The following is a 116,052-nucleotide window of genomic DNA, read 5'->3' as shown; positions in this document are numbered from 1 at the left end:
GATATTCACTTTCCACAACTGACGCAGACCAAATGCTTCCTCTGCTACATCATATAACCTGTGTGAAAGAATCCTTTTCATAGATCATCCAGATGATCAACCTAGTGTAAATTATTTCCACCACCACGAGGTTATGGTACGTGTTACTGTTTTAGCAAAGAAAAAAAAAGTCATTTTGCCACTTAAGTATTTAAGAGTATACTACCCTTCTTTGATAGCAGTCTGTTATTTTTCATCATAACATGGTTTAAGAGGAAAAGAATAACAAGAGAAAGACATTTCCAGGAAAAACAATGAAATGTAGTGTGATCCACATCCACTTCTCTGGATAGAACTCCATCATGAAGAACATAACTGTCTGAATCTTGAGTCCACCTGAAATTCAAGGTCATCCATGCAGATTTTGAGAGTTGAAGTCAAAAGTACACAAAATCCAGTTCCTGGAAATACCATCCCTGCTTTGCCCCCATGTCCCCACACACACCCTCACCTGAGCGGCATGGAGACTCACTAAGAGACATATTGATGGGGAAGCCCACCAGTCAGAGTGGACAAGACAGTATAGTAGGATGCAGGAAGAAAATATTAGAACTTCCATTTGTATTCCTTCTCTTCTCATTCTTTTAAAATTCCTATATCTGTATAATTTTTGTCTTGCATATAAATTACAGAACCATAGTACATACATTTAATTTGAAAACGCATAAATATACACACTGTATCTTCATGCTCAGAAAACTTTTTTCTGAGTAGGAGAAGGATAGAAGTGTTGGAGAACACTAACATGAACCAGATTCCTGGCCTTTTCTAAGGAATCAAACCAGAATCCAAAACAGCCATGGGCTCTGGGCTCTGGGCTCTGTCAGGCAAAGCACATGTGTGTGGCCTGTCCAGGGAGAAGGAGAACCATGAATAAACTCTAGAATATCTGTTTCACCAAACTCTGAAACTCAGAGGGACCCCGTCAGCCCTGAGTTTCACCTTGTAGGCAGAGGGCAGATTACACAGGTAAGTGAACCATTCTCCCCCTACTAGCCTGCAAACACCATGCAGCTGTGGATTGGTAGGGACCCCAAGTCCATAGTAAGAGCACAGATCCAGTTAGAATACAGTGAAGGAACTTCCGGACCTTCCAGCAGCATCAGAGCTGCAGGGGGAATGTGTGAGGGTGTAGAAGCAAGGGGGACCTCAGGCAGCATCTAGCAGAGATTGGTGAACAGCAGCACACACCAATCCCAGGACAATGGCTTTTAGTTAAGAATGCAGTGGTTTGCATTTACATTAGATTGTTGAAAGGATCCTGTTGCTTTTGAGGCAAAATTCTGAAGGCAGTAGTTTTATTTACTAATTTAAAAAACAGGTTTTACATATAGAAAATCCACTGGAAGGTGTTTTGGATCAGGTAAACAGTTCTGAAGAAAGAAAAGAAAAATGGACGCATTAAGTCAAATTTATGGATATAGTGACTTGACTAGTAAGCAGAAGAGTAAAAATATTAGACAAAATTAAACATCAGATCAATATACCTAGGGTGCACAACCACTGAGCACACTCACAAACTGGCATATTGAGAAAGGGTCTCAGCTATTAGGCCAAGCAACTGCTGTGATCCAGCTTAAGCACAGGCAGATCGGATACACTTTCTCCCAATTCAGGGGTTTTAAGCTAAGATGAGGGGAGTTTAGTCAATAATGAAGTTTTAGTGAAAGCAGCATCTGTAGTTGTCAGCACTTGCCATTGGAAGATAATGTGTGAACAGCAAGTTGAGAAAGAGAAGTATTTCAGTTTTGAGGCCAAAACCAATCACTTGAACACATTATTAGATGTAGGAAATGGACTTAAGAGTCTATACTGGTCGATCCACTGCACACTGTCTACATTACCCAGTAATCTTCAGTAGTTGTCATTATTTCACACACTGATCTCTAACACAGCGGGGAGGTCAGATATACTTGTCAAGGTCAAGCTGGATGTCAGTGAAGGACTCAGTGAAAGTGTGGAAATCTCGCAACTTGCTCTCAGATAGATGACCATCAAATGAAACATTTCATGATATGATATGTAATAAATGATATGTAATATGACATGACATGATTAATGTATCAATATACAAAGGAATGGTAAAAAATACTGATTGATATGATATGATATGAAATGACATATAATACACAATATATGATACAATATGACATGATTGATTTATCAACACAAAAAGGAATGGTAAAAAAAAATACTATACAATACAAACTTGAAAAAAGTGTTGCCTGATAATCTCTGGAGACATACTCTATTTTTAATTTCATCCCACATGGCTTCATGGGCTATCATGTCTACACTCTTTTTATTAGGGTAACATTTTTTCTTTTACTCAGTATATGGATAATTTAGCAGTGGTTAAATTCTTTTTTATTGAAACACTTTGTATTCAAATTATGAGCAGACTTTATATACAGTATTTTTGTGCATGTGGATGTCTTCTTGGCTTTATGTCATCCCACTCTGATATCATTTCACCAGTTTCCTACTGAATAGAGTTGAGGAGGTGTACTGATATGGGATTTAAATCCTAAGCAAAGGGAATCAATGCTCCCAGGCTGAGAAAGTATTTAAGGGAAGATGGATGAACTGAAATCTCACTGGTGGTCTTCACATTTATGAATTTTTACTATATCAAAATATAACAAGTATAAAATATGGGAGTAGGGGAGCTAAGCAAATCTTAGAAAATACATTCAAGCTAACAATGCACTTACTCTGTTAATCTGTTTGTCCTTCATACAAACAGATGTATGGGTTTGTCTAGAAGACCTGTACTTTTCCATTGATTTCTAAAATTCTAGAATGATGCCTTCCAATTGAAGCTAAATGTTTCTCCCATGCTTCATTTGTCTTGTGAGAGAAAAAAAAAAAGCAAAAACAACAACAGCCCTGATGATATCCAGAGGTAAGCCTGGACATAAATACCAAAAGGTATCACAGAATACCAATCAATGCCAAGAAAGATTACTCTGAGATAATGATGAAGTGAGAAAAAGTGAAGGCAATTCACAACTGTTTTCTAAGTACAGAAAAAGAAGTCACTGTGCCATCCCCCCAAAATAGCAAACACTCCATTCTCTTGGTTAAAACGAGTGACATCTACTTTGTTTCCAGTAATGGCTTTATTTTGACTACAGTCTTCCCTCTTGTAGCTAAAATTTATTGAGATGAATTATAGAATTGCCTTGGCTTTCACCATCCAATTTAAGTAATAATTGAAATTAGGAGCTTAGTGGATAGGCTAAATGAATAGATTAGACAGAACTTGAATCTAATGGACACATCTACAAAGAAAACTCTGTCCGATTCTTCAGAATACATATTCTTTTCATATATGTACATAGAACATATGTGAAAATTGCCAAATGCTGTTCCATAAATCAAGCCTCCACAATTTCAAAGGAATGAAATCATGGAGTGCTATGACCACAGTGGAATTAAGTTAGAAATCAATAATTATAAACAAATAATAATCAAAGTGGGAACTAAAACATTCTTATGTTAGAAAATTGTGAAACACCAATCTAAATAATCCAATGGTCAAATAATAAAATGGAAGAGAAAATTTAAAATATTATGAGCTGAATGATAATGAAATAATGGAAAATCAAGACTTGTGGGATGGCTTAGAGGGACATTTATAATAGCTTTAAATGTGCATATCTGAAAAGAGTTTTTTAAAAACAATAATCTAAGCATCCATCTGTGTAAGCAAGAAGAAGAACAGCTAAAGCAAAAGAAAGAAAGAAAAAATAAAGATGAGAGCAGAAATCAATGAAGAAGAAACATACATAGTTTTAACATTGCTAAAACTAGTTCTTAGAAAGACTATAAAATTAATAAACCCAATGGCATTTGGTAAATTTTTCTTATAATCTGGAAACCTTCTATCAAGGGACATTTTGAATCTGGATCTGAAGGAAGATCTTCCCACCCTCCACACCCCATCATATATGGGGCTCACAAAACTCTGTGCTGTCCCTCATTTCACATTGTTTTTCCATTCCAGAGCATTTATTTTAGAATGCAGTTAAAAATGGAAAAAATGAAGGTGCAACTAATTATTTCCGGGTTTATAAAAATGTGAGTTAGAATGTTTCATCCATTCAAAACAGCCAGTTGTGAGATTAAAAACCTAATTCATTCATTTAATGCTTTTCAGCAGACATCACAAGAATAAAGACATTCTCATAGCTCAAAACCTGTGTCCAGGACATTTTTTCTTGGTTCGGATTTCAGCAGCTATGGAGTAAAAACTCTTTTATCTCCAGGGACTGTGTCACTTAACATAAAGCCTCCAACAATAACAACAAAAAAAAGTAAAAGAAAACATGAATTCAGCATACTAATAATGATCATAGGTATGAAGATATATATTTTCCAAACCTGATAACTGTAACACTGTTCAAGTTAGTATGTTTTTAGAATAAAAAATTACCTTTCTGAAGCCACTTGACTGATATAAGAACAAGAAAAAATGACATCCATGTTAACAGGAGCTGTCAACAAATAGATTATTATTAGTCAAATGTACAAACTAGATCATTCGTTTTGTAACTTTATGTCTTCCAAGCAACATGGTGCACAAAGTTGAGGTTATAGTCTTCAGAAAATATAACAAACATGAAAACTTTGATCCTGTGGTCGCTGTCACATGCGTCACATTTGTGACATTTGAATGTATATGCCACAAAAGAATTAGACACACACATATCCACACACATACACACCTACTTACACACAAATACTCACATATGTACACATGTAAACATGAAAACAGAAACGTACACATATATATATACACATACATTTCGACTTACACACATAAACACCTACTTATACACATGAACATATTTATACACATGCACACCTACTTACACATACATACACCCATGCATGAATACACATACTACACATACATACCCTACCACACATACACACACACTACAGAGTATAGATGTATAGATGTCCAAAAAATAATTTTTAGGATTAGGGTTTTGAAAATATGAAAACATCCCAATAAATGCTGCATTAAAACCAAGTAAAATATGTAAGTGCTCACTTGGACAACAGAACCTTTAGCAAAAGAAATGTCCTTGAAAATATTGTGATTATTATGAGCTGTGAGTACAAATGTACTCTATAATATAAAGCTCAAATATTCTCATTTGTAGAGCTGTTCCATTTCATCCTATCATCTTTTCCTATTCTGTGTCTGCCCCAATTCTCTCTTCTCCTCCCATGATGTTTCAGCCCTGACTTGAAAGCAGCAGAAGTTTAATGCTGAAAGTAACCAGCATTTTACAGGCTGATTGCCATTGCTGGGCTATTAGTAGAAATAAAGATGGCTTAATAAACTCTAGCATTCCACGCTAGTTAATGTCATTCCAGGTGTAGAGAGAGATAAAGAATTCTATGTCTTCATTGTAATGATATTAAAACAAACTACTGTGTATTAAATCATGCTTGGAAATGAGCAGACACTGCAGCCAGAAGCAAGCTCAGGAAACCATGGGAAACTATTTTGACTACTTCATCCAGGTTCCTTTTGAGGGAGAAGGCTCTGTATAAGGAAATGAGCTGCCTCAGAGCCCCATCTTGACTTACACAAAGACCATCACTGACTTGCTGTGATTCTCAACTACTCAGTAGAAGAAACAGGGGCAGCATGGAGAGGAGATACAGAGGAGCACGAGGATGGACCACTGGGCAAGCAGTGATCAGAAGAAAAAGCTTATTTCTCTAATATTCAGCAATTCCCAGTCATTTGTGTTCTAGGCTTACTCCACCATAAGAACTGAAACACTGCCAGGAAATGCACAATATTAGATTCCTTGAGAGAAACCTCCTTGGGCCTGGACACATGTACACTGTCTTGGGTCATTTTACATTTTTCCACAGAGCTCACAGCAGAAGACTGAATAGTTAAAAGATACAACTAATCTTATTTTCACTTAAAGATTCTTAAATTCTACCAGTGCAGCATGGCTAATAAATTGGGAAAACAAATCTAACTTTAAAGCAGTGCAATCCTCTATAATAATTTGAAAACTTTAAACTCTTTCCTCTCTGGAATTTTAAATAGATGACAGACTCATAACCATTTAAAAATATGTTATGCTATGGAAATTGACAAATAATTGATTATCAGCTTAAGTTGAAATAATAGTCTACTCTAAATCCAGGACTAAGGACGGATGAAAAGCTTAACTTTGGGGCCTCATTTTTGGACATTGAATTAAGAGAGAACGGGAGCAGCAGGCATGTGGTGTAGGGAATGGTGGAAGGGAGGAATAAATACTGGGAGTGCAGAGGAGGAAAAGTTGACACCTGTTTCACACTTCCCCTCTATTTCTACTCCAATGTTCCTGGCTTGGGTATTACCATCTTTCACCCAAATGACTCAAGGACCCCACAGCTGCCTCCTTAGCTGATGTTTTGTTGCATTGCTTTCATGTACAATGAAGTAATGGATACGCCCTGCTTTATGTAACCTTTTTGTACTTTCAGCAGTCCTCAATGCAAATCTGTTTTATTAAAACTTAGAATAAACATGGAATTCAGTAACTGCCCAAATTCTAGAAGGAAGTAAAAAAAGATGTAGGAAGGATGATTCACAGTTCAAGTTATTTTTTAAACATAATTTCTATAAACTTTGTACATACTGGAAAAAATAGAATCAACACCTTAATCCTTTCTTAGTGTCTGGCTGTGTCCATTAAGGACCGTGCATACGCACAGACACATATGTTACCCAGCTGTCTGCTTTGTGGGAGTCACAGGTGTCCTATGTCTACATGCCATCATCCAGGGAGAAACAGGATCACGCCATTTCAGAGAGGCCTTAAGGCTGTTGAGCACCCCTTCCTCTGACAGCTCAGGATTGGTCGTGAGTGGTCACAAAGAAGTGTTCACTGAATACGTTTATTAAGGACTGGATTAAATGTTTTACAACAACAACAATACACATTTGGGGGCATAAAAGAAATACCTCAAAACATTAAACATGCTAATATTGGAAAATATTAGCATTTCCAATCACTGCTAAATTATCCTGATTCAGCTTCCCAGTGACAGTCCTATTTCCTTCACTTTTTTGCTGGATCATGTGGTAGTTGTATTTTTAAATTTTTGAGGAACCTCCATACTGTTTCCCATTATGGCTGTACCAAATTACATTCCCACCAACACTGTACAAGGCTTTTCTTTTCTCCACACTCTTGCCTTTTTGGAACTTTAAGGTAATCCAAAAACATTATCCCTGCATTGTATGTATGCAGTTAAGATAGAAGCACCAGGGAATGGAGAGAGCAACAATCTCCTTAAGTCAGTGTTTGCATCTGAAAGAACACGAGGGGATTTATGCCTGCCATTATTTTTTAAAAGGGCAGTAGAATGCTGATCACACACAGGTGGGATGCTTAAAGTAAATCCTGCATGTGGACTAAAAAGGAAGAGGCTCGGCCTGGACCTTGCATGGAATATTCTACCTATTCTTTTCTTTTAAATTTTTATTGCAGTCTAGTTGAGTTACAATTTTGTGTTAGTTTCAGGTGTACAGCAAAGGAAATAAGTTATATATATATACATATATCCACTCTTTCTTAGATTCTTTCCCCATATAGGCCATTACAGACTATTGAGTAGAGTTCTCTGTGCAATACAGTAGGTTCTTATTAGTTATCTATTTTATATATAGTAGTAATGTATGTCAATCCCAATCTCTCAATTTATCCCTCGCCCTCCGCTTTCCCCCCCGGTAACCATAAGTTTGTTTTCTACATCTGTGACTCTATTTCTGTTTTGTAAATAAGTTCATTTGTACCATTTTTTTAAATTCCACATATGATACCATATGATATTTGTCTTTCTCTTACTTACTTCACTCAGTATAACAATCTCTAGGTCCATCCATGTTGCTGAAAATGGCATTATTCTTTTTTATGGCTGAGTAATATTCCATTGTGTGTGTATATATATACACACATATATATGTATATATATATATATATATATGTGTGTGTGTGTGTGTGTGTCTCTCTCCCTCTCTCTCTCTCTCTCTCTCTCTCTCTCTCTCTCTCTCTCTATATATATATATATATATATATATATATATACACCAAATCTTCTTTATCCATTTCTTTGTTGATGGACATTTGCTTCTACTGATTCTTAAAGTAGTCCTCTTCCTAACAGGTTCAGTGGTGGTTACATGAAGCATATTAGCTATTACATACCTTGTCCCCTGTTTCTCATTAAGCAGAAGCCCTTTTGGAGTGGGAAATGTCCCGAAGTGAAAGAACTTATTCTAAGATGACTCTCATTGTCTTATAGATAAAATGTCAATATGGCATCAATTCATTAAACAAAAAATATAGATTGTGAAGCAGTTTCCATGAGGTTTCAGGATTTGAGTCACTCCCTAAAACATGCTCAAGTGAAGACGAATCCTTCACCTCTCCAGGATGTGCACGGTCAGCCTTCCTAGCAGTCCCTTGTAGGGGGTCTTTAGGCAGCTCCCCCAGAGCCTGAGGGCCAGGACAGTCAGACTGAATTTTGATCTCCCACAATTAACCACTTCTACACTTCATTCAGCCACTTCTTTGTGGAGCACTTCTGAAAGCTGAATCATGTGATGTGGAGAAGGACAGTGACTTTAGCACCAGCCAACAAAAGTATAATTTCTTCAAGATTACAGTTTTCTCTTCCAATGTTTTAATAGTTTGAGTATAAATATTTTCACAAAGAACATTTATGAGCTATTTTATTCTTTGAATGTGCTCTGTACAAATGAAATCGTCTCTAGCCTCACTGGGATAATTATTTTGGCTATAATTTAATTGTCATGCAGAATCTAGAGCAAACCAAGCATTGAAAAAGAGAAGAGGAGAAGGAAGAAAAGACTTGTAGGTGTGGGAAAAATAAAACTAAAGTAGCATTGTTACTATATTAATGTTCTTGCATTTTTCTAGCAGCTTTTCTTTTTCTAATAATCTTGAAGTATTTCATGAACTGTTGCTGTAGGAAAGCCATGAGATGCAGATTATTAAGAAAAAAAGACATCAGGATTATCCTAACCCCACGATTCTGCATGACCTTTGCTACAGTTCCATTGACAGATAATTACGTGAGGAGAGAAGTAACAGCCATGTGCTGAGTGCCTCTGAAGTCCAAGTATTTTCTCCAGCATCTTCACTGCTAACCTCTACCCTGTGAGGCAGCTGTTACCAGCATTTTACAGAGGTTCCCAAGAATCAAGAAAATGGTCCCAAGTGGGGTGTGTGTGTGTGTGTGTGTGTGTGTGTGTGTGTGTGTGTGTGTGTATATAATGGAATATTACTCAGCCATAAAAAAGAATGAAATAACGCTATTTGTGGCAACATGGATGGACCTAGAGATTATCATACTAAGTGAAGTAAGCCAGACAAAGACAAATATTGTATGATATCACTTATATGTGAAATCTACAAAAAAGTGATACAAATGAACGTATTTACAAAACAGAAATAGACTCACAGACATAGAAAACAAACTTATGGTTACCAAAGGGGAGGGGAGGAGAGGGACAAATTAGGAGTTTAGGACTAACTTATACACAGTACTATATATAAAATAGGTAAAAAACAAGGGCCTACTGTATAGCATCGGGAACTATACTTAATATCTTGTAATAACCTATAATGGAAGAGAATGTAAAAAAGAATACATATATTTATACATATGTATAACTGAATAACTTTACTGTACACCTGAAACTAACATAAAATGTAAAACAACTATATTTCAATAAAAATAAAGAAAAGAAAACAATAAATTAACCAAATCACATGAAGAAAAAAAAAGAAAGAAAATGGCCCGAGGTACTCTGCCTTGTGGATCTTGGGCGAACAACTGAGCTCCAAATCAGTGTGTATTTCCTTCTTCATTTATGTTCATCCCTCAAATGAAATATGAGACATGTAACTGCTATTTGGCAAGGGTATAGGGGAGGCAGCCTCCAAAATGCAACAATCTTGGCATTACAAAAAGTTGAGGTGGATGCCAATTCCAGAAGACTCAGAGGGAACTGAGCAAGTGCTCAGACTGACCAGTATCACTGCCCAAGGTGACCTGGACATCTTTATGCCAAGAAACAATGTATAGAAATGGCATTGATGACAGAGGCCAGCAAGGCATGGGTCAGGGGCTCCTTTCCACCCCTTACCAACTCCCCATTCCATAATGCATGTAAGCCCCTCGCATAAAAACAGATACACAAAGAACTTGGATTCCCACAGCAAAACCTTGCGTTGCCTGAGAAATTTCTGCAATGAGTTGAGAAATCTGAAATTGACTAGATTATTTTCTACTGTCAAGCAAAAATGAAATTTTATGATGAAAAATGAGATATTTTTTAAATTACAATTTTGCCTTCTTTACTGGCTTTTTGGACTGCAACTATGAAACTTAAGCATGGTTTTAGACTTATTTTCAAAACAAATGTTTTAAAACCTTTAATAAAGTAGAAGTAACATAAAATAAACTGCACTTACAGTGTACAGTTTCATAGGTTTGATATATGTGTGCCCATGAAACCATCAGCCTAATTAAGATAGTGAACACATCCATCACCCCCAAAAGTTTCCTCATGCCCTTCTGTAACCCCTTCCTACTCCCCTCATTCCTTCCATCCCCAGGCAAACATTTAACTACTTTTTGTAATGATTTATTTGCATTTTCTAGAACTTCATACACATAGACTCATACAGTATTTTTTTCTAGCTTCTTTCCCTCAGCATAATTGAGATTAATCATGCTGTTGTGTGTACCAACAGTTTACTTCCTTTTATTGTCATGCATTATTCTATTGCAGGGATATATCATACTCTCTTTATCCATTCACTTGTTGACGGATATATGGGTTATTTACTGGTTTGGGCTGTTCCAAATAAACCTGCTATGAACATCCATACACAAGTCTTTGTGTGGATATATGATTTATTTGTCGTGGGTAATATCTAGGCGCAGAATGGCTGCATTATAAGATGGCTTTGTATGATGGGTGTCTGCTTGGCTTTCTAAGAAACTGCCAAACTGCAAAACAGGTACCTTCTAAGAATATTAAAATCAACTCACTGATTTTTGCCAAATGCCAAAGGAAAGTGTACGATCTTCTTTTTATCTCTTTGTTTTTCTACTGAATGTATTATGTTTTCACTTTGAAAACAGGATTCCCCTCCCCTCTTAATACTGAAACATTTTACTGACCAAAGCAGGCAATGTAAAAAATATCTCATCCCTTTTAATATTATAAGCCTTTGATTGTTACAACTTTTTTCCTCCTCAGAAAGCCATCCCCTGCTATTCCAGACCCACAGATGTGGGAAGGGAGTACTGTATCAAGCAGCCTCCCAAGCGACAGGACATTAATTACTGAGACAAGAAAAACCATGGCCTAATTATCATTAATCCAAGTGCATCTCTATTCTAGAAAAGCAGAGTGCTGTGAAGGGCAGAGAATATGCCTATTCATAACATTATGTCCCTACTAAGTAACTCGTGATCTATTTCAACTTCTCTACTGATACCTCAAGTCCAGAGAATTACTCTCTGGTTTCCACCAAGTGCCTGAAAAAATAACTTTTTTTCCCCACTGATTTTCTTTTTCTGGCCCTCAGAAAATTCTATCATCTTAAGCAGATATGATTGTATTTTGAATTCCTCTGCAGGCTCTTTCTGCTTCACTGTCCCCCTGTGAGGTTTAGCAGTTCATCCATGAGAGGTAATGTTCTTCTATGAGTGAATTACACTCAGTGGTTGACATACACTTACCTGTCCCCACCACTTCTATTATCTGGCATATTCCCTAAAATAGGTCTGCCTCCATTTTCCTGGTACTCTTACCTTACTAAAAGAAAAGAAAACATAATCAGTGCCAGTGTTTTCACTGGCTTCAGTTAAGGTTGAAGTCAGGAATAAATCATAAACTTTTTAGTGGGGATTTGTTCTTCCCTTTTTTTTTTAACACTTAAAATAATATTTATACTACTTTTTCCCCATGGAACGTGTTTTTTTTATGCCCACTATTTGGATCATTTACAAGTTTCAAGACAAATCAATAGAATCTTAGCTTTAAGGTAAGTCTCAGGTTTAAATCCCAACTTTGTTGACCAACTAATGGTGGTGATTGTGCAAGTTACATAATCTCTCTGCATTGTGTTTATTTCTCCATGAAGTTGGAGTACCTCCAATCACAGAGCTCCCTGAGGGCACGTATCGTGGGCCATTTTGTTCATTATTATATAGCTGATGCCAAGAATTGTGCCTGACATATGGGAGGCACTAAATAAATAATGACTGAATGTATAAAACAAAAACAGCAATTATAATAACATAACTACCTTCACACAATTTGCTGCACGAAGCCAGTGGATAAACAATACTATTTAACTTCCATTACATACAAAAGTGTTCTACCAGGAAGAGAGCAAAGTAAGTGATGATTTCACCATCAGAGAATTTAGAAGGAATGATTTCCAGGGATCCTAGACCTGGGATCTGTGATTTATTCCTGACATCAATCTTAACTGAGGCAAGTGAAAACAACAGCACTGATTGCCTTACATTTTCTTTTCTTTCTGTAAGGTAAGGGTACTAAAAAATGGATCATGATAGACCACATGAAATTCTATGCTAAGAAAGTAAGAATTTTACATGTCAATCTTTTCCAGTTGTCACATAACAAAGTGCCACTTTGTAGAGAAATACACCCAGGTCCATTCTAGTAGAGTAGTTAGGACACAGGGCCTGAAGCAATGCCCAAGACACCCAATATGTGGCCATAAACATAACTGAATTACTTTCCCAATTTCAGAGCAGAACTACTTGTAAAAATGGAAAGAAGAGATCCCAGAGACATCCTCAGAAAAGAAAAAGAACTCACCTCTAGGCGGGGCTCACTGTGTCTGAGAGTTACTAGGTAAACATATTGTGCCCCTTCGACAAGATTTGTCCAGCATCTACTGCAAGAGCAACATACCTTGAAACCTTCTCCCAATGCTATAGCTCACATGGAGAGTAGTGGCTCAGAATATGCAATGGACCCAGTAATAAACAGAAACCATGGCCCTAACTCATCATCAGACAACAAGGCAGCAGGTAGCAGCACCTTGAAAAGTCTAAAATACCTTCCTAAACTACATAAGGGATAAATAATGAAGACAGCTTGGAATTAACTTCTGATGATGCGTATTTTACTATTTACGTGTTGTTCAGGATGCATTATATTTATAAAACCAAGGAAGAAGGATCCAGAAAAAAAGTATGATGATACAGGCAGGGCCACCAAGTCAGTGAGCAGAGCAAGAACTCTGGTTCCTGGGAAAAGAGCCTGAGGAGCTGCAGTGGAAGTTACAGGACAGTGGTGGGTCTCAGGGTTCCCAGGAGAGGCTCTGATTACAGCTGCCACAGTTGTCAGTCACTTCTCCAAAACTCGGAGTCGCTCTGGCTTGACTGAGTTTTAGAAGGTCTTTTTACTCTGTGTACCCTTGAGAAAGACAGATTCTCTGTACAAGTCAGATGAAAAGGAAGGAGAATGGGATCCTTCTGTCTCTTGAGAGATGGCTATTCCTCCTGCCTGCTCTCATCCTCCAAGAATGGGAGAACCTAGTCACCAAAGGCACATTGCAGAGCTTATCAATTAAAAACACTCTGAAGAAATATAACCCTTCTAGGTTTCTTTCTTCTAAGGACCCCTCCCAATGTCCACTCCCAGGAGCATCCATTCCTGAGGGCGAAGTGAGGACAGCCAACCCCACTGTGCACACAGCTCTGCAGGTCCGGCCCAGACTGACCCCACCTGCACAAACACCACCACCCAGTCAGAGAAAGACCAATTCCCATGTTCACATTAATCCTGACTGAGCCAGCCCTTGATTTCTGGCAATGTTTCATCTTTCTCTTTGTGAACCGTTCCTTCAAATCCTTAGGTGTTTAGCATTTCTTGTTTTTAGGTACCATGTTTCTTTCCTGTGTGCATGTAACACTTTTGCAAGGAAAGGTAATTCTTACTTGATTAGTGTGTTGTGGGCTCTTTGTACTGTTTTTGCTAATGGAATTTAATTCATATCAACCCTCCATGGCAAATGTCATTCCTATTTTAAATATGCAGGAGCGAAGACTCAGGGAGATTAAGTAAGTTGTCTGTGGACACTCCACAAATAAAGAGATCTAGGTCTGTCCAATTCTGAAATCCCCATTTTTTCACTATGCTAAGTAGTGTCTGAGAACAGGAGGCACATACATTTAACAAATAAATCTACTAAATTATCTATAACACACCACGATTAAGCCAGGACAGGGAATAGTTTATAAATGGACTAAATAAATATCTCATATGTATCATATGTTCATGATGAATAGAGAGATGTTTTCAAAGTCATAGGAATAGAACTTCCAAAAAAAACAAACTCATATGGCCAAGTGAGAGTTTTAAGAAAGGTTTTCTCGCAAAAATATGTTATTTTGCCATTCGGATATTTTTCTTCTAAAGAAATCTTGTTTGATCTCTTTATTAGTGGCATACAAGACAAAAAGATAATGATAAGGACATACATATTATACAACCTGTCCCTTCAAACTATAAATCAAGAAGTATTTTTTATCCTCCAACCTAATAAGAGGAGTCATGTTGATGTTTTTTCTTACTTTGAAGGAAATAAAGGCAAATTCATCACTTAAGAATTTTATCTGCTTCAGAGTCATTATGAAATAACTAACAAAATAATGTAGAGTATTTTTAATTAGGGTATAGTTGCTTTACAATGTTGTGTTAGTTTCTTCTGTACAGAAAAGTGAATCAGCTATACGTATAAATATATCCCCTCTTTTTTGGATTTCCGTCCCATTTAGGTCATCACACAGCATCGAGTAGAGTTCCCTGTGCTATACAGCAGGTTCTCATTAGTTACCTATTTTATACATATTAGTGTATATGCGTCAATCCCAATCTCCCAATTCATTCCCCACCCCTCACTTTCCCTCCTTGGTATCCATACATTTGTTCTCTACATCTATGTCTCTATTTCTGCCTTGTAAGTTGGTTCATCTGTACCATTTTTCTAGATTCCACATGTATGTGTTACTATATGATATTTGTTTTTCTCTTTCTGACTTCACTCTGTATGACAGTCTCTAGGTCCATCCACATCTCTACAAATGACCCAATTTTGTTCCTTTTTATGGCTGACTAATATTCCATTGTACATATGTACCACATCTTCTATTTAGGGTCTTTTGTGTCTCCATACAAATTTTAAGGCTTTTTGTTCTAGTTCTGTGAAAAATGCCATTGGTAATTTGATAGGGATTGGACTGAATCTGTAGATGGCTTTGGGTAGTATAGTCATTTTCACAATATTGATTCTTCCAGTCCAAGAACATGTATATGTCTCCATCTGTTTGTGTCATCTTTGATTTCTTTCATCAGTGTCTTATAGTCTTCTGAGTACAGGTCTTTCACCTCCTTAGGTAGGTTTATTCCTAGGTATTGCATTCTTTTTGTTGCAATGGTGAATGGGAGTGTTTCCTTAATTTCTCTTTCTGATCTTTTGTTGTTAGTGTATAGGAGTGCAAGAGATTTCTGTGCATTAATTTTGTCTCCTGAAACTTCACCAAATTCATTGATTAGTTCTAGTAGTTTTCTGGTGGCATCTTTAGGATTTTCTATGTATAGTATCATATCATCTGCAAACAGTGACAGTTTTACTTCTTCTTTTCCGATTTGGATTCCTTTTACTTCTTTTTCTTCTCTGATTGCCATGGATAGGACTTCCAATGCTAGTATGGAAGTTAGTAGAAGGAAAGAAATCATAAAGATCAGAGCAGAAATAAATGAAATAGGAACAAAGAAAACAACAGCAAAGATCAATTTTTTAAAAAGCTAGTTCTTTGAGAAGATAAACAAAATTGATAAACCTTTAGCCAGACTCATCAAGAAAAACAGGGAGAGGACGCAAATCAATAAAATTAGAAATGAAAAAGAAGAAGTTAAAACAGACATCACAGAAATACGAAGCATCATCATAGACTACTACAAGCAACTGTATGCCAATAAAATGGACAACCTGGAAGAAATGGACAAAGTCTTAGAAAGGTGTAACATTCCAAGACTGAACCAGGAGGAAATAATATAAACAGACCAATCACATGTAATGAAATTGAAACTGTGATTAAAAATCTTCCAACAAACAAAAGTCTAGGACCAGATGGCTTCACAGGCGAATTCTATCAAACATTTAGAGAAGAGCTAACATTTATCCTTCTCAAACTCTTCCAAAAAAACTGCAGAGGAAGGAACATGCCTAAGCTCATTCTATGGGGCCACCATCACCCTGATACCAAAACCAGACAAAGATATCACATAAAAAGAAAATTACAGACCAATATCACTGATGAATATAGACGCAAAAATCCTCACCAAAATACTAGCAGACAGAATCCAACAACACATTAAAAGAATCATACACCATGATTAAGTGGTATTTATCCCAGGGATACAAGGGTTCTTCAATATACGTAAATCAATCAATGTGATACACCATATTAACAAATTGAAGGAAAAAAAACTCATATGATCAACTCAATAGATGCAGAAAAAGCTTTTGACAAAATTCAACACCGATTTATGATAAAAACTCTCCAGAAAGTGGGCATAGAGGGAACCTACCTCAACATAATAAAGGCCATGTATGACAAACCCACAGCAAACATCATCGTCAATGGTGAAAAACTGAAAGCATTTCCTCTAAGATCAGGAACAAGACAAGGATGTCCACTCTCATCACTATTAATCTAAAGTATTTTTAAAGTGCTAAAGTGCTAAGAAATAGCTGTCTAGTACTAGTGTAAAGATGTCCGCAGAGGGCTACTGCAGAAAGTCTACACTCTGGATCTCCACATGGAGCAGAGTTAAAGATGCTGATTAGCTGCATATAAGGGCATTCCAGACAGGAGTCCAAGAAATTACAGACTCAGAAGTTCTAGGGACAAGTAGAAAAGAAAGAAAACACCATGCCTTAGCAAGTCTTAAGATGTTTATTGTATGTGGATCTTTCGTTTTTATTAACATTCCATAAGTATCTAGTCCATACGCCTCCTGCATCTATTAAATCTACAGAAGGCACAATCCTGTTTGTGACAGAGGAATTAACAAAAATAAGACTATTTCTGACCTTGAGAAACCCTATTACCTGGTTGGTGAGGATGTGGAGAAAAGGGAATCTTAACACACGGTGGTGGGTAAATTGGTGAGCCACTGTAGAAAACAGAATGGAGGTTCCTCAAAAAACTAAAAATAGAGCTACTATATTATTCAGTTATTCCATTTCTGGGTATATATCCAAAGAAAACAAAAACACTAATTCAAAAAGATACAGGCACCCCAATGTTCATAGCAGCATTATTTACATTAGCCAAGATATAGAAGTAACCTAAGTGTCCATCAACAGATGAAAGGATAAAGAACATGTGGTGTATATATATATATATATATATATATATATATATATATATATATATATATATATATAATGGAATATTACTCAACCACTAAAAAAAAGGACATTTTGCCATTTGCAACAACATGGATGAACCTGGAGGGTACTGTGCTTAGTGAAATAAGTCAGGCAGAGAAAGACAAATACTGTATGCTCTCACTTATATATGGACTCTAAAAGATAAAGCAAACAGATGATCAACAAAAGCAACAAAACAGAAATAGACTCACAGTTATAGAGAACAAACTAGTGGTTACCAATAGGGAGACAGAAGGGGAGAGGGGTAAAATGGGGTAGGGGATTAAGAGGCACAAACTGCTATGTATAAAATAAGTAAGCTCCAAGCATCTATTGTACAGCACAGGGAACAGAGCCAATATTTTATAATAATAACTTTAAATGGAGTATAATCTATAAAAATATTGAATCACTATGTTGTGCACCTGAAACTACTGATAATATAATATTGAAAATCAAGAATACTTCAATAAAAAAAAGAAAAAGGAAACCCTATAACCTGGAGGTGCAGACACCTACGCATCAACATGCTTTCAACTGGAGAGAGAGGTGGTTGCTAAGTGTCATGAGTCCTCCTTTAAGGAAACAACTCCGTCAGAAACAATAACCCATGATAACATCTGTGTCCAAGGCTCCAGATCCCTCAGACTGATTGCTTTGTGGCATAAACTGCTGTCAGTCAATCCTTCCACAGCTGCCAGCACCAACAGGCATGTATAGAAATGCTCACTATGAGCCGTTAGAATTGTTATTGCAGTGTGATTTGGAATAGCCCAAAACTGGAAACTATGAAATGTCCATCAAAAACATAAAGGAGAATAAATTGCAAATGTAAAGTGGAAAACAACACAGCAACGAGCATAAATGCTCTACCACTATGTGTAATAATACAGATGAATACAAAAACACAATATTATGCAAAAGGAACCCATGACAAGAGACTACCTGCTGCACCATCTCACTCATATAAAGGACAAGAATGGGAAACATCAAGCTACATGAAGCTCAATGACAAAAAAGACAAACAATTCAGTTACAATATAAGCAAAGCACTTGAATAGATATTGTTCCAAAGAAGACATACAAATGGCCAGCAAGCACATGAAAAGATGCTCCACATCATTATTCGTTAGGGAAATGCAAATCAAAACCATAATGAGATACCACTTTACACCCACTAGGATGGCTATAATCAAAACAGTGGAATATATCAACTGTTGGCAAGGATGTGGAAAAATCAAAACCCTTGTCCAATGCTAGTGGGAATAGAAAATGGTACAATCAGTATGGAAAACAGTTTGACATTTCCTAAAAAAATTAAACTTAGAATTACTGCAATTCTACTCATAGGTATATATTTCAAACAGGTGTGGAAGTAAAAACTTCTATATAAATATTAATAGCAACACTATTCACAATAGCCAAAAGGTGAGAACAAACCAAAACAAAGTTTGGAGGTACTATTTTTAATATCAGCCAAAAGAAAACATCTGTGAGATTTGGAATTCTGGTCTATTCCCTGCATGCTGAGGTCATCAAATTGTACTTTCCAAAAATCTTTGCACGTGATGTTTATCACCTCAATCCATATTGAAATAGGAACATCCAGCAAACTTGTAATTTTCCTAATTCAGACATCTGGATGTCACAATCTAAGTGAGATCTAAATGTATTTCATTTAGGCCTAGGGTCATACTTTTCTGGTAAAAGGAATGCTTTTCCATCTTCAGAGCTGGCTTGTTCCCAGAATCCTCTTTCACTGGCCTGATGCTAATGATTCATGTGCATGAGTTCTGGCTCTTTAGGTAGTCACTAGAATGTGCAACCCCCTCAAGAGGGTACCTGCTTCTAGATCCTTCCTAAATCTCTACCACCAACATTCTTTTCATTAATTCCAAAGATTTTTTGTGCGTTGTTCTTTTTTTTTTTTTTTGCGGTACACGGGCCTCTCACTGTTGTGGCCTCTCCCATTGTGGACCACAGGCTCTGGACGCACAGGCTCAGTGGCCATGGCTCACGGGCCCAGCCGCTCCGTGGCATGTGGGATCTTCCCGGACCCGTGTCCCCTGCATCAGCAGGCGGACCCTCAACCACTGTGCCACCAGAGAAGCCCAATTCCAAAGTTTTGACTGCATACATTATATGACCCTTAATGAGTATGTGGGCAGTCCATATGTCACACATCAGTCACTTTCCTCTCTTCCTCAAAACAGAGGGTTGTTTTGTTACTTTAAAGAATCTAACAGGGAATATCCAACAAAGCCAGAGGGGATTTTCTGAATACAGTGGGACAATGCCTACAACCCAAGAGCCCTGCCGGCTCTTCCCTACTACTTGGCTGTGCTTCTGCTCACTTTCAGAACGGAAGTGAGACAATTTGTTCCCACATCTCCCTCAGAATCCTTCCAGTCCATGTCACCATCACGTGGAGGTCCTCTTCTTAAAGTCACCTATTCTAGTAGGGGACAGAAGGGATACTGATGAGTATTAAGAAAAACATGAACTGTCAGGCACTGACAGGAAGAGCAGGAAGCTCTCACTTTTGTGAGATGGAGCCCACTAGCAATGCATATTTCACTTTTAAATATATGCACCAACTGGAGATTTTAAAAGGTAACTTACAATTACCTGTTCCTGAAATGGTGCTCCCCTTCTCACTGCAGACGTCTTAGAGTACTTGCAGTTACTTTACCATTTAACATGCAGTGGTCTGAGCCAGGAATTCACTGAAGGTGATGGATTCACACTGTACTTTTTTGGCTCTCACAAAAGTAAAATCATTTATTTCTGTATATAACTTTCCTCTACTTTTCCTTGACAGAGATTAGAGAAATAAGCAAAAGGCATCAATCAATCCCAAGAATGCATTGATTAACTGTCATGGGCCAGGCAGCTATCTGGATCCTGGAGTCAGAGAATGAGTTACCTGCCAGCAAAGACCATAGACTCTGGCAGAAGCACAACAAAGATGTACCCAATCAATCAATAATCGCCCACTGAACAGTACATGTGAAAGGCACTCTGCTGAGAACCGGAGACAGAAAGATCAACAAACCATAGACCCTGTAGTCTTTTTGTCTACAAAGAGAGGACGCCAGACTGGAAGGAGAGGTATGATTAAACATAGGGAGGTAATGGGAGTCATATAGTGGGATTGGCTAATATATAAAATGCCTTAAGGACAGCTGACTGTAAGTTGATAATGCTGAGCTTTCCTAACCATGTAGTACCTTACAACAGTTGATCAAAAACAGAAAACTAGTTACATGGAGCATTTAAGAGAAACAAAGATCAAGATCATGAATTCTTAGTCCTTTTACTAGACTTAACCCTGCATGCTGGCATTTAGAATAACTGTGTTAGATATCTATCACTGCATAACAAAGTACCCCAGAAGGGGCTAAAACAGGATTATATTTGCTCACAATTCTATTTGGGCCAGGCTCAACTGAAAAGTTCTTTTGCTTGTCTCATCTGAGATTATTCATGTGGCTGTTCAACTGGGGACTGATGCATCCAGAGGGACCTCAGCTGGAAGATCCCATCTCAGCTCCACGTGGTCTCACCCTTTATGAGGCTCTTCCAAGCTTCCTCACACAGACACACTACATTCTATGGGGTAAGAGGAAGTTACAAGTCCCCTTGAGTCCTAGATCAGATTGTCACAAATATTACTCACTCCACATTCTTTTGGTCAAAGCTGGTCACAAGGCCATTCTAGGTAAATAAATGGGATAAAAGACTCTACCTCTTAAAAAATGGACAGTAAAGCCATGTATTTCAAAGAGGTGTGTATACAGGAAATGGAGACTTGTAGGCATCAATTTAACAATGTCTTAACATTTAGAACTCCAAATATCTAATTTTCACAAGTGAAAGATCCTTTCTTTTCACTTCTCACTTTTCACAGTGTAAATATTCCTGATTTCATATAGAAATCTCTAAACTCTAAACATACTAGTTTTATCAATGAACATGTTTATACAGCACCTGTATTGATAACTTAACATTTTTACCACACAGGCTAAGTACAATACTCTTGCCATGTGAATTACTAAAGTAGATAATAAGGATAATAATAAGCATGTTCCTTGTTCCAAAATTATTCCATGCTACTAGGGCCAGCATCTGAGGACTTCTGATTAACATAACACTTTTTTGTATTTGACATTAATTTTAAAGGCATCAGTTTAAAGTACAAATCTTGGTCTTCCCTGGTGGCGCAGTGGTTGAGAGTCTGCCTGCTGATGCAGGGGACACGGGTCCAGGAGGATCCCATGTGCCGCGGAGCGGCTAGTCCCGTGAGCCATGGCCGCTGGGCCTGCGCGTCTGGAGCCTGTGCTCCGCAGCGGGAGAGGCCACAGCAGTGAGAGGCCCGCGTACCGCAAAAAAAAAAAAAAAAGTACAAATCCTATATAATTAGGTTGAAACAACTTATTTAAACATGTAACTTTTCATGGAGACCCACCTGTCAATACTTCCCCTCCTCCTTCAGACACTTGAAGGTAAGTGACCAGGAACAAATGAATAACTCTGATTTTTATATTACAATGTGCAGTTTTTGTTTCCTTGACAAGAGGGATAGAAATAAGAAAATATTGGAATTTTTGAATCTCCTAATTAAAGACAATGTGTTCTGCATTTTTTTATAACTCAAACTGACTATAATACTTCAAGCATAGTGAAATTCACTTACTATTGAACAAGAGATGACTAGTCTCAAAAATAAACTTCCAATGTTCTTCCAAGGTAATTTTATCACAATCGTTTCTGCTAGAAAAGATGGAAAGTCCAGGTAATACACTCAAAATTTCCATTAGGAGAGGCAGCCCAAATAGTATCCTATCACCTTATGATTTTCCTGCTGCTTTCACCCACCACGAGGTCACCTGGCATTGTTCTGAGAGAGCCTTCTATGATTTCGCTTGGCAGACTGAGGCAGTTTTTCTACTCTGTGATTGATTGCAGCATTACCTGGATAGTCTTAGTCTAAGCTCCCCTGTGAAAGTCTTGAATAATTTGTAACTCCTGCCATGAGCTCAGCACCTGATTTATCACACCTCATTATTGCAGCTGCCTGTCTGTATACAGAGGCAGCAGGTAGTGAGAGCACACAGAGTACAGGGAAAAAGACAGTCACCATCCCCCCAAAGCAGCCTAAATAAGATGGACAATGGAATTAGAGTCTACATTACAAAACTCCAAACTAAACACAGAAGCTTTCCTGTTAGAGACTTAGTCAGTGTGGACCTAGCCAATGCCTCCACTCTTTCTTTCTCATAACATTCATCTTACCTGTGTCCTAGCCAAATGTTAGACCCACAGTGAAATTATCCCCCATTTTGTTCAACTGCAAATAACCCCATTTTGAATTGAACTGAGTACAAGAAAACATCCAAAACAATATAAGCATACAAATGGCCAAGACCTATATTTAAACCAACAAAGAACAACAGCCAACATTCATTCAGAATTATCTATGAAGCATTTCTCACAAAATAACCTAGGTGTCTCGTTCACAGCATCAGTGTTCCTGTTTTTGAGCTGGTGGTGTCATTGTCACTAATCAATTCTCTTTATGTGTGAAAGATTCCCAAACATTCTTCTTTATCACATTTTTGTTTCATTTAAGAATAGCCTTCCCGCAACACTTACAAAGGGACTCCTCTGTTGAATTGTACACTTGAAATGGATTAACTGCATGGTATGTGATTATATCCCAAAAGAGGCCTGAGAGGAAGGAGAGAGAGAGAGAGTTTCCTGCCTGCCAAGTTTTCTCTCAGGACTACTGAACTCTGATTCTCAGAGAGGAGTGGTTAACCCTCTCCCAGTGTACAGGTGCATACATCCTACATAAGCTGGGGATGTGGGCTCTATGATTATCTTAAAATCCAATGATAAATGTGGGGACAATCACCTGTTATGTACTGAATGTTTATGTACACCCCAAATTCATATGTTGAAGCCCACAAGTAATGCTATTTGGTGGTAGGACTTCAGGAGGAAATTAAGTTTAGATGAGGTGATAAGGGTGGGGCCCCCATGATGGGATTAGTGTCCTTATAAGAAGAGATAGAGCTTGCTCACTCTCTCTCCACTGTGTAAGGACACAGCAGGAAGGTGGCCACCTGCAAGCCAGGAAGAGGGTCCTCACCAGGAACTGAATCTGCCAGAACCTTGATGCTAGACTTTAAGCCTCCAGAATTATGAGAAATAAATTTCTATTCTTTAAGCTACCCAGTTGGTAGTGTTTTGTTAAAGCAGCCTGAGCAGATTAATATGTCATCTCTGGGCATCTTTACAGTGTGTTACCTTCTTTACGTTTAAGTGCCTTTACCTAAGGCATTGGGCATCAGATTGTTAGCAAAGCTTGTAGTGCTTAAAAACCTGCCACCCAAAGAGCAAACAGAAGACATCTCTGTCTTGACAGTCTGTACTATTTGGGGATCCTTTTAGGCATATTTTGTAGGGAGAAAATGGCATAGGCTTTTAAGATGTCCTGGGTAGAGTCAGAGAAAAAGTCATTTAAGGTCAAGTTAATAAAGAAAAATGTTCCTGGCAAGAATTTATCTCGATTTCACTAAACACGGCAGTAACAAAGTATTTAATTAGCTCCTTCTTCTTGATACACCTGCCCTCTCCACCAACATCAGAAGCATACTTGAAAAATAGTCTATGAGGTGATCCTGAAGGAGGCAGGCTTATAGCCTGACTCAAATTTTGATCTGTAAGCTACTGGGTCACAATCCTATGCATAGTTATTTAATGAATACAGAGTTACCTGTTAATATCTGTGTCTCTAAAGTTTTTTCTCCTTTTGTCTACAGAATAAAACTGTTTTTAGATTTCATAAAAAGAAGCTGCCACCTCTACACCCAAAACAGTCAGGTCTCATGGTGTCCTGCTTCTTGCTATTCTTTGAAGGGGACACTCACTGCTTGATACCCCATACCACCCCCACATTGTTTTTATTTTTGAAAAAATTAAATAATTGCCAGTAACAACCAAGGTCTTTTATGAAGAATAAAACATTCCATGTGTTTTAATTAATGAAAAACAAGGATTTTATGTTTGAAAAACCACAATGATTGCCCTAGGAAGAAAATTAATGTAGGTCCATTTCTCTACACTGTTATTCTAATGGTGTAAAAGGTATGCCAGCACTTCCATAGCGAGGTGCTAGGCACAGAGGAGGTTTTTAACAAATAAAAAGGAGGAAGGAAACAGGAGAGAATGACCAGACACCTCAAGTAATTACTAAATGACTACAGTCATCTAAAGTGATAATTTTGACTGAGCACAAATCTCCCTAGAAAATACTCATCACAAAGACCTACTAGAGTATAGGAGAGAAAGAAGAGTTTTTGGCTGGAAGCCCCAGGAAAACGTCTGTAGCAGTAACCCTCTAACAGAAGGGAGATAATAATTTATGGTGACATAATGCAACCCATAAGAATTTATGGTGACATAATGCAAAACCACAACACAGAGGCAAGAATATTTGGGGCAGCGCAAGGGAGGGCAAGTGCCCATACAGGTAGAAAATGAAGGATTCATTAGTGAGAAAGGCTAAAGAAGTTGCTGGGGTAGTATGTGAAGGTCTTAAGTGCCAAGATAAGGCTGAGGAACTGCATCCTGCACTCAGGACCAGCACCTTGGAAGTGAGTAGCTTGAGCCATATGTCACCATAGCCAGTAGCCTTGCTTATATACAACAGAACGCTGGTAAAGATCATATCTTTGCTTTAGAATGACAACTCTGCTAACAGAGCATAGGATCACAGAGCAAAGAAGACAGAAAACTGTAACAGCAAGAATGGTTAAGGGTCTCCCTGGAGAATTGGTTGTACCAAAAGAGTAAAATGACAGAGCAGCCATTAAAATCATGGTCTTAAAAAAAAATGTTATTTTTCAAAAGGAACATGTTTAGGATATGAAAAGAGAAAATCAGAATAATAAATGCTATTTCCAATTTTTTTAATTATTCAAGATAAACACAAGAAAAATCTTAGTAGTAGACACAACATATAAAGTCCATTTCCAGGTTGACAATGTGAGAAGTTTCATGAACCCATTCACGGACCCTCTGAGGTTTCACACTGCTTCACACTGTGGAAGAAATAGACTTCACAAAAATAATCTTAGCCAAGTCACAAAACAAATAAACAAGCAAATAACAACAAGCCAGGAGAGCAGGGAGGGGAATCAGTACCCAGAGTTGCTATAATACATTACCCAAAATGTTCAGCTTTCAACAACAGCAAAAACAACCATATGAGAAGTGCAAAGGAAGAGGAATGTTTGACACATACTCAGGCAAAAAAGCAAGCAACAGAAACTGACTTTGAGAAGGACCAGATTTAACAGACAAAGACTTCAAAACAACCACTGAAAAATATATTCAGCAACTAAAGTGAATCATGCTTAAAGAAGTAAAGCCTGATATGAAGACACAGTTTCATCAGAGATACCAATAAAGAGGCAGAAATTACTTTTTAAAAAATGGAAATTTTGGTATTGAAAAGTAGTATAAATATTAATAAAAATAAAAATTCATTGGAAGGACTCATCAGTAGATTTGAACTGAGAGAAGGAACAATCAACAATCTTGAAGACATATAAATAGATAGAGATTATACAATCTGAAAAACAGAAAAAAAATAGAATGAAGAAAAATAAACGAGCCTCAGAGAAATCTGAACACCATCAAATATACCAAAATATATGTGATAGGAGTACCAGAAAAGAGGAAAGAGAGAAAGGAACAGAAAAACTATATTTTAAATGGCTGAAAACATCCCCAATTTGCTGAAAATTATTAATTTACATATCCAAGAAGATCACCAGCTCCAAATAAGATAAAACACAGTTAAAATGAGATCCTCATCCACCAGAGGGCAGACAGCAGAACCAAGAAAAACTACAATCCTGCAGCCTGTGGAATGAAAACCACAATCACAGAAAGACAGACAAAATGAAAAGACAAAGGGCTATGTCCCTGATGAAGGAACAAGATAAAACCCCAGAAAAACAACTAAATGAAGGGGAGATAGACAACCTTCCAGAAAAAGAATGCAGAATATTGATAGTGAAGATGATCCAGGACCTCAAAAATCGAATGCAGGCAAAGATTCAGAAGATGCAAGAAATGTTTAACAAAGACCTAGAAGAATTAAAGAACAAACAAACAGAGATGAACAATAAAATAACTGAAATGAAAAATACATTAGAAGGGATCAATAGCAGAATAACTGAGGCAGAAGAACAGAGGAGTGACCTGGAAGACAGAATGGTGGATACCACTGCCGCAGAAGAGAATAAAGAAAAAAGAATGAAAAGAAATGAAGACAGCCTAAGAGACCTCTGAGACAACATTAAACACACCAACATTCGCATGATAGGGGTCCCAGGAGGAGAAGAGAGAAGAGAGAAAGAACCTGAGAAAATATTTGAAGAGATTATAGTCGAAAAATTCCCTAACATGGGAGAGGAAATAGCCACCCAAGTCCAGGAAGCGCAGAGAGTCCTAGGCAGGATAAAGCCAAGGAGAAATACACCGAGACACACAGTAATCAAACTGACAAAAAATAAAGACAAAGAAAAATTATTAAAAGCAACAAGGCAAAAATGACAACATACAAGGGAACTCCCATAAGGTTAACAGCTGATTTCTCAACAGAAATTCTGCAAGTCAGAAGGGAGTGGCACAATATATTTAAAGTGATGAAAGGGAAGAACCTACAACCCAGAATACCCTACCCAGCAAGGATCTCGTTCAGATTCGATGAAGAAATCAAAAGCTTTACAAACAAGCAAAAGCTAAGAGAATCCAGCACCACCAAATGAGGCTCTACAACAAATGCTAAAGGAACTTCTCTAAGTGGGAAACACATGAAAAGAAAAAAACCTGCAAAAACAAACCTAAAACAATTAAGAAAATGGTAATAGGAACACATATACAAATAATTACCTTAAATGTGAATGGATTAAACACTCCAACCCAAAGACACAGACTGGGTCTTCCCTGGTAGCGCAGTGGTTAAGAATCCAAGTGCCAATGCAGGGGACGTGGGTTCAAGCCCTCGCAAGGGAAGATCCCACATGCCGTGGAGCAACTAAGCCCATGCACCACAACTACTGAGCCTGTGCTCTAGAGCCCATGAGCCACAACTACTGAGCCCATATGCCACAACTGCTGAAGCCCACGTGCCTAGAGCCTGTGCTCTGCAACAAGAGAAGCCACCACAATGAGAAGCCCATGCACTGCAATGAAGAGTAGTCCCCACTCGCCACAACTAGAGAGGGCCCACATGCAGCCATGCAGCCATAAAGACCCAACGCAGCCAAAAATAAATTTTAAAAAATAAAATAAGAATAAATAATTTTAAAAAAGACGCAGACTGGCTGAATGAATACAAAAACAAGACCTGTATATATGCTATCTACAAGAGACCCACTTCAGACCTAGGGACACATACAGACTGAAAGTGAAGGGATGGAAAAAGATACTCCATGCAAATGGAAATTGAAAGAAAGCTGGAGTAGCAATACTCATATCAGATAAAATAGACTTTATTTTTATTTATTTTATTTTTGGCTGTGTTGGGTCTTCGTTGCTGCATGCAGGATTTCTCTAGTTGTGGTGAGTGGGGGTTATGCTTTGTTGCAGTGCACGGGCTTCTCATTGCAGTGGCTTCTCTTGTTGCAGGCCACAGGCTCTAGGCGTGCTGTCTGCAGTAGCTGCAGCACATGGGCTCAGTAGTTGTGGCACACAGGCTTAGCTGCTCCGTGGCATGTGGGATCTTCCCGGACCAGGGCTCAAACCCGTGTCCCCTGCATTGGCAGGCGGATTCTTAACCACTGCACCACCAGGGAAGGCCCAATAAAATAGACTTTAAAATAAAGAATGTGACAAGAGACAAGGACAATACATAATGATCAAGGGATCAATCCAAGAAGAAGATATAACAATTAGAAATATATATGCACCAAACAAAGGAGCACCTCAATACATAAGGCAAATACTAACAGCCATAAAAGGGGAAATTGACAGTAATACAGTAATAATGGGGAACTTTATTTAACACCTCACTTACACCAATGGACAGATAATCTAGACAGAAAATTAGTAAGGAAACACAAGCTTTCAATGACACAAGAGACCAGACAGATTAATTGATATTTATAGGACATTCTATCTGAAAACAGCAGAGTACACTTTCTTCTTAAGTACACATGGAACATACTCCAGGACACATTACATCCTGGGTCACAAATCAAGCCTTGGTAAATTTAAGGAAATTGAAATCATATCAAGCATCTTTTCCAAACACAAAGTTATGAAATTAGAAATAAATTACAGGAAAAAAACACAAACACATGGAGGTTAAACAATGTGCTACTAAATAACCAAAAGATCACTGAAGAAATCAAAAAGGAAATCAAAAAATACCTAGAGACAAATGACAACAAAAACATGACAATCCAAAACTGATGGGATGCAGCAAAAGCAATTCCAAGAAGGAAGTTTATATTAATACAATCCTACCTCAAGAAACAAGAAAAATCTCAAATAAACCATCTAATCTTACACTTAAAGGAACTAGAGAAAGAAGTACAAACAAAACGCAAACTTAGTAGAAGGAAAGAAATCATAAATATCAGAGCAGAGATAAATGAAATAGAAACAAAGAAAACAATAGCAAAGTTCAATAAAACTAAAAGCTGGTTTTTTGAGAACATAAACAAAATTGATAAACTTTTAGCCAAACTCACCAAGAAAAAGAGGGAGAGGACCCAAATCAATACAATTAGAAATGAAAAAGAAGTTACAACAGACACCACAGAAATACGAAGCATCATAAGAGACTACTATAAGCAACTGTATGCCAATAAAATGGACAACCTGGAAGAAATGGACAAAGTCTTAGAAAGATGTAACATTCCAAGACTGAACAAGGAGGAAATAATATAAACAGACCAATCACATGTAATGAAATTGAAACTATGATTAAAAATCTTCCAACAAACAAAAGTCCAGGACCAGATGGCTTCACAGGCAAATTCTATCAAACATTTAGAGAAGAGCTAACATCTATCCTTCTCAAACTCTTCCAAAAAATTGCAGAGGAAGGAACACTCCCAAGTTCATTCTATGAGGCCACCATAACCCTCACACCAAAACCAGACAAAGATATTACAAAAAAAGAAAATTACAGACCAATATCACTGATGAATATAGACGCAGAATCCTCAACAAAATACTAGCAGACAGAATCCAACAACACATTAAAAGGATCATACACCATGATCAAGTGGGATTTATCCCACAGATGCAAGGATTCTTCAATATACAGAAATCGATCAATGTGATACACCATATTAACAAATTGAAGTAGAAAAACCATATGGTCATCTCAATAGATGCAGAAAAAGCTTTTGACAAAATTTAACACCGATTTATGATAAAAACTCTCCAGAAAGTGGGCATAGAGGGAGCCTACCTCAACATAATAAAGGCCGTATACAACAAACCCACAGCAAATGTCATTCTCAGTGGTGAAAAACTGAAAGCATTTCCTCTAAGATTAGGAACAAGACAAGGATGTGCCTTCACACCACTATTATTTAACATAGTTTTGGCAGTCCTAGCCCCAGCAATCAGAGAAGAAAAAGAAATAAAAGGAATAGAAATTGGAAAAGAATTAAAACTGTCACTGTTTGCAGATGACATGATACTATACATAGAAAATCCTAAAGATGACACCAGAAAATTACTAGAGCTTATCAATAAATTTGGTAAAGTTGCAAATTAATGCACAGAAATCTCTTGCATTCCTATACGCTAACAACAAAAGATCAGAAGGAGACATTAAGGAAACACTCCCATTCACCACTGCAACAAAAATAATAAAATATCTAGGAATAAACCTACCTAAGTATGTAAAAGACCTGTACTCAGAAAACTATAAGATGCTGATCAAAGAAATCAGAGATGACACAAGCATGTGGAGAGATATACCACATTCTTGGATTCGAAGAATCAATATTGTGAAAATGACTATACTACCCAAAGCAATCTACAGATTCAGTCCAATCACTATCAAATTACCAATGGTATTTTCACAGAACTAGGACAAAAGATTTCACAGTTTGTATGGAAACACAAAGGACCCCGAATAGCCAAAGCAATCCTTACTAAAAACAAAAAACAAAAAAACAGAGTGGGAAGAATCAGACTCCCTGACTTCAGACTATACTACAAAGCTACAGTAATCAAGATAGTATGGGACTGTTACAAAAACAGAGATATAGATCAATGCAACAGGATAGAAAGCCCAGAGATAAACCCAGGCACATATGGTCATCTAATCTATGACAAAGGAGGCAAGAATATAGAATGGAGAAAAGACAGTCTCTTCAATAAGTGGTGCTGGGAAAACTGGACAGCTACATATAAAAGAATGAAATTAGAACACTTCCTAACACCGTACACAAAAATAAACTCAAAATGGATTAAAGACCTAAATGTAAGACCAGACACTGTAAAACTCTTAGAGGAAAACGTAGGAAGAACACTCTTTGACATAAATCACAGCAATGTCTTTTTTGACCCACCTCTTAGAATAATGAAAATAAAAACAAAAATAAATAAATGGGACCTAATGAAACTTAAAAGCTTTTGCACAGCAAAGGAAACTATAAACAAGATGAAATGACAACCCTCAGAATGGGAGATAATATCTGCAAATGAATCAATGGACAAAGGACTAATCTCCAAAATATATAAAAAGCTTATGCAGGGCTTCCCTGGTGGCGCAATGGTTGAGAGTCCACCTGCCGATGCAGGGGATATGGGTTTGTGCCCCGGTCCGGGAAGATCCCACATGCCGCGGAGCAGCTGGGCCTGTGAGCTATGGCCGCTGAGCCTGCACGTCTGGAGCCTGTGCTCCGCAACGGGAGAGGCCACAACAGAGAGAGGCCTGCGTACCAAAAAAAAATAAAAACAAAAAAATAAAATGCTTATGCAGCTCAATATCAAAAAAACAAACAACCCAATCCAAAAATGGGCAGAAGACCTAAATAGACATTTCTCCAAAGAAGACATACAGATGGCCAAGAGGCACATGGAAAGCTGCCCAACATCATTGATCATTAGAGAAATGCAGATCAAAACTACAATGAGGTATCATCTCCACTGGTCAGAATGGCCATCATCAAAAAATCTAGGAACAATAAATGCTGGAGAGGGTGTGGCAAAAAGGGAACCCTCTTGCACTGTTGGTGGGAATGTAAATTGATAGAGCCACTATGGAGAATAGTATGGAGTTTTCCTTAAAAAACTAATAATAGAATTACCATATGACCCAGCCATCCCACTATTGGGCATATACCCAGAGAAAACCAAAATTCAAAAAAACACATGCACCCCAATGTTCATTGTAGTACTATTTACAATAGCCAGGTCATGGAAGCAACCTAAATGTCCATCAACAGATGAATGGATAAAGAAAATGTGGTACATATACACAATGGAATATTACTCAGGCATAAAAAGAAATGAAACTTGGTCGTTTGTAGAGACATGGATGGACCTAAAGACTGTCATACAGAGTGAAGTAAGTCAGAAAGAGAAAAACAAATATCGTACATTAACGCATATATGTGGAATCTAGAAAAATGGCACAGATAAACCAATTTACAAGGCAGAAATAGAGACACAGATGTAGAGAACAAATGTATGGGTATCAAGGGGCAAAAGTGAGGGGGGAGAATGAATTGGGAGATTGGATTGACATATATACACTAATATGTATAAAATAGATAACTAATAAGAACTTGCTGTATAGCACAGGGAACTCCACTTTGCTGTACCATAGAAACTAACCCAACATTGTAAAACAACTATAGCCCAATAAAATTTTTAAAAATAAAAATAAACATTTAAAATGCTGAAAGTCAAAGATAAAGAGAAAATCTTGAAAGCAGCAAGAGAAACACAATATAAGGTACATGTTTAATGTGATTATCTGTAAGAGGAAGAGAGATGGATGTTGTTTAGGTTATTTTTAATGGTTTTATTTTCTAATTTTTTAAATTTAGCACATATTACTTTTGAATAAAAAAGTCGTTAAAATACGTTATTAAAGTAAAACAAATGAACAGCCTCAGTATTCTGAATGAGTGATGGAAAGATGGTGGGTGAATGGACTAGAGAATGGAGCTGCTAAGACTGCTTTGCTGTCTTTTTCAGTCTGGTAAGTCATGCTAAGGCCATGTGGTAGTGTGCTATGTTCTCTTGACCTGACTTGATACCAGTCTAATTGCTGCTAACTTTCCTAGACTTTGGAATAAGAACTATATCATATACTTGAATCACACCATGCTAAAAATAAGTCACCTGGTCAAGACAAAATCAGTAAGGATGATGATGTTGGATGGAAGGAAATATAAACCAGACAATGTTTAGAAAGTTAAAAATGGTATAGTCCTTATGAAGCTCTTTTTCCTCCTTATGCCTGTGTCCACAAGTTCCTACTAACCCATCTCTGATCTCTTTCCATAGTCCTCCTTGAGCTCATCCAACAATTATCATATCAGTGCCACAGCTTTACTCACCCTTCCCATTGAAGCTATCAGTTTAAGGTGCCCCAATTTCCACCTACACTAATTTTTGAATTTAGGCCTGTAATTCTCAATTTGTGTTGTTGTAATTTTCTTTAATTACTCAGATGGTTACCTCAGAAAATAAATCATTTCAGATCTTATTTCATCAGGCTATTCTGCATTCAGAAGTAACATAAATATACTCTGGTATGGTTGTATATGCTCCCGTTTTTCCATTGGAAAAAACGAATATAATCTCAAGAGCATAAAAGAAAACTCAAGTAGTCACACAGACATCACTACTTCATTTTGTTCTGGGTTCTGCCTCCCAAGACATGTGATCCCTCTTAGGGATTCCAACACAAGCTTGTGAATCAGGTTCAAGGGGTTGGAAAACCTAAGGAATTTGCATGCAGTTGTAGGTGAGTGTGTGTGTGGATGAGTAAGTTTCATTTGTATGCGATACATTCCATAATTTTCAGCTGATTCTCAAAAAGATTCATAACATAATAAAAGGTCAAGAATTACAACTCTGAAATGACCTCAATTCTTGGTTATTTCTTCTCTTGGGCTCAAGTTAAATCACTTTGCAGTTCCTGAATATATACAAAATGGCAGTGTAAAAAGTGTCAAGAATCTCTCAGAGATTCAAGAGGAGTGAGTCAAGTAGATATAAATTAATCCACCAAAATGATTCAACAGATATTCTACATTCAAAGGATTTCTTAATTCAAGAAATTGATTTTAATAGGGTCAATCAGTAGTGTATAAATGTAAATGTGGAGCTAATTTTTTTTCAGAAATTTCTTTTTGATTAAGGAAAACCTTAATCAAATGCCATTGGTCAGGGCCAGTCTCCACAAAGGAGGAAAGAAGGTACCAAACATCATAGGGTGACTTCAAAGCAACCTCTTATGATATAAGCACCTAAAGGCAGACTGATGCTGAGAGAGTAGATGGTAGAAAAGGGAAGGCACTCAGCACATGGGGCAATAAAAGGATTGGAGGACAGGGCTTCCCTGGTGGCGCAGTGGTTGAGAGTCCGCCTGCCGATGCAGGGGACACGGGTTCGTGCCCCGGTCCGGGAAGATCCCACATGCCGTGGGGCGGCTAGGCCCATAAGCCATGGCCGCTGAGCCAGCACGTCCGGAGCCTGTGCTCTGCAACGAGAGAGGCCACGACAGTAAGAGGCCCACATAACGCAAAAAAAAAAAAAAAAAAAAAAAAAAAAAAAGGATTGGAGGACAGATCTCACTTTCTGAGTCCATTTGGGCTTCTATAACAGAATACCATGAATGTGATGGCTTCTAAACAACAGAAATTTGTTTTTCATAGTTGTGAAAGGTAGGAAGTGTAAGGTGAAGGTGCAGACAGATTTGGAGCCTAGCGAGATCCCACTTTCGGGTTCATAGAAGGCCTTCTTCTGGTTGTCCTCACATAGCAGGAGTCAGGGAGCTCTCTTTAGTCCCTTATAAGAGCATTACAGGTATAACTTCTTTTGTTGTGCTTCACAAATGTTGCATTTATTACAAATTGAAGGTTTGTGGCAACCCTGCATCCAACAAGTCTATCAATGCCCTTTTGCAAACAGCATGTGCTCACTTTGTGTCTGTGTGTGTCACAGTTTGGTAACTCTCACAATATTTCAAACTTTATTATTTTTATATTTGTTATGGCGATCTGTGATCAGTGATCTTTGATGCTACTATTGTGACGGGAGGGGGCGCCACAAACCATGCCAATATAAGACAGCAAACATAACTGATGAATATTGTGTGTGTTCTGACTGCTCCACTTACTGGTCATTCCCCCATCTCTCTTCCTCTCCTCGGGCCTCCCTATTCCCTGAGACACAATAATATTAAATTTAGGTCAATTAATAATCTTACAATGGCTGTTAAGTGTTCAAGTGGAAGGAAGATTCACACATCTCTCACTTTAAATGAAAATCTAGAAATGATTAAGTCTAGTGAGGAAGATGTGTCAAAAGCTGAGATAGGCCAAAATATAGGCCTCTTGAGCCAAATAGTCAAGTTGTGAATGCAAAGGAAAAGTTCTTGAAGGAAATTAAAAGTGCTACTCCAGTGAACACACGAATGATAAAAAAGGAAAACAGCTTTATTACTGATATGGAGAAAGTTTTAGTGGTCTGGATAGAAGATCAGGCCAACCACAACATTCCCTTAAGCCAAAGCCTAATCCAGAGGATGGCCCTTACTCTCTTCACTTCTATGAAGGGTGAAAAAGGTAAGGAAACTGCAGAAATAAATTAAGCCTAGCAGAAGTTGGTAAATAAAGTTTAAGGAAAGAAGCCTTCTTTATAACATAAAAGTGCAAGAGGAAGCAGCAAGTGCCGATGTGGAAGCTATAGCAAGTTATCCAGAAGATCTAGCTAAGATGATTAATGAAGGTGGCTCCACTACACAACAGAGTTTTAATGTAGATGAAATGCTCTTCTATTGCAAGCAAGAAGATGCCATCTAGGACTTTCATAGATATAGAGGAGAAGTCAATACCTGGTTTCAAAGCATCAAAGGACAGACTGACTTGTTAGGGGTTAATGCAGCTGGTGACTTTAAGTTGAAGCCAATGCTCATTTACCATTCCAAAAATCCTAGGGCCCTTAAGAATTACACGAAATTGACTCTGCCTGAGCTCTTTAAATGGACCAACAAAGACCTGGATGACAACACACCTGTAGAAAAATATGGCTTACTGAATATAAGTCCACTGTGGAGACCTACTTCTCAGGAAAAAAAATTCCTTTCAAAAAATAAACGCTTATTGACAATGCACCTGATCACCCAAAAATTCTGATGGAGATGTACAGTGAAATTAATGATGTTTTCATGCTTGCTAACACAACATCCATTCTGCAGCATGGGTCAAGGAGTAATTTTGACTTTCAAGTCTTATTATTTAAGAAAGGCATTTTGTAAGGCTATGGCTTCCATAGATAGTGATTCTTCTGATGGATCTGAGTAAAATCAATTGAAAACCTTCTGGAAAGGATTCACCATTCCAGATGCCATTAAAAACATCCATGATCCATAAGAAGAGGCCAAAATATCAACATACATAGGATTTTGGAATAAGCTGATTCCAACCCTCATGGATGATTTGAGGGGTTCAAAACTTCATTGAAAGAAGTAACTGCAGATGTGGTGGACATAGCAAGAGAACCAGAATTAGAACTGGAGCCTGAAAATGTGACTGAATTGCCGCAATCCCTTGATAAAAATTTAATAGATGAGTTGTTTCTTAAATGAGCAAAGAAAGTGGTTTATTGAGATGGAATCTACCCCTGGTAAAGACATTGCAAAGATTGTTGAAATGGCAAGAAAGGATTTAGGACATTACATAAACTTAGTTGATAAAACAGTGGCAAGGTTTGAGAGGACTGACTCCAATTTTGAAAGAAGTCCTACTGTGGGTGAAATACAATCAAACAGCATTGCATGCTACAGAGAAAATGTTGATGAAAGGAAGAGTTCATCGACGTAGCAAACTTCACTGTTGTCTTAATTTCAGGAAATTGTCACGGCCACACCAACCTTCAGCAACCACCACCCTGATCAGTCAGCAGCCATCCATGCATGCAAACCCCTCCACCAGCAGAAAGATTGTGACTGGCTGAAAAGTTCAGATGCTGGTTAGCATTTTTTAGCAATAAGTATTTTAAATTAAGGTATGTACATTTTTTAGACATAATGCACACTTAATGGACTACAGTATAGTGTAAACATAATTTTTACATGCACTGGGAAAGCAAAAAAATTGTGTGACTTGCTTTGTTGTGATATTCTCTTTATTGCAGTGGTCTGGAACCAAACCCACAATATCGCCAAGGTGTGCTGGTAATCCCATTCATGAGGGCTCCATCCTCAAGATTAAATCATCTTTGAAAGCACTTACGTCCAAATATCATCACATTGGGGATTAGGTTTCAACACATGAATTTGGGGAGGGAGAAGCACAAACATTCAGACTATAGCACTCACCAAGGAGAAGAGAGGGACACAGTCGGAAGAGACAGTTAAATGTTCCTTACTTTCTCAGCATGCCTAAGACTCATCCTGCTCTCCATGACTATCCTCTAGGTCCTTCACTTTTCTCCTCAGCTTGATTTACTCATATTCATAGACACATCATATTATTCAGAAATACACAATGGACGATTTCTTTTTAAGAAAAATCCAGACTGGTGGTTGCCAAGGGGGAGGAGGTTGGGGGAGGGATGGAGCGGGAGATTGGGGTTAGCAGATGTAGGCTTTTATATATGGAATGGATAAGCAGCAAAGTCCTACTGTAAGGCACAGAGAACTATGTTCAATATCCTATGATAAACCATAATGGAAAAGACTATTTTTAAAAAAGAATGTCTGTGTGTATATATATATATATCTGAATCACTTTGCTGTATAGCAGTAATTAACATAGCATTGTAAATCAACTAGACTTCAATTTAAAAAATGCAAAAAGAAAAAACCCTAAAATCAATTTGACTCTCCTGTTAGTTTTATGGGAAGATTAATTTTCTTTGTTGGAATGTTCAAACATCAAGTGTAAAGTTTTTTTCCACCAACACTTCAAGGACCCGAGGGTATGCAGGTAGTGAGAGGTTTCCTACCTGGAGAGCAATAGAGGCCCATAAGGGTAGTCTCAGTTCTCCAGGAACAACTAATACCAAACCATCAGAAGTACAGCTCCATGCTCTATAGCCACATGAATACTTTAATTTCTTCTCTAATGGTTCAGAAATGGTACTTTGAGGACAGTGAATGACTGTCTTTGTGTGTTATGACATTTCCTCCTCCCCTGATTGGCTCATTATGAACTTGGTTTTATTTTTGGCCTTTGCAGATGTCTTATTTCTCTCCATTTTTCCTGATCATTTGTCCTAAGTTTAAGCCATTCTATTTTTCTCTTGGCACATCTGTCACCTGTGATTCTTCTTTTTCTCATTTTCAAATCTCATTTCCCTAATCAGTGTCTCTCCTGCCTTGGCCATGAGCTTTGGTACTCACAAGAAACTTCTGGCATTTTCTCTTTTGTTCTGTGTGAAAGTGGGCAAACTCTTATATTTTATCAAAACGCAGTCACAGAATGAGAGAGACTAGGAGTCTATGAAACTCTGTACCTGTTTTGTTTGTTTAAGGATTATCCTTTCTGGTGTTTTTGTGAGGTTTTATTTTTTCCAACTTGAAAATATCCAGACTTCCCTGGCAGGCCAGTGGTTAACTCTGCACACTTCCACTGCAGGGGCAACGGTTTGATCTCTAGTTGGGAAACTAAGATACTTCCAGTCACGCGCCATGGACAAAAAATAAAGATTGAAAATATCCAAAGAAGTGTCCATACTCCCTACCATTCCTGCAAAGCTTGCAGGAGCTCAATAATTACCTGTTGACTAGCTCACTGAGACTTTAAAATCACCCACCATAAGAGAAATTTTGTCTTATCTAACTCAAAATTGTTTCTACTTCAACACTCAATTGTTTTCCCTTTAATTACTTTTAGTAGTTTGCTTCACAATAATCTAGTATTTGGAGCTTTATTCCCCATTGTCTTATTATTCTCCTTAGTTTGTGTTCAGTTAAGTATGTGTGTCTCATAATCTCGTCATATAATTTATATGCTTTTACTTTTTATTTTTATGTTGTTCTGTGTTCTAAAGACCTATCTTTATATACTGTGATATTTCTGGCTTCCTGAAAATCAACCTATATGCTAACATTGCACAGGGTGGGGAGTGCAATCCTAGAGAAGCAGGAGATGGGAGAAAAACAAAGCAGGGAAGAGGGGAGAGCAAATAGGAAGGGAAGTGTTACTCAACAGACCAACATTTGGCAGCAAGTTCAGCCAATTGCTCAATCACACAGGATAATTTTAGAGATGCCAACAATACCAGAACTTCTCGGGACAGTATGGAAAAGAAGAGCTTATCTGCTGACTCCTTACTATTTTCTTTCTCCCATTGGTGTTGACTCACCCAAACTTCCAGGTTACATCATCCAGATGCTAAAGGCAGCCACAGGAGCCCACAGCCCCTATACCTATTGAATCAGTCCTGCCAGCACTCAGCAAAGTGATCTTTCTTGCCCAGCTGGCACGACATCCCTGGTGGTTGATGACGGTGGCAGCATCAGCAACCTGGACCATCACCCTGGGGAATAAATGAGCTATTTTAAGCCAATTTTCTCAGCAAACAGGGCTACTGCTCATTAATTGGGTCCCACATAATACCCTTTATAGAGAAAAATAGCTTAGTAGATCCTTGCACACTGCCTTTATCATTTTCCATGTGGAGCCAACTTGTTCGTCCATATCATTTTTATGCATTTTTCTTTCCTCACCCATGCAGCTCTGTCCAGTGGAGGCTCCTCCTCCCACTCATGACCCTGATTCTGCCACTAACTCTCAAAGGCATCTCCTTTGAAGTCCATTGACTTAACTTACAATTTCCTTTCTCGATTTAATTTGTCCTGACTTCCTTTGACAAAACTCTGAAATGTTTTCCTGCATTTCTGTCTTTCACCAACTGATTCAGCTACTCTGTTCCCTGTTATGATCCTGAGGGATCAGAATATTGACCTTGATTACCTGTCCAACACTCCGTAAATCAGTCTGCAATTGCTGGACATTGAGATCAATTACCAGATTTCACTATTATAAATAATACCTAATATTTGCACATTATCTATGGTTGTTTCCTTAGAATATGTTGCTAAAAGTAAAAGTGCTATGCCACTGGAAAAGTTGCCTGATACTGAATTTTCTCCCAAAGGCAGTAAAGTGCATGTTTATTCATATTCTTGACAATATGAAGCATTTAAAATGATCTTGTCCAAAGTATTTAATAAAATAGAAAATGGAAAGAAAATACATAATATATATATTTACATAATATATATATTCATTGCTATGTGGTACAAAAGTATAAGAGATCTTATTTATTCATTTATTCATACATTTATTAGCTAGCCTTTATTTTTTTAGTTTTTTCAATTATAAACATAATTAAGAGGACACCTATTTTGTAAATGACTTTTAGATAACACTCACAGCAACCAACCTACATGTCTAAAATTGTATGTCATATTTGCACTTCCCAGAAGCACTGGATGTTTGCTTCATAGACAAGTAAAACAGTAAATTTCACATTATTGAATGGGATTCAGAGCATTATCAACTGTCTATTATTACAGAAAAGTTTTATAACCTGATTTTCTTTTTTGGTGCTCAAAAAGTCCATAAAGATTTTCCGTCATAAAAATTTACTATTTTAGTGTCATGAAACTACCCTCTGTGTAATTTCAGAATTCTCTTGATATACTATGTTTACTGTATCTATCATCCAACAGATGTGCCAGTACCTAAAAGCTGGCAGTGAATATGTATCTTGTGGTTTTAAATTCTTTAATTTTTAATATAGGATTTTTAGTTTATGTTTACCTTTCAGCACAGAGGTGTATACCAGTTGTTTACCATAATTCCACTTCATTTTGCTTTCTTTTTCCTCTACCAATATTTTAGCATTAAATTGCATCTAACTAATTTGGAATTATTTTAATCACATTAGACCTATTTGTTTAAAAAGAAATCTAAGTCATAAAAACAAAACCATTCTCTAATATATAGTAATGAATACATAGGTTTAACTATGTCAAATATGAAGTCTTCTATACCAAATGGGTCATAATGCAATCAGATACATTCTTGGACAATTGTTGGAAGGCATTCTATCATAAACGATGCTTTTTAATTACTAACAATTTCCCATTTTACCCAAAAATTTAATGTTTGATTGTAAACTGTTCATCCTTTCTTCTTTTTTGAGCTCACATTATCTCAGACTTGCCTTTGTTCCATATTTTCTCAGTAACGTAAAAGGCAAAGGCTTTTACCAAAGGTAAAGTTTATTTTTCTTTTCATACTTTATTTAATAACAAAAAACAAAGAATATATAGTAAATTATTCTGGCAGTAAATTGTTGAGCCTAATTGCCAGCAGACTTTCTCCTTCCTAATAATAGGAATTATATTAATGTTTCTACACAATGGACTAAGTAAGTATTAACCAAAAGAATGCTAAGACTTCTGGTTTTAAAGTGATAGGATACAATGACTCTGCCTCTTATCCCCCAAATATATCTCATATAAAAGGGAATAGAAAGAAGAAATATAAATCTATGTTCAATAAAAATAGGAGCCATCTACCAAACTGAAGCACAGAATATGAGGACTAGCCATTAAAGGTAGTGAAAATCAAGCAAGAAAAAAGAAAGAGCACCCCCGTGGCTACAACTCTCAAAGCTGGCACAATTCAGGTCTCCAAAAAAGGTGATTCAGCATAAGTGGAAAAAACATCAAGCTCTGATTTTGAACAAAAGGAATAGGGTTAAAAGGCTGGCAGCATACATTTGCTTAGGATTGGTCTGATCATGCAAAGTAGCACAACAGAAAAGGTTGAATGAATACCTACAGATATGCCATATTTGCAGGAAGCAGTCTGTCCTTGAGGCAGTGCAAAAAAGACACCTTGAAATGTGAGCAGCCTGACAGTGCCAACCTCTGTTGGCTTGGGAGAGGGATAGGCTATTATGACCCATAAAGAAATACAAGCCTGTGCCATATGGAGGTCCCAGGAAGAAGTAAGAATGCTTGCTAAGGTGAAATAGTGCTTAGTGGAAACTACCTAGTCCAGGAAGTACAGATGTCCTTCACAAATAAATAAAATTCAAAAGATCAAGCTTTTGTATAACTATATAAGAATTTTTAAGATGAAAATAGAAGAAACAAGGGACAATTGTATCACACTGACAGGAAAAATAAAGTAGATACAAATAATGAATAAAATATGACCGTGAAATCAGAGGAATGGGTGAAACCAAGAGTTTAAAGCAGAGATACAAGAAAGAAATACCCACCAAATAACTAACAAGATGGAAACATGAAGTGACCAGTTCAAGATACTAGTAAAGTGGGCTTCCCTGGTGGCACAGTGGTTGGAAGTCCGCCTGCCGATGCAGGGGACACGGGTTCATGTCCTGGACCGAGAAGATCCCACATGCTGCGGAGCGGCTGGGCCCGTGAGCCATGGCCGCTGAGCCTGCGCGTCCGGAGCCTGTGCTCTACAACGGGAGAGGCCACAACAGTGAGAGGCCCACGTACCGCAAAAAAAAAAAAAAAAAAGAAGATACTAGTAAAGTGAAACATTAAACTATCACAGTCCCACTGAAGGCAGCACAAAGAAAAGTAGACACTGGTGAAAACACAGTAACAGATCTGGATTTATCAGTAAGAAATGACAAGTGAGAACAAAATGAAATAAGAAATAATTGAGTTGAATGTACTAGAGCATTCCAGTTCCAGATATGGAAGAAACAGCATAGTCTAAAAACCCACATGCTATAAAAGATCTGGATACTGAATACATTGTCCTATCTCAGAAGAGACATGAAAACTACATACACACACAACAGTACATCTGGAACTGAAACTATAAAATCTAAAATTGAATTATCTTGTACAGCTTTAACAGGCCTCCTGATGTTCCTTGCTTCCTGGTATTCAGACCCTGGTGTAGTCCTCTTTCATATTATACCAGTGTCGGTCTATGTAAAAAATAGCTATGGTATAAGTGATGGTATGTCACTTCTGAGATTAGGATATAAATGATACCCATTTCCATTATTCTCTCTCTCTCCCTTTCTCTCCCTCTCTCTCCCTCCCTGTCTCATCACTCACTGTGAGGAAAGCAAACTGACATATTATAATCATCCCTATGGAGAGGCACACATGTTAAGGAATCTAAATCTCTGGCAACAGCCAATGAAACACTGAGGGCTGATAACAATCATGTGAGTGAAACTGAAGTGGATTCACCAGCCTCAGTCAAGCCTGGAGATGACTGCATTCCCAGATGAAAGGTTGACTGCAATCTCAGGAGAGATTGTGAGCCTGAACCATGCAAGTAAGCCACATGATACATGTTTCTATTTTAAGCTCTTAGATTTTGGAATAATTTGTCATATAGTTGTATGTAACTAATACAACTTCAAATGGAACACAGAAAAAGAAAAGGTCAACAAACATATCCAAAAGTGTTATCCAAAATAAATCATGGGGCAAGGGGGAGCAAAAAATCCCCCCAAATCTGCAAAGTATTAGTGACATATGGAAAAACATCAAGTAATCTAACTTATGTGCACTTTGGAGCCCCAGAAAAAACTCGGGCTGGGAAGTGACAAAAAATGTCAATAAATGGCTGAATATATTCAAACTTTTAGGAAAAAAACATATCCTCAATTTCAAGAAGGTCAGCAAGTACTGCATACATTTTTAAATCTGTAATTAATTCATGGCCAAATTGATAAAAATGCAAATTCTAAGCAAAAATTCTAAAAGCAAATATAGAGGGAAAAATCTTAAAATACAGGGAAACAATTATGAACAATGGTAGCTGAACACCTCATTAGAAACAATGCAAGGCAACAGAATGACATTTCTAAAATATTAAAAGAAAAAAGTCAACTTAGGATTGAATATTCAGTGCAAATATTCTTCAAAGTTGAATTAAAATCAACATTTTCAAATAAATGAATGCTGAGAGAATTATGTTGGAAAATCTGCATTTTAAGAAATTATACAGAAGTTCTTCAGGCTGAAGTGAAAATATATCAGTTGGAAACAGATCTAGAAAAGGCAAATAAGTAGATAATTTTATGAACTGTTTTTGTTTTCATTTTCTTTTCAAAAAACTTTTGAATGATATTTTATTGTTTAAAGTGAAAACAATAAAATTTTGTTTGGGGGTTTCTATCAAAGGTAGAAATAAAATATATGGCCCAATGACACAAAGGACCAGAATGTGGGCAAATGGAATTATTTTATTGTAAGTTTACTACGTTAAACATAAAGTTATATAATATTATTTAAAGACAGGCTGAAGTGAGTTAAAGATGGCTGGATAAAGAACATGTCACACAGAACTACAATGAAATTTTACTCTTTTGAGCTCTACTATAAAAGAAGTAAGGAAGGAAGTACAGGTAAAAATCTCATAGTTTAGGTAAAGTGCAACACTAAAATAATGTCCAAATAATTTACTAGAAAAAAGGATAGAAGTAACAATAAAACGGAGGAAAGAGAAAGCAATTAATGAGATAAAAGACAACACAACCATATGAATAATTACACTAAACATAAATGGAGTCAACATTCAAAATACTCTAATTTTTTTAAAAAAGATGAGAGATATAGATAGATTGATAGATAGATTTGATTAGATTACATTTTTTAAACATGTTTATTGGAGTATAATTGCTTTAGATGTTGTGTTACTTTCTGCTGTATAACAAAGTGAATCAGCAATATGTATACATATATCTCCATATCCAGTCCCTCTTGTGTCTCCCTCCCACCCTCCCTATCCCACCCTTCTCGGTGGTCACAAAGCACCAAGCTGATCTCCCTGTGCTATGCAGCTGCTTCCCACTACCTATCTATTTTATATTTGGTAGTGTATATATGTCCATGCCACTCTCTCACTTCATCACAGCTTACCCTTCTCCCTCCCCGTGTCCTCAAGTCCATTCTCTACATCTGCATCTTTATTCCTGTCCTGCCCCTAGGTTCATCAGACGATTTCTTTTAGATTCCATATATATGTGTTACCACACGGTATTTGTTTTTCTCTTTCTGACTTACTTCACTCTGTATGACACACTCTAGGTCCATCCACCTCTGTCTAAATAACTCAATTTAGTTTCTTTTTATGGCTGAGTAATATTTCATTGTGCATATGTGCCACATCTTCTTTATCCATTCATCTGTCAGTGGACACTTAGGTTGCTTCCATGTCCTGGCTATTGTAAATAGAGCTGCAATGAACATTATGGTACATGACTTTTTTTGAATTATGGTTTTTCTCAGGGTATATGCCCAGTAGTGGGATTACTGGGTCATATGATAGTTCTATTTGCAGTTTTTTAAGGAACCTACATACTGTTCTCCATAGTGGTTGCATCAATTTACATTCCCACCAACAGTGCAAGAGGGTTCCCTTTTCTCCACACCCTCTCCAGCATTTATTGTTTACAGATTTTTTGATGATGACCATTCTGACTGGTGTGAGGTAATACCTCATTGTGTTTTTGATATGCATTCCTCTAATGATTAGTGATGCTGAGCATCCTTTCATGTGTTTGCTGGCAATCTGTATATCTTCTTTGGAGAAATGGCTACTTAGGTCTTCTGCTCATTTTGGGATTGGGTTGTTTGTTTTTGTGATATTGAGCTGTATGAGCTGCTTGTATATTTTGGAGATTAATCCTTTGTCTTTTGTTTCACTTGTAAATATTTTCTCCCATTATGAGGGTTGTCTTTTTGTCTTGTTTATGGTTTCCTTTGCTGTGCAAAAGCTTTTAAGTTTCATTAGGTCCCAATTGTTTATTTATGTTTTTATTTCCATTTCTCTAGGAGGTGGGTCAAAAAGGATCTTGCTGTGATGTATGTCATAGAGTGTTCTGCCTATGTTTTCCTCTAAGAGTTTAATAGTTTCTGGCCTTCCATTTAGGTCTTCAATCCATTTTGAGTTTATTTTTGTGTATGGTGTTAGGAAGTGTTCTAATTTCATTCTTTTACATATAGCTGTCCATTATTCCCAGCACTTATTGAAGAGGCTGTCTTTTCTCCATTGTATATTCTTTTTTTTTTCTTTTTTTCTTTTTTTGCGGCACACGGGCCTCTCACTGTTGTGGCCTCTCCCGTTGCGGAGCACAGGCTCTGGACGCGCAGGCTCAGCGGCCATGGCTCACGGGCCTAGCCGCACCGCGGCACGTGCGATCTTCCCGGACCGGGGCACGAACCCGTGTCCCCTGCATCGGCAGGCAGACTCTCAACCACTGTGCCACAAAGGAAGCCCTCCATTGTATATTCTTGTCTCCTTTGTCATAGATTAGTTGACCATAGGTGCATGGGTTTACCTCTAGGCTTTCTATCCTGTTCCATTGATCTATATTTCTGTCTTTGTTCCAGTACCATACTGTCTTGATTACTGTCGCTTTGTAGTATAGTCTGAAGTCAGGGAGCCTGATTCCTCCAGCTCTGTTTTTCTTTCTCAAGATTGCTTTGGCTATTTGGGATCTTTTGTGTTTCCATACAAATTGTGAAATTATTTGTTCTAGTTCTGTGAAAAATGCCATTGGTAGTTTGATAGGGATTGCACTGAATCTGCAGATTGCTTTGGGTAATATAGTCATTTTCACAATGTTGACTCTTCCAATCCAAGAACATGGCATATCTCTCCATTTGTTTGTATCGTCTTTAATTTCTGTCATCAGTGTCTTATAGTTTTCTGCATACACGTCTTTTGCCGCCTTACTTAGGTTTATTCCTAGGTATTTTATTGTTTTTGTTGCCATATGATAATGTCAATAGATGCAGAAAAAGATTTCGACAAAATTCAACACCAATTTATGATAAAAACCCTCCAGAAAGTAGGCATAGAGGGAACCTACCTCAACATGATAAAGGCCATATATGACAAACCCACAGCCAATATTGTTCTCAGTGGTGAAAAACTGAAACCATTTCCTCTAAGATCAGGAATAAGACAAGGTTGCCTACTCGCACCACTATTACTCAACCTAGTTTTGGAAGTTTTAGCCACGGCAATCAGAGAAGAAAAAGAAATAAAAGGAATCCAAATTGGAAAAGAAGAAGTAAAACTGCCACTGTTTGCAGATGACATGATACTACACATAGAGAATCCTAAAGATGCTACCCCAAAACTACTAGAGCTAATCAATGAATTTGGTAAAGTAGCAGGATACAAAATAAATGCACAGAAATCTCTTGCATTCCTATACACTAATGACAAAAAATCTGTAACAAAAATTATGGAAACACTCTCGTTTACTATTGCAACAAAAAGATTAGTTTTTTTAAAATCCCAACTACATGTTGTTTACCAGAAATGTACTTTGAATACAAAAACAGTTTCAAATTAAAAGAATGGAAAAAATATGTACCATGCACACACTACCTATGACAAAGATATGTTTAATACTTAAAAACCAGACAAATAATTAAAAATGGAATATTGCCAGGGATAAAGAGAAATATTTCATATTGATAAAAGGATTCATTTTGTAAAAGACTGTGTATGTATCTTATAATAGAATTTTATAGTAACTGAAGCAAACATTGATAGGACTAAAGAGAGAAATAGAAATGTGGAGATGTGTAAATTTGAGAAGAAATTGATGAGAGGGTCAAAAATGGTTGCCTCTGAAGAGAAGGCTGAGAAAAATGAAGGGAGCGTTCTAACTATCTCTCTTCTATATAAAAATATCTATATACGATAATAAGACAATAAGAGTTTTATTTTAGTATTTATATGTAATATATAATGGTTCTTGTATTAAGGTAATTTTTTTAAAAAACTAATTTGAGAAAAATATTCAAGTACCAGTCATGGTGACAACAAACATTATTTCTGTTCCAACTAGTATACTGCTTCTGCTCAGTGGAAAAACACAAAAAGAAGAAATATGTGGTTTGGACAAACTACTTCCTTCACAGATTTTAATATTATACAGTTAACTCCACAGAAACTAAAAAATTATTAAATTTAATAAGAGACACTATCAAGATTGAGGTTAATAAATAATACAATTGCATTCTAACAAGGAAAAATGAGAATATTATCTGATACAAATAATAAGATGCTCAGGAATAAATATAATTTTAAAAGTACAATAAGTTTATGAAGTAAAATATAAAACTTTCTTTGGAAAACACTAAATAAAACCTAAACTATTGAAAACATATATTATGGCTATGGATAAGAAGACTCAGTATTGAGTGTATATATATATATATATATATATATATATGTATATATATATACACACACACATATGTGTATATATATATATATTTAGTAGGTAGATAGATATTTATCCCTCCAATTTCTTGGTATGTTCAATGCAATTTCAATACAAATCTCAATAACATTTTCCAAATACTTCATCAAATATATTTTAAATTTTAGTTGGAAGGATAAAGAAAAGTCATTTCTGAAAAACATAAAAATTTGGGGCTCCCTGCCTTACAATACAACAAGATCATTTCAAATTTATGCACATGGAGATTAAGTTAATGAAAGAGGTAGAGAACTCAGATACATACCCACAGGTCAAAGAAGCTCAGAAAAAACCAAGCAGCATAAATACAAGAACAAACAAACAGACCTATGCATATCATATTTAAACTACTGGAAAACAAAGGCAAAGAGAAAAGGGTAGACAGAGGGGGCAAAAACACATTGCCTACAAAGGAGCAAATAAATAATTACAGCAGACCTCTTGTCAGATATCAGTGAGGGAAGAAAATAAAGTGGCATCTTTAGGATACTGAAAGAAAAAAAAAAGTCAACCTATAAATCTATATATAAATCTCTCCATAATTTGAAGAGAATAACTGAAGAAGAAAAAAACAATCAGACATTCTCAGACAAACAAAAACTGAAGGATTTAATTCCTAGTGTATCTAACGTACAAACAATGTTAGTGGAAGTTCTTTAGATAGCATATTATTTGTTTAAAAAAAAAAGAATTTGGATCTAGAGAAAAAAAATAATATAGACCATTGGAAATGGAATAAATGGAGGGAATATATAATTTTTAATTGTTCTACTTGATAATTGCTTGTATAAAATAATAATTATAAGAATGTATTAGATTTTTATAGTATATGTAAAAGTGAAATATATGACACAATGGATAGGAGGCATGAATTTAGAATATACTGTTATAAGGTCTTTACACAACATGAAAAGTCATATGACATTAGTTGAAGGTGGATGTAGAATACTTTAGAATGTGTATTTAAAATCCTAAGGCAACAATATAAAATATTTTTCAAAGAAGTTATAAATTAGATAAATGGAAGTATTTTAAAATGCTCAATTAAATTCAGAGCAAGCATAAAAGGTGAAAGTAATGGGGAAATAGCAAGAGGGTAAATTTTAACTCCACTATGTTAATAATAACTTTAAATGTGATCCACACTCACACGTTAAAATAATCAGATAAAATAAAAAAGCAACTTAGGAAGGTTAAAAAGTAAAAGGGGTGAGAAATATATACCATGAGAACACTGATAAAAAGAAAGCTGGTGTAGACATATTAGTTTGAAACAAAGTAGAGTCCAGAACAAAGATAATCAGGGATAAAGAGATCAGTCTTCCAAGAAGACACAAAATAATCCTAAATCTGTATGCACATAATAGCAGAGGAACAAAATACATGAGGATATCTGTGAAAATGGCGGAGTTAGCTTTAAGGGCCCATCCCTCCACAGAAACATAAAACAACCAAGAAAAACTGTCAGAATCAACTTTGTCAGAACCCTAGAGAGCAGCCAAAGGTCTACAGTAACCAACCACATAATGAATCAAAAATTATAACGAACTGAAATGAAATGAAAATTTAATGTAATTTAAAAGGGCAACTTAAAAAGGATGGTAGCAAGAGTAGTAGTAGAAAGGAAGAGCTAAGTGATAGAACGAATGTGTATGTCTCCCAGGATGATACTCCCTGGTCTATCATTGGACTTGGCAGCATTCTGAAAAGTCCTGGGCAGACACTAGGGAAACTACTCAACAACTCATCTATAAAACCTCCCTTGGGTTCTTTCTTTTTGGAGATGGTCTATTGCTGATTTCAGATCATTCCAATTCTGACTTTATCCCCCAGTGCTGGGATTGGCCTCTGAGAGCTTTGTCAACCAAAAACGCTATATCTGACAAAACTGTCCTTCAAAAATGAAGAAGAAATTAAAGCATTCCTACACAAACAAATGCTGGGGGAGTTGCTGTTTGCTCACCTCCCTACAAGAAATGCTGAAGGGAGTTCTTCAGGCTGAAATGAGAAGACACTGGACAGTAACTTAAGACCATACAAATAAAGAACTCTGGTGAAGTAATTACACAGGTAAATATAAATGTCAATATTATTATATTTTTGGTTTATAACTCCTCATTTTATTTCCTATATGATTTTTAAATGCATAAAACAATAATTATATATCTGTCTTAATCAGTACACAATGTATAAAAAAGTAATTTTACACAATAACTTCATAAAGGAGGAGACAGAACTATTTATATAGGATCAGAGATTTTGTATCATACTGAAGCTAAACTGACATCAATTCAAATTAGATTGTTGTAAGTATAGTATGTTAATTGTAACATAAATATGTATGTTAATGGTAACCACTAAGAAACTATCTGAAACTATACAGTAATGAAATGAGAAGAACAGAACAATGTTACAAAGTATGCATTCTACCTCCTCTAGGAGGTGATGCTTGATTCCTTCCACCACCACCTCCCCCTACCTTGAGTACAAGCTGATTTAGCAACTTGCTCCAAAGAACAGAATGGGACAAAACAGAAGGAGGAAAAAAAAAAAAAACTTTCCCATGGATAAACCTGGAAAACACTACCCTGGCCAGGTGATCAAGGAAAACATCACCAGTGACATCTTATTATCATGTACCCCCTAATATGATGCAATATAAAGGGTCCTTTACATGTGTAATAGTCTTCCCCGAAATGTATAACCTTGGTCCAATCAGGAGAAAACATAAAACAAACCCAAATTAAGGGAATCTCTATAGCATACCTGACCAGTACTTCTCAGGGTCATCAGCAGCGAAAAACTGCCACAGATCAGAGGAAACAAAGGAGTTATACGACAACTAAATGCAACGTTCTATGCTGGATTGCAATTGGGAACAGAAAAGTGCACTAGTGGAAAAACTGATGGAATTCGAATAAAGTCCACATTTTAGTTAATAGTGTTGTATTATTATTGTCTTAGTTTTGGCAAAAATGTACTGTGATCACTAACATTAGGAGAAACTGAATGAAGGGTATATGGCTACACTTGGTACTATCTTCGTAACTTTTCTGTAAATATAAATGTATTCTAAACTTTAAAAGTCTTTAAAAAATGGTTTGCCATCAGAGAAAAGGATTGACTTCCTGGTGAAAAGGAACAACATATGTAAAGACCTGGAGGAAAATGAAAATATACCTTGTTCATGTAATAGTGAGGAAAATGGCCTTGTTGGAATAGAGGATGCATGAAAAGTAGGCATGGTAGTTGAGATGAAAGAGTTTTGAAGGCTAGGCTGAGGAGAATGTGGCTGAGAGAATCAAACACCACACCCTGGGGAAGGCAGAAAGCAAGTCTGAGCCTGGCCAAGGAGTGAGATTTCTCTGGGTACCATAAATCTCTCAAGACAACAACCTTCCTCTCCATCACTCAGCCCACTCATTCCAAATCAACTGTTCTCTATTGTGTGCTGGGCCCTGGACTGGGCAGGAGGACAGAAGGACAAAGCTTTGTCCCCTGGAGCCACATCACGTGGGGAGAGCCACAGAGTCAGGCCTGAGTCAAAGTGACTGGGATAATGGGGTGTGTGCCAGAGTAGGAGACAGAGGGGTGAGAAGGAGTCAAGCACTGGGTGGAGGCAGGGAGGGCTTCCCAGGGGAGGTGACGCCTGTGCTGAGACATGAAAGGGGAGCAGGAGCTGGCCAGGTGTATGAGAATGAGAAGATTCCTGAGAAGGAAATGCTGTGATTTCCAAAGCATGGGGTCTGAGGCTAACTTGTGGAACGACAAGCAATTTCCAGAACAGAAGACTCTCACTATGGTTCCATGACAGAAACTGACCCAGTCTCACTTTATAAAGTAAAATGCTTCAAAATGTATTGAACATTTTGCACACCTGAAACAATATGTTTTAAATATTAAGCATTAGGGAAATAATTTGAATTTCACTGACTAAAAGAAAAAAAACTCACACAATTTAAAAACATAAAAGAATTTAAAGCAAAACACTTTGGACATGGACATGGACATGACTCCCACAGGGTAAGAAGAAAAGAGGAAGAAAGTAAACAGTATTCTAGGAAAGTTCTCAACTTTTCTTAAATATAAGCACTGCACTGTGCAGTGATTTTCTGCTAAGTGACTTCTACCTAAATACAAATTGATAAAAATTGGAGAAGCTATCTAAGGTAAGAGTCCTTGAGCAACTTGGATTTAAAAATAATAATAATAAATGCAAAATGCAAGACCTGTTTTTATGCAAAGACACCAGGGAAAAAAAAAAGTTACTAACTGTGATTCTCTATAATTACTGACCAGAAAGCCATGCCCATGCCACTTTGGAGCCCTTCCCCTGACAGCCCTCTAGCCTCCCTGGCTCTGCTCTGAATCAGGCTCAAGCATACAGTAGCCACAGTGAGGACCACTCAGATTCATCAGGCAGCACACATGCCTACACACACCCCAGAGCACAGACAAATCCAAAACAACCCAGTAATTAAATCTGGAGAGTCAGGTGACCATCATCTGAGACTCATAAGTATCTGGCAAGCAGATCGGCCAGTGACAGTGCATCAGACAACAGCTGTCACCTGCTATAATTATTTTGGAACTATCTTTAAATCTCTAAGAACTAACATTGAGTGACCAATGCAATCTTCTGTGACAGAATGCAAGAGACAAGCCCATTTTGATGAGAAGGAATACCACTCTTTACGTTGAAGACCAGTGGCCACTGGCACCCAACGAATGTCATTCATCCTTCAGCTTGAGGAAGAGACACTGGAGAAAGAAAAGGCTGTCCCCAAACTGTCAGTTCTACACATTTTGCCCATCACAAGCCCAGCCCTATTGGAGGAGTTAATTTGTTCATTCTATTCTCCACAGTGACAGGACAGATGATTTTCCAGGATCCCTATAACATGGGTGATGACCACTCACTACCACTGTTTTACCAGAACTTTCTGTCCCGTGTCTGAAGCTATGTTAGATGGTGCAATGGTGCACACAATATACACAGCAAACCACTTTTAGCATATGGGGATATCTACTTTAGTGAGATATGCTAACTAGCTCAGTCCCAGTTAGAGCATGACTCCCCTAGGGATGTTGACGATGGCTATTCCAAACTCTCAGATCCTCTGGAATCACACCATGCTTCCTATCCTAGTGTCTTCCTGGTCCTAGTCCAAAACATGCTGCCCAGTCCTCCCAGGTACCAATCCCTAAATGCCTGTTGATCTTCATACCCTATCAAATCCCCCAATACTTCCTTTGTGGCACTTCTGCCAGCCCTTACAGGTGCCAACTGTTCTTCAGAACACAAATGCATTGCAAAAAGGAAGGTTAGTGTGGAGTAAACATCACACATTAGAGAACACTTTCAACATCAGAAACAGCCATGGGGGGCTCAGGAGCAGAGAACAATCACAATGAGCTACATTTATACTCAGGCCAAGTTTGCAGTGGCTTGCACACTGGTTTTTATTGGCTGAGACTGTAAGACAGCAGTCAGAAAGAGGGGAAATTATATATATTATTTTTCTTTACATAAAGAGCCCAGATTCATGAGTGACCCCTTGGAAAAGAAGTACGAGGAATGTCAAGTAACTTGGTCACTTAAATGGTTACAGTCTGAAATATGAGCAAGAAATACACTTGTGTTACCTCCATAGATTTGGTTACCTGTTAGAAAATAGCAATACCAGTGACCATGTGTGTGAGGTTCAGAGCCTGGCACGTGTGAGGGCACACGGCAATAGTCTCGTGTCTTTACTTATTAAATCTAGAGGGAAAACTGCTGACACAAGGTATGGTATCAATTTATCCAATTTAAAGTTTCTGTGCCAAGAACTGTGGTTTCCTGTGAAATGAGAGTGGGCGTTAGACATACTCCTCCTCTGGAATATCAAAACAATTGAAAGGCAAATCAATACAAAATGTTTAAATTATAATTTGTTTTAAATTATCTGAAGATTTATAGCCACAGCTTTCTCAAATAATTTAAACATGCACATGGTGGTTACAGGCATGGGCTTTGAGGTTCATCAGTAGACATCACTTACATTCAGTTTACATGTGTATGAGGTGGGTAAATGGGGGAAATGAGGTTAATGGGTTAATAAGGCTGCCTTAGACTTGTTCTGAAGATTAGAGACCACAGATTGTGTCTGGAACATAGAAAGCACTAAATAAATATTGGTAATTCTTATTCTAGAAAACATTTTCTTAATTAAAATGCATTGAACCTGTCTCTGGTCTAAAATGGATAGATTAAAATAAAATGTAAAAGCCTGAGGAATCTGTAAAAATAAGTTCCTCAAAGTTTGATTTTACAAGGTAAAGAGAAACCCAAGAACTGTTTTGCAGAGTAATCATTTGAAGCTGTGGCTATACAAACATAGACAGAAAATCAATAAATTTATTTATAAGGAATAAATGTGTTATAATTTGGAAATTCTCAGAGAAGACACCAAAATTAAAGTTAGTTAAATCGTAAGATTCTTATTTCCCCTAAAAATATATTCTTTTTTGACAATCTAGTCATCATGGGTTATCTTTTAAATTGTTATGATGTCAGTGCATCTTTATGTGGGCACAGATACAAGCTCCTTGCTTGAGAGTCCTAGGAGCAGAAAAAGTACATAATTAAAATGTTAGAAGCTGCTGTCAATCCAAATTCTAACCAAAATTAATGTAAAAATTTCTCTAAAGCTCTAATCTGTCAGTGAACATAATCCTACCTCCAAAATTCCACTTAAGTGTAAGCTGTACAAAATTACATTTACTGTTGTTCTTAGTGTGAGGTTCATGGGCAATTGCACTTGTTCAGCTGCCAGCAGGTCTCTTTCCAAAACAACTCTGCACTCTTTTTGGAGGCCAGCACACCATTCAGCCTCCTCAGTGGAATTGTACTCTCTTTCACCACAAGGAAGCTGCACAGGGCAGATGAAAGAGCTCTGGGCTTCACAAAGGACCCTTCTATTCGTTTAAATATTGTTTCAATGAATCTTTTTGCATCTTTTGAGTTTTTGGCCCCCTCTTCTGGACAATCTGTTTCACAACTGCAAATTGCTTCCATAAAAGCTGAGCTGAGTACATGGATGACTGAAATGTTCTAGGCAAAATGAAATCAAAAACATAATTTCGGGGCTTCCCTGGTGGTGCAGTGGTTGAGAGTCCGCCTGCCGATGCAGGGGACACGGGTTCGTGCCCCGGTCTGGGAAGATTCCACATGCCGCGGAGTGGCTGGGTCTGTGAGCCATGGCCGCTGAGCCTGCGCGTCCAGAGCCTGTGCTCCGCAGCGGGAGAGGCCACAGCAGTGAGCCCGCGTAACGCAAAAAACAAACAAAAACAAAACCCCATAATTTCGAACAGTTAAGGGTAATTCCATTTCTAGTGCCTTAGGAAAACTTGCTTGTCTTTCCAAGTAAATAACTATGCAAAACAGGAGTCAGTTATTTCCTAAGCTTGAGCCTATTTTTCACAGAGGTCCAGAAAGTTTTACTTCAATCTGCAATTAGAGAAGGTCTTGTGCATTTTAAAACTAATGGCATCTGACATTATAGCATGTTGCTAACTTTCAGCCCAGAACTCTGACTACCAATTATTAGCTTGGGGCTCTGTAGATAAGCATTCTGCTGTAGAGAACACAGAGAGGCAGCAGAAGGGCTGTAAAATCAGGGTGTCCACACAACCCAAAATACTGCTCATTAGGGACATGAGGTCTGATGATGTAAATCAGGCCATGATGAGAGACAACTTCATCAGAACCCTTGGGCCTATGCAGGGCCCACATACATGTACTCCACCAATCTTACACAGGAGCTTCCCAGCATGCCCAAGAAAAGAGAGGCATCATGTATGGAATGCTAGGGTTATGTGGCTTTGAGGAAATGGCTGAGGGTAGGGATGCATGTGGTACCCAGATCAGGGGGCTAGACTCTCCTTAAGGCTCTCCCACCACCTGGGTGCTAGACCTTGGGTATATCTAAGCTTCCTCATGTGTAACATAAGAGAATTGGGTCATAACTGGTACCTGAGGTTGCTGCTGGCTCCTACTGTCTACAGGATGCTCAAGCAGATGATTGAGATGAAATGAGCTTTCTGCGAAGCTGCACAATAACAAATGTTTGTCCAGTCTTCACATGGCTCCTAGCAACTGGACACATCTGTAAGAACAAACCAAAGGCAACACAGGCCAACACAGGACATCCCACTGCATGATGAAATGGACTCATCACCAAACTCTTAGAATGATTCTAAAAGTCTGGCCTAGTGTTGTGGGGAAAACAGCAAGCCTTGCTAACAGGGTGAGAAACAGCCCAGTGCTGCACTTCGGCTCTTCTGATTGGGCAGATTCTCAGACATCAGAAGCACAGTGGTGGGGAGGGGGTGTTAATAGCAACATCTCCATTAAAAGCCTCATTATAAGCAGGCTCATTGTTCTTGTCAATGCTGTTTGCTAAAAAGTTATTTTTTTAACATTTTTATTGGAGTATAACTGCTTTACAATGTTGTTAGTTTCTGCTTTATAACAAAGTGAATCAGTTATACATATACATATGTCCCCATATCTCCTCCCTCTTGCGTCTCCCTCCCTCCCATCCTCCCTATCCCACCCCTCTAGGTGGTCACAAAGCACCGAGCTGATTTCCCTGTGCTATGTGGCTGGTTCCCACTAGCTATCTATTTTACGTTTGGTAGTGTATATATGTCCATGCCACTCTCTCACTTCATCCCAGCTTACCCTTCCCCATCCCCATGTCCTCAATTCCATTCTCTATGGCTACATTTTTATTCCTGTCCTGGCCCCAGGTTCGTCAGAACCATTTTTTTTTTTTTTTTTTTTTAGATTCCGTATATGTGTGTTAGCATATGGTATTTGTTCTTCTCTTTCTGACTTGCTTCACTCTGCGTGACAGACTATAGGTCCAACCACCTCACTACAAATAATTCAATTTCATTTCTTTTTATGACTGAGTAATATTCCATTGTGTATGTGTGCCACATCTTCTTTATCCATTCATCTGTTGATGGACACTTAGGTTGCTTCCATGACCTGGTTATTGTAAATAGAGCTGTGATGAACATTGTGGTACATGTCTGTTTTTGAATTATGGTTTTCTCAGGGTATATGCCCAGTAGTGGGATTGCTGGGTCATATGGTCGTTCTATTTTTAGTTTTTTAAGGAACCTGCATACTGTTCTCTATAGTGGCTGTATAAATTTACATTCCCATCAACAGTGCAGGAGGGCTCCCTTTTCTCCACACCCCCTCCAGCATTTATTGTTTACAGATTTTTTGATGATGGCCATTCTGTCCGGTATGAGGTGATACCTCATTGTAGTGTTGATTTGCATTTCTCTAATGATTAGTGATGTTGAGCATTCTTTCATGTGTTTGTTGGCAATCTGTACATCTTCTTTGGAGAAATGTCTATTTAGGTGTTCTGCCCATTTTTGGATTGGGGTGTTGGTTTTTTGATACTGAGCTGCATGATCTACTTGTATATTTTGGTGATTAATCCTTTGTCAGCTGCTTCATTTGCAAATATTTTCCTCCATTCTGACGGTTGTCTTTTTGTCTTGTTTATGGTTTCCTTTGCTGTGCAAAAGCTTTTAGTTTAATAAGGTCCCCTTTGTTTATTTTTGTTTTTATTTCCATTTCTCTAGGAGATGGGTCAAAAAGGATCTTGCTGTAATTCATGTCAAAGAGTGTTCTGCCTATGTTTTCCTCTAAGAGTTTTATACTTTCTGGCCTTCCATTTAGGTCCTTAATCCATTTTGAGTTTATTTTTGTATATGGTGTTAGGGAGTGTTCTAATTTCATTCTTTTACCTGTAGCTGTCTAGTTTTCCCAGCACCACTTATTGAAGAGGCTGTCTTTTCTCGATTGTATATTCTTGCCTCCTTTATCAAAAATAAGGTGACCCTATTGCGTGGAGAAAGATATCTTTTTCCATCCCCTCACTTTCAGTCTGTATGTGTTCCTAGGTCTGAAGTGGGTCTCTTGTAGACATCATATGCACAGGTCTTGTTTTTGTATCCATTCAGCCAGTCTATGTGTTTTGGTGGGAGCATTTAATCCATTTACATTTAAGGTAATTATCAATATGTATGTCCCTATTACCATTTTCTTAATTGTTCTGGGTTTGTTTTTGTAGGTCTTTTCCCTCTCTTGTGTTTCCTGCCTAGAGAAGTTCCTTTACCATTTGTTGTAAAGCTGGTTTGGTGGTGCTGAATTATCTTAGCTTTTGCTTGCCTGTAAAGGTTTTAATTTCTCTGTCGAATTTGAATGAGATCCTTGCTGGGTAGGGTAATCTTGGCTGTAGGTTTTTCCCTTTCATCACTTTAAATATGTCCTGCCACTTACTTCTGGCTTGCAGAGTTTCTGCTGAGAGATCAGCTGTTAATCTTAGGGGATTCCTTTGTATGTTATTTGTTGCTTTTCCCTTTCTGCTTTTAATTTTTTTTCTTCGTATTTAATTTTTGATAGTTCGATTAATATGTGTCTTGCTTTTTTTTCCTTGGATTTATCCTGTATGGGACTCTCTGTGCTTCCTGGACTTGATTGACTATTTCCTTTCCCATATTAGGGACGTTTTCAACTATAATCTCTTCAAATATTTTCTCAGTCCCTTTCTTTTTCTCTTCTTCTTCTGGGACCCCCATAATTCAAATGTTGGTGTGTTTAATGTTGTCCCAGAGGTCTCTAAGACTGTCCTCAATTCTTTTCATTCTTTTTTCTTTATTCTGCTCTGCAGTAGTCATTTCCACTATTTTATGCTCCAGGTCACTTATCCGTTCTTCTGCCTCAGTTATTCCGCTATTGATCCCTTCTAGAGTATTTTTAATTTCATTTATTTTGTTGTTCATCATTGTTTGTTTGCTCTTCAGTTCTTCTAGGTCCTTGTTAAACATTTCTTGTAATTTCACCTTTCTATTTCCAAGATTTTGGATCATCTTAACTATCATTATTCTGAATTCTTTTTCAGGTAGACTGCCTATTTCCTCCTCATTTGTTTGGTCTGGTGGGTTTTTACCTTGCTCCTTCATCTGCTGTGTGTTTCTCTGTGTTCTCATTTTGCTTAACTTTCTGTGTTTGGTGTCTCCTTTTTGCAGGCTGCAGGTTCGTAGTTCCCATTGTTTTTGGTGTCTGCCCCCAATGGCTAAGGTTGTTTCTGTGGGTTGTGTAGCATTCCATGTGGAGGGGACTAGTGCATGTGTTCTGGTGGATGAGGCTGGATCTTGTCTTTCTGGTGGACAGGATCACATCTGGTGGTGTGTTCTGGGGTGTCTGTGACCTTATTATGATTTTAGGCAGCCGCTCTGCTAATGGGTGGGGTTGTGTTCCTGTCTTGCTAGTTGTTTGGCATAGGGTGTCCAGCACTGTAGCTTGCTGGTCTTTGAGTGGAGCTGGGTCTTAGCGTCGAGATGGAGGTCTCTTGGAGAACTTTCACTGTTTGATATTATGTGGAGCTGGGAGGTCTCTGGTGGACCAATGTCCTGAACTTGGCGCTCCCACCTCAGAGGCACAGGCCTGACACCCGGCTGGAGCACCAAGATGCTGTGAGTCACATGGCTCAGAAGAAAAGGGAGAAAAAAAAGAAATAAAGAAAAATAAAATAAAATAAAGTTATTAAAATTAAAAATAATTATTATTAAAAATAAAAAAATTAAAATGTAATAAAAAAATAAAGAAAGAAATGAGAGAGCAACCAATCCAAAAATCAAATCCACCAATCATAACAAGAGCTTAAAACTATACTAAAAAAACCCAAAAAAAACCAAAAACAAAAGTGGACAGACAGAACCCTAGGACATATGGTAAAAGCAAAGCTATACAGACAAAATCACGCAAAGAAGCATCCACATACACTCACTAAAAGAGAAAAAGGAAAAAATATATATATATACATAAAAAAAAATGAGGAAGAGAGCAAACAAATCAGTAAACAAATCTGCCAATGATAATAAACTCTAAATACTAAACTAAGATAAACATAAAGCCAGGAACAAATTAGATGCAGAAAGCAAACCCCAAGTCTACAGTTGCTCCCAAAGTCCACCATCTCAATTTTGGGATGATCTGTTGTCTATTCAGGGATTCCACAGATGCAGTTTACATCAACTTGATTGTGGAGATACAATCTGCTGCTCCTGAGGCTGCTGGGAGAAATTTCCCTTTCTCTTCTTTGTTCGCACAGCTCCTGAGGTTCAGCTTTGGATTTGGCCCTGACTCTGCATGTAGGTCACCTGAGGGCATCTGTTCCCCGCACAGACTGGACGGGGTTAAAGTAGCAGCTGATTAGGGGACTCTGGCTCACTCAGGCCATGGGGCGGAGGGGTATGGAATGTGGGGCGAGACTGTGGCAGCAGAGACCAGTATGACATTGCAACAGCCTGAGGCGCGCCGTGTGTTCTCCCGGGGAAGTTGTCCCTAGATCACGGGTCCCTGGTAGTGGCGGGCTGCTCAGGCTCCTGGGAGGGGAGGTGTGGAGAGTGACCAAGAAGCACACAGGCTTCTTGGTGGCTGAAGCAGCAGCCTCAGTGTTTCATGCCTGTCTTGGTGTCCACGCTGATAGCTGCAGCTCGCGTCCATCTCTGGAGCTCATTTGGCGGTGTTCTGTTCTGTATCTCCTCTCCTCATGCACCCCAAAACAATGGTCTCTTGCCTCTTATGTAGTTCCAGACTTTTTCCTGGACTCCCTCCCGGCTAGCTGTGGCGCACTAGCCCCCTTCAGGCTGTGTTCACGCAGCCAACCCCAGTCCTGTCCCTGGAATCTGACCTCTGAACCCCGAGCCTCAGCTCCCGGCCCCCAACCCCCATGCTGGCGGGTGAGCAGACCAGCCTCTCAGGCTGGTGAATGCGGGTTGGCACCGATCCTCTGTGCAGGAATCTCTGCTTTGCCCTCTGCACCCCTGTTGCTGCGCTCTGCTCCATGGCTCCGAAGCTTCCCCCCTGCCACCCCCTATCTCCACCAGTGAAGGGGCTTCCTAGTGTGTGGAAACTTTTCCTCCTTCACAGCTCCCTCCCAGAGGTGCAGGTCCCGTCCCTATTCTTTTGTCTCTGTTTTTTCTTTTTTCTTTTGCCCTACTCAGGTATGTAGGGAGTTTCTTGTCTTTTGGGAGGTCTGAAGTCTTCTGCCAGCGTTCAGTAGGTGTTCTGTAGGAGTTGTTCTACATGTAGATTATTTCTGATGTATTTGTGGGGAGGAAGTTGATCTTCACGTCTCACCCCTCCACCATCTTGCAAGTCTCCCAGTCTCTCTTCTTTTAATAGATCCATTCAGATATTCTATTTCTTCTACAGTCCTTTTTGGTAGTTTGTGTTTTTCTGGAAGTCTATTTCATTTGGATTGTCCAGTTTGTTGGCATAGTGTTGGTTTTAGTTTTCCCCTAACATTCCCTTTCTTCAAGTGGTCATAATGTCCCCTCTTGCATGTCTGATTTTTTAATTTGAGTTTTCCTTTTTCATGTTCAATTTAAGTAATATCTTGTCAATTTTCTTTATCTTTTCAAGGAACCAACTGTTGGTGTTGTTTTTAATGTGTTATATTTTTATACGTTATTTCATTAATTTTACTCTAATCTTTATTTCCTTAATTTCAGTTGCCTTGAATTTAGTTACATTTGTTTCTAGTTTCCTAAGATGGAATAGGATATTGATTTGAGATCTTCTTTTTAAATATCGGTGTTTAGAGTTATAAATTTCCCACTGAGCACTGTTTTTGCTGCATCCCATAAGTTTTGTTTTTTAAATTGTCCTTGTTCTCTTTTACCTCAAAGTATTGTTTAATTTCTCTTGTGATTTCCTTTTTGTTTTATTCCCACATATTTGTGAATTTCCCAATTATTATCCTGTTATTGATTTTTAATTTTTTACAGTTGTGATTGCAAACATGCTTGGTATTATGACTACTCTTCTTTTTGAACTATAGTTATTTAAATACATACATTATTATTACAATATTATTTAAGTTACAAGTGTGCAACATAGTGATTCAAAATTTTTAAAGATTATATTCCACTTATAGTTAACATAAAATATTAGCTATATTCCCCATGCTGTACAATATACCTTTGTAGCTTATTTTATACCTAATAGTTTGTACATCTTAATCCCCTACCCCTATGTTGCCCCTCCCACTTCTCCCCACAGGTAACTACTAGTTTGTTCTCTATATCTGTGAGTCTGTTTATTTTTATATTCACTAGTTTGTTTTATTTTTTAAAATTCCACATATAAGTGATATCATACAGTATTTGTTTTTCTCTGACTTACTTCACTTAGCATAATGCCAAGTCCATCCATGTTGCTTTAAGGGAACATACCTCAACATAATAAAGACCATATATGACATACCCACAGCTAACATACTCCATGGTGAAAAGCTGAAAGCATTTCCTCTAAGACCAGGAACAAAACAAGGATGCCCACTCTTGCCACTTTTAGTCAACATAGCTTTGGAAGTCCTAGCCACAGAAATTAGAGAAAAAAAAGAAATAAAAGGAATACAAATTGGAAAGGAATTAGTACAACCATCACTGTTTGCAGATGACATGATACTATACATAGAAAATCCTAAAGATGCCACCAGAAACCTGCTAGAGCTCACCAATGAACTTAGTAAAGTTGCAGGATACAAAATCAATATAAAGATATCTGTTGCATTTCTATACAATAACAACAAACTATCAGAAATATAAATTAAGGAAACACTTACCTTTGCAATAAAAACAGTGAAATACCTAGGAATAAACCTACCAAGGAGGTAAAAGACCTGTACTCAGAAAACTATAAGACACTAATGAAAGTAACTGAAGATGACACAAACAGATGGAAAGATATACCATGTTCTTGGATTGGAAAAATCAGTATTGTTAAAATGACCATACTACCCAAGGCAATCTGCAGATTCAATGCAATGCCTATCAAAATACCAATGGCATTTTTCACAGGTTAGAAAAAATAAATTTTAAAATTTGTATGAAAATAGAAAAGATTCCAAATAAACCAAACAATCTTGAGAACGAAGAACAGAGCTGGAAGAATCACCTTCCCTGACTTCAGACTATTCTACAAAGCTACAGTTAAAAGCTACAGTAATCAAAACAGTTTGGCACTGGCACAAAAGAAACACATAGATCAATGGAACAGAATATAGAGCCCAGAAATAAACCCATGCACTTATGGTCAATTAATCTATAGCAAAGGAGGAAAGAATATACAGTGGAGAAGAGTATCTTCAATAAGTGGTACTAGGAAAACTGGACAGCTAGTTGTAAAAGAATGAAATTAGAACATTCTCTAACACCATATACAAAAATAATTCAAAATGGATTAAAGACCTAAATGTAAGACTGGATACTCTAAAACTCTTAGAGGAAAACACAAGCACAACACTCTTTGACATAAATCATAGCAATATCTTTTTGGATCTGCCTCCTAAAGCAAAGTAAATAAAACCAAAAGTAAACAAATGGGATCTAATTAAATGTAAAAGCTTTAGCACAGCAAAAGAAACAACCCACCAAATGAAAAGACAACCTACTGAATAGGAGAAAATATTTGTAAATGATATGACCAATAAGGGATTATTATCCAACATATATAAACAGCTCATACAACTCAATATCAAAACAAACAAACAACTCAATTATGGCTATTCTTTTAAATTGATTGAGACTTGTTCTGTGATCTGTCCTCAAGAATATCTCATATGTACTTGAGAAAGATGTGTATTCTGTAGTTTTCAGCGAGTGTGCTATAGAAATCTGTTAAGTTTAATTGGTTTATAGTATTCACATCTTCTGTTTCCTTGTTAATCTCCTGTCTAGTTTTGCCATACAGTACTGAAAGTGAGTTATTATTATTGAATTACCTAATTTTTCCTTAAATTCTATTGGTTTCACTTAATGTATTTCAGGGCTCTGTTTTTAGGTGCAAATATATTTATAATTGTTACATCTTCTTGATGAATTGATTCTGTTATTCTTTAAAATGTTCTTTTTTGCAGTGACAATTTTTGTCTTAAGGCCTATTTGATAGGATTAATATAAACACTCTAGCTCTCTTTTGCCTACCATTCGCATAATATAGTTTCTTCCATCCTTTTACATTCAGTCTTTTTGTGTTTTTCGAAGTGAGCATGTAGTTAGATCATGTTTTATTTTAAATTTATTCTGTCAATCTTTGGTTTTTAACTGAAGAGCTTTAATCCATTTGCATTTAATGTAACTACTAATAAGGTAGGATTTACTTATGCTATGTTGGTAGTTTTGTATATGTATTTTGCCTTTTTTATTCCTCAATTTTCTCACATCTGCCTTTTCCCATGTTAAATAGATATGTTGTGTACATGTTCTAATATACCATTCCAATTTCCTTATTGCTTCTTTTGGAAAATGATTATTAATGCCCTTCCTCATTTCCCATGCTTCCTCAGGTGCTGAGACGTTGGGTTTTTATGGTCATCATTGTTACAAAATTAGTGTTGATGTGGTTCAGCATACTCTACCCCAAAATATATCACCTTGGCATACTGAAAATTTTAAGCTCAAGGAGTCTGAGGAAACAGCACAAGCAGGAACATTACTTCTATCTTCCACTGCCCTTCTCATCTTGAAACAGTTCAAAAAAAACCCTCATGTGATAGGTACCCTCCCTATACCTAGAAGAAAGGAACATCTTTACCTTCAAAGCAAAGGAACTTTGAGAAGAATCCAAACACACAGGACTTGCTAAGTTTCCCTGAGTTTACTATCCTTACCTCATACTCTTTAAACTGTCACATTTCTCCCAGACTGTTTAGTCGTTATCAAAACTAGAATAACAATACCAAGATCATGTGTTTTTTTTTTGGTTTTCATTTCTTATGAAGGTTCTTGTAAAACTCATAATAAATAAATATGTATGCTTTTCCTCTGTTAAGCTGTAATTGTCAGTTTGATTTTCAGACCCAGCCAGGACCCTTACTAGGTTGAAAATTTTTTTTCCTCCCCTACAGTGTTTCCTATTTAGCAGTAATAATTTTATATTTAAAAAAAATTATCCTCTTTTCATCCAGACATTTGGTCTGGAAATGTTATATGCTTGATGGAATTAGTATTTTTATTTTTTTTTAATTATATATCTTTACCAGAAAAGCAAGTCATGTTTAAGAATTAGGACAAAATTTTGAATTTCAAAAAATTTTACAAATGTGTTTCCACAACTTTCCACTCCTTTTATCCTGATCATTTATCTTGTGAGGAGACTGTATAAGATCTGTCAAAAATTGAGAAATAACAGAAGTAAAACTTTTATAATAAATCACTGAAATATTTATTAGTAAAATTTTATTCTGCACACACTAGAAAGACAGTTCACAAACCAGGAGCACTCAAACGAAACATGGAGTGAGGCTCAAGCGTGTATTGTTATCAAGCAGCTTATATAGTGGGGAGGAAATGGCTGTTTATTCTTCACAGTGATTGTTTATATTAGAATTTTCTTAAATGATAGGGAATTAGTGAATACCGCTTATCAATTTTGGGAAACAGATCAAGGGTTTGTTGGGTTTTTTTATGATTTCCAGAAGTATATGATTTTTTCTATATGATACCCAGAGCAAGAAATAACCCAGGTCAAATCAGCCTTGCTAAATTATGCTTTACTTGTATGACTAAACTGGTTGTGTCTGCTTACGGAATTTTTAAGACTGGCCTCCATTTGAGGTTTTTCTTTTTTTTAATTTTAATTTTATTGGAGTCTATTGATTTACAATGTTGTGTTAGTTTCCGGTTTACAGCAAGGTGATATAAATATATATGTTCACTCCTTTTTAGATTTTCTCTTATAGGTTATCACAAAATATTGAGTAATTTTTCTGTGCCATACAGTAGATCCTTGTTGGTTACCTATCTTATATATAGTAATATGTGTATGTTCATCCCAAACTCCTGATTTATACCCACCCCAACGTTTCCCCTTTGGTAACCATAAGTTTTCACTATCTGTAAGTCTGTTTCTTTTTTGTAAATAAGTTCATTGGTATCATTTTTTAATTAGACTTCACCTATCAGTTATATCATATGATATTTGTCTTTCTCTGTCTGATTTACTTCACTTAGTATGATAATCTTTAGGTCCATCCATGTTGCTGCAAATGACATTATTTCATTCTTTTTTATGGCTGAGTAATATTCCATTTTATATGTGTACCACACCTTCTCTCTCCTTTCATTTGTCAACGGACACTTAAGTTGCTTCCATGTCTTGGCTGCTGTAAATAGTGCTGCAATGAACACTGGGGTACATGTATCTTTTTGAATTATGGTTTTCTCCAGATATATGCCCGGAAGTGGGATTGCTGGACCATATGGTAGTTCTATTTTTAGTTTTTTAAGGAACCTCCATACTGTTCTCCATAGTGGTTGTACCAATTTACATTCCCACCAACAGTGTAGGAGGGTCCCTTTTCTCCACACCCTCTCCAGCATTTATTGTTTGTAGACTTTTTGATGATGGCCATTCTGACCAGTGGGAGGTGATACCTCATTGTAGTTTTGATTTGCACTTCTGATTATTAGTGATGTTCAGCATCTTTTCAGGTGCTTTTCATTTGTTTTTTATTTTAATATATTGATTCCTTTCTGGGGACAGCTCATTTCATAATCAAATTGCCTTGTTATATGTACTAGGGAAAAGGTGAGAGAAGTAGAGTTTGGCTATATAATTTATTGTTGGAAACTACAACTAATCTCAAAAGTTGAATATAACAACAGCAGTGAGACATCCCCAGGAGGGGTCTGTGAACCAGATTACTGTTAGGAATGTGTAGAGGGGTCACAATTCTTGTGGTGTGTCTATTCCCAACTTGCAGCTATTGGAAAGAATCCATAGATTAGGAATGCATTCATTCTTTGCCTCAGAAATATAAAGCCAATCAGCAGCTCAATTTTAAATGTTCCCAACAGAGATCAAGCCATTTTCTGTGAACATTGTATGTGACTCAGAAGGTCCAGCCAGTATACATGCAGTTTTCAAAGATTGTTTCCACACAGAGATACCCAAGTCTTAAGGGGTGGCTGCTTTCAGTTAATTACATCTTGTGCTTAGGCTGAGACAACCTAAGAGTATCAGATTTTAATTTGAAGTGACAAGCAACGTCTTTCTAAGCCCTTTTTTGGGGGGGTGTGGGTGGTAAGCTTTGGAGTCCAACTGAATCATTCAAAAATATGCACATCAGGTCAGGAAATCATTAAGCTCTGATTCTACTAGAGCTTATTAGCAACTAAAATCTCTCTTTACAGACTTCAAAATTGTTTTATCATGTATTGATTCCCCTTCTTTTTATGTTGTCTCACTTTTTCTAGAGGCTCCAAGAGGCAAAAACCTTAGCAAAAATTATTACTTACCATATTCGTTTGCTTGGGCTGAAAGCAAAATAGCACAGACTAGGTGGTTTAAACAGCAGAATTATATTTTCTCATGATTCTGGTGGCTAAGAGGACCAGATTATGCCACCCAAAGGTATACTACTTTGGCATAAAGATTACTTTGAGCTTATTATTTTGAAAAACTGCAGAATTGGGAAAAACTTTAAAACAGGGCAGAAGTTTCCCTTTTGCAAAGAAAACTTACATTTGTAAAGGTATCTCTCCTTTTCTCCCCTCCCTACCCTCAGCCCTGTCTCTGACCTTGCTCCTGCCATGGATTTGATGAACCAACTGTCTTATACTTGGGTCTTGCATTTTAAAATTTTATAAATAATTTTTACCTCTGACAACAGAAAGCAGCAAAACCTATGCACCAAAGGTTTGTCATATGCCACCACTTCATTTTGTTTCTTTTCCAATTAGTGATTTTGCCACATTTTAGTGAATCAGGGTCATTTTAGTGGCTGTGACTTTTCACACCAACTGTGTTGAGGGTCCCTGAGGCCACCATCAAATTGGATTATTTGCTAGGAGGCCTTACAAGACTCATTCAACACCCATACTCATGGCTATGACTTATTATAGCAAAAGGATACAAAGCAAAATTAGCAAAGAAAAAGGGTTACATTGGGCAAAGTTTAGAGTAAATCAGATGCAAGCTTCCAAGAGTCTTTTCCCATTTAATTCCCCCAGCAAGGAGCTGTGATATAAAATGCTGTCTATCAGAGAAGCTCACTAGAGCTTCAACACCCAGGGTTTTTACTGGGGTTTAGTCATGTAGGCATCCTCTGCCTAGTAGATATCAAAATTCCAGATCCCCAGGAAAAAAAGCAAGTGTTTGATATAAACCACATTGTTTGCACAGTTTGGCACAATTGAACCATTCGTATCAGTTCTGAGAATGGCAAGAAACTTTCTGAAATCCAAGTTCCTAGATATCTGCCTTGTAAGCAGGTCTTGTAAAGGACAGCAGTCAGGCCTGTTATATTACCATTAAAAGATAAACTGAGGCATATTATAAGTTTTAAGAGTTTATTTGAGCAAAAATCAATTTGTATCAGGCAGCATCCAATGTAGCATATAGAAAGGAGCTCTGAGGATCTGTACACAATGAAAGACTTTTATAGCCAGCAGAGGAACAAGGAAGCCATACTAGGCAAAAAAGCATGCTGGTTGTTGCAAGGTTAGTTTCCTTTAGGAGATGGCAGGGGTCTATCAGGCAGGTTACTTAACTAGTGCTGATAAGGCAATTCCTGATTGACTAGTTTAAGATTTCATTTCTGGGAGACCCAAAACTGTAATTAAGTATTGGTTTGGTGACATGGAGCTTAGTATAAGCAACTCCATTTTCATCCTATTGTCTTGTTTTTAACACTTCCTCCTTTTGACCAGACTCTCAACCTGAGAGATGTAATAAAAAACATAGGCATAAGCACTACTCCCAGCTACTGCTCTGTAGTTCTCACAGTTTTTGCTCAATCTCTGTGTGGCATTCAGCAGGTTACAACATCAGGTTCACATTCTTTAAATTGATCATTCTCTTTGTTTCTTTTCCAACATTCTATTTTTAGAGATGTTATTTGCTTAGCAGTTAGTGGCTACAAACATGCTTTTAAAGCTTTTGAGAGAATACAGTGCACCAGGGAGACTGCTATTACTATAAGCAAGATAATTCCCAATGTCTGCAGTGCACTTTGGAGCCATGGTCTCTAAGACTCAAACCAATCAGAATCAAATAAGTCAAAGAAAGACCCCATTGAAGGAGTCACTTTCTTAAGATAACTGGCTTGTTTGTAGCTAATTCTCAGCTTCCTCAGAAGCATCAATCCAAGTGCAGCAAGTCGTGTTGGCCATAGCACAAACAGGTACTTACTCAGCTAAAAGATAATCAAGGGCTATCCTATTATTAAGAACTTTGGCCAGGGAGTCTAGGGGGTTTTGTTGTGCAGCTATTGCTTTAGTAGCAGATTCTGCAATATCTTTAAGAGTTAGGGAAAGGTTCTTGATCATAGCATAACCAAAAATTTGGTCCTTGTCCCTGATGCCAAATGAGAACAAAAAGGACAAGGTTTTGAGTATAAAGGAAAGAGAAATTTATTAATTTGTCAGCAAATGAGGAGGGTAGCAGAATGACATTTTGAAAACTACCGTCTTTCTCTCTGAAAGAGGGCAGGTCTGGGCTTCCCTGGTGGCGCAGTGGTTGAGGGTCCGCCTGCTGATGCAGGGGACACGGGTTCGTGCCCTGGTCCGGGAAGATCCCACATGCTGCGGAGCGGCTGGGCCCGTGAGCCATGGCCACTGAGCCTGCGGGTCCGGAGCCTGTGCTCTGCAATGGGAGAAACCACAACAGTGAGAGGTTCACGTAACGCAAAAAAAAAAAAAAAAAAAAAAAAAGAGGGCAGGTCTATTTAAGGAGAATTTTCAGGGTGGGGATCTACATGACCAAGGCCTTGATGAGCTGGCACTGCTATTCTTGACATTTCCATTATTCATGGCCATTGTGGTGGTCTGTCTCTGGTCAAGATGTTCTGACTCTTTTTCTGCTGACTGCTTAATCCTACACACCTGTGACTCAAGATAAGAAGGACCAGCAAAACAGGAAAGAACTTATCAGCAGAGAAAGCAGAGAGAAACAGCATGTATACATTATTTGATTTAATGCATGAGTTAAAAGAGAAGGTTAGTTGTTAAATTTTTAACTCTATATTTGACTACAATAGATTTTGGCATCTATGTTCATCAGTGATATTGGCCTGTAATTTTCTTTCTTGTGTGATATCTTTTCTGGTTTTGGTATCAGGGTGATGCTGGCCTCATAGAATTAGTTCAGAAAGTTCCTTCATCTACAAATTTTGGAATAGTTTGAAGAGTATAAGTTTTAACTCTTCTGTAAATACTTGGCGGAATTCACCTGTAAAGCCATGTGGTCCTGGACTTTAGTTTGTTGGGAGTATTTTTATTATTATTGCTTCAATTTCATTACAGATAATTGGTCTGTTCATATTTTCTATATCCTCTTGATTTATGTGCACTTGAAAAGTATGTGTATCCTCTTGCTTTTGCATTATACTGTTCTGTATTTATCTACTAAGGCCATCTGGTCTAATGTGTCATTTAAGGCCAGTGTTTCCTTATTGATTTTCTGTCTGGATGATATGTCTATTGATAGAAGTGGGATGTCAAAATGTCCTACTGTTATTGTGTTACTGTAAATTTTTTTATGTCTCCTAATATTTGCTTTATGTAATTGGGTTGCCTGTGTTTGGTTCATATGTATTCATAATTGTCATATGTTCTTTGGATTGACTCCTTGATCGTTATGTAATGTTGTCTCTTGTTTGTCTTTGTTTTAAAGACTTTGTTGTCCAAGATAAGTATTGCTACCCTGCCTTTCTTTTCATTTCCATTTGCATGGAATACCTTCTTTCACCCCTCACTTTCAGTCTGTATGTGTCTCACTCTGAAGTGAGTCTCTTGTAGGTAGCATATATGTGGGTTTTGTTTTTGAATCCATTCAGCCACTCTGTGTCTTTTGATTGGAGCATTTAGACCATTTATATTTAAAGTAATTATTGATGTGTATGTACTTACTGACATTTTCTTATTAATTGATGTGGGTTTGTTTTTGTAGTTCTTTTTTTGTTCCCTTCCTCTTTTGTTCTCTTCTCTTGTGGTTTGAGGACTATCTTTATTGTTATGTTTGGATTTCTCTCTCTTTTGTGTATCTATTGTAGGTTTTGGTTTACAGCTTCCATGAAATATATATAGCAATATACATATGATTAAGTTGGTGATCTCTTAATTTCAAATGCACTTTAACAACCATACATTTTTACCTTCCTCCCCTCATGATTTATATATATATATATATATGTGTGTGTATATATATATATATATATATATATATATATATATATATATATAGGCGATACGCGGGCCTCTCACTGTTGTGGCCTCTCCCGTTGCGAAGCACAGGCTCCGGACGCGCAGGCTCAGCGGCCATGGCTCACAGGCCCAGCTGCTCCATGGCATGTGGGATCTTCCCGGACCGGGGCACGAACCTGTGTCCCCTGCATCGGCAGGCGGACTCTCAATCACTGCACCACCAGGGAAGCCCATGATGATTACTATTTTTGACATGTTTTATATCTATTTGTTTTGTGTACTCCTTAACTGCTTATCATAAATGGTTTTACTACTTTTGTCTTTTAACATTCCTACTAGTGTTTTATTGGTTGATTTACTACCATTACTGTATATTTGCCTCAACAGATGAGCTTTTTCCTTTCATAAATTTCATGTTTCTAGTTGTGACCTTTTCTTTTTCACTTATAAGAAGTCCCTTTAACATTTCTTGTACAGCTCGTTTGGTGGTGCTGAACTCTTTTAGTTTTTGCTTTTCTATAAACCTTCTGATCTCTCCATCAAATCTGAATGAGAGGCTTGCTGGGTAGAGTATTCTTGGTTGTACAATTTTTCCTTCCATCACTTTAAATACATCATGCCACTCCCTTCTAGCCTGTAGAATTTCTGCTGAAAAGTCAGCTGATAGCCTTACGGTAGTTATGGTATGTTATGTGTTGCTTGTCCCTTGCTGATTGTAATATTCTCTCTTTAAGTTTTTCCATGTCCTCTTTCGGTTAATCCTGTATGGGACTTTCTGAGCTTCCTGGACTTGGATGTCTGTTTCCTTTCCCAAGTTAGGGAAGTTTTCTGTTATGCTGTCTTCAATTATGTTCTCAGCCCTTTCTCTCTTTCTTCTCCTTCTGACAACCCTATAACACAAATATTAATGTCTGATGTTGTCACGGTAGTCTCTTAAACTGTCCTCATTTCTTTTCATTCTTTTTTTTTTTCTGTTCAGCCTCAGTGATTTCCACTACTCTCTCTTCCAGCTCACTGATCGGTTCCTCTGTATCATTTACTCTACTGTTGATTCCTTCTAGTGTATTTTTCATTTCAGGTATTGTACTCACCATCTCTGGTTGTTCTTTAGATTTTTTAATTCCTTATTCTTACAGTTTATCCATTCTTCTCCCAAGTTTTTTGATCATATTTATGATCATTACCTTGAAGTCTAGGCAGATTGCTATCTTCACTTCACTTAGTTCTTGTGGGGTTTCATCTTGTTCCTTAATTTGGAACATGTTCCTCTGTTGCCTCATTTTGCCAAATTTGCTGTTTATATTTCTTTGTATGTGGTAGGTTGTATATATTTCCCAACCTTGGAGAAATGGCCTTTTGTAGGAGACATACTGTGCATCCCAGCTGCACATTGCCCTCTCGTCACGAGAAATATATACTCTATGGGTGCTCCCCATGTGAGCCGCATGGGTCCTTCTGTTGTAGCAGGCTGATTACTATGGGTAATCAGCCTGCTACAACTATGGGTGGTCTGGTTGGTTGCCAGGCCCAGACTTGTGCAGAGACTACCATCCACTAGTTGGTGGGGCCGGATCCCAAGGTGGCTGGCTGAGAAACCCTGGGGAGCCACACAGCTAGTTCCAGTTCACTGGTGGGCAGAGTTGGGTTCCAGGAGAGATCCCAAGGCTGCTGCCCACCCACTGGTGGGTATAACCAGGTCTTAGAGCTAGTGCCAGCCCACCGTCAGGCAAAGCTATGTCCTAGGGTCTGCCTGCAGGGCCCAGGTGTCCCAGAGCTTATGTTGGCCTGCTGGTGGATGAGGCCAGGACCCAGCCACTTCTAGGACTGGTACTGGCCTGGTGGTGAGTGGGCTAGGTCCTGCCATGGCAGGATGCAAAGCTGCAATTGTCCTGCAGCTGGTGTCTGCCTGCTAGTGGGTGAGGCTTGTCCTGAAGCTAGAGCAGACTCACTGGTGGGTAGAGTTGGTGCTGGCCTACTGGTGGGCAGAGTTGGGTCCCAGGGACTCTAGCTTCAGGGCCCTGGGTTGAGGGTGGGTGGTCCCAGCTCTAGTGTCTGCACACTGGTGTCTGAGGCCAGATCCTGGGCCCACTAGTGAGCAGGGATGTGTCCACAGGCACTGTGAGATCAGGGGGCCTTAGGAGAGACTGTTTGTTTGTGGGTGGGGCTGTGTCCCCACCCAGTTAGTTGCCTGGCCTGAGGTGTCCCAGTACTGGTGCCTACTGGCTGGTGAGCAAAGGCGAGGCTGGGTCCTGAGGCTAATAAGCTAGAGGGAGGATTCCAAAATGGCACTTGTCAGCACCAGTGTCCATGTGATACAAGTTCCCAAAAATGGGTGCCAGCAGTGTCTATGTTCCCAGAGTGAGCTACAGTTGCCTCCTGCCTCTCTAGGAGACTCTTAAATCAGCAAGTAGGTCTGACCCAGCCTCCTTTCAAATTACTGTTTCTATTCTGGGTCCTGGAATATGAGATTTTGTGTGCGCCCTTTAGAAATCAAGTCTGTTTCTCACTGCCCTCTGGGACTCCCAAAAGCAAGCCCTGCTGGCCATCAAAGCCACACATTCTGGGGTCTCATCTTCCTGGCATGTGACCCCTGGGCTGGGAGCCCAATATGGGGCTCAGACCACTCAATCCTTAGAAAGAACCTCTGCAATTGTCATTTCTCTACTGTTTGTGTGTCACCCACCTTCTGGTAGGGGTCTTGAATACATCATGACTCCCCCTACCTGTCTCATTGTGGTTCTTACTATATATCTTTAGGTTAGATCTTTTCTGGTAAGTTCCAGTAGTTTTCATTAATAGTTTTTGTGTAAGTAGTTTTAATTTTGTTGTGCCCATGAGAGGAAGTGAGCTCAGGATTGATCCACTCAGCCATCTGGGGAACTCCCCTAATGATACTGAGCCCAAGCTCACTCTGCTCACTGCACATTATTCTTTGCCTCAACCACTGGGAGACAAGTGGTTGGGGCAAAGAATAATGACTTTCATTGGAAAGCTAACAGACTAGTATCTCAAAGAACCAACTTCCCTCATTCTAAATTCCAGCTCCTTTTATACAGAGGAAGAGGAGGGGGAGAGGCCCACTGGGATGCCAACCAATGGCTGAGCATGACTGCTTACAGCTGCTCGCTAACAGCCACGTGCCTGACTTACCTCTATTACAATCCCTGACTGGCAATGTCCATTCCACAATCTTGTGAGAAAATGGGCAATGATCTTGTTACCCAACACAAGTCCATATGCCCGACAAACAGCGAGGTCAAACAATACCAAAACATTGGAGTTTGGAACAGAGAAAGGTTTATTGCAGGGCCATGCAAGGAGACAGTGGCTCATGCCTTAAAAAGCCCAAACTCCCCGAAAGCTTTCAGCAAATCCCATTTACAGGAAAGATGAGGGAGGGGCGTGGTTAGTTGTGGCAAAATTTTTGGTGTCAGATCCTTTGTTCTTGAGGTCAGGTAATGATGTTCCTGTAAATCTCCACCAAAACAAATGTTATTCTCTGTTCTGACAGGAAAGCGCAAGGTCCCAAGGCACAACTTTCACCCTCTGAGGTCCAGGTCCTTCCCCATAAGAAGGGGGTCCCCACTCAGGCCAGTTACCCTGTCCATGAGCATTCATCCAGCACTCAGTCTGGGTCCTCCCCCCAGTGCCCAGGCCCAGATGAAGAGGCAGATCTTAGCTGGCAGTGCCTTCAGCGTCAGGTCCCCAGACCCTACCAAGAAGTCATCACTGAGGGAGCAAGGCACCCAGGATCCAGCTGGCCTTCAGGCTCCTCAGGCCACCCAAACACGGGGGTGGGGGGGTATGCCGGGTCCTGCAGACTGCAACCCGTGCAGACTGCTACTGTCACTAGGTCACAGAGGCAGGGACAGGGGAGAGGTTCGCGTTGCCCAAAGGCCTGGGCCCGGTCAGTGGTGGCCATGGCAAGGGCTCTGGAACTCTGCAGGACACAGCCCCCAGCCTTCTCCCCAGGCCCCCCAGCTCACCCACCAGCCAGAGCCTGGAGGGCCTACAGCAGCGGTCCACAATCTTTTTGGCACCAGGGACTAGTTTCGTATCAGACACTTTTACCATGGACAGGGTTGGGGGAGAGTTCAGACAGTAATGCAAGCAATGGGGAGCGGCAGATGAAGCTTCAATCGCTCACCTTCTGCTAACCTCCTGCTGAGAGGCCCAGGGCGTGGTAACCCCTGACCTGGAGGACCCTGGGGAGAAGGCTGCGATCCACCTCTTACCAAGCTCTCTGCCGCAACAACCACCACCCGGCCGACCATTGGCCCAGCAGGGCCTCTAACCACCGCGCTAGTGGTCTTGCGCTAACAGTTGCCTGGTAACAGTCGTTCAGGTGCGTCTGCTAACAGCTACATGTCACCTTGCTTCTATTACAATTCCTCCCTTTTCTTTGATATTCCTCAATGTTGAGGAGAAAACGTGGGATTGTTTTGGACAGAGTGGTTAATCATAAACTCAGTAGAGGAACTGGGTTTTAGGGGGACTCTGTTTCAACCTCCAATCATGTTTCATCCTTCACAAATTCTTTCAGGGAATGGGGAGACAATCACTCTAGCTACTTCCTGATGAAATAGGGGTAGTCCTCCCTTGATTTGGGGAATGGTACCGAGTTGGAAATATTCCCAAGTTCCAAGTACTGGATCCAACTCTTGTGTAAGAAAGATCTCATTACCAGAGGAATTCAGGAGAATAAGCCTGAAAACCAGTCTAGACCTGGCACTTTGGGGGAGACTTGTTGCCACGTAGCCAGTTGACCACTTTTATCAAAGTAGGTTTTAACTTCTGACATGGTATTAACATATACATAACAGGAGCTAGTGGCCACTACACGTCTCCTTTTTCAGCTAACATCTGATCTAAAACAATTTCATTCTCTAATAATTTAATAGTTATAAGAGAAGACCTAAAGGTCAGAAAGTTGCAGCCACCATCTTCCAGCAGACATTGCTTTGAGAAGGGCTAGTGGCATCCCAAGGATGACACAGCTCAGAAAATGCAAGTTCTCAGAAATACAGGAATGTGTCTGAAATCACAACCAATATGGTCACCTAGTTTTACCTTGGATGTCTGAACCAGTTATTAAATTTTTGAATGTCAAATGTATTCCCCTCCTCAGTGGCCAAGGCTGATGTACAATGCATGTCCAAAAGGCCACAAAACAGGCCACTCTGGTCAGTAAAGTTTAACACATTATTCACCAGAGACATATTAATACATCTTTTGTTACCCAAACGTGATTGACTGGAGATGTATCAATACGTTTTTAGAGAGCGAAACAATTGACATCACTGTGCGAAGTTGTCAGAGCTTAAAATTGATCAAGGGTGGGTTTCTATTGGAGTAAATGCGGTTTATTCAATGTGTATAAAGTTTCTCGTACCCTTAATGCACAGAATAAAATGACTTAAAAGCAATTTTTGTTAGCAGTAGCTAGAGAATAGGTAACTGACCATTCTCGTGAATGTAGTGGTAGTCCAGGGCCTGGTCCTTCTTGTGGCATTTCTAAAAAAGCCCCCGCAAAGACACACCTAGACGAATATAAGGTTAAATAAAAGAACATATTCTAGAGGAAATAATACCCATGGGACTAAAAAAAAAAAAAAAAAAAAAAAATGCCTCCAGAAAGTGTAGAGTCTGCTCTTCCAGGGGAAAGCTCAGCGAAACACAGTATATTTGTAATAGATATTCTGTTCCCATACACAGAGGTGCCTGCTATACTGCCTATCACACTCTAACGAAATAAAAGAATGCTTTAGTAAGACATGTACAAAGTTTCCAATAACTACATTAAGTGCAAAACAAGCTGTTGATATTTACTCAAATGCCAATGTTTCAATATTCACTTACGTAACAAATTGCCAGCCACAGGCATTAGTTTCTGCAAAACCCCCCAGTATATAATGTGTTAAGTTAAATCATACATCAGCTGAGGCAAAGTGAAGATGGCAGAGTGAAAGGACGTGGAGTTCACATCTCCCCACAACTAGGGCACCTACAACTAGATGCTTTTGGGGGACCTTGACACTCAGGGGTACTGGAGGAACCCCTGAGCAACTGGGTGGGATGTGCTGAGGGGAGTGAGGGGGGAGGGAAGTGGAGGCCGGATGGGATTGGCGTCCCTGAGGGGTGGTATGGGGAAGGTAACTGAAATGAAAAATATACTAGAAGAAATCAGTAACAGAATAACTGAAGCAAAATAACGAATAAGTCAGCTGAAAGACAGGATGGTGGAAATAACTGCCAAGGAGCAGAATAAAGAGAAAAGAACAAAAAGAACACAAGACAATCTCAGAGACCTCTGGGACAACATTGAACACACCAACATTCGAATTTTAGGGGTCCCAGAAGAAGAAGAGAAAAAGAAAGGGTCGAAAAAATATTCGAAGAGATTATAGTTGAAAACTTCCCTAACGTGGGAAAGGAACTAGCCACCCAAGTCCAGGAAGTGTAGACAGTCCCATACAGGATAAACCCTAGGAGAAACACACCAAGACACATATTAATCAAACTAACAATAAATTAAATGCAAAGAAAAAAATTAAAAGCAGAAAGGTAAAGCAAAAAAACAATTATAAAGGAATCCCCATAAGGTTATCAGCTGATTTTTCAGCAGAAATTCCGCAGGCCAGAAAGGAGTGGCAGGACATACTTGAAGTGATGAAAGAGAAAAACCTACAACCAAGATTACTCTACCCAGCAAGGATCTCATTCAGATTCGCTGGAGAAATCAAAAGCTTTAGCAAAAACAACAACAAGCAAACAACGACAAGCAAAAGCTAAGAGAATTCAGCACCACCAAACCAGCTTTAAAACAAATGCTGAAGAAACTTCGCTAGGCGGGAAACATAAGAGAAGAAAAAGACCCACAAAAACAAACCTAAAATGATTAAGAAAATGGTAATAGGAACATATATATCGACAATTACCTTAAATGTAAATGGATTAAATGCCCTACCAAAACACAAAGATGGGCTGAATGGATACACAGTCGAGACCCATATATATGCTGTCTACGAGAAACCTACTTCAGACTTAGGGACACATACAGACTGAATGCGAGAGATGGAAAAAGATATTGCATGCAAGTGGAAAACACAGGCTGGAGTAGCAATACTCATATCAGATAAAATAGGCTTTAAAATACAGATTGTTACAAGAGATAAGGAAGGACACTACATAATAATCAAGGGATCAATCCAAGAAGAAGATTTAACAATTATAAATATTTATGCACCCAACACAGGAGCACCTCAATACATAAGGCAACTGCTAACAACCATAAAAGGGGAAATCGACAGTAACACAATAATAGTAGAGGACTTTAACACCCCACATAAACCAATGGACAGATCATCCAAACAGAAAATAAATAAGGAAACACAAGCTTTAAATGACACAATAGTCCAGATGGACTTTATCAATATTTATATGACATTCCATCCATAAACAACAGAATACACTTTCTTCTCAAGTGCACATGGAACATTCTCCAGCTTACATCACATCTTGGGTCACAAATCAAGCCTTGGAAAATTTAAGAAAACTGAAATCATATAAAGCATCTTTTCCAACCACAACACTATGAGATTAGAAATCAATTACAGGAAAAAAAAACTGTAAAAAACCCCCACAAATATATGGAGGCTAAAAAGTGCACTGCTAAATAACCATGAGATGACTGAAGAAATCAAAGAGGAAATTTTAAAAATATATGGAAACAAATGACAATAAAAACACGAAGACTGAAAATATACGGGACACAGTAAAAGCAGTTCTAAGAGGGAAGCTTATAAGCAATTCAATCTCACCTCAAGAAACAAGAAACATCTCAAATAAACAATTTAACCTTACACCTAAAGCAACTAGAGAAAGAACAACAAAAAACAAAAAAAAACCCCAAACTTAGCAAAAAGAAAGAAATAAAGATCAGATCAGAAGTAAATGAAAAAGAAATGAAAGAAACATTACCAAACATCAATAAATCTAACATTGGTTCATTAAGAAGATAAACAAAATTGATGAACCATTAGACATACTCATCAAGAAAAAAAAAGAAGACTCAAATAAATAGAATTAGAAATGAATAGGACAAGTAACAGCTGACACCACAGAAACACAAAGGATCATGAGAGATCACTACAAGCAACTATATGCCAATAAAATGGACAACCTGGAAGAAATGGACAAATTCTTAGAAAAGTACAATCTTCCAAGACTGAACCAGGAAGGAATAGAAAATATGAACAGACCAGTCACAAGCCCTGAAATTGAAACTCTGATTAAAAATCTTCCAACAAACAAAAGCCCAGGACCAGATGGTTTCACAGGCGAATTCTATCAAACATTTAGAGAAGAGCTAACACCTATCCTTCTCACACTCTTCTCAAATAAGGGAGGAACACTCCCAAACCCATTCTCCGAGGCCACCATCACCTTGATACCAAAACCAGACAAAGATGTCACAAAAAAAGAAAACTACAGGCCAATATCACTGATAAACATAGATGCAAAAACCCTCAGCAAAATACTACCAAACAGAATTCAACCACACATTAAAAGGACCATACACCATGATCAAGTGGGGTTTATCCCAGGAATGCAAGGATTCTTCAATATACACAAATCAATCAATGTGATACACCATAATAACACATTGAAAGATAAAAACCATATGATCATCTCAAGAGATGCAGAAAATGCTTTTGAAAAAATTCATCACCCATTTATAATAAAAACTCTCCAGAAAGTAGGCACAGAGGGAACCTACCTCAACATAATAAAGGTCATATATGACAAACCAACAGCCAACATCGTTCTCAATGGTGAAAAACTGAGAGTTTTTTCTCTAAGATCAGGAACAAGACAAGTCTGACCACTCTCACCACTATGATTCAACAAGTTTTGGAAGTCCTACCCATGGCAATCAGAGAAGAAAAAGAAATAAAAGGAATTCAAATCGGAAAAGTAAAACTGCCACTGTTTGCAGATGACATGACACTCTACACAGAGAATCCTAAAGATGCTACCAGAAAACTACTAGAGCTAATCAATGAATTTGGTAAAGTTGTAGGACACAAAATTAATCCACAGAAGCCTCTCACATTCCTATACACTAACAATGAAAGATCAGAAAGAGAATTTAAAGAAACAATCCCATGTACCTTTGCACCAAAGAGTAAAGTACCTAGAAATAAACCTATCTAAGGAGGCAAAAGACCTGTACTCCAAAAACTATAAAACACTGATGAAAGACATCAAAGATAACACAAACAGATGGAGAGATATACCACCTTCTTGGATTGGAAGAACCAATATTGTGAAAATGACTCTACTACCCAAAGCAATATACAGATTCGATGCAATCCCTATCAAATTACCAATGGCATTTTTCACAGAATTAGAACAAAACATTTGACAATTTGTATGGAAACACAAAAGACCCCAAATAGCCTAAGCAATCTTGAGAAAGAAAAACGGAGCTGGAGGAATCAAGCTCCCCAACTTCAGAATAGATTGCAAAGCTACAGTAATCAAGACAGTATGGTACTGGCACAAAAACAGAAATATAGATTATTGGAACATGATAGAAAGCCCAGAGATAAACCCACACACCTATGGTCACCCAATCTACAACAAAGAAATCAAGAATATACAATGGAAAAACTACAGCCTCTTCAATAAGTGGTGCTGGGAAAACTGGACAGTTACATGTGAAAGAATGAAATTAGAACACTTCCTAACACGATACACAAAAATAAACTCAAAATGGATTAAAGACCTGAATGGAAGGCCAGATACTATAAAACTGTGAAAGGTAAACATAGGCAGAACACTCTTTCACGTAAATCACAGCAACATCTTTTTTGACCTGCCTCTGAGAGTAATGAAAATAAAAACAAAAAGCTAATGGGACCTAATGAAACTTAAAAGTTTTTGCACAGCAAAGGAAACAATAAACATGAAGAAAAGACAACCCTCGGTATGGAAGAAAATACTTGCAAACGAAGCAACAAGGGATTCATCTCCAAAATATACAAACAGCTCATGCAGCTCGATATCAAAGAAACAAACAACCCAGGGCTTCCCTGGTGGTGCAGTGGTTCAGAATCTGCCTGCCAATGCAGGGGACACGGGTTCCAGCCCTGGTCTGGGAAGATCCCACATGCCGCGGAGCAACTGGGCCTGTGAGCCATAACTACTGAGACTACGCGTCTGGAGCCTGTGCTCCGCAACAACAGAGGCCACGATAGCGAGAGGCTCCTGCACCGCGATGAAGAGCGGCCCCCGCTCGCCGCAACAGGAGAAAGCCCTCGCACAGAAACGAAGACCCAACGCAGCCAAAAATAAATACATAAATAAATAAAAATATATTTTTGAAACAAACAAACAACCCAATCAAAATATGACCGGCAGACCTAAATAGACACTTCTCCAAAGAAGACATACAGAGGGCCAAGAGGCACATGAAAAGGTGCTCAAAATCGCTCATTATTAGAGAAATGCAAATTAAAACTACAATGGGGTATCACCTCACTTCGGTCACAATCGTCATCATCATAAAATCTACAAACAATAAATGCTGGAGAGGGTGTGGAGAAAACAGAACCCTCTGGCACTGTTCCTGGGAATGTAAATTCATACAGCCATTGTGGAGAACAGTATGGAGGTTCCTTAAAGAACTCAAAATAGAACTACCATATGACCCAGCAATTCCACTACTGGGCATATACCCTGAGAAATCCATAATTCCAAAAGTCACATGTATCCCAATGTTCACTGCAGCACTATTTACAATAGCCAGGTCATGGAAACAACCTAAACTTCCATCGAAAGAGGAATGGATAAAGAAGATGTGTTACATATACACCATGGAATATTACTCAGGCATAAAATGTAACAAAATTGGGTCATCTGTAGAGATGTGGATGGACATAGAGTCTGTCATACAGAGTGAAGAGAGTCAGAACGAGAAAAACAAATACCATATATTAATGCATATATGTGCAATCTAGAAAAATGGCCCAGAAGAACCTATCGGCAGGGTAGGAAAAGAGACGCAGACATAGAGAACGGACATGTGGACACAGTGGGGGAAGGGGAGGGTAGGATGAACTGGGAGATAAGGTTTGGCATACACTACCACGTGTGAATTAAATACCTAGCGGGAACCTGCTGTACTGCACAGGGAGTTCAGCTCAGTACTCTGTGATGCCTCAGATGGGTGGGATCGGGGAGAGTATATATGTATACATAGAGCTGATTCACTTCATTGTACAGCAGAAACTAACACAACGTTATAAAGCAATTATTCTCCAATTAAAAAAGAGAGACAGAGAAAGAGCAAACAGACCCAAAGTGGCTCACTTCCTGCAAGTGAAGCAGCCCCAATGGAGTGGAGGTAATTCCCAGCCTGCATAAGCTGGAGTGACTTACCCCCAAGTGATACCAAATGTGGACTGTAGCTCTGGACGTTTCTCTGCTCCAAACAGCCTCCTGCCGTGGGGCGGGCAGCACCTGTCAGGGAGAGTCCCTCCCAGTTCCCTGAAGCAAAATGAACTCTGGCTGCTGCTGGGAACTTGGGAAGATGCTGCCCCTGGCAGGGGTAGACCTGCCACGAGCACAGATGTCCCACCTGGGTCACCATAATTATTACTAAACACAAGTCGGTGTAACTGACACACAGTGAGGCCAAATAATACCAAAATGTTGCAGTTTGGAACAGAGAAAGGTTTATTGCAGGGCCATGCAAGGAGACGGGGGGCTCATGCCTTTAAAACCCCAAACTCCCTGAAAGCTGTCAGCAAATCCCATTTATAGGAAAGATGAGGGAGGGGCACGGTTAGTTTTTGCAGGCTTCTTGGTGTCAGATCCTGTTTCTTGAGGTAAGGTCATGGTCAGGTAACAATGTTCCTGTAAGTCTCCACCAAAACAAATGTTATTCTCTGTTCTGACAAGAAACGGCAAGGTCCCAAGACACAACTTTCACCCTGCGAGGTCCAGGTCCTGGCTAAGAGAAGGGGGTCTCTGCTCAGGCCAGTTACCCTGTCCGGGAGTATTCATCCAGCACTCAGTCTGGGTTCTTCCACCAGTGCCCAAGCCTGGCTGAAGAGGCAGATCTTTGCTGGCAGTGTCTTCACGGCCAGGTCCACAGACCCTGCCCATACGTCGTCACTGAGGGAGGAAGGCATCCAGGACCCAGCTGGCCCTTAGGCTCCTCAGGTGGCCCAGGTGTGGGGGTGAGCGGGGGTTGTGCCGAGTCCTGCAGACTGCAACCCATGCAGACTGACGGTGCCACTAGGTGGCAGAGGCAATGATGGGAGAGAAGTTTGCCATCACCTCAAGGCCTGGACCCATGCAGTGGATGGTCATGCCAAGAGCTCTGGAGCTCTGCAGGACACAGCCCCCAGCCTTCTCCCTGGGCTCCCCAGCTCACCTGCCAGCCAGAGGCCAGAGGGCCTGGAGGGCCCCGGTGAGAAGGCTGCAGTCTGCCTCTTACCGCACTCTCCACCGCAAGGACCACCCCACCCCACCCCCACCCCCGGCCACCTGCTGGCTCAGTGGCGCCTCTAACCCTTGCATTAATGGTCCCACACTAGCCCTCTCACAGTAACGGTTGCCTGGTAACAGGCACAAGGGCGCATGCTAATGGCTACACACCATCCCACTTCTATTACAGTCTTTGTGGTTACTTCCTGCTGAACGGGGGTGGTGAGGGGGTGATCCTGAAATGGAACTGATCAGCCTTGGGCCAAGAAGATTCCTTAAAAGTTTTAATAAGTAATACACTTTTCTTTCTTTATCTACACTATTTGAACCTGATGAAATTCCTTCTACAATGAAATTTTAATCTCAATACTTTTCATTTTCGAAAAGCAACCTTAAGTCTTCTAAGGGTTCACAAACCCATTGCTCTCTTGGCCTCCCAGGAGTTGTGTCATTTTCTGATGACAGTGGGGCTACTTTAACTGGAGTGTGAGGAATCCATGGCTTTACTCTAGCTAACTTGATAGATGAGTGCATGGTAATTACCACAACGTGTGGTCCTGTCCACCTTGCAGTCAGCTGGTGCTCAGGCACTCGTTCTCTACAAGTTTTAAGGAGGACTCAGTCTCCAGACCAGAACGCCTGTAAGGCTACCTCAGTTGGATAGGCAGACCTGCCGGAAGCAAACACGTCGACAGAGGTTAGTATGGTGCCCAGAGTTTTAACATAATTGGCAACTGCTAGATCTTTCGGAGCATTTATAGATTCTCCCACCTGGACGGACACTTGGAATGGCCTACCACACAATATTTCAAAGGGACTTCATTTAAGCCTGCTTCTGGGAGCCACTCTGATCCATAGCAGGGCAACTGGCAAGCCTTACTTAACCCAAGTTACACTAGTCTCTTGACATACTTCAGCAATACTCCCTTTTAATGTATGATTCATTTTCTCAATTCTTCCTGTTGATTGTGGTCTCCAGGACAAATGTAGCTTCCAATTAATTTGCAGCGCTTTAGACACTTGTTTGGTTATGCCAGAGACAAAAGCAGGTCCATTATCATTTTGAAGCGAGTTAGGCGGTCCAAATCGGGGGATAATTTCCTTCAGGAGGGCTTTAACAACTTCGGAGGCTTCTTCTGTCCTAGTAGGATACGGCTCCACCCATGCTGAAAAAATGTCCACAAATACTAGCAGGTATCTAAACCTTCCTGTGGCTCAAGGCATTTGAGTAAAGTCTATTTGCGAGTCCTAGTGGGGCAGGTTCCTCTGTGTTGGGTTCCCATCTGGGGAGGTCTGACAGCAGTCTTTGGGTTATTTTTAGTACAAGTCATGCAATTCTGCATGACTCACTGGATGGTCCTTCGCACGTTAGGCCCCGTTATGTATTTCTGAATCCACTGTAAGGTGCCACTTCTCCCATAATGGGTACTATTATGAGTATGTTGCAGCAGTGTCCAAGAGGACCTCAAGAATCAGAACGATTCCTTGTGCGCTACATTTCCAACAAGGCAAGGTGTGATCAAGAGCGAATCCCCACTCTCTGGCCCTCTCCTTGTCCTTTTCTGAATACACTGACTGGTATTTTGACAAGTCAGCCTGTGGGAGAAGTGAACCTACCATGGCTTGACAATCCCCTTCCTTTGCTACCTTCTTTGCAGCTTGGTCAGCTAACCAGTTGCCTTTTATTATACGAGTTTCACCCTTTTGGGGGCCTGGGCACTGCATTATGGCCACTTGTGAGGGCTTATGGACTCCTTCTAATAGTGACAGGATTTCACAAGCATGATTTATGTCTTTATTGTTGGAAGTGAGAAGCCCCGTTTCTTTCCAGACTGCCCCATGAGCATACACCATGGAGAAGGCATAGCAAGAGCCTGTGTATATATTTACTCACTTCCTTTCAGTGAGCAGTAGGGCCCTTGTCAGAGCAATGACTCCTGCCTTCTAAGTTGAGCTCCCTGGGGGCAGGGCTTTTGCTACAACAATCTTTTCCAGAGCTACCAACGCATACCCAGTGTGCCACCTACACCTTGGTCCATGAAGCTGCTTCCATCAGTGAGCAGCTCGATATACGGCTCTGCCAAGGGTTGGTCCATTACGTCTGGTCTGCCAGAGTCCACTACTTGATGACATGTAGGCAGTCATGCTCTGGGGATTGTGCAGCATCAATGGGGAGCAATGTGGCTAGATTTAGGGCTGAAGTGACCTGAAGTCTTACACTGGGATTGTCTCATAGAATGGCTTGCTACTTTCCCATTCTCCCAGAAGTAAGCCAATGACCCCCTTCTCGTTCCAGTAAAGAAAGAACATGGCGAGGGACATACACAGTGGTGGGTTGCCCCACGGTGAACTTCTCAGCTTCCTGAAGTATGTCACAAGTAGCTTCTACAGCCTGAAGGCAAGGGGGCCATCCCTTAACAGTCTCTTCTAGTTGTTCTGAGAAGTAGGCAACGGGTCAAGGGATATTTCCCAGAGTCTGAATTAACACCTGAGACTTATGCCTTGTCTCTCATGGACATACAACATGAAAGGATTCTTTAAGTCCGGTAGTCCCAAAGCCGGGGTTGAGATTAACTTTGTTTTTATTGTTTCAAAGACTGTTTGGCACTCTGTAGTCCAAGTGAGGGGCTCAAAATCGTGACCCTTTAAAGCCTCACAGAGGGGCTTTACTATGAGCGCATAGCTCAGGATCCAAATCTGACAGAACGCTGTCATTCCCAGAAACTCCCTCACTTGTCTGCGAGTCTTGGGTGTTCCCACACTTGCAACTGCCTCTTTTCCATCAGGAAAAGGTTCCACTGTCCTGGGGAAATGAGAAAACCCAGATACATGACTTGTTGCTTACACACTTGGGCCTTTCTCTGGGAGACCTTATATCCAGAATTGGCCAAACAGTTCAGGGTCCTCATGGTATTCTGGAGACACTTATCATACGTAGGGCCTGCTATGAGCGCATCGTCCACGTACTGGCGTGAGAGCCCTTCATCCAATATTAAGTTTCTAAGGTCCCTGCCGACATTCCCCCAAACAAGGTAGGGGAATTCTTAAATCCTTTAGGCAGGACTGTCCAACAATACTACCGGACTACCTGTGTTTTTGGGTCCTACCATTCAAAACAGACAGCTGTGCTCTGATTCCTCTGCAATAGGAATGCAGAAAAAAGCATCTTTCAAGTCCTAAACTGAGAACCGACTGTATTCTCCCAGAACAGCTGTAAGCAGAGTGCATGCATTAGGCACAACAGGTTGCAGATCTTGGACTATTTCATTAATAGCTCTCAAGTCTTAGACAAAGTGATACTCTGTTAACAGAGTTTGGCTCTTTGACCAGGAGGATAGCAGTATTATATGGGGACCTGCAAGGCATAATCAGTCCTGTTTTCAAAAACTTTTTGAGAATTGGCTGCATTCCCTTTTGGGCCTCTTGACTCAGAGGGCACTGTTTTAGATTAGGTGTCGCAGCACCCCTTTTTAACAGGATTTGTATTAGCCATGCATTTTTGTCCTTCCCTGGGGTGCCGCCAGCCCATACTTCTGGTCTTACCTTTTCGTACACCTCGGGGGGAGAGAGCTCTGTCCCCTTTTCTGGGCCATCTGTAGGCTTACAGCATGCTCCATTGGGACCCTGATGTCAAGCTGTTCTGGCAAAAAAGTTGCTTGAGCATTTAACTTACAAAGGAGCTCTCGGCCCAAAACAGGGATTGGACATGCTGGCATATATAAGAAACTGTGTTTCAGGCTGAGGTCCCCTAAATGGCATCCTAGAGGCTGTAAGAAAGAACGGTTTTGTACTTCTCCAGAAACTCCCATGACTGAGATGGGTAGACATGTTTTCTGTGCCACCTTGATGTTTACCACAGAGTATGTTGCACCCTAACCTATCAGAAAGTCAATCAACTTGTCCCCGACTGTCAAAGTGACCCTGTCAAAGGGCTCCTGTGGGGAAATCGGAATTGGGAGCCTCAAGTCCAAGGAAGCCCCCGGGCCTCTTCATTCATCATCAGTGTCCCTCTCTGTCAACCACATGAGAGGCTCTCATCTTTCTTTTGTTGTTTTCTTTCTTATTTTTTAGCTTAGGGCAATGTTTTTTCCAATGCCCTTCCTCTTTAGAGTAAACACATTGCTCCTTCCCCAATGGCGGCTTACCTCTCTTCAGGTTAACTGCCTTCCAGGAATCCAATGCTGCTGCGAGAAAAGCTGTGTTCCATCTTGCATCCTCTTACTTCTGTCGTTGTTCCCCGTTGTTGAACCCTTTAAAAGCAACATCCACTAACTGAGAAGGGTTCATTCCAAATGCACCATCTAACTTTGGTAATTTTCTTCTCATATCTGGGGCGCTTTGCCCAATGAAGGTCACATTTACCATATTTTCAGGGGCCTCAGGGTCTGTATCTGCGTGGAGCCTATAAGCTTGATAAAGTCTTTCTAGAAACTCTGATGAATCCTCATTGGGATTTTGGTGTATCTCCTGGATTTTGTTTAAGCTCTTTGGCCTAGGGTATCCCCTTTCAAAGATGAGACACACTTCGTATAATGCTCTAGGTGTGGCACATCTCCATTATTAGGAGCCCAGTCAGGCTCAGCAGTAGGAACTGTCAGATCTACTTCTGGAGTTCCATCTGGATCTGCTAGATGAAGCTGGTGTGCTTCCTCTCTAGTCCTGTCAATGACCGTCCTTCTTTCATCTCCAGGAAGCATCATGCTCATAAGAGTATGAACGTCTTCCCAAGAGAGATGGTGAGTAGCAAAGATGGACGTGAAAGGTTCAGTCATATGTAGGGGGTCCTCTCAGGAAGGAGGGCTATGGTTTTTCTAATTAAACCAATCTGAAGTTGAGAACTGAAATGTAAATATGCGAGATGAAAAAACGATGGAATTGTGAACAAAGGAGATTCTGAGAGTATAAATCACTGGGAAACGGCCAAAATCCTGGGAGAATTTCAGAGTTTCAAAGGCTATGAAAATGGTGGGTTCAAGCCGAGATCCCCAAGAGATCTGAGGAACCAGGAAAAATGTGATTTCCAGGTGGAATGAATAGAAAATTGACTAAGGTCTAGAAGACCCACGAGGGTGGAGGGATAGAGCTGTGGGGCAGATGTTTAGGGAGGGGCCGTGGTACAGCCTCCTCCTCTATGACTCCCTCCCACACCCTCGGGAGCCCTTTGTGACCAAGCCACAGCTCTATGATGTAGGCCTAGGGCTTTAGTCTCCAAGTACATGCCCTGTGCTCAGTTGCCTGCTGGCAGCCCTGTGATTCAGATAATGGAGAATGCTCTTTCCTCTGAAAAGCACTTTTGATACTTGGCAGTACTCCAGTTGCACTCTCTGTGTGAGTGACATCATCCTAGCCTTCCTGTGTGGACTGGGGCTCTTTTTCCTGTTACTCCGCTACCTCGAGAATAATGTATCTTCACCACCTCCTAGGAAACATGAAAACATCAGGAAGGTAAGGAACCCTTGGGCCAGACCCACAAGCACATGATCCTCTCTTCTTTTCTATTGTTATTTCCACTTTTCTCAGTCAACTACAGAGACTCCTGAAATGGGAAAGAATAGGACATCTACTCTCAAGTATAGAACATCATCCCTGTAAGGACACAAGCCAGCCTGGGCAGGGGATAGAGTGAACACTAGGATTTCTATCCAAAGGTCTCAGACCAGTTGCCCAGGTATGGTAGAGGGCTCCAGGGCAAGTCTCACACACAGTGACCGGAGGTCGAGCACTGGATACCGAGTTCAATCTCAGCCAGAGGACAGGCCCGTGAGCACTGGATCACCAGCTGTGAACAGGTGTCTCGGATGAGGGCTGATCTGCGGGCAGTGCTGAGGCCCTGAGAGCCTCACAGCTGGCGCTGAAGTGGCCCTGGCCTTGGGAAGCAGCGACCCACCTGCTGGAGCTCAGATGAATCCGTAGTGCAGAGCATGTGTGTGTGTTTTGAGCAGAGGAACAGTGACAAAAGAAATCCAGGGTGAATCTCACATTGAAAATCCTTCTTGATGTTCTTCAGAGAAGGAAAACAGAAAATATTTTTATCCTCTTTAAAAATGAGTGAAAGGAAAGAAAACCCACAGAGCTCTGTTAGTTAAACGTAGAAAGTCATATTATGTTATGGACACTGAGTGTCTGATGCTTGTCTAGAGAGGGGAGAGTGAGAATTGGGTCCCAGGTCCTCATTTGTTCTGTCTCTCAGCATCAAATGGAGCCGAAGGGGAGATGCAAGATTAAAGAGAAAATGAGAGCTGTGAAAGGTAAGTTGTGCCATTCATCCCTGTGTGCCCCGAGGGTTAGCCCCCATCTCTCCCAGCCCTGAGGGCCCAGCTCCACAGGCTCCGAGGAGGCCAGGGGCAGGGCCTGTCCCTCAAGAAACAGAACCCTCAGGGAGGCTCCTGGGAAGGAGAGCAGGACCACCCAGATACCTCCCAGATTCCATGTGCACAATGAAGTGGTAAGGGGCCTGGAAAAGGGTGTGGCCCAGCAGGGGTGTGTGGGCTACAGTGGACCAATAGCGCCTGGGTTGGGAGGTGGGACCTCCAGGTCCAACCGTGGACAAGTTGTTTAACTTTGCTCAGATTCCTCTGCAAGGTGACCCCTGCCCATTCTCCCCCACATGGAGGATGTGAGGGCCGCAAGGGGTAATGGATACGGAAGTACTTTGTAAATGATAAACCCTTTCATGAGCTTCGCCATCACTGTCAGGGATCACGTGGCTTTGGAAGCTGGTGCCTGGGCTGCAATCTCCCAATGGTGTCCCCTTAAAGGGACACTGCACTCAGCCTCCTGTAAGACCCCCTAGGCCCTTGCCTTCACCATCGTGACCCACTCTGCTGATTTCCAGCTTGCAGAAATTCCCTGAAAGAGCTGGAAAAGGCTAGGGACCTGATTTCACTTCTGCAAAGGTAAAGAATCTTTCCCTTCTCTCCTGGGTTCTTCTTCCACCCAAAGCCTATGGTGTGACACCTGGGCTGCAGGGAGCCTGGGGCTGAAATGCGAGGGGGGGGCCTGAGGACAGCGTACGTCTAAAGTCCTGGGGTGAGGGACAGCAGGAGCACTGTGAAGTCAGCATGGGGGCCGTGGAGGGCCGTGGGGCCACAGGTGCCCACCCCTGCCTGCCCTGCCCAGCCCTCCTGGCCCTGGGGGCTCCTGGCTGCAGCTTGTGCCTCATGTCTCCTGCAGCCACCTGCACAAGCTCCCTGACAAGGGCGGCTTCCATCAGCTCTCCTGTCAAGACCCCCTTGGTGAGGTGGGCAAAGCAGCGCCTGCTGCAGCCCACCAGCCCTGCAGGCAACCTGCAGAAGACGATGTTCCTGCCGTGTGCCCATCAGCTGCCCTGGTTCCTCTGACCCAGGGCTCTTTACCTGTGGCCTCCAACCCTGTCAACAGAACCTCAAGACCAATCCAACTTGAAGAGAGTCACCCTTGGCACTGTGGCAAAGTGCTCACCTCCAGGTAATTCTTTTTTGGCATCTACCACTGCAGCCATCTTGAGTCTTGGCCTCGCATGCTATCACATTTTGTTCCTGTCCTGCTGGTGGAAGATTACCAAGGCCTTGTTCTTCCCCACCGCATCACAGAGTAAGTCCTGGCAAGAACACCTGTCCCACCAGCCACCAGGGGCCCCGTCCTCGGGAGGGCCCACAGACAAGCAGGTAGAGACTGGTAGCCCCTTATTTGTCAACCCTGAAGTCCAGAAGCTGCTGGAGCTTCTAATCACCAAGAAAGTAAAACTAAACACTTGTAAGGAGAAAGAAAAGGATGGGTCATTCTCAGAACAAATGAGCTCAGACTACCACCTGAACACTTTAGGGAATATGTGGAAATCACTGGGTGCTGAGCAGGACAACACAACCCCTCAATCTTTCTGGAACATGAAAGACAACACAGAGCAGCTAGAGCAGCTACCTGGTCCTCAGCAGCTCTTACACTCCGAGGTCTTGAGGGACCACTTGGAACAGAAATACAGCCAGCTCTACTGGGGTCTCCCCTCTCTGCACAGCGAGTCCGTGATGGTTGTTAGGAGCCCTGCTCAACAGCAGGCGCCCTTTGTTTTATTCAGTGGAGTTTCTCATGGCTTTTCAGTTTCAATTCAACCTAGAATACCTTTAGGTGCTTCCCAGGCCCCAGTCTTGCCCTGCCAAAGGGTTCCACCCCAGCCTTTCACTCAAAACTTGCCTCCCTGCCAGCCCCCACCTCTGGCTCAGATCCAGGCCCAGCCCTACCTCCCATCTTCTCTCCTATCCAGACCACCTTATTCTCCACCCCAGATGAGTACCTGTGGACTAGACTGTCCTACATTTCAGAACAAGACACTATATTTTATCCCAACTGAAACTCAATGTCTGCCCCTTGTTGCAGAAGCAACTGAAAAGTGGGGAGCCTTCACCCTCTGTGGTCAAAAGATCTCAGAAAGGCTTTAACCAACTCATTCTCACCCTTCCTCAAGACAGGGGACGCTCCCAGGCCCAAAGGTCAGCAGTTTCCTTTCATCATGAGGACTTAATTGGCCCTGATCTCCAGAAGCAACATCTTCAAAAGAGGCTCATCAAAGAGCAAACCAAGAGGGGCCTGGCCCGCAGTATCCACCTGTCTCCGTCTCTGGAATTGAGCTCCTCTCAGTGCCAATTTTTAGGGACTTATCAGGCACAGGGCAAGCAGGGACCCTGGCAGCCCTCTGCTTTTACAGGCAAAAGGAGACTGGACCGACAGAAGACAAGGTCCAGGTGTCCTAGGAGATCCCATAGGAAGGGTCAAATGCAATTCCAACCAGGGCAGGATTTCGGCAAGGGTCTAAGACCATGTCTGAGGAGGATCTCAAAAGCTTCCTCCAGGACCAGCCTCCCAGTGAAGTTTCTGCTAAGAAACTCTGAAAAGGAGTCAGAAAGATACTTGATGAGCCCCTTGAAGAGTAACTCTGGAAACTGTTTACCCAGTAGCCCAGAGCAGAAACATCTAGAAAAATTCTTGAAAGCCCATTTGAGCACAAAGTTGAGGCAGATTAATCAAGGTATGACGCCTGTGATGGTGCGTCAATCCTGGCTTGCCGCCAACTATGCTTCTTATAAGCCCCACCCTCGCCAGGAAATCAGAAATCTAGCATCCTCAAAGTATTGGAAACCCTGTGTAAACTCCTCCCGTGAGCTTTCCTTCCTCAGTCCAAGCATTCGGCAGATGCTGGAAGCACATGTTATAAGGTGGCGGGTAAGGCACAGGTGGGGCTTACCCAACCAGGCCTTTGAGCCCATAAATCTCAAGCCGGGTGGGGCTCAACCCTTGTCCTCTCCAAGGTCCACCTTTTCCCCCTCTGCCACCTGTCAATCTAGAGCACACTCAAAAGCCAACTTGGCTAATAAGCTCTCTGGAAAACCTCAGCCCCATCAGGGAATGAAAGTGATAACAAAAGCAACAGTCCCCACCCTGGTGAGTCCCCTCCCTGTTCCCTCACCTGAGCATACAGAAATCCAGAGGGCCCTGGGACAGACTTCACCTGGTGACAGGTATGGGCCCTCAGAGGCCCCTCTGAATGGACAGGAGGGCAGACTGCCTTAGCAGATGCCCACAGTCAACCTCATGGGCAGAAGCTGGGAGAATGGGACTGTCTTGGGGTTTCCAGCCACTAGGAAAACCCTGTCACCACCAACAAAGTCACTTGCCCAACCTCCAAAGGAGCCATGCCTTAAAAACACAGGTGGCTCAAGGCCGTGCCACTGGTGAGCTCCTTCCAGACTCTCACAGTGACATCCTCCTTCAAGACTATGCCATTGGCATGCCCCTCCAGGACTTTGCCACCAATGTGCTCCTTCAGGACCATCGCACTGATGTGCTCCTTTCTTCACACATCTTGGCTTCTCACAGGTCTCTTTCTAGTTCCCAGAGGGAACATGCTAGTGAGGACGCACCAGCTTTCCAGGTGGTGCCATATGACCTCAACGTCAGGGAACAGAGCAGCCGGGGGCAGCAGACATTCAAAACACCACAACTTCAGGACCCATTTAAAGGCCAGAGGGAGATGTCTGCCCCAACTGAGGAGTGGAGGGACTTTCAGAGGCCCCAACCAAAAGAGCATGAAGAAATGAAGAGCCAGAGGGAGATGCTCGCATCAGCTGAGGAGTGGAGGGGTTTCACGAAGCCCCAACCAGGACAGCATGAAGAAACAAAAAGCCAGAGCAACGTGCCTGCCCCAGCTGAGGAGTGGAGGTGCGTTAGGAGCCTCCAAGCAGGAGAACATGAAGAAACGAGAAGCAACCAGGAACAACAGGAACCCAGGAAACCAAAAGTTAGGGACCCGTGGAAGGGCCAGTTTGCCTCGACTGAGGGGAGGGAGGACAACTGGAAGCCCAAACCAGGAGAGTATAAAGAAAGGTCTTCAGGACTAAAGGCTTCGCAAGCAAGTGGGATGAGCCACGCTTCTCAGGTCAGGGAAAGAGGAGAGTCCCTTGGGAGCAAACATCCCCAGCTCTCACCAGGGAAGAGACAGCTTTCACCAGAAAGCCAAAAAGGGATGAGGCAGTATGTCAGCCACGATAAAAAAGGCAAAGGAATAGAAGAATCCCTTCAAAAAGGCAAGCCTGCATCAGCCACCGCTCACCAGCAGAAACCAATCAAAGGCAAACCTGTTGGAGAGAGCAGGGCTATTGACCCTTGTGCGACTGCAAGAGCTTTTGGACAGGTCCTAAGAGAGAAACTGGGGCTTCACCAAGGACTCTGTGCCTCAAAGTTAAATCTGCACCCAGAACAGCTCCAGGCCCCAGCACAGGGGCATTCCCACCACCACAGGGTTCTCTCCTCTTCAGAACAGAGAAGGTTGTTGAAAGATACAGCCTACAGTCACCAAGCCAGCCCCAAGGACCACAGCTACCTTAACAAGAGCAGGCATACCACAGGCAGGGGCGACAAGTTAGCCTTCCCACCCAGGGAACTGGAGTCCCCAGTCAGACGCCGCCAGCATGGACCAAGGCTGGCCGGTGACTCAGGCCACCTGCGCCATCACCCAGCATGTCCTCAAAAATGTGTTCCCTCTGGTCAGCCAGAGTGTGCTTCTCATGCTTTTCCTGGGGGGAAAGTGGTGCCAAAAAAAGTTCAGTTCATGGAAAGAAAACCTGCTTCTTCTCACGTTAACAAATCATCTATGTGCTAATGGCTTCTCTTCCTACCACAATTTTTATTGTTTCCCAAAATACATGTTTTTTCTCATGAGAGGTGGTGGTCTCTGTCTGTGCCCTGCTGGGGGGAAGGGAAGGGATCAGGGTCCACTCTTCCCAGGTGCCTGCTCTGGCTTCCAGATGGGATGGGGCCATGGAGGGAGGTTGGTCCCAGCGTGGAATACTCATCCTCACCTCAATTCCCTCACTGCACTTAAGTTTCCATAATAGCAGCATTACAGAAACAAGCAACAGCATTCAGGACGTGTCAAGGTGAACTAAACCTAAAGACCTCCCCCTTCTCAGGAACCGGCTCAGTCCTCTCCTGCTCTCTCTCTACCTTGAACTTGTGGGACTGTAGGGGAGGGGTTTGCAGAGGCTGAAATTCCCCTCAGGCTCCAGAAAGTGTCACAGACAAGTTCACATGTCAGAATAAGGAGGGGAGTTTGGGGGCAGTGCTATTCAGAGAGTTTTATGGAGGCTTCATTATGTAGGAATAGTTGCTATTAGTAATTAAGTGAACCTCTGGCTCCCCCACACCTCCCTAGAGGTCAAGGGGTGTGCCTTAAAGTCACAACCCTCTAGTGACTTGATTGGTATCCCTGGCACAGGGGGGTTCCGAAAGTCACCTCATTAACATGAATTCAAGCATGGTTGAAGTGGCTTGTTATGAATAACAAAAAAACCCTTAATCTCTCTTATTACTTGGAATTTGCAAGGGTTTTAGGAACTCTGTGCCAGGAACAGGGATGAAGACCAAATATTGCTTTCTTATAAATCACAATATCATACTATGCTACTAAGGTGTAAGAACAGACATCATAAGAATAAAAAAACCTTAAAAGTACCATGGAATACAATTGAGAGGCCAGAAATAAACCCTCACATTTAGAGACAACTGAATTTCAACAAGGGTGCCACAATTCAATCAGAAAAATAACACTCTTTTCAATACATGGTTTTAGAACACCTGAATATTCACATGCAAAAGAATGAAGTTGTACCTCTGCCTCACACCATCTATACAAATTAACTCGAAATGAATAACAGACCTAAATGGAAAGACTAAAGTGGTAAAAAAAAATGTAGGAAAAAAAGAGGAATAAATATTTTTGATTTCTGGTTAGGCAAAGTTTTCTTAGATTTGACAAAAACAAACAAAAGAAAAATAGATCAACTGGATATTATCCAAATAAAAAAACTTTTGTGCTTCCAAGAACTCCATGAAGAAAGTGAAAGCAACCCACAAAATGGGAGAAAATATTTACAAACATCTAACGGATCAAGAGGCTTGTACCCAAATCATAGAAGAAATCTTACAAGTCAACAACGAAATGACAAATAACCCAATTTATAAACGGAGAATGAATGTGAACAGACATTTCTCCAAGGAATATATACAAACAGCCAATAAAAAATTAGAACACGAAAAGATGCTCAACATTAGGGAGATGCAAATCATGACCATAATAAAATCCCACTTCACACTCACCAGGAGGGCTTTTAAAAAAAAGACAGACAGTAACAATTATTAACCGTAGTTGTGGGAAAACTGCAACCCTCATTCATTGCTGATGGGCTGGTAAAATAGTTCTGCTGCCTTGGAAAATTGTTCTGGCAGTTTCTAAATTTGTTGAACAGTTACTTTATCACCCAGTAATTCCATTCTAAGTATATATAAAGTAGATTGGAAAACTGGGTACACACAAAAATGTTTACACAACTGCTCGTAACAGCATTATTCATAACAGTCAAAACAGAAACAACAAATGTCTCTCAACTGATAAACTGATCAACAAAATGTGATATATCCATACAACTAAACATTAGCTTGGCCAGAAACTGAATTGGATTACTGATGCATATTACAACACTGATGGGCCTTACAAAGGTCATGCTAAATGAAAGAAGCCATTCACCAAAGGGTACATATTTGGGGATTCCATTTATATGAAACCTCCAAAATAAGCAAATCTCTAAAGACACAGAGTAAATTAGTAGCTCCTAGGAGCTTGGGAGCAGGAATGGAGAGTGACTACTAAAGAGTACAGTGTTTCTTTTGACGATGATGAAATTATATTAAAATTAAATAGTGGTGATAATTCCACATCTCTGTGAACATATTAAAAAAAAGCAATGAACTGTACAGATTAAAAGGGTGAATTTTTGGTACAAGAATTGTACCTCAATAAAATTGTTATTTAAAAACAAATTCTGACAAAGAAAACTTCAGGTCCACATTGTTTCTGTAGTGAATTCTAGTGTGAATTTTTAAGGAAGAAATGATACTAATTTTATAGCACCAGGAACAGGAAGAAAAGAAAAGATCTGATAATGAGAAGCTATTAAGGCATATGACTAACATCATACTTAGCAGTGAATACATAAATTCTTCCACATTAAATCCCAGCCTGACTGAAAAAGAAGTTAAAAGTGCATAGAGATAAAAAGAAATAAAAAATATGCTTATTTACAAATCACACTATTTAGGATATAAAATCAAAAACAAAAAACCAAAACCCATCATTAGCAAGTAGCACCCATACAGGAATTCAAGAGTAAGTTAACATTCTAAACTCCATCTCAGCTACCTCTGAAATTTGCAGATTAAAGGACATAAGCTGTACCTTTACTACAGTACACACAAAAAGGTACTCAGTATAACTCAACATAACTAAGTGGACATTCCTGACTCGAGTAAAATCTTAGCAAACTGATCATAAAAGGAAAATAACTAACATTGATAAAGACTGTATAAAACAGGCTGAGAGCAATCTGAAATCAAGAGTTAAATCCATCACACCACAAAGTGGGAAATGAATAAAGAGCTGACCTCAGACATGTCCATTTTCTGTAGCGTTTAGGAAGGTGCAGAGGACTGAAGATTCAGCTGCGGGGACAGAAAAAGGACACTGTCAGGACACCTGGCCTGCCTTACAGTTCCTACACTCACCTCCCAATCACATCAGCAGCCCAGCTGAGAAGCAGCCTCCCTACAGCATCCCTTTAGCCCTTGAAAAGGCAAGGGAAAGACCCTGTGGAAACACCATCTGTCCACCTACCAGTTTGAAATGATCATGGGGCTTAAACCTACCACTCTCATTTGGTAAAAATAATTTTGTCTATTGATGTAAATGGATTTAATTAAATACAAACAAAAAATAAACAACAGATGATTGAAGTACAGCAAAGGATGACACTACTTCATTAAAATTAACACTAAGAAAAAGAGACACAGGCTGCATCCTTTATCTATTTTCCTACCAAAACTGTTTACCCCTTGAGTTAGAGAATCCACAGAATGCCCAATAAAAAGGATGTGGTGCTTTATGGCAAAGTTTTAAAAATTACTACTTTCTAGTGGGCTGCAGTTTCTCAAAAGAGACTCGGTAAATTTCTTCTGATGACTGAACGGTATGAACGACTGTTCGGCTCCTGGCTCTGTCACATTCCGGGTGAGCCTGGAGAAGTCACAGGCGCTCTCAAACTCAGGACCACCTCACCACCCTGAGACTCAGATCTGCTTTTTGCTTAACGTGTGTTTAATGCAGATGCTCATACCGCTATCACGAGATAATTGGGAGGCTTATGTAAACCACCCAAGGAAAGGAACAAAGTGTCTTCTGAACAACATCTACTGTCACTTTTTCGGCGGTTAGTACCTGGCACTTGCCTCTTTTTCCAAATGACACCACATCGAATTCTCAGAACAACGCCATGAAGCAGGCATTATTCATAGCCTCGTTTGCAGACCTGACTCGTCCCCAGGTTACTTCTCCCGCCCACAGTACCGGTGACACGGCTGTAACTGACCGGGTCTCTCCCGCTCCAGAGCAGGGATGCCCAGCACACCCTCCTCCGCCCACGCTTTCTGGCCCACTCACGGCCAGCGTGACCACCGCGCTTTCCCTCCCACTGTCCGCCCCGGCGTCCTGTCCCTCCCGCCCCGCTCCCCCCACCGCCAGATGCAGGCGGGGCCGGGCATTCCGTCCCCACACGCACCGTTGCCGCTCCTAACGGGTCTCAGATCCACCTGCCCCCGAGACCACAAGGCCCGAACCGGGATCGCCCCACTCACCTTCCCACGGCCGAGGTCCGGGCCAGACCCGGGCACTGCAGTCCCGCCTGGACCAGAAGGCGGCTCGAGACGTACCACTTCCGACCCCGCCACAAGTACGCGGCTCTCAGCAAAGCTCCAGGCCACGCGAAGACCTCCAACTGCCACGACCAAAGCTCCTGGTTTTCCTCACCTCGAGGCCTGTGAGGGCGGAAGGGGTGAGGCGGGACCTACGTTGCACATGCGCAGAGGAAGCCGCTAAAGACCCGGAAAACCGTAAGAGGGAGAAAGACTACATTCCCCTTGGCCCCCTGCACCCTGGGTTGACTGGGAACCAAGCAATCGATTCAGTACTTCAGAGTAGGAATACGGGGGAAATGCTTGTCCCAGGGTCCTGGGTGCCCTGAGACCCCTGATTGGGTGTGTGTCTGAGGCAGGAGATAGATGGGCCCCAAGCCAGGCATTCACAACTGACCTCCCGTTTACATTTCATGGGGCAGGAAAAAGTGGCCTTCCGACACTTACAACTTAGTCTCCTGTTTACATTTGCTGAGACAGGAGATAGATAGGTTTCAGTGTAGACGTTTAAAATCTGCCTCCTGGGCTTCCCTGGTGGCTCAGTGCTTGAGAGTCCGCCTGCCGATGCAGGGGACACGGGTTCGTGCCCCGGTCCGGGAAGATCCCACATGCCGCGGAGCGGCTGGGCCCGTGAGCCATGGCCGCTGAGCCTGCGCGTCCGGAGCCTGTGCTCCTCAACGGGAGAGGCCACAACAGTGAGAGGCCCGCGTACCGCAAAAAACAAAAAAAACCCAGCCTCCTGTTTGCTCTCTGAAATGGAAGCAACAGCAGAAACAGGGTAAATAGCCAGGCTTTGTCTCCTGTGGACACCTTCAGATAACAGTTATGGCAGGAACAGAGAGGGGCTAACCCTTGTTTGAGTAACAGATCAAGAGGTCATATATTTCCCATCCTTGGGGCAAGGGAGACATTGCAAATGTGCAGAAAGGTTCCTTGGGGGTCAAAAAGGAGGGGGCACCACCCCAGAATATGTGATGCTAAGGCCATCTCATAGGCCTCTGTGCTGAAATCCATCTTGGAAAAAAGTTGCACAGGCACATTGGGGAGGGTCCTAGGGCAGGTCAGGTGTAGAAGAAGAATCCAGATAACTGGCCAAAGGTACACAAAGACCCAGAAGAACTGCCCTATATAAATGATTTAACCACCTCTTTACTGTGCTCCTCCTCATTAGGGGGGGACGCCCACACCCTTTGTAGCCAGATGTGCATCTCTACCTTGCTTCTGTCTTAACTAAACAAACTGTTTCTCTGTGTGCTATGTCTCTAATAATAAACTTTGTACCTGTTTTTACAATTTTTGCCTCCGTGAGCAATGCATTTTTGACAGGGGGCAAGAGCCAAGGGGGTGTGGTGGCTGGGATTCCTGGTTTTCATCCAGGCTTCCCAGGTTCAATTCCTGGGCAGGGAATGAAGATCTCACTTCATGCCACCACTCACTGCTGTCTCTCCAAGATCATGTCCACACTGTGGTTCTTAGGCCACCTGTATACCTGGGTCCCAGGGCAAAACTAGGAAAGCTCGTAGCTGAAACCATATTTTCCAAATTGCTAGATCCTGATAGTCCCGAGAAAATATCCTCCTAATGGAATAGAATTTTCCGTCTCTGCATTAATTAACCTACTTGGCATCAAGGGGGCATCCTTTGTGAAAGACAAATAGTGTATTTTCTCAAAAGTGAGTTCACTGGTTTAGTCATAATGAGACAGACTTCTTTTTTCATTTATTGCAATTTTCAAACCAAGCAGGATGCTGCAGTGCCTTTCTGGACACAAAAGCCTTTTCCTGTTCTCTGCTTCTTTAGAGGAAAACGGTTTCAGCTCCTAGACTGTCGTCACTGAGTTCCAAAGGACAGAGTCAGTTACTAATAAGGAAGAAGAGAAAATACAGAAACAAAGGAGGGGCAGTCAAAAACAATAGGGCAGGGCTTCCCTGGTGGCACAGTGGTTGAGATTCTGCCTGCCGATGCAGGGGACATGGGTTCCTGCCCCAGTCGGGGAAGATCCCACATGCCGCGGAGCAGCTAGGCCCATGAACCATGGCCGCTGAGACTGCGCGTCCAGAGCCTGTGCTCCACAATGGGAGAGGCCGCAACAGTGAGAGGCCTGCGTACCGCAAAAAAAAAAAAAAAAAAATAGGGCAGCTATAAAACGGGGACCTGTTTCCTCCTCGAGGGATATACATAGCAATATCTATGTATGTGTCTTGTTATGCATAACAATATGTGCAGGATCTAAAGCCCCTACTCTGCTGGAGGATGGTAACTTCAGATTGAGCACAATACTCCTAAACACCACCCAGTCACCTCATTACCAACCAAAGTCACACATCCTACAGGCTTCGCCCCAAATTTTGCCTATAAAAACTCTTCCACAAAAATCATCCAGGACTTCAGGTCTTTTGAGCATGAGCCACCAGTTCTCATTGCTTGGTCTTTGGAATAAATCTTTACCTGCTCCAAACTTTGACGATTTTGTTTGTTTGGCCTCACTGTGCATCAGGTACATAAACTTGCATTTGGCAATCATTTCCTATGTAAAAATCCATTCACTCCTAATGTTAAAGGTAAATATGAAAGTATAATGAACTGACAGCCATACCATGTTTGTTTTATGCAAACTAGTTGGCCCTCCTCATGACATAGGCCTAGCAAAACGCTCAATATTGTTTGCAAATTTTTTTTCCTACACCTCCAATTCTGACCTGAGCAAGGCTGTTGAAAAATCATTATTCCTTCAACACTTTATGGAGTATTTTCTGTGTTCTTTATTGTATATAAATATATTTCAACATTTTGTTTTAAATTATACAAAAACACAGGGTCAGTTTAATCAAAAACACAGTGCTTTATGGGATTACTGGAGGAAATTTCCACTCTGCATCTCCTTCCCAAACGTAACCAATGTCCATTAGCCTCAACTTTATTCAGTGCAGTCCACTACACAAATACATTTTTCAGAGAGCAGCTTTTCTTTTTTCCACTTATTTACAACTCATTTTGACTCAAAGTGTAGTCATATTATCAAGTCAAACCATTTAAAACTACATAGTTGGGCTGCAACACACAGGCTTGAAAGAATGAAAAAAGAGCCCCCAATCAGCGACAGAGACATCAATGATTTAATGGGTGGAGGATCTTACATGTCTGAAGTGTGGTCCTTGAGTGACATCCCACCCTGTGCAGCAGACCACAGGAAGGACGTGGCAGTAGTCTTCCCTAGCAGGGGTTGGGGGGAAGATACCAGTTATAGGGGGAATTGACCTCAGATTGGCTCATCAGTTACCAGGGAAACCAACAGAGCTACATGGTTCTCACCACCCCTTTGATCAGCTATCAGCATGGAGATGTTCTGCTCTAAAGCTAGAACGATCATTGGCTGGGGCAAGTGTGCAGGAAGGTTACTCTTCTGAGAAGGGTGTAGGGGAAGCAAGCACTGGTCAAGCAGGACATGTACAAAGAGCAAGAGGACATGCATTTTGAGTGGCCTGACCATACGTACGTCATAGTTTTTCTTGGCTGCATGACATTGTATTGCAGGGGTATATGATTTACTTCATAAAAACCTTTTACATGGATGTTTAGTTTGTTTCCAAATTTCATTATCGTAAATGTGCAGTAAATATTTCTGTCTATGCTTCTTTGCATGTTTGCATTAGTTCTGCAATACAAATTCCAAAATATAGAATTGCTAAATTAAAATAGATACATAAAAGTTGGTAGATGCCGCGCTTCCCTGGTGGCGCAGTGGTTGAGAGTCTGCCTGCCGATGCAGGGGACACGGGTTCGTGCCCCGGTCTGGGAAGATCCCACATGCCGTCAAGCAGCTGGGCCCGTGAGCCATGGCTACTGAGCCTGTGGCGTCCGGAGCCTGTGCTCTGCAACGGGAGAGGCCACGGCAGTGAGAGGCCCGTGTACCACAAAAAAAAAAAAAAAAAAAAAAAGTTGGTAGATGTTAACAATAGGCCATCAAAGAAGCTATGCTAATTTATACTTCCACTAGGATTTGTGAAAGAAAAAGCTTTTCTGACACTTAGTAAAACAGTAAGACTTTTTTCAAGAAAATTACAATAGGGGAGAGAGGTCAGACTTAACTCCAAATACAGCAAAGAAAGCTGGGGACTTATAGCTGATGAGCAAATTGAGGGAATATGTGGATGGAAAATGACTAGAAGGAGACTTCAAAAGTAGAGGGATTCTTACTAACCTGACCTAACGAGATTCTTGCTAAAGAGAGGCCAAGTGCTTAGATGTCAAAGGTGAGGGATGAGGCTCAAGGATGAAGATTCTATCTAAACTGACTTAGCAGCATTCTTGCTAAAACTCGACTGTGTACACCTGTCAAGGATGGGATGGATATGGAATGCTAAGGTCAAAGCTTAGTCTAAAAGAGGGTTTAGGGGAACCTGACTGAAGTTTGGTCAAGAAGGGCATTTGGGTCACATTACATGAGAGTTCCACTCCCCTCATCCTTATTCCAATACAGGATTTCACTGTTCTTTGATAAATACTTATTACAGAGGCTAATCGAATAGATGATTTACATCTACATATTTCCATTTGGCATTTTCTTACTGTATGTGTGAAAGTTACAAATTTTTTATACAAATAGGTTCTGAGACCGGAGTCCTTTTTATTATTCTGAAAATCAACTTATATTACATATAAAATTCCATTATATATTTGGATCTATTGATAGATTTTTTTTGTTGTTGTTCCCTTGGTCTATCTATCAATGTACCATTTACACAATGTGTTCATTTCTTTAACTTTCTTATAGATTTAACTATGATAATCATATCTTTTGACTCAATTTTCAGAATTTCCCTGGCTATTCTCACAAGCTATTCATTAAGAGAAACAGTGTAACTTTCTAGGGCCAAATCTCTAAAAATAATCATGCTGAGGTTCTGATTAGCATCATACTTATGAATTGAAGTGAGACAATATTTTTACAATGGTAAAATAATGACATTATCCAGTCTGCCAATAATATACTTCTGGCCACTGTATATCTCACTCTCCTTTAGATCCCTTATGTAGTTTAATAGTTTTCTATATATAGATATACATATAGGCAAACATTGATTAAGTTCTTTCAACTTGATTTTTATGGTAAATGAAACATTTTCACATATGGTTTAATATGTATTTATTTGTACATAGGAAAGTTGTTGGTTTTGATATAGTAACAATGTTTTTTTCTTTATTCTCTGATTTATTTTTTCAACTAGTTTTAATGTTAATGATCTTGGATATTCATGCACATAATGACAAGTCACTGATTATCATTATTTGTACTTCTATTATGGGCTGAATTGTGCCCGACCCCTCAAATCAATATGTTGAAGCCCTAACCCTGAGTACCTTAGAATGTAACTATATTCAGAGTTAGAGTCTTCAAAGAAGTAATTACATTAAAATGAGGCTGTTAAGGTAATCTCTAATCCATTCTACCTGGTGTTCTTGTAAGAAGCTTTGGCTACACAAGGAGACACAAGGAATGCATACATACAGAAGAAAGACCATATGAAGACACAATAAGAGGGCAACACTAAAAAAGTCCCAGAGATCTAAAGCACAATATAGTGAATATAAACAACAGTATTGTATTATAGTCATCAAACTTGCTAAAAGACTAGATCTTAATTATCACAATCACCAAAAAGAAATGATAATTATGTGACATGATCAAGGTGCTAATTGTCACTACAATGGCAATCATATTACAATACCTAAATCTACCAAATCAACATGTTTTACACCTTAAATTTACACAATGTTATATGTCATATATTTCAATTAAAATTGAAATATATTTCAATTAAAATATGTCAAATATATTTCAATGTTATATGTCAAATATATTTCATCTCTCCTTGGCTTGAGACCATCTGCAAGCCAAGCAGAGATGCCACAGAAGAAACCAGTTTACCGACACCTTGATTTTGAACTTCTAGCTTCTCAAACTGTAAGAAAATAAATTTCTCTTGCTTAAACACCCAGTCTACACTTTGTTGTTATGGCAGACCTAGCAAACCTATATACTTTATAATGAATTAAACATAAGGAGCACAAAAAGTCTGGTGGAGCTATATTAAATAAGTCATAATAGACTTTAACATAAAGATAAATAATAGACATAAAGAATATATAATCATATACTATATATATAATATATATAAAATATCTTTTATGTGTATTTATTATTTATTCTTTGTAATTCTTATAACCTGTTGTGTGACACCTGTTCTTCCAGATGCTGGACTCACAGCAGGGAAAAAGAAATAAAAATCCCTCTACTCTGCTCTTGGGTTTGTGTTCAGGATTGGTGTGGGGAGCCTATTAGATGGAGTCACAGCAAGAGAGCAAGGGAGTATGTCCCTACCTGGCAGAAAGTCCTGACCAAATTGGTGCTGCTCCCTTAGGTGGAGGTGCTTGGTCATGGCTGGCCCTTGGTTCAGTATAAGGTAGACCAAAGATGAGCCTTCCTCTCATCTCACTTAACAAATCTTAATGGCAAAACAGGAAAAGATCAAACAGTTTACAGATGACATAAATACATCTCAGAACCAAGCTCAAGAATATTTATATGTCTACAAAATATCCACCACCCAGCAAGTCTGTAATCCAATTAAAAATCACCAGATTTGACAAGAAAATGGGACCCATGAGGAACAAAATAAATCAGTTAAAATTGTTGCTAATCTGGGAATTCCCTGGTAGACCAGTTGTTGGGACTCCATGCTCTCCCTGCGGAGGACCTGGGTTCGATCCCTGGTCAGGAACTAAAATCCCACAAGCCAAATTGGCATGTCTGGAAAAAAATTTTTTTTAATTGTTGCTAATCTGACACAGGTGTTAAAAGGGTATTAATACAGTCATTTTCACTGTATTCCATACAGTCATTATCACTGTATTCCATAGATTCGAAAAGTTAAGTAGAAGCATGAGAGATAAAACAAAAGATTCAAACTGAACTTCTAGATGTAGATGAAAACTACAATGCTTGCTATAAAAAATAAAATGGATGGGATTAAACAGCACATTATACATTTCTACAGAAAAGACACAGGAAAAAATTAGCAATGAACAGCAAATGGTACAACAATTTCAAGTGGTCAGATAAATATGTAATTGGAGTTCTTATAGGAGTGTGAGGGAGTAGGGGAGAAAATTTAAAGAAATAATGAATGAAAGTTTTTCAAACTGTAAATCTATACATCCATGAACCTTAGTGATCTCAAGCATAAGAAACATAAAGCTACACTAAGGCACATCATAATCAAATTGATCAAAACCAGTGATAAATATAAAATATTAAAAGCAGCTGGAGAAAAAAAATTGTTTGTACGAAGAAGCCAAGATGGGGGAGACCTTCAAGATAGCGGAGGAGTAAGAGGTGGAGATTACCATTCTACCCACAAATACATCAAAAATACATCTACATGTGGAACAACTCCTACAGAACACCTACTGAACACTGGCAGAAGACCTCAGATTTCCCAAAAGGCAAGAAAATCCCCACGTACCTGGGTAGAGCAAAAGAATAAACAGTGACAAAAGAATGGGGATGGGACCTGCACCTCTGGGAGGGAGCTGTGAAGGAGGAAAAGTTCCCACACACGAGGAAGACCCTTCACTTGCGGAGACAGGGGGTGGGGGTGGGGGGAAGCTTCAAAGCCACAGAGGAGAGTGCAGCAACAGGGGTGCTGAGGGCAAAGTGGAGAGATTCCCGCACAGAGGATCAGGGCTGACCAGCACTCACCAGCCCGAGAGGCTTGTCTGCTCACCTGCCGGGGTGGGCGGGGGCTGGGAGCTGAGGCTCGGGCTTCGGTCGGATTGCAGGGAGAGGACTGGGGTTGGCTGCATGAACACAGCCTGAAGGAGGCTAGTGCGCCATGGCTAGCTGAGAGGGAGTCCGGGGAAAAGTCTGGACCTGCCAAAGAGGCAAGAGACCATTGTTTTGGGGTGCACGAGGAGAGGGGTTCCTTCCCTGTGTGCCCACAGGAGGCAGAGCACTGCCTAAGCAAGCTCCAGAGATGGGAGTGAGCCGCAGCTATCAGCTTGAACCCCAGAGACAGGCATGAAATTCTAACGCTCTTGCTGCTGCCACCAAGAATCCTGTGTGCAAGCACAGGTCACTATCAACACACCACCCAACCCCTAGAGTCTGTGGAACCCACCAGTGCCAGGGTCCCATGATCCAGGGACAACTTCCCTGGGAGAACACATAGCATGCCTCAGGCTATTACAATGGCATCTGCCACTACAGGCTTGCCCCACATTCCAGTTATGACTACCGTACCCCTCCTTCCCACCAGCCTGAGTGAGCAAGAGTGGCTTAATCAGCCGCTGCTTTAACCCCTCCTGTCTGGGTGGGGAACAGATGCCTGAGGGTGATCTACATGCACAGATGGGACCAAAACCGTTCAGACAAAGAAGAGAAAGGGAAATTTCTCCATGCAGCCTCAGGAGGACCAGATTAAATGCCCACAATCAACTTGACATACCCTGCATCTGTGGAATACCTGAATAGACAACAAATTGTCCCAAATTGATGAGGTGGACTTTGGAAGCAACTGTACACTTGGGTTTTGCTGTTTGAGACTGATTTGTGTCTGATTTTTATGTTTATCATAGTTGAGTTTTTAGTGCTTCTTATCATTGGTGGATTTGTTTGTTGGTTTAGGTGCTCTCTTATTCTTTTTATATATTTTAATTACTTAATGTTATTTATTTTTTCTTTCTTTTTTTCTCCCTTTCCCTCTGAGCCATGTGGCTGACACAGTCTGGATGCTCCTGCCTGGTGTCAGGCCAGAGCCTCCAAGGTGGGAGAGCCGAGTTCAGGATATTGCTCCACCAGAGGCCTCCCAGACCCACATAATATAAATCAGCAAGAGCTCTCCCAGAGCTATCTGTCTCAATTCTAAGACCCAGCTCCATCCAATGGCCAGCAAGCTCATGTGCTGGACGCCCCATGACAAACAACTAGCAAGACAGGAACACAACCCCACCCATTAGGAGAGAGGCTGCCTAAAATCATACTGAGTTCACAGACACCCCAAAACACACCACCAGACGTGGCCCTGCCCACCAGAAAGACAAGATCCAGCCTCATCTACCAAAACACAGGCCTCATCCACCAGAAAACCTACACAACCCACTGAACCAACCTTAGCCACTGGGGGCAGAAATCAAAAACAATGGGAACTACTAATCTACAGCCAGTGAAAAGGAGACCCCAAACAAGTAAGTTAAACAAAATGAGAAGACAAAGAAATATGCAGGAGATGAAAGAGAAAAGTACAAAATGAAGAGGATATAGACAGTCTACCTGAAAAAGAATTCAGCGTAATGATAGTAAAGATATCCAAAATCTTGGAAATAGAATGGAGAAAATACAAGAAACGTTTAACAAGAACCTAGAAGAACTCAGGAGCACACAAACAATGATGAATAACACAATAAATGAAATTAAAAATTCTCTAGAATGAATCAATAGCAGAATAACTGAGGCAGAAGAACGGATAAGTGACCTGGAAGATAAAATAATAGAAATATCTGTCACAGAGCAGAATAAAATAAAAGAATAAAAAGAATTGCGGACAGTCTCAGAGAGCTCTGGGACAACATTAAACAGACCAATGTTCGAATTATAAGGGTCCCAGAAAAAGAAGAGAAAAAGAAAAAGAAATTTGCAGAAGAAAATATTTGAAGAGATTATAGTTGAAAACTTCCCTAACATGGGAAAGGAAATAATCAATCAAGTCGAGGAAGTGCAGAGAGTCCAATACAGGATAAACCCAAGGAGAAACATGCTGAGACACGTATTAATCAAACTAACAAAAATTAAATTCAAAGAAAAAATATTAAAAGCAGCAGGGGAAAAACAACAAATAACATACAAGGGAATCCCCATAAGGTTAACAGCTGATCTTTTGGCAGAAACTCTGCAAGCCAGAAGGGAGTGGCAGGACATATTTAAAGTAATGAAAGGGAAAAAATTACAACCAAGATTACTCTATCCAGCAAGGATCTCATTCAGATTTGCTGAAGAAAACAAAAGCTTTACAGACAAGCAAAAGCTAAGAGAATTCAGCACCACCAAACCAGCTTTACACCAAATGCTAAAGGAACTTCTCTAGGCAGGAAACAAAAGAGAAAGAAAAGACCTACAAAAACAAACCCAAAACAATTAAGAAGATGGTAGTAGGAACACACATATCTATAATTACCTTAAATGTAAATAGATTAAATACTCCAACCAAAACACTTAGACGGGCTGAATGGATATTAAAACAAGACCTGTATATATGCTGTCTATAAGAGACCCACTTCAGACCTAGGGACACATACAGACTGAAAATCAGAGTATGGAAAAAGATATTTCATGCAACTGGAAATCAAGAGAAAGCTGGAGTGGCAATACACATACAAGACAAAATATACTTTAAAATAAAGACTGTAACAAGAGACAAGGAAGGACAGTGCATAATGATCAAGGGATCAATCCAAGAAAATATAACAATTGTGAATATATATGCACCTAACATAAGAACACCTCAATATATAAGGCAAATACTAACAGCCTTAAAAGGGTAAATTGACTGTAACATGATAATAGTAGGGGACTTTAACACTTCACTTTCACCAATGGACAGATCATCCAAAATAAAAATAAATAAGGAAACACAAGCTTTAAATAACACATAGACAAGATGGACTTAACTGATATTTATAGGACATTCCATCCAAAAACAACAGAATACACTTTCTTCTCAACTGCTCATGGAACATTCTCCAGGATAGGTAATATCTTGGGTCACAAATCAAGCCTTGGTAAATTTAAGAAAATTGAAATCATATCAAGTATCTTTTCCGACCACAAAGCTATGAGACTAGATATCAATTAGAGGGAAAAAAAACTGTAAAAAACACAAACACACGGAAGCTAAACAATACACTAGTAAATAACCAAGAGATCACTGATGAAATCAAAGAAGTCAAAAAATACTTAGAAACAAATGACAATGAAAACACAACCCAAAACCTATGGGATGCAGCAAAAGCAGTTCTAAGAGAGAAGTTTATAGCGATAAAATCCTACCTCAAGAAACAAGAAACATCTCAAATAAACAAACTAACCTTACACCTTAAGGAACTAGAGAAAGAACAAACAACCCTAAAGTCAGTAGAAGGAAAGAAATCATAAACATCAGAGCAGAAATAAATGAAATAGAAACAAAGAAAACAATAGCAAAGATCAATAAAACTAAAAGCTGGTTCTTTGAGAAGATAAACAAAATTGATAAGCCTTTAGCCAGACTCATCAAGAAAAAAAGGGAGAAGACTCGAATCAACAGAATTAGAAATGAAAAGAAGTAACAACTGACACTGCAGAAATACAAAGGATCATGAGAGATTACTAAAAGCAACTCTATGCCAATAAAATGGACAACCTGGAAGAAATGGACAAATTCTTAGAAAGGCACAACCTTCCGAGACTGAACCAGGAAGAAATAGAAAATATAAACAGACCAATCACAAGCACTGAAATTGAGACTGTGCTTAAGAATCTTCCAACAAACAAAAGCCCAGGACCAGATGGCTTTCACAGGCGAATTCTATCAAACATTTAGAGAAGAGCTAACACCTATCCTTCTCAAACTCTTCCAAAATATAGCAGAGGGAGGAACACTCCCAAACTCATTCTACGAGGCCACCATCATCCTGACACCAAAACCAAAAACGATGTCACAAAAAAAGAAAACTACAGGCCAATATCACTGACGAATATAGATGCAAAAATCCTCAACAAAATACTAGCACAGAATCCAACAACACATTAAAAGGATCATACACCATGATCAAGTGGGGTTTATCCCAGGAATGCAAGGATTCTTCAATATACACAAATCCATCAATGTGGTACACCATATTAACAAATTGAAGGATAAAAACCATATGATAGGGCTTCCCTGGTGGCGCAGTGGTTGAGAGTCCGCCTGCCGATGCAGGGGACACGGGTTCGTGCTCCGGTCCGGGAAGATCCCACATGCCGTGAAGTGGCTGGGTCCGTGAGCCATGGCTGCTGAGCCTGTGCGTCTGGAGCCTCTGCTCTGCAACGGGAGAGGCCACAACAGTGAGGGGCCCGCGTACCGCAAAAAACAAACAAAAAACCATATGATAATCTCAATAGATGCACAAAATGCTTTTGACAAAATTCAATACCCATTTATGATATAAACTCTCCAGAAAGTAGACATAGAGGAAAGCTACCTCAATGTAATAAAGGCCATATATGAGAAACCCACAGCCAACATCATTCTCAATGGTGAAAAACTGAAATCATTTCCTCTGAGATTAGGAACAAGACAAGGTTTCTCACTTCCACCACTACTATTCAATATAGTTTTGGAAGTCCTACCCACAGCAATCAGAGAAGAAAAAGAAATAAAAAGAATCCAAATCAGAAAAGAAGAAGTAAAACTGTCACTGTTTACAGATGAAATGATACTATACATAGAGAATCCTAAAGATGCTACTAGAAAACTACTAGAGGTAATCAGTGAATTTGGTAAAGTAGCGGGATACAGAAATAATGGAGAGAAATCTCTTGCATTCCTATACATTAATGATGAAATATCTGAAAAAGAAATTAAGGAAATAGTCCCATTGACCATTGCAACAAAAATAATGAAATACCTATGAATAAGCCTACCTAAGGAGACAAAAGACCTGTATGCAGAAAACTATAAGACATGGATGAAAGAAATTAAATATGATACAGATAGAGATATATACCATGTTCTTGGATTGGAAGAATCAACTTTGTGAAAATGACTATACTACCCAAAGCCATCTACAGTTTCAATGCAATACCTATCAAACTCTAATGGCAGTTTTCAGAGAACTAGAACAAAAAAATTCACAATTTGTATGGAAACACAAAAGACCCCAAATAGCAAAAGCAATCATGAGAAAGAAAAACAGAGCTGAAGGAATCAGTCTCCCTGATTTCAGACTATACTACAAAGCTACAGTAATCAAGACTGTACGGTACTTGCACAAGAACAGTAATATAGATCAATGGAACAGGATAGAAAGCCCGGAAATGAATCACACAACTATAGTCAATTTATCTATGACAAAGGGGGCAAGACTATACAATGGAGAAAAGACAGCCTGTTAAATAAGTGGTTCTGGGAGAACAGGACAGCTGCACGTGAACGAATGAAATTAGAACACTCCCTAACAGCATACACAAAAATAAACCCATAATGGATTAAAGACCTAAATGTAACGCCAGACACTATAAAACTCTTAGAGGAAAACATATGCAGAACATTCTATGACATAAATCACAGCAAGATCCTTTTTGATCCACTTTCTATAGAAACGGAAATGAAAACAAAAATAAACAAATGCGACCTAATGAAACTTAAAAGCTTTTGCACAGCAAAGGAAACCATAAACAAGATGAAAAGACAACCCTCAGAATGAGAGAAATTATTTGCAAGCAAAGCAACTGACAAAGGATTAATCCCCAAATATACAAGCAGCTCATGCAGCTCAGTATCAAAAAAACAAAAAATGCAATCAAAAAATGGGCAGAAGATGTAAATAGACATTTCTCCAAAGAAGATATACAGATGGCCAATGAACACATGAAATGATGTTCAACATCACTAACCATTAGAGAAATGCAAATCAAAACCACAATGAAGTATCACCAAACACCAGTCAGAAAGGCCATCATCAAAATATCTACAAACAGCAAATGCTGCAGAGGGTGTGGAGAAAATGGAACCCTCTTGCACTGTTGGTGAAAATATAAATTGATACAGCCACTATAGAGAACAGTATGGAGGTTCCTTAAAAAACTGAAAATAGAACTACCATATGACCCAGCAATCCCACTACTGGGCATCTAGCCTGAGAAAACCGTAATTCAAAAAAAAGACGTGGGCTTCCCTTGTTGCGCAGTGGATAAGGATCTGCCTGCCAATGCAGGGGACAAAGGTTTGATTCCTGCTCTGGGAATATCCCACATGCCACAGAGCAACTAAGCCTTTGAGCCACAACTACTGAGCATGCGTTCTAGAGCCCACAAACCACAACTACTGAAGCTAGAGCCCAGGCTCTGCAACAAGAGAAGCCACCACAATGAGAAGCCCATGCACCGTAATGAAGAGTAGCCCCTGCTCACCACAACTAGAAAAAGCCTGTGTGCAGCAACAAAGAACCAACACAGCCAAAAATAAATTAATTAATTTAAAAAAATTTTTTAAATTAAAAACAAAAAACAAGTCATGTACCACAATGTTCATTGCAGTTCTATTTAGAAGAGCCAGGACATGGAAGCAACCTAAGGGTCCATCGACAAATGAATGGATGAAGATGTGGCACATATATACAATGCAATATTACTCAGCCATAAAAAGAAACGAAATTGAGTTATTTGTAGTGAGGTGGATGGACCTAGAGTCTGTCATACAGAGTGAAGTAAGTCAGAAAGAGAAAAACAAATACCGTATGCTAACACATATATATGGAAGCTAAAAAATAAAAAAAAGTTCTGATGAACCGGACATGAGGCAGGAATAAAGACGCAGACATAGAGGAGGGACTTGAGGACACGGGGAGGAGGAAGGGGAAACTGGGATGAAGTGAGATAGTAGCATTGACATATATACACTACCAAATGTAAAATAGATAGCTAGTGGGAAGCAGCCACATAGAACAGGGAGATCAGCTTGGTGTTTTTGACCACCTAGAGGGGTGGGATAGGGATGGTGGGAGGGAGACACAAGAGGGAGAGGATATGGGGATATATGTATACATATAGCTGACTCACTTTGTTATAAAACAGAAACTAACACAACAATGTAAAGCAATTATACTCAAATAAAGATGTTAAAAAAAAAAAGAACAGATGGTCTCATACCACCTTGGACTAGGGTGACTAGTCCAGTGTCAGGCACATAGTAGGTGTTTGCCCAGGTAGATTCTCTCCAACGAGCAAATCCTGTGAATTTCATTATATTGCCCAGGTGGGAGGAAGAGCCGATAATACTTTCCTCCTCCCCCAGCCCCTTAACTAAGTATCTTCAGAATAGGGAGAGGTACTGACCCAGCACAGAAATGACAAGGAAGGCAGTCAGAAAATGAGATTCCGCATGGAAGTGGAAATTTTATGTGATAAAATAAGGAAGTCAACTCGGCATTGCCTCAGCTCAATCACTCGATGTACTGGATCCCAATTCTGCTTGCAAGGGGTGCATGCTGCCTGTGGCTGACTAGCTTGAAACGTGACCTGCTCTTATGGGGTCATGCCAACATTACATGCAGGACTATTTTAAGATCATCTTGGACCTAATCTTACTTTCAGAGGTTCTGCTCCTTAACACATCAAATATATTAAAACTCAGCCCATTCCACATCAAATCTAATCTATTTTGTTCCAAATTTTGAAAGAGCTTTTATAATTTTGCTTTGAAATTATTTAGCTGTAATAAATATTTAGTGTATAATGTCTATGATTTCTTAGCAGTCATATATGTTTGGGAACTTTTTAGGAAGTGAAAGAAAACTAGTCTCTGTTATCTTTAAACATCAAGACATTTGACCACTCAGTTAAGGAACTCAACAATTAAGGAAGTTGACACAATGTTACATTATGGGTAGACATATAATTAAATGTTTATTAACTCCAAAAAAAATTTGTTAAATATTTCTCAAAGTTAAGATTACTCAGACTTTCCATGGTATACTTGATTCCCCTATGAATGGGTGTTTCTTTATCATTTTCATATTTGGAGCAGAACTGCTCCATGATAGGATCATACAATGACTGTCAACTTAAAAAAATCAAGATAAAGATTGTCAGAAACAGTGCAAGAAAAGAAAAAGGCTAAAAAGAAAAAAATAAATGCCAACTTTGGGGAAAAGACAACAAAAACTTTCAAAAATGAAGATAAAATAAACTTTAAAAAAATATCTTTTGGTTTTTTACAGAATTTATGTTTTATTTTTATTTCTCTTTGGAATTTGATCAGAGCTACTCTCAAGGGCCCTTTTTCCTAAGACTTATTAGCTAGAAAGTAGGGTAAAGCCAAATCACAGATTTGATATCCCTCTCTAAAAGAAAACAATTAAAATAATACTTTTGTCTGAATATTGTGACAAACTTCAGGGAAGAAAACTCATATAGAATTTAGTCACCTAAGCATCAATATCTCTGTACAGCCACTCAAGACTATAATATTTGGGCTCCCCAGGGAGGTGTCAAAAAAAGAAGGGAGTAACTTAACCTAGAATTATCAAAAGAGTACCTAAATTTCAAAATAGGTCCATATAACCCCATATCCTTTTTATCCTGATCATTACCCAGGAGGTACCTGGAGGAAATTAATCCTCTCTGAAGAGAGTGAATTCAGGTGCCAAACTGCTTTACTAAGGTTAATTTTCAAGACCTGCATATCTAAGATTTGCAGTCTCTGGGGAAATAGATTATAGGTGGACCCATAAAATAAATCATCTAAATATCCAAGGAAAAGCTGGGGTGAGACTATTTTAAAAATTAAGTTATTTAAAACAAGCATGTTAAAAAAAGGGGGGGTGGGGGAATTCCCTTGCAGTTCAGTGGTTAGGACTCTGCATTTCCACTGCAGGGGGCCTGAGTTCAACCCCTGGTCCCTGGTGGAGGAGTTAAGATCCTGCATGCCACGCAGTGTGGCCAAAAACAAAGGGGAGAGGGAATAAAAATAAAACATGTGTGTGGGACTTCCCTGGTGGTCCAGTGGGTAAGACTCCATGCTCCCAATGCAGGAGGTCTGGGTTCAATCCCTGGTCAGAGAACTATAACCCA

General features: G+C 39.9%; 1 long non-coding RNA gene across 2 annotated transcripts; it reads right to left on the bottom strand.

The window, feature by feature from the left end:
* Positions 1-1,059: 1,059 nt before the first annotated feature.
* LOC307189221 lies at positions 1,060-99,298 on the bottom strand. 2 transcript variants are annotated; one of them, XR_013829123.1, is made up of 4 exons: positions 99,129-99,298; positions 97,884-97,940; positions 4,478-4,538; positions 1,060-1,412 (listed from the first exon to the last, which is right to left on the bottom strand). It is a non-coding gene; the product is annotated as an uncharacterized lncRNA (long non-coding RNA). The 2 variants fall into 2 exon arrangements; XR_013829124.1 differs by lacking the exons at positions 1,060-1,412; positions 4,478-4,538 and adding exons at positions 84,109-84,585; positions 88,061-88,165.
* Positions 99,299-116,052: the final 16,754 nt, after the last annotated feature.

Source organism: Stenella coeruleoalba (genome assembly GCF_951394435.1).
Source record: "Stenella coeruleoalba genome assembly, chromosome: 7".
In the NCBI taxonomy this organism is placed as follows: domain Eukaryota; kingdom Metazoa; phylum Chordata; class Mammalia; order Artiodactyla; family Delphinidae; genus Stenella; species Stenella coeruleoalba.
This window is presented reverse-complemented; position numbering and strand designations above follow the sequence as displayed.